Source organism: Balaenoptera acutorostrata, chromosome 11, assembly GCF_949987535.1.
Source record: "Balaenoptera acutorostrata chromosome 11, mBalAcu1.1, whole genome shotgun sequence".
Classification (NCBI taxonomy): Eukaryota; Metazoa; Chordata; class Mammalia; order Artiodactyla; family Balaenopteridae; genus Balaenoptera; species Balaenoptera acutorostrata.
Window position 1 is genome coordinate 90992954 of NC_080074.1, and position 144179 is coordinate 91137132.

Consider the following 144179-nt stretch of genomic DNA (forward strand, 5'->3'; position numbering starts at 1 on the left):
TTTCCACAAACATCCAGTCACATGTTAGTTCAACGTGAACATTTACTCATCTTTCATTCCCTCTCCATCTCAGCTCTCTGTGGTTATTCATATTCATTCTTCCCATTCACACCACATTTGAGCAGATTTAATTAATCCTTTGACATTTCTCTCCAACTCCCTTCCAGAATCCTATCTTGATTGCAGGGATCTCATTTCTAACTCCCTAATTCACCTAGGCTAAGTCTTTATCTCATACATCCTCCATGGATGGTAGAAACCAAGTCTCTTGTCTAGATCATCAAGAGGGACTCACCATCCCATCCCGTCCTATTCCACAGTCCCCCATCCCCACACATACACACAACAGAAACCACCACTATCCCTCTCCAGGGCAACCTCAACTTATGCTAAGAAGGATATTCGGGTCAGACTAAATTGTCATATTGCTAAAACGAAAAGTCACTTTTTCTGTTTTCTTCCTTAACTGATACACTAGAACCATGCAGCTAGGGGGAGGTAGGACCTCCCATATCTCTAAGGAAATAACAACTGAGGGAGGTGATCAAAAATAAAAATTCTATAAGATGAAATACTTACAACCGTGAAAGGAGAAGAAATAAAAGAAGAAAACATAGGCACTTAAAGCCCAGAAACTTTGATGCCGAGACAGGAGTTTTGATCAACCAGGATTAAAAAGATTTCTGAGAAGAGAGTGGCTTTTCTTACAAAGATGGGCAATTTTACAATAACTTCTAGGGATGGACAGCTTTAAAGAAAGGGACTGGATATTTTTGGAAACTTCTAAGTGAAAACACCTTTCAATGGTTTTGTTATTTTAGTTGATATGTAACAGACCATCTAAGTACAAATTGTGTGACTGCTATGCAAACTCAGCTCAAGAAAATTCTTTTAGCCTCTCCACCAATCACATTGCTGCTCCTCCCCCTCTTATAACAACTTCCTGAGCTGCTACTGGTGTGAGAGCTAACTAGGGAAGACCAGTGTTCCTTTCACACAGGCTCTCACAAAAAATATCCATTGCCCTTGTTAAATATATATTTTTTAATCTGAAGTTATTTTGGGGGTGAGGATGCATGGACTTTGAAGAAGCTATTCCCACTTCACCTCCATCTTCAATCCCATCAGATGACCTCACCTCCAACATCTGAGACAAAAACAAATTCACAAGAACCTCTTGGGACTTCCCTGGTGGTCAGAGTGGTTAAGACTCTGTGCTTTCACTGCTGAGGTCCTGGGCTCAATCCCTGGTCGGGGAACTAAGATCCTCCCACAAGCTGCGTGGCATGGCCAAGAAAAAAAATCAAGAACCTCTTTAATCAAGAACCTCATCTGTAAAATAGGAATAACAGTATCCATGACATACGGGTGAATAACAGTATGACATATGTTATGAGGATTAAATGAGCTATAATTTACAAAGCACTCAGATCAGCAATGGGTTAGGAAGCATTAAACATCAGCTATTGTAATTATTATCCCTCAACTCCCCCCTGAAGCAAATCTATAAACCTACCTACATCTGCACCCACCAATTTTCCTTTCCTCCTCCTGCTCCAAAAAGAGTAATGTCCCGCCTCCTGTCTAAGCCTCTTGTGCTCTGGAGATCCCATCTGTCCCAGCCTCTACAGGACGTGGTTATTATCATGTTCCCTCATTTCTGTATCTTCAAGCTTATCTTCTCCATAGGCTCCTCTCCATCATGAGACAGTAAACTTTAGACTCATTACGTCTCCACAACAAGAAGGCCACTTTATGGGAATTCCCCTGGTGGTCCAGTGGTTAGGACTCCGAGCTTCCACTGCAGGGGGCACAGGTTCGATCCCTGGTGGGGGAACTAAGATCCTGCAAGCCACACGGTGCAGTCTAAATAAATTAATTAATCTTTCAAAAAAAGAAGAAGTCCACATGATAATATCTTTGTCACTTTTTAGACAGACTGTTGCTGCTTACTAGTAATGGTCGAAAACTGAACTCATGATCTCCACATCTCTCTGTTCTCGGAGACCCTTGGTTCAATTTCTCTCTAGGTCTGAAGTCCCAAACCTCCACCATTTACCATGAAATTAATAAACTTCTCCTATATTAGAGGGGAAAAATCAGGCTATGCTGCGGCAAGAAATAACCCCTATTGTCAGTAGCTTAAAACAAGAAAGGTTTATTTCTTATTCAAATTATACACCCACTGCACACCAGTGGGGCCTCTGTTCCAAGTTTCCTCAATTAGGGACCCAGGCTGACAGAGAGGCTTCACCATCTGAAACATGTTACTGATAGCAGCAGTGGGAAGGAGATAGAGAGAGTGAAAGGGAAATTTTGCTCAGTTTCTTAAATGTTTCCACCTGGAAGTATATGCCATTTCCACTCTCATTTCACTGGCCAAAGCAAGTTAGATGGCTATACCTACATTCAAGGAGGTGAAGTATAATCCATCACGCACAGAGCCAGAAACCATGAGGACAGCCCATCTGTCTACTACATCTCCTTATGGCTAACAAACAGGACTAGGGAACTGCCACTGCTGTCCTTTGACCTTATCCAATTTTTACTAATGTTTTCCTAAGGGATAAATTATATTTACATTATATATACATTTGGCAACAAGGATGAGAACAAAACAGCTTGCGAAAGTTCGGTAAGACATCTCTCTGTCCACAAACTACGTTTGCCTACTACATGTTATATATTTTAGAAAAAGTCTATACTTTGAACCTGTCACGTGGGTCATCACCTCTACCCGCAGGGAGACACAAAATGTGTCAGAAACGCTCCCTGTTTTTTAAAACGCTCTATGTTGAGTCCAAACTGACTGCCCTCCAACACCAAGTGAGACATGACAGATCAGAGTTTCTAGAGTGTTTAGACTTTCAAAGTAATTCTACCCTCAAAGATTAAAATAGAAACTAATAAAATTATTCTATACAGGCAGTGGGTAGGAAAGAGGCAGAAAGTATAGGAGATAAAATGGGACTGCTAAGTATACTTTTTTTTAATATATAGTTTTGACTTTTGAATGATGTTAAATTTTATATATTCAAAATAGTAAAATTAAACAAAAGTAGAAAAAAACCCCAAACAACTAGAAGTGGTAGTTAAAACAAAATTTACAATAGCATCAAAAAACACAAAATATTTAGGTAAAATTTAAACATCTACATAACCTAGCCAAAGAAAACTAAAAATATAACTGAGAGAAATTTTAAAACACCTAAAAAATCGATGGATATATGCATGGATTGGAAGCCAGTATTGTTAACTCGTCATTTTCCCCAAATTGACTTAAAGACTCAAGACAATTCCAATCAAAACCTTAGCAAGTCTATTTGTAGAAACGAACAAACTGATTCTAAAATGTATATGGAAGTGCAAAAAACCAAGAATAGCCAAAAACAATCTTGAAAAAAGGAGAACGAAGTTGGAGGACTTGTATCACCTGATTTTTTTAAGCCATTTCTACAACAAAAAATGAGGGAAAGGAGGGAAAAAAGGAAGAAGGAAAGGGAAAAATATAAAGGGGGTGCCTACAGATTAAAAGAAACTTCAATGTGTATTAACCAAAGGCAATATACAAATCTTTTTTGATTCCTAATTTCAAACTTTTGAAAACAATTATAAGGCAATCAGGAAAATGACACCGAATGATTGATATTAGGGATTACTGTTAAATTCTTTATGTGCAATAATGGTACTGTGGTTATGTTTGAAAAAGTGAAATCCTTATCTTTTAGAGATACAACCCTAAATATCAACAGATTAAATGATACTCAAATGCCTGAGATTTGCTTCTAAATACCCCAAGAGTATTTGGGGGCAGATATAGATGGAACAAGACTGGCCATGTACTGATATTTGTTAAAGATGGGTGATGACCACAGATTCATTATGCTCCTCTCTGTAACTCTTAAATATGCTTGAAATTTTACATAATTGTTTTCTAAAAAATGAAATCAAGAAATAACCTGAAGGGCTTCCCTGGTGGCGCAGTGGTTGAGAATCTGCCTGCCAATGCAGGGAACACGGGTTCGAGCCCTGGTCTGGGAAGATCCCACATGCCGCGGAGCAGCTGGACCCGTGAGCCACAACTACTGAGCCTGCGCGTCTGGAGCCTGTGCTCCGCAACAAGAGAGGCCGTGATAGTGAGAGGCCCGCGCACCGCGATGAAGAGTGGCCCCCGCTCACCGCAACTAGAGAAAGCCCTCACACAGAAACGAAGACCCAACACAGCCATAAATAAATTAATTAATTAAATTTAAAAAAAAAAGAAATAACCTGAAGAAAATAGCTTACTCTGATATTTCATCGGAGAGGACTTTCTACACATTAACAAAGAAAAGATCCATAATGAAAAAGATTGAGTTTTGATTCAAAATCTATATAAAAATAACAAAGTTAGACAAACATTTTTTGCAACATACAAGAGAAAAGGATGAATATTCTTACATATGAATATTCAAATAAGAAATACGACCTGGTCAATAAGCATAAAAATACGCCCAGACTTTATTGTAATAAAATAAATATAAATTAAAACAATGAGATATCCTTTATACTTACTTTTTAAAAAATTTTAATGATAATATTAAGGGTTGGAAGGGCACTTAAAACCAATGTCACATACATTTTCTAGAATGCAAACAACAAAAGATACCAGGAACTAAAAAATGTTTCTACTCTTTGAGAAAATAATTCCCATTGTAGGAATTCCATCTAGGGAAGTAACCAAGTACACAAAGTTTTCAGTTCAAGGATGTTTGTGAAAGCATTATTCATACTGGGGAGACACTGGAAAGTAAAATACTCAATAGGTGCCCAGCTGACTGAAGTATGACACATACATACAGTGGAATATAACATCAGTGCTAGGAGTAGTCCAATGATGGGAAGATGCGCAGCATATACATGATACTTTATTAACCCAACATGGAAAAAGATCTGTCTGTGTAGATAGAAGAAAACATCCTTGGGGAGTTCCCTGGTGGCCTAGGGGTTAGGATTCCGAGCTCTCATTGTTGTGGCCAGGGAACTGAGATCCCGCAAGCTGCACGGCCAAAAAAAAAAAATCCTCACACGTTGATATCTAATATATTAACAGTGATTTTTAAAACATGATTAGATGCTAAATTTTTATTTTCATTATTTTTTGTCAGTATTTCCTAAATTCTCTATATTGAATATATGTTACTGTCATACTGTATTTGGAAAATTTCCAAGGAAATTATTTGATTTCTTTTGGAATACTTTTGGAAAATGTACTTTATTGACTAAGAATTTCTCTAATTTTTTTGTTCTTTTACCAAGGGGCTATTTTTCCTTTTATGCTATCCAGTTGCTATTTTAAATAAAAATTTAACTATTTGGAGCACTATAGTGTCTTCTGAAATCTGGACCTGTTTTCTCCCCCAAAGAAAAGCCTACACAACTTAAATTCATATTTCTATACCTATGTCCTCTTTATGGATTAGATAATCTTGTAAACCAAAAAGGAAAGCTTCCTTCAGACGTGCTACACAATTTCCTTTGGGATCAATCAGTCTGGCTGGGTCTTGTCACTGAAACAATAATTGATTTAGGACTGCAATCATCCTGTTCAATACTCTATACATATAAGACTGGAAACAACTTAAGAGTTTTCTTTACCAATTTTCCAAATACTATCCTAAGTTTTCTTCTTACTTCTATCTGGCTACACCTGGGTGAAAAACAGAAGCTATCCCAAATTCCTGCTCCTGGTTACGACCAAAGCAACTTTTCTCAGCCAGTTGTATGCCACCTAGCAAAACATAATTCAGCTATTTCTCATTAGACAAAGAGTAAAAAACTACAACTACAAACCCAAAGCAGTTTGCACAAACTACAGCTGGATATGAGAGTTATTGCTGTTTTGGCCAAGTAGGCAAATAAATTTTGTCAAAAACATTAGCCTTTCCAAAGCCAGCTGCAGTCCAGTACTGTTTGCACAGGTAAATTATCTCCATTCTGTATCACCAATGCACGTAACGGTTCTTAGGAGATTTGTAAATTTTAAAAGAATTCCAGAGGGACCTCCCTGGTGGTGCAGTGGTTAAGAATCCGCCTGCCAATGCAGGGGACATGGGTTCGAGCCCTGGGCCGGGAAGATCCCACATGCCGCGGCGCAACTAAGCCCGTGTGCCACAACTACTGAGCCTGAGCTCTAGAGCCCGCGAGCCACGACTACTGAGCCTGTGTGCCACAACTACTGAAGCCCGCGCGCCTAGAGCCCGTGCTCCGCAACAAGAGAAGCCACTGCAATGAGAAGCCCACGCACCGCAACAAAGGGTAGCCCCTCCTTGCCGCAGCTAGAGAAAGCCCGCGTGCAGCAACGAAGACCCAATGCAGCCAAAAATTAATTAATTGATTAATTAATTTAAAAAATAATAATAATAAATTTACATTAAAAAAAAAAAAGAATTCCAGAGACAAAGTCTAACATTATCCTGGCATCACCATTCACTCACTAACAACTTCTTAAGCATTTACTGTGGGCCCCATACCATCAGCCAGGAGAAAGATTATTTGTAGATAAAAGATTTTTTTCCTGCTGCCTTCTAAATACTCTATAAACTCACTATACCTCTGCAGACATTCTATGCCTTGCCCTGGTCTTTGACTGATTTTGTTCTATGGGAATGGACAGCTATAGGTCTACAATGAAAAGTGAGCACCTCAATTTAGAGACTACTCCTTTACAGATGACTTTTTAGGAACTGCTTAAAGGAAAAAAGAAATACCCTTATCTGAGACTATGGAGTCCTTGAGAAAGTGAAAATCAAATTGCAAACCTTATCGGAAATGGATTAATTTTCCTGCTTCCTCATGACCTAATTAAGTTTTAAATCACTCTGATCTTATTATAAATATACTTTAGCTACAACACACACTGGTTGTTCAATATTACACATTACAAAATCCTTATTAATAGAAAGACTTTATACCCATTAAAATTATTTACATACAAAAAGCTAGTAAATGCCTCATTGTTTAAGCAAACTATGCAGAAGTATAACCACTACTTCCTAATCTTTCATCATGCTGTATTTGCATAAAGGGTGAAAATTGCCTCTTAAAAACAGTTAACTTTAGGAAGTCTTTTATCTTCATTTGATAACAATTTATTAAAGCTCTTTTAACATATGAAACACTATGGTAGAGACTGAAAAATACAGACAAAGGTAACATGAGATACAAAAGTCAGTTATAATCACTGAAAAGTATTTTGGCTTTTGACTTTGGTGACAGCTTTGTGATTGTATCACTGTTGAACGCTCCGGATCAATGGATTCATTAAACTGATGCCTGAGGTAAACAATGCTCAAAGATATCACTGCCCTAGAAGGAAACTTCCATTCTTTCCCTTCCCAGCCCTTTCTTGCTTCTTCCAATTTCCATGATAGTCCAGCTTTTCACATTTATAAAAATGCTGCTACACCAGCAGAGGTTAGTTGTGACACAGACCATAAAGCCCCCAACATTTAAAAAAATATTTACTAATTTTATATAAAAAAAGTTTGCCGATCCTTGTCCCTCGTAATGTGTCTCTAGTCTCGCCTCACTCACTGTGTTTCACTACCACTAACAGAAGGGAACTGACACCTGAGTGGTTAACTGATTGACCTGAAGCCACAGAGCTGATTAAAATCAGCAGTTACAACTATCTTCTGGCTCACCTGCCATCATTCACATTCACTGAAGAGTTTCACTTGCTTCCAAGCTTACTGCCTTGGTCTCCAGTACTACTCCGATGATCCCTGTGATTCCAAAATGCACGTGAAGGATAAGGGCCCACTCTAGCCTCTCAGTTACTGGACTTCCTTACATCCAACGATCACATCTTCATTCACATCCATCACCCGTTCTCCTGGTCCTGTGTTGCATCTTTCTGGTAGCAATTAATGTATCAATAGCAAAATCTGACCAAACTCTTGGCTTTCTATTTCACTTCCTCCAGTAACAATGAGTCCAACAATTCTTCAACCCCACCAGGACCTACGATCTATTCATTTTTCACTCCCCACCCGAATTGGATTCCACAGACCACATACTTTCCCAGGACTCTCTTCCTCCATTCTACCTGCTTAATAAAATCCAAGTTCTAGTTCAATCCAACCGTCCGCCAACTCCATACCTGCACCACACAGCTCCTCATGGCTGCGGGAGCATGTACACAGTAATGGCATCTACTTTCACTTTAAACTGATGAGGACAGACCTTGTGCTATTTCAGGGCTGTCCAGTATGTCTCTTACGTTTCCTTATTCCATTCACTCTCCCAGAGGATTTACACACCTTCTCTTCTCCCTGGAAGAGAGAAGACTGGAATACCTCCAACTGCCTACCTCACTTCTGGCACCTAAATGTCTAACAGGCATCTCAAATTTAACCACACTTGACTCCTCCACCAAATCTCATCCTTGTGAAGTCTTCCCTAAACTGCCTTTTACTCAGTTGCTCAAATAGTCTTAGAGTCAGTCATCCTTGGCCGCTTCTACACACACACAAACACACACACACACACACACACACACACACACACACACACACACTCTTCATCTAACACCCCCTCTTGCCAACACCACTGCTGCTACGACCTCAGTTCGAGGCACCTTCTCTCAACTCATACAAAACCCCCAATAGCTTTCCCTGCTTCCATTCCTGTGTGGAGAAAACGTTCTGTTCCCTGTGAAGCCACCCGTAACCCTTTTAAAATTAATCCTATCACTTCACTGACCTGCTCATAACCCTCCAGCGACTATGATCATATTTAGACTAAACCCCAAGGCGCTTTCCAAGGGCCTATGAGACCCTATGTTAGAAATTAGCAAACTATGGCCCACGTGCAAAATCTGGCCCACTGCCTGCTCCTGTAAAAAGTTCTTCTGGAACACAGCTGCCCATCTGTCTATGTAACATCTATGGCTGCTTTCTCACTACAACGGCAGGGACCTTAAAGCCCCCCCCCCCCCGCCAAAAAAAAAATCACTGTTCTTACAGAAAAAAAGGTTGCTTATCCCTGTCCTTCATGATGTGCTTGGCGTCTCCCCTCACCCGCTGGGTTCCAGCCACGCCAACGGGCTTTCTATTCATCAGCAGGCCGGGCCTCCTCCCCGCTCAGGCCTCCGCCCAGAACATTCTCTCCCACACACACATGCACGCCTTGCGCCCCACGTTAGTCAGGTCTCTCTCTGCTCAAACGTTACCACCTCGGAGGGCGCTTCCGTGGCTGTGCTGACTAGAATCACACCCTCCCTTTCTCCAGCGCCGCGCTCTGCTTTGTTTTCCTTCACGGCCTCATCACTGACTTCATGCATCTGTTTATTATCTCAGCCCTTCCTTCCCCATTAGGATGTGGGTTCCACGAGGACTGGGCCTTTCGTTTTGGTTATTTCTGTACCCCCAGAACACGGCACACAGTAGAAATTCGGTAAGTACTGAATTAATGAACTTTCTCAATCCTCATTTGATCCCTCCCTCCTTTTTGCTCATTTGATCCCTCCTTTTCCTTGAAGTTCCTCCATTTTGGAGTCACGGAGAGGAAAACAAAACTTAAAAATCATAAAAAGAAAAATACCGTAATTCTGTTTGAGAATGCTTAATGTACGATGACACAAATCACATAACACACAGTCTGAAAACACAATCCTGACCTTTGTATATGCTGAACCCTCACAGTACTGAAGCCACAGCAATGGATGAATCAATAGCAGATTACTATTTATTTCTAATGGATTAAACTTCTGATTTCTGGTCTGGCATGTAAGGAGCTTGAAAGTCATCATTCTGCCCTAACAAGTAAAAAGCTGAATTGTCAATCAACAACTCTTCTTAGACCCATCGTAGAATTGAGGTCACAGGGCAAACCACTGCCCCCAAAACTGGAGAGACAGGCAGATACAGAGAAGGACAACTTACCGGAGCAGAAACCTCCATGGACCAGTAACGGGATAGGAGAACCTAAACTGTAATTGGCAATTTGCTGGAGGCACGGTGTGGACAACTTTGAGAGCTGAAAACTCTGAGACCCAGTGTTGGGGGCCCCATCACACTTTTGTGAGTTTTACCTCCGGGAGCTCTACCAGATTCTCACCGTGAAAAGAGAGAAAAGTCCCCTCCTGCTATTGGCAGGACGAGGGGAAAGTAGTCATTTCGAAATACAGTCGTCCCTCAGTATTCGCAGGGGATTGCTTCCAGGACCCCTGAAGATACCAAAATCCACGGATGCTCAAGACTCATATAAATTTGCATGCAACTACACATATCCTCCTGTATATGTTAAATCATCTTTAGATTACTTATAATACCTAATACAATGTAAAGGCTATGTAAATAGTTGCAAATGCAAGGCAAATGCTGGGTAAATAGTGGCCCAAGTATGGCAAGTTCAAGTTTTGCTTTTTGGAACTTTCTGGAATTTTCTGCTTCCAAAATAGTTTCAATCCACGGTTGGTTGAATCCAAGGATGTGGAACAGCAGATACAGAGGGTCAAATGTACACCCAAAGCATTCTGCCATTCTTAACAAGGCCCACCCTCAAAAGAAGAAACTTGCTTCACCGGAGCCTAACCCTACTGGAGTTTTACCAGAGCCTAACTGACCTGGGAGAATCTTCCAGGTGGGAGAGGCAAAGTCCCAACTGCAGCCTCCTCCAGCCACCCTGCCCCACCTAAGGAAGGAAAAACTGAGAAGCACTCCTGAAGGTCACAGCCTAGGCACAGGCTCACCTAATCATAGGACTGACTCTAGGTATTTTGTCATAAGAAGCTTCATGCAAGCAGTTTCGCCAGACAACTGATTGGCCATAAGGCAATTTTGCAGTAAAAGACAAAATAAATGGCCGATGGTTTGGTTTGACAGTTTGGTTTCAATGCTGTAAAAGATAAAATAACCGGTTGATGGTTTCGTTTCACAGTTTGGTTTCAGCTGGTTAAGAGTTCGGTTTCGTTTCTCCATTGATGCAGTACTCCCATCTTTATATCATAGAAATCTTGGGCCTCAATGGTCTATACAGTGACGAGTACGTGTGGAGGTCTTAAGATGTGGAGAATAACAAATGTATATCAACTTGATAGAAAATACGGTGATAGAAGACTTACTGGAAGTGTGAGATAAGAGAGTGTAAAGCCATACTCTACTAGAAAATAACAAATCGGTTTGCAGAGCCTTTGGTGAGCACCACCATCCTCACGTCGACAAAACCAGAAGCTTACCAAGCTATGGCTAATAATTCACAGCAGTCTTCGAAAGCACTCAGTCTCGATTTTTTAGCTAATTTAGATCCAACAGCTTGTTCTCTAACACCATCTTTACCAAATGTTTCATGCAATATTACAAGTTGGAGGCAAAAGTGGAATCACACTCCTCCGATCCCCCAAAAAAGAAATGGTTATGTGATTCCTGACAAGTAAAAGTTTCTTGAAAATGGTGAAAGCTTTTTGCTATTTGATAGTGACGAGCATTATGTGGATAGAATTTTGGTATTGGCACAGAATCTGGCTAAGATGATTCACTGAAATATAAGGAACTGAGCGTGTGATGGAACTTTAAAAAAGGTAGTCCAGATATGTACTACCACTTCCATACGTTACACGTATAGAAAAGAAATAGCAGCATCCCTGTCTGTTCATTTTACTCCTAGGGAAATCTGAAGAGACGTAGATCTCTTTACATCGTGAAGAATTTATGTCTGACGTTAGATCCTGAATCTTTAGTGACTGTCTTTGAGAAAGATGGTATCATTTCTTCCTCTAAGATATACTCAAATACAACTATCAGCATGAATCTACACATATTTTAAATGCATTCAAATGTTTTTTGGATTTATTTTTCACAATAAAATCTTTTAAAATTTGTCATTGATTTTTCATGTTTCATTATGTCCTTTTTTTTAATGTTCCCCTTTTATTTTCATTATTTTATCTTTAACGGCATAATTGCCTTATGGCCAATTAGTGATGTGGTGAAACTGCTTGTGGTGAAGCTGCTTGCAGTAAAGATGTTTACAGTGAAAATACTGAACATGCAGAGGACTAAAGAACGCTTCACACCACTAAAACCCAGAGTTCTTTTTACTAGGTACATCCCATCCAGCTTTCAACAAATTACATGGGTACTAAAAGGTAAAAAACACATTTTTAAAGAGACAGAGCAAGCATCAGAACCAGACTCAGATACAGCAGGCATTTTGGAATTATCAAACTGGGAATTTATTTTAGTTATTTATTTATTTTTAACTTTTTATTTTATATTGGAGCAGAGCCGGTTAACAACACTGTGATAGTTTCAGGTGCACAGCAAAGCGACTCAGCCATACATGTACATGGGTCCATTCTTCCCCAAACTCCCCTCCCATCCAGGCTGCCACATAACATTGAGCAGAGTTCCCTGTGCTATACAGTAGGTCCTTGTTGGTTATCCATTTTAAATACAGCAGTGTGTACATCAGTCTGGGAATTTAAAATAATTAAAATTAATATGCTAAGAGAATAAGTATTAATATGCTATGAAAAAAGTAGACAATATTCAAGAACAGATGAGTAATGTAAGCAGAGATGAAAGCTAAAAGAATCAAAAAGAAATGCTAGAAATAGAAAGCACTGTAACAGAAATGAAAAAAGACTGATGGGCTCAGGAAAGCACCTATGAGCTTGGGGATATATCAACAGAGACTTCCAAAGCTGAAAAGCAAAGAGAAAAAAGACTTAAAAAAAAAAAAGAAAAAACAATATTCAAGAACTGTGGGACAACTACAAAGGTGTAACATATGTGTAATGGGAATACCTCTAGAAGAAGAGAGAGAGAAAGGGCCAGAAGAAATATTCGAAGTGATAAAGACTGAGAATTTCCCAAAATTAATGTCAGACAGCAAACCCCAGATACAGGAAACTCAGACAACAATAAGCAGGATAAATGCCAAAAAAAATCTACATGTAGGCATATCATATTCAAACTGCATAAAATCAAAGATAAAAATCTTGGAAGAAGCCAGAGGGGGTGAAAAATACCTTATCTTTAAGGACCAAGGATAAGAATAACATCAGACATCTCCTCAGAAACCATGCAATCAAGGAAAGAGGAACGAAATATTTAAGTGTTGAGAGAATAGAGCTACCATATGATCCAGCAATCCCATTCCTGGGCATATATCTGAAGAAAACCATAATTCGAAAGGATACATGCACCTCAGTGTTCACTGCAGCACTATTTACAACAGCCAGGACATGGAAGCAACCTAAATGTCCATCAACGGAGGAATGGATAAAGAAGATGTGGTACATATATATACAATGGAATATTACTCAGCCATAAAAAGAACAAAATAATGCCATTTGCAGCAACATGGATGGACTTAGAGATTGTCATACTGAGTGAAGTAAGTCAGAGAAGGACGAATATCATATGATATCGCTTATATGTGGAATCTAAAAAAAAATAGTACAAATGAACCTATTTACCAAACAGAAATCGAGTCACAGATGAAGAAAACAAACTTATGGTTACCAAGAGGGGAAGGGTGGGTGGGAGGATAAACTGGGAGATTGGGATTGACATATACAAACTACTGTATTTAAAAGATAATAAGAACCTACTGTATAGCACAGGGAACTCTATTCGGTGCTCTGTAATGACCTATATGAGAATGAAGTCTAGAGGAGAGTGGATATATGTATATGTATGGCTGATTCCCTTTGCTGTACAGCAGAAACTAACACAACATTGTAAATCAACTATACTCCAATAAAAAAAAATTAACTAAAAAAAAAGTGTTGAGAGCAAAAAACCCAGCAACCAAGAATTCTGTATCATGTGAAATTATCCTTCCAAAGTGAAGGAGAAATACTTTCTCAGACAAACAGAAATTGGGGGAATTTCTTGCCAGTAGACCTGCCTTGCAAAAAATATTAAGAGAAGTTCTTCAGAGAGAAGGAAATGATATATGTCAGAAACTCAGATCTGAAAAAATAAAGAGCATTAAGGAAGGAATAAATGAAGATAAAATACTTCCAATGGTTTTGTACAACACTTACCTTGCTGTTTGTCATAAATTAAAAGCAATTTCAATCCTTAGGCAGAGTTGCATTAATAAGTGAAAATCGCTTGGAAGGAGACAAGGAGAAAGATGAGCAAGACTTGGTTAAGATTTCCTTGACAGTAACTAAGATGCTTTCTTTCAGAGATGCTTATGCTTTTAACACAGGCTTGCAAAATACATTCAAATAATAAACCACTTATCCAAAAGGCATCGTGGTAAGACCTCTAAGTTTAGAATCAGGCAAAAGTGGTTCAAACTCCCGGCTCAGCAACTTGCTGACTGTATAGTCTTGGGTAAGTTGCCTGAGTTAACTCATCTGTAAAACAAAAATAATGAAACCCACATTTCATATGTTAAGTGTAAGGATCAAACGTGAAGGATATGCAAATTCACCTAGCCCTCTGTCCCGCTAATTCTAAGTGCTTAATGACTGAGTTGTAGACAGTATGAACCTGGCAACTTCCTCTTTACATTAGCTTCACAATAAGCTTAGAGGTAGCAAGTTGATGATCGATCTCTAGCAAATGTATAAAGTTTCAGAGCATGCATTTTGTGGACATCACCCCAGCTGTACTTTACATTGAAATTTTTCCTATGTATTAAATTTCTTAGTTTTTAAAAATATTATCTTGCTTCATACTTCATAATAGTATGAAACCTTTTGAAACAAGGAGAGAAATAAAAAGGTAGAGACCAAACCAACAGTTTTGTATTTTCTCCAAGGAATGGATGAAACGATCTTCAGAAGTATCTTCTAGAAGTACCTCAACTGCCAATCTTCATAATACGGCATCCAAGGCAGACCCGCTGGTCCATGTTCCCAACCACAGGAAATGCCTATCACACACATAGTTATGGGTCACTATGATTCATTTCTGTATTTTGCTTTTTTTTTTTTCCTGGCAAGGATTAAGTTTCAATTATTTGATGTTTACCAAATCTGCTTTGAATACCTGCCTCATGTTCAAATTTCCTTATAAACTACAAACATCAACAAATCTCTCTGTACTAAATATCATTCTCTATTTCAGGGAATATTCCCTATGTTGCTAAGTTCCTCAGTGATGTGCACAATGTCACAAACTAAATCAAAATGCTAGAAGCAAAAAACAAAAAATTCTTGGCTCAGTCCCATGTTAATGAGGCTATGTTTTCCCCTATTTGGAAATACATCTAGGCAGGACTTGTCTGCCAGTTTGAATATGATATACCATAAAGGCAAGACCGTCTTTAAGTGCTTTAAGGACATTTTTGATGTTTTACCTCTCACAAAGATAAAATGGACAACGTATTGTACTCTGTACTTCACACCCCACTTTAAAAGAAAACATGATGGTACAATTAGAGCAACACACAACACAGAGCTAAAAACTTCACTTAGTCTAGCCCTCAACTTCACCCAAAGCAAGTCTGAATTTAATAGCTAATATATTTGATTAAGAACTGTAAGAAAAGAAAATATATTATTTCCCCAGTAACGAATTCTATTATTTTCAATTCTTGGGGAACTACTTTTCAGTAAAACTTACACACCTTTGAAAATTATGATTTTCTTACCTTCCTTTTCTTATTTTCCCCTTTCTGGAAAGCGAGGCAGAACACACTTTGAGTAGTCTCCCCATCACCCCTCCACCGGGCCCAGGTTCTCATGTACTACTGGGCACAGTGGCCAAAACAAATCTGACCATTAGTCCCCTTCCTGAAACCTTAAATAGTTTCCCATGAATCTTCCACATGAAACCCAAACTGTGACGCATGGAAATAAGGCCGTCAACAGAGGTTCCTCCTTACCTCTGCAGGACCACCTCCAGCATCACCTCACACAGGCTGTTCCTGCATCCGGCACACGGAGCTCCCGCTGTCCTAACCTACTCCGTCCTGTCCTCCACTCTCCAGCACTAAGTCCCAGGTGATCTTTAAAAGGTAACTCTGAGCTCTCCTCCGAGGGAACCTGCCCCAGTGCTCCAGGCCGGCCAGATGCTCTCGGTGCTGCCACGATCGTCCAGGCAAACCTCCAACGTGGCCCTTCACACTGCACAGAAATTATGTTAACGCACTATAACCTTCCTCCTCCCAAGTCTGGAAAGTATGAGAACAGAACACCTGATTCATTTTTATTCAAAGTACTAAATACATGCTGGGCACTGAACATTTTCACAGTTGTACTAAATTTTCTGTCTTGTTTGCACATGCTATTTCCTCTGGCAAATTTCACCACGTCCTTCTATGTCAAGTTTGAAAGTCACTTCCTCCGGGATATTATTCACAAATTCTCCAAGAGATTTCCCAAATACTTACCGTGTGATCTTGGAAACATCACTTAACCTCTCACTTAACCATCACCTAATCTCTGCACCTGTTTTCTCCACCATAAAATGGAATGATCCCAGCTTCACAGAGATATCTTGAGGATTAAATGAATTAATATGCCTAAGACACTCAGAACAGAGTCCGGCACTTGTGGTCTGAGAAATGTTCACTATTCCTATTATTCCAAGTGATAATGTTAATGCCCTCTTATCCCACACTATTGTAGAAGGGATTTAAGATGATTCACTTAAATCAGTATTTGGTACACAGGATATAAGGGATAAACAGTTGTCTTTCTGTTCCTAAATTTTTTTTTTATCACAAGCAACTCTCAAACCACTGACCATTCTTTACCACCACTTGGCAGTTGATAAACCAATCAAAAACTATCTGTTTCTTCTAGGTCTTTGCTTGAATTCCTGCTGCTCATAGCTTGTTCAAAAACGGCCCAGCATCCTGCTTTTGCTCAAGCCCAGACTCCAAAGGAAGTCTATGAACTCTTCACTGGAGGTGAAATGATAAACTCGTCTTTATAAACATTTAACTTAACCTAGATTTCAAAAAAAGTATGTAAATTGCATTCACAGTCTTCAACTTTAAATCATTTCCACCATATATTCCTTTCTGACTCATGACACCCCTGCATGGATGTCTAATAAGCATCCCAAATATAAACCACTCAAAGCTTAATTCACCCCTCCCCAAACCTTCTCCACACCGCAGTTTTTCCCATCACTATCGGGATGGCAGCTTCAGTCCAAAAGCTGAAGTCATTCTTGACTCTCATACCCCATCCAAACTCTCAGCAAATCTACCTGCAAATGAGTACCCAAATTCCAACTTTTTACCACCATCCATTCTGGTTCCTGCCTCTGCCCTTGTTCTTTACAGTCACTTCTTCAAAGAGTCATCGGACCTTCCCGCCTCCCCAAAGTCCTTTCGCATCAACGCCAGCCCAACAACACACCAAGCTTGATAAAACGTCGGCTCCAAGAAGCTGGAATTATTCTTGTAATGTTTTGCTCAACGCAGCACCACCAATACCTGGGATCATGCTGGGATAATGTTAAGAACCTGATAACATATTTGAATAATTGCTCTTGCCTCAAGGGTTTTTCTACCTGCTGTTCTCTGCCAGAAACACTCTTCGCTCAGATACCTGCATGACTCCTCACTCAGCTCCTTCAGGGCTTTGCTCAAGTGTCGCCTTACCAACTACCCTACTTACACGGCATCACAAATTCTCTCCCCATCCTCATTTTGTTTTTCTTCACAGCATTTATACCACACAACCCACTGTATAATTTTATTCATTTGCAGATTGCCTTTCATCTCCCATCCACACACTTTTCAGTCCCATGAGACCAAGAATGTTTGCAGCGCCTTGCACTTTGCAGATGCTCTTAAGATTTTGCTTTCTATTACTATTTTATTAATTTTGTAGGCTAACAGCTAACTTCATGACATTCTAAGTATGACAGCTATATTTCTTTGCTAGAAATATTTGTTCTCACATCTCCAGGATAAAGAAATACCTAAAAACTTCCATCTTAAGCCACACAACTACCTTAAAAACAGATATAAATTATGAAATGATTAAACAATTTGTTTTTAAAAAAACAACTGCCTTAAATCATGTCTTTAATGTTGCCCAATCATATCCCAGAACCAGAAGTCTATTATATTACTTAGTAAATCTTTAATAATAACTGAAGTCAGAAGAATTTAGGTAATTTTTAGTGTTCCCAATGCCTACTCAGAATACAAACAGACAAAAAGTACAGAAAAGAAAGTGTTTCGTATCACTATAGAAGCAGAAAATGTACATATTTACAGTATATATTGATCCATTTCAAAATCAATATTCTGAAAGAAATGAGACACAAAAGAGAACATGTATGTATGATTCCATTTATATAAAATCTTAGAAAATGCGAACCAATCTATCAATACATTAAGAGAGAATACAGAACAGCGGCTGCCAGTGTCTGGGGCTGGAGGAAAGGACGACCTGCAACCCCGCAGGAGGAAACTTACGGGAGGTGGGTGGCAGTGCTCTGTATCTTGACTGTGTTGGCGATTTCATGGTTATGAGCATCTGTCAAAACTCATCTATTAGTACAATTAAAATTGATTAAGAGATAAATACTTAATGAAATTAATAAAATGTTAAACTGAGATTATTTTTATGACTACATGAGATTGGGGAGCTTTTCATTACCCAAGCATAATCAGAAAAACGAAGGGAACCTGCACGAGATTTCTTCCAACGACAAGAAAAGACCCCATCCACAGTGGCTCTGAAGGGATCATAAGAAGATAGACAAGAGGGAAGAGATATGGGAACATATGTATAACTGATTCACTTTGTTATAAAGCAGAAACTAACACACCATTGTAAAGCAATTATACTCCAATAAAGATGTTAAAAAAAAAAAAAAAGAGTATAGAAAGATTAAGATTGTACTCTTCAAGGACTTCCCTGGTGGCCCAGTGGTTAGGACTCGGTGCTTTCACTGCCGTGGCCCCGGGTTCAATCCCTGGTCAGGGAACTAAGATCCCGCCAGCCAGGAAGAGGCAGGGGGTGGGGGGAAGATTGCACTCTTCAAACCACACACATGCAAAACAACAACTACACGTCATCTCATTTTTGCCTCACAACAAATGCTATCAGGAAAGTGATAATAGCATGCCATTTTATAAATGAAAAAGCAGGTACGGAGAGTTTAACTTCCCCAAAACCACCAAGTCAATTTTCAGCTGAACTGAGAATTAAATCCAGGCAATTCATACTCTTAACCCACCTTTCCACTTTAGGTTGACTAAAATTTTAAAGACTGATAGTATTTAAGTATTGGTGCAGCACGTGGAAAAGAGCATTCACAACCAGTCGATGGGAGTTTATGTTGGCACGATTTTAGGAAAATATTTTGGCAATACCAAAACTTGTAATAGACGCAACTCACAAACTCTTTAAGTCAGCTAGTAGTCCCTCACAGGAAACTGCAGTATAGAAATCTCTCTACAAGTATACTTTCAAGGACGCTACTGTATTAATTACATGACACCAAACCTGTAAACAATCTCAGTGTCAACAAGCAGGGATGGTTAAACGATTTACAGTACATCACACCTGGCCATAAAAAAGAATAAGAAATAGCTATATGAATGTCTTGAGTAAAAGCCAAACAGCAGAACTGGGCATATAATAGCAATTTAAATAGCACAAAATAAACATTTTGTAAGAATTCAACAAAATATTAATCTGGAGACTAGGAAAGTATGGTCAGTTGAAAGTAACTCTATGATCCCTATTTTCTATATTGTTAATTTCTTCTTTTTTTTTTTTTTGGCTGCACCGTGTGGCTTGCAGGATCTTCATTCCCCAACCAGGGACTGAACCTGGGCCACAGCAGTGAAAGCGCCAAGTCCTAACCACTGTACCGTCAGGGAATTCCATCATTTCTTAATTTTAATAACAAAGAAACTAAGTATTTTTAAAATACTATTGATGTTTAAGATAAATTTTGAATGAACTGCTGACAATTCTGAGTTACATTTAAAAAGGGAATTAGATATTTTGGGTGATTTAGGGGAGAACATATAGAGAAAAGGAAGAAATACAACGAAACTTAAATAAGCCCTCAACTTCTACAAAGAATGACATTTATGACACTTACTGCAATCTTTTAAAGGTATTATACCAGTACTAAAAATACACCAATTAAGCCCTCTTAATTTATGAAATTCAAGAAGACATAAGCTGGGAGTGACGTCAACATCATGGCGGCATGAGACACTCCCTTTCAATCTACATCCAGTAAAACATCCATAACAACAGAGATTCCTCTGTTCATTAAACCAGAACACCAGAGAATTCCATACATCTGTACATCTAAAGGTGAGTGGACTACATCCCCCAGAGGAGGTGCCTATGATTTTAGCACCCCTGGCTGCAGCAGCTGAGCCCAGGAGAACACAAGTAGCAGGAGGGGAGGCAGTGCACGAGACTCCAGCGTCCTACCTACAGCAGTGCCTGCAGTCAGGGTGAAACTGGCAGCAGTGGCACAGGGGCCTGCGACCCCAAACCTATGGCTACAGAGGCACCTGTGAGTCTGCCCCCTACCCCCACCCGCCATCGCCCACAGCAGTAGCACCCAATAACCCCAGATGAAGCAGAGGCACCCAGGATCCTGGCTTTCCCCCACCTGCCCCTGTGGTGGCATAGCCCACGACCCAGGCAACCCTGGGCGTGGCAGAGGTGCCTGCCCTCCCAGTGCCTCAGGGAGCGACACCAGCAACAGTAGTGGCAGCAGCAGTAGCAAGGCACCAGTGACTCAGGAGGCACGAGCAGCAACAAGGAGGGCACCAGGCGACACCCCCAGCAGAGGCAGTGCAGGGTGGAAAGTGTTGATTCTCAAACATAACCAGAGGTGGTTCAGGTAAGAGAAACCAAAAACTTGTGCTACAGCACCACCTATTGGAAAACAAAAGAAAAGGCCTCTAACTACTAACCTGTTGAATTGTTAGAATCAAGTGAAAAAAGCTTTACCTAAAGAAAAGTATTCACTACTTCAAATGCACCAGCAGAGGAAAAATTCATCAAGCACCATGAAAAAACCATGGTAACATGGTATCACAAAAAGAAAATGATAATTCTCCAAATACCAAACTTAAAATCACAGAATATTGCAATCTAACTGACAGAGAATTCAGACTGGCTGTCGTGAAGAAACACAATGAGCTACAAGAAAATTCAGAAAGGCATTTCAAAGAGCTCAGGAATAAAATTATTGAACAGAAAGAATACTTTATCAAACAAATTGAAACTGTAAAAAAAGAAACAAACTTCTGGAACCGTAGAAAGCATTGGAAATAAAGCAGGTGGTATGGAAGAGAGAATTCTCTTCAAGTGAGCTTGAAGACAGAAATCTAGAAATGACACAGGTAGAAAAGGAAAGAATAAGATCTAAAAAAAGAAGAAGAAATTCTACAAGAACTATCAGGATCTACTAGGAAGAGCAACATAAGAATAATGGGTATCCCAGAAGAGAGGGAGAAGGGAAAAGAGTTTATTTAAAGAAATAATAGCTGAGAACTTCCCAAACCTGGAGAATGAACTGGATGTATAAGTCCATGAAGCTAACAGAACACCTAATTACCTCAATACAAAAAGACCTTCTCTCAGATACATCATATTAAAACTGTCAAAAGTCAGTGGCAAAGGAAGAAATTTAAAGACAGCCAAGGGAAAAAAAAGAGCAACCCCATTAGACTACCAGCAGATTTCTCAGTAGAAACCCTACAGGACAGAGCGAGTGGAATGACATACTCAAAATATTGAAAGATAAAAACTGTGAGCCAAGAATACCCTGCCCAGCAAAGTTATCCTTAGATATGAAGGAGAAATAAAGGCTTTTCTAGACAAACAAAAGCTGAGGGAGTTCATGACCACTAGGCCTGCCTTACCAGAAATGGTGAAAGGACAACTTCCTTCTGAAATGAAAAGGCAAAAGTACACAGAACTTTTGAGTAAGGTGATAGACAGAATTAGAAAACTGTAACTCTGTATTAGAATAGGTTGTTAAACACTTAATTACAACGTAAAGGTTAAAGGGGAAAAAGCAGTAAAAATAACTAAAGTGACTTCAATTTGGTAACCAACTTACAACAGAAAAAGGGATAATTTGGGACCACAAAAACATGGCTGAAGAGGAAAAGGACAGAAGTCATATAGGCAAATGAAGAGGCTATCAGCAGGAAAAGAACCACTTTATGAGAAATTTATACAAACCTCATGGTAACCATACAATATAATTCTAGATCAGAGACATGAAAAATAACAAAAGAGGAAACTAAGAAAAACATCATAGAAAACCACCAAACTAAAATGGCAGACAGAAATAGACACAAAATAAAAGAAACAATGGAGATACAGAGCAACTAGAAAATAAAAGATAAAATGGCAGTACTACGTCCTTATTTATAAACTATCACCCTAAATATAAATGGACTGAATTCATCAATCAAAAAGACACAGGGTGTGGGAATTCCCTGGTGGTCCAGTGCTTAGGACTCAGTGCTTTCACTGCCATGGCCCAGGTTAAATCCCTGGTTGGGGAACTAAGATCCCACAAGCTATACGGCTGGGCCAAACAAACAAAAAACAAAAAAAGACACAGGGTGGTTGGACAGATTAGAAAAACAAGACCCAACTGTATGTTGCCTCCAGGAGATGGAGCTCTAAAGACAAACATAGGCTCAAAGTAAAAGAATGAAAAATGACACTCCAAGCAAACGGCAGACAAAAGAAAAGTAGGTGTAGCCATACTCATATCAGACAAAATAGACTTCATGCCAAAATAGAAAAAGGTAATGAGAGACAAAGACGGACACTCTATAATGATAAAGGGGAAAATTCATCAAGAAGGTATAAAAGTTAATAATATATACGCACATAACATAGGAGCACCAAAATACATAAGGCAATTATTAACATACCTAAAGGGAGAAATTGACAGCAACACAATAACAGTAAGGGACTTTAACACCCCACTTACATCAATGGACAGATCATCCAGAGACGATGTCAACAAGGGAACAGTGGCCTTAAGTGAAACATTACATCAGATGGACTTAATAGATAAAGAACACTCCATCCAAATGCAGCAGGATACACATTCTTCTCAAGAGCACGTGGAACATTCTCAAGCATAGACCAAATTGTGGAACACAAAACAAGTCTCAATAACTTAAATAAAACTCAACTCAGATCAAGCATCTTTTCCAACCACAATGGTATGAAACTAAAAATGAAAAACAATAAAAAGCTGGAAAATAAGTATGTGGAGACTTGACAACATGCTACTGAACAATTATTGGGTCAACAAATAAAGAAATCTTTTTATACCTGAAGATGAATGAAAATGCAAATACAACATACCAAATCTATAGGATGCAGCAAAAGTGGTATTAAGAGGGAAGTTCACAGCAACACAGGCCTACCTCAAGAAACAAGAAAAATCTCAAATAAATATTCAAACCTTACACCTAAAGAAACTAGAAAAAGAGCAAAATCCAAAGTCAGCACAAGGAAGGAAATAATAAAGGTCAGAGCAGAAATAAATGAAAGAGACTAAAAAATAGGAAATATCAATAAAACTAAGCTTTCTTTAAAAAAAATAAACAAAATTGACAAACCTTTAGCTAGACTGGCTAAGAAGTCTCTGATAAATAAAATACGAAACAAAAAGAAATTACAACGGATACCATAGAAATACAACAGATTATAATACTACGAAAATTATATGCCAACAAATTGGGCAATCTAGAAGAAATAGCATAAATACTTAGAATCATGTAACCTTCTAAGACTGAATCATGAAGAAACAGAAAACCTGGATAGACCAATCACTAGGAGAGAGATTGAAACAGTAATCAAATACCTCCCAAAAAACAAAAGTCTAGGACCAGATGGCTTCACAGGTGAATTCCACCAAACATTCAAAGAAAAGCTAATACCTATCCTTCTCAACCTCTTCCAAAAAACTGAAGAGGAGGGAATGCTTCTAAACTCATTTTACAAAGCCAACACAAGGACAATACAAAAAAAGAAGATTACAGGCAATATCCTGATGAACATAGATGCCAAAGTACTCAACAAATATTAGCAAACCAAATACAACAATAATTAAAATGATCAAACACCATGATCAAGTAGGATGGTTCCACATCTGCAAATCAATATGATACATCATAGCAACCAAATGGAAGATAAGAATCATATGATCATCTCAATAGACGTAGAAAAATATTGGTGTTTGACAAGATTCAATACTGATGTATAATAAAAACTTCCAATAAAATGGATATAGCAGGAACATACCTCATCATAACAAGGGCCATTTATGACAAACCCATGGCTAACATCATACTCAACAGTGAAACGCTGAAAGCTATCCCTCTAAGATCAGGAACAAGACAAGGATGCTTACTCTAGCCACTCTTACTCAACATAGTACTGGAAGTCCTAGCTAGAGTGATTAGGGAAGAAAAAGAAAAAAAAGGCATCCAAATTGGAAAGGAAGAAGTAAAACTGCTACTTTGTAGATGACATGATGTATATACATAGAAAACTCTAAAGACCCCACCAAAAAACTATTAAAAATAATAAATACAGGGACTTCCCTGGTGGCACAGTGGTTGGGAATCCGCCTGCCAGTGCAGGGGACACGGGTTCGTGCCCCGGTCCGGGAAGATCCCACATGCCACGTAGCAACTAGGCCTGTGTGCCACAACTACTGAGCCTGCGCTCTAGAGCCCGTGAGCCACAACTACTGAGCCTGCGCGTCTGGAGCCTGTGCTCCGCAACAAGAGAAGCCACCGTAATGAGAAGCCCACGAACCACAACGAAGAGTAGCCCTCACTCACCACAACTAGAGAAAGTCCACGTGCAGCAACGAAGACCCAGCGCAGCCAAAAATAAATTAATTAAAAGAAACTTTTTTAAATACAGTAAAGTTGCAGCATGCAAAATCAATATACAAAAAAACTATTGTGTTTCCGTATGCTAACAACAAACTAGCAGAGAGAGAAATTAAGAAAACAATCCCATTTACAATTACAACAAAAAGAATAAAATACCTAGGAATGTATTGAACCAAGGAGGTGAAAGATCTGTGTACTGAAAACTCTAAGACATTGTTGAATGAAACTGAAGAACACACAAAGAATTGGAAAGACATTCTGTGCTCATGAACTGGAATTAACATTGATAAAATGTTCATATTACCTAAAGCAACCTACAGATTCAACGCAATCCCTATCAAAATCATATGAGTTTTCACAGAAATGAAACAAAAACTCCTAAAGCTTATACAGAACCACAAAACCCCAAATAACCAAAGCAACCCTGAAATAAAATACAAATCAGAAGCTGGAGGTATCACACTCCCTGATTTCAAGTTATACTGCAAAGCTATGGTAATCAAAAGAACATGGTATTGACAGAAAAACAGACACACAGACCAATGAAACAGAATTCAAAGCCCAGAAATAAATCCACACGTACATGAACAATTAATGTATGAAAAAGGAGAAAAGTACATGCAACAGAGAAATGATAGTCTCTTCAATAAATGGCGCTGGGAAAACTGGAGAGCCACATACAAAAGAATGAAACTAGACCACTCTCTTACACCATACACAAAATGAATCAAAATGAATTGGACTTAAATACAAGACCTGAAACCATAAAAAACACATAGAAGAACACAGACAGTACACTCTTTGACGCAGGTCTTAGCAATATTTTTTTTGGATCTGGCTACTCAGGCAAGGGAACAAATGCAAAAATAAACAAATGGGACTACGTCAAACTAAAGGGCTTCTGCACAGCAAAGGAAACCATCAACAAAATGAAAAGACAACCTACCAATAGGAGAAAAAAAAATGCAAATCATATATCCAATAAGGGATTAATATCCAAAACATATAAGGAACTCATACAACAACAAAAAGCAAACAACATGATTTAAAAACAGGCCGAACAGCTGAATATACATTTTCCTAAAAATACATACAGATACCAGCAGGTACATGAAAAGACGCTCAGCATCATTAATTATTAAGGAAAGGCAAATCAAAACCACAATGAGGTATCCCATCACTCTGGTTAGAATGGCTGTTATCAGAAAGACAAGAAATAACAAGTGTTGGAGAGCATATGGAGAAAAGGGAACCCTTGGACACTGTTGGTGGGAATGCAAAATGGTGCAGCCACTATGGAAAACTATGCAGATGCCTCAAAAATTTTAAAAATTAAATTACCATATAATCCAGCTATCCCACTTGTGGGTATTTATCCAAAGAATATGAAAACACTCATTCAGAAAGATGTATGCACCCCTATATTCATAGCAGCATCATTTACGATATCCTAGACATGGAACCAACCTAAGTGCCCACTGACAGATGAATAGATAAAGAAGATGTGGTGTGTGTGCATGTGTGTATATATATATGCACACATACACACACACACACGAAATGGAATACTCAGTCATTAAAAAAAAAAGATGAAATCTTGCCATTTGCAACAATCTGTAAGGAACTTGAGGGTATTATGTGAAGATAAGTCAGATGGAGAAAAGCAAATACTGTATGATTTCACTCATATGTGGAATATAAAAATAAATGAAGAAAACCAAACAAACACACAGATACAGAGAGACAGCAGTGGTTACTAGAAGGGAAGGGGGAGTGTGTGGGAGAATAAAATGGGCCAAGAGAGTCAACTGGTATGGTGATGGACAGATGGAAACTAAACTTTTGATGGTGAGAACACTGCAGTGTATACAGAAGTCAACATATAATGTTATAAACCAACGTTACCTCAAGTTTTAAAAAAGAAGACATAAGCTGGGAACCTTCTGACCTACTCTTACACAACGCTCAATGATGTTTATGCTAAACTACTTAAACTGGGCCCAGCTATCAAGAGTAAATGCTCACAATGCTCACCTTTTACAATCTATTATTCTTCCCTAGCTACACACTCACCCCAAAAAACTTTACTTTTCTAAAAGGAAAAATCCCTCAAACATGTAATAATCTTATATGAGACTTATTAGTCATCCAAATATAAATGAATTTCTGAAATGGTTTTAACAGGAACATATAAATCCTTGGCAATTTCACAATAAATTTGTAAGATTTATAAAATTTAACTTTTCCATTAGCAGAATCTTATAAATACTGAAGAGGGAAAAAGGTCCTTTGGGTGACAATGCTGTGAGATGAAAACAATAAGATAAAGTAATCAAATACTGGGTAACTCCTTTAAAATAGTGTTATTACTTCAAAACATGTTATTCATATCATAAATATAACTGAGGTCTTAATTATTTTAAAAATGGGCTCTACAAATATGTGTGTGTGTATGTGTGTATATGAATCACTTTGCTGTACACCAGAAACTAACACAACATTGTAAATCAACTATACTTCAATTAAAAAGGGAGAGGGGCCTCTACAAAAACACGATTGAGGACATTTTTAACAAAATTAAACAAACTAAAACTACTTACATTACAACTGAGTATGTAAAAATATAACATCAATAATTCTTTCCATTGAGAATGTTTAGACAAACTGAAATATAGTTCCCTTTATAGGTTCATATATAAAGTTAAATATTATCACAGACTGTGGTTTAAGCCAGGTTGTTTCAACCAGTACTCTCCAAAATACCTTTCTTTAACAAGTATTCACCTACAATACTCATTCAACAAATATTTCAGAGACTAATTTTGTACCATGCATCATGCTAGGGACTAGCTATGGCAGAAACACTGAAAACAAATTTGTAGTGGTATTACAACGCACATTTATTTCCTCTCTCACGCTGTGAAAAGCTGTTTGGTATAACAGAAAGATTACTGACCTAGAAAAATATATGGGTTGCAATTCCTGCTCTGGTTACAAGTCCTTTTTAATTTTCAGAGTAATAGAACCATGTGTTATATACCAGGCAAATCTGATTCAGAGAATGAACTGGACTATGTAAACATTTTTTAAAAAATTTTAATTTAAAATAATACATCATTTTGTCACATTCTTTAAGGCTACTGAAGCTCATACCATTAGAAACGACAAAATACTCTAACCCTTAAAAAATAAAAATCCTTAGACCTTATTTATATTAAAGCTATAGTGCTGGAATTGCAAAACATTCTCCACTAGGTCAGATTCTTTAATAATTAAAAAAGAAAGATATGTAAGACGTTTTCTTTAAAAATCTTACCTTTTAAGAAATACTTTATACATTTTTAGAATAGAAAAATATTTTTCATTGAAACCCAAAAAAGTGCCACTTCTCTCAAAAAAAAGAAAAAACAAACCCCCAAGACATTCAAATGACATATATGATTCAACTCCCTTTTTAATAAAGACTATATATATAAGCATCTCCTTGTTGGTCTGCAACCCTAGGCCTTGTTATACAGATATCAGTTTTTCAAATAGAGAATCTACCTAAACTAAGAATTTCTCTTTGTCTTTTAGAGAACTTATGCAGAGGTATTAAAGACTTAAAAAGAAAGAAATAGTTGTAACCATGTAAAAGGCCCCCCCATCAACTATTTTAAAGACTTCAACCATATTTTCCCATTTTTATATTTTATTCAAATAGCTAACACTTTTATTAACCATACAGTATTAAAAAAAGAATTCAAACATCCAACAATAAAAGAGGTCTTAAAGAACTGTGGCAAATTCTATCCTTTTAAGAGTACTTGCATATTTAAAACACTTTATTAAGGTGTGAAAGGGAAAAAAGTTTCACCAAGGTTTACTGACGTGATTATCAATGCTTTCAAGTGAGAGTAAAACAAATCTTAAAATACGCATTGAGAGTCAATTACTGTCCATCTTAATTTCCTTTCATCTGAAATTCAGAGGTAATGTGTGTCCACTTTAGGGAAGATTTATATATGAAAAAGTAAGTTTATTAGAAAAATAAACAACTTTAAATTTTACAGTATTTTCCACTTCCAAGATTCTTTCAGATAGAGCAGATGTGCCGTATGATTTAAACATGATCTGATTTACAAAATCTCATTTAGTCCTATTTAGTAAAACAAAACAAAATACAAAAACAAACGGCGAAATGTTAGTAACTATTAAGAACTCCAATGTAAAAGTTAAAAAAAAAAAACCCATCATTTGTTGCATGTACCTAATATGGCAATATTTACTCTGATGTATATTAAACAGCTCACTGAAATTTAATGTGCTTATTACCAAGATAATACTATCATATTAAAATATAAGTTGTGCGGTCTAGCTTTATTTTTCAGAAAAACTTATCAACTATAACCAGGGATTGGCAAATTTTTCCTTAAAAGGTGAGACAGTAAGTATTTTAAGTTTGCAGGCAATAAAGTGTCACTACTCAGCTCTGCCACAACAGGGAGAAAGCAGTCACAAGTAAATGAATGGGTATGCCTGTGAGCTGCAGTTTTGCCTGCTGCTGAAAAGACAGTGGATTTTGAATAAGAGACTAATTATTTCAGGTGCCATATTACAAATATGTCATATATTGGGGGGCAGCGGGGGCCACAGGGGTAGGAAGAATAATATAGATGAATAGCTATCACTAAATGAACACTATAAAATAAAAATTTCCACACTTGTTTCCCAATCATAATTGCATGTGTGTATATATGTATACATACAAGTTATAAAACTATTTCATTTTGATTCAATATTCTTTTTGGTGTGTAAATAGTATCAGAACAAAGTCAGATAAGCAGCAGAGTATCTTGAGTGACTGAGTACTCAGAGGCTAATCAATAACCATGAAATTTGGTTTGGACATCTTAGTATTTCTACACAATGGGAAAACTAATCTATTCGCTGTGCCCCTGAAGAAAATAGATGTATATTTTAGATGTTTTAAAATTTAATTGAATTGTTACAATTTTGAAACTAAATGTGATTTGCTTTGTTTTATTAGAAAAAATACTCAGGCAAGGTCTACAATCATCGGTCAATTAAGAATGACTTACAAGAACATGAGGCAATAAAATAAAAATACAGGTACAAACTATATATCTGAAACACTTCTATTTGGCAATTTTATAACAAATCAAAATTTAAAAAGAACAAAGGAGACTGCAGATTACTTCGTAGATACAGAATAAAGCAACTGATGAAGTGCTTAAGCAAAAGAAAACAAAAAAATAGTAAGAAAACACACTGCTTTTCTTCTTTTTAAAAATAAAATCACATTTGCTACAAGTCATATGAATAACACCCTTATTAAACAACCATTCCAGAATGTCTTATAGAAGCAGTGCTTTTATTTGCACTTCATTTAATTTTATATGACTCACTTCATGTATATAGCTCTTTACCCCATTGTTAACGAATAAAGTCTCCCATAATTTTTATTATTTTTTTAAAATTTTTTAAAGTAAATGAGAAATGACTTATGTATCATGGAACCTTTCCCATTTTGGAACCAAAAGGCTTATTAATTCTATATTTTTGTCTATTCTTTCTTTAAAAAATTTTAGTGTAGAAACTGCTGGTTTTTATATCACTGTAGTAAAGTGAAAACTCCTTAATCAGGAGTATTTTCTGCAGTTTGACTGCATATAACCACATACTTTACAATATGTCCTTCCAACAGTAAGGAAATAATTGATTTCACAGTCACTGTCAGAAATGAGTGCCATAATTCTATTATGGGTATAGGTCCTCCCCCAAAGACTTTCTGGAAGGATGTTCAATGTGTTTTGTTCTTACAGATATTAACAGTAGTACATAGTCCCTTAAGTCTGCAAAAGACATTTATTGTTAAAGAAGGTGCTTTATTAACAATTCCTCTGGCAGCACTAGTGAATTACAATATCCTTCAATATTATCTCTACCCATAATATATACATTTAACTTTTCATGCCTCTAGAAAAACATCTACAGTACATTTCATAATATAAAAATATATTACAAATCTGCTGAATTATTTACAAGCAATGTTCTATTATCTCTATGCAACATTTGTTTGATACAATACTAACAAGTTACACATATTTCCATTTCTGTAAGTTAAAAAAAAATCCATATGGCTTCTTGCTTACCAAGCAAGAAAGTGATTTTATTTTCCTTTTCAAAACCAACTTTGGTGCATAAAGGATTCAGTTTGAAGATACTTTAAAAAAAAAATACAGTTTTTCTTATGTTAAGAAAAAACAACTCATAAACCAAATGCTTTCCTCAGAAAAAAAAAATTAGAGGCTTATATAGGTTAAAATGAAAATATGAGGATTATTCAAATAATTTGAAATAAAGGTTTTTCAAAAACCGTTAACAGATTAGTTATATAGGTAAATATTAACATACTGTACTCCATGAGAAAACCCTAGTCCTGAAAGGGGAGCCACCAGACATACTGCAACACTCTTTAACAGAAATTTTCAGCCCTAATTCGATAGACGAATTTTTAGTTGATTGCAAATGTCGTTCACTGTTTGCTTAAATACAAATTGAACACTTTTCTTATCAGAGTTCTGCAAAAGAACACAAATGGCAACCAATCACATCTATTTATCATAGTTGAAAGGTAAATTATCTTTTGATAATTTTCATTGTCTAAATATTTCCTTACATGACTTCAAATCAATAGACACTGTCAAGACAAATATCCTTACAGTGCTTTTGGTATTTTTAAGGGCACATTTTGTAATTGGTTTTCTTTTCAATATAAACTACTGTAATCACTAAAGGGTTTTTAAAAAAAAAAAAAAAAAAGAAAAAAAAAAAAAGGCAGCTTAAAGCAGCAAGCATGCAAAGCCTTTAAGAAGCTGTTCTACTAAGTTGCCAGAAGAGTGTTTGCTCAGTCTCCCACAGTACCATTCCATGAAAATGTGGATATACAGTAATATATTAATATATTCCACAGAAGAGCCTACTTCATTCACAGAATGTTTACACTAAGCATAAATATTATTCTAAATACTGGATTTAAGGAAAAAAGAAGGAAGGGGGTTGACTCTAATGTGCAACTTTTACTAAACCCATTGTCAGTGACTAAGACTGCAGGTGTCCCCGCTTGTTTGCTTTTTATGTATTTATTTATTTTTTACCTCTTCAACCTCTTCTGCGGCATTGTTCTAGAAAAAGAGAAAAAGGAGTATTCTTTTATTCAATTGAATGAAAAACACATTAAGTGCTTCAAAAATACAAATATGTATAAGAAATAGGCAATGTGATGATCACTGATCACCATGAAAATTTATTTCCAAAACATTCACATGATGGATATAAATTTAGTTACATAATATATATAGCTTGTTAAGAAATCCTTTTTATGTAGCCTGATAATGTGTTTCTAAAAAAGAATCTCATGTTTAACACATACATTTTAACCATACTTTAAAACTAATGTTTAAACCTCAAGTAAGTATGTCCTTTTTACTCTCATTTTGAAGTTAATATATTTTTGGAAGGTTTGTCATGCTTTCATTTTGAGATGTGCATAAGCTGTAAGTTATTTCTCCTGAAACAAATTAGAATAATTGCTTTTTCCCCTCTTAATTTCACAAGTTTTTCCAGTCAAAATCCAGGCATTGCTAAGATGTTACACCATGGCAAATGTAGTGGGTTCTAGGACTCTGTACCACTTTAGAGTAGACTTGATTCTAATTTCCAGAATAGTAGAAGCATGAAAGTTTAGACTCAAGATTAAATGTTAAGATGAGGTGGAGGGTGGTTTACAGCTAAAGAAAATTAACACCACAGAAGCACCAAATATATCTTAAGAACATCTTCATTACTCCAGAAATCAGTAATAATTGCAGAATTATACCCTGAAAACAGGTGATGCAAGTCCTATGTACTTCTGGACATCAGTTCTGAGCTTGAATGATTTTTATTTGTCACTTTCACCAAAATATCTTAATTGCTTCCTATATAGCATAAGAACAGCAAAAATAAGCTGATTCTGTGAAAAAGGAAGACCCTTAGAGAGTGGGAAGTAGAATGCAGGGCAGACACACAGAAGTTAGTCTCAATCTTATAATTAAGATTCATGCCCCTTTGTCAACTCACTGCTTAAGGCATGTTTACTACCAGTCTTGGCTCTCCCCAAATACCACTCTTTTCGAATGCAAATTTTAATCACTCCCTTCAAAGAATAAGCAGAAATAAACCCTAAATTAGGTGCCAATAAATAAAGAATATTCAATTATTTTTCTTTATAAAGAGAAAGGTAAATCAAAACTCTCTCATATTTTTGGTAGTGAATGTCCCTCAATCTTTTCCTTTAAGGTCATTTCACTATTCTCTCTGCTAGTTAATTTCTTGCTAACCTAGCTCATCCCACAAAAAACAAGTTTTCATTATATTAAGGACCTTCACCAAAAGATGCTTTAAAAGTTTGGAAGAGTCTCAATATTTCCACACATGGCAAGGCCCATTATGTGAGAATTTCATTCTCAGAAGATGTTTCACATTCCAGAAAGTTGAGTCATGGAATGAACAAAACCTTCAAAGTATTTAATTGTTTCAAAATTTGGCATAAGACATAGTACCTTTACAATAGCTGAAATTCACATTTGAGATTATCAATTATTATGTCATCTTACTCTTACCCAACCTATTGCTATATAAAATATATACTAAACTAGAATTCCTTTTTAAAATATATAAAGTTCACTCATTAAGAGTGCCTTTTAAACATTTTCACCACTTTTTTGATCACCCTAGTATATGTCATGTGGATAGAGGCAGTGTGGAGTTCCGCCACATCCTAGTTGTGTAACCTCTTGCCTCAGATTTAAGCTACTTAACCTCTTGCCTCAGATTTCCAATCTGTAAAACAGACATAGGAACACCTACTTCACAGGACTGCTGTGAGGATGAAGTATATGTAAAGCACCTAGCACAGTGACTCAGCACATAGCCAGAAATGTTGGTCTCTTCTCCTTCCCCCCCTATACCTTCATATGCACAGCACACTAAAACAAAGGTCAGATCAGAAAATTGTTAGAAACGTGAACACTCCGAGCTACCTCTTAAATAAAAACACAGTAATATTTAAAATGCTCTTTTGAAAAGTTTGGCGAGAGTACAAGTTTAAGAACTTCAACCATTAATGGTATTTAGGGCACATGCGATATATTCCCAGGTCAACACGTCTGATATTATAAAAAAGAATTACCTACTTAAACAAAAGGAACTTATTTTCAAAATACTATGTATATCACAATTTAAGCTACTTAAGGTAAATTTGGAATTAACCTGGCATATAAACTTTACCAAAATATTACCCTTCTAGTCTACAATTTATAAATCGTTGTGATGTAATTTCCATACATGAAACTCCAGAAAGCAAGATATGCTTGATACTGAAATTCAGTACTTAAAAATTAAGTCCTAACTTTATATCCAAAATTTAAGGAGATTTAAGATTACAATTCAAAAAAATAAAACATCAAAGCAAGAATTAAATTACCTGTATATGTTTGGGTCCAAAAGCAAGGCAGTATCTTTGGGTAGCTTTGATAAATGAACTACTTTAGTTTTTAACTGATGTCGTTCACTTTCATTCACCCACACGTCAGGCAGACTACGAATTAAAAAAACAAGTCATATATAAAATAACATTAATTTTAAATTTACCCTTCACATTACCCAGCTTTTTCTGCTAGTCTGACTGAGGCACCTAGGTTAACGAGCTTCTCAGATGCCAAGGAAACTCAGTGATCTAAGTAGTGGGATGTAGAGTCCCAGCTGAAAAATGGCAAGGTCAAATTTTAGGCATAAATCTGGAAATGAATTATGAATTTTTGATGGCAAAGCCACATCAAACTTAGAAACAAATATTAGAACACACTGTCTTGGGCTTCCCTGGTGGCACAGTGGTTGAGAATCTGCCTGCTAGTGCAGGGGACACGGGTTCGAGCCCTGGTCTGGGAAGATCCCACATGCCGCGGGGCGGCTGGGCCCGTGAGCCACAACTACTGAGCCTGCGCGTCTGGAGCCTGTGCCCCGCAACGGGAGGGGCCACGATAGTGAAAGGCCCGCGCACCGCGATGAAGAGCGGTCCCCGCACCGCGATGAAGAGTGGCCCCCACTTGCCGTAACCAGAGAAAGCCCTCGCACGAACCGAAGACCCAACACAGCCAAAAATAAATAAATAAATAAATAAAGTAGCTATAAAATTAAAAAAAAAAAAAAAAAAGAACACACTTTTAGTTTGCTAAGTGGAACTATATCTGAGCTTAACTTGATGAAAATCTGATACCTAGTTTCTTTCTGAAGAAATAAGAAATAAAAACCCCACCAGATTAATTTCCACTTTTAAAAAAAGGCACATATAACCAAAATCCTGAATTTAAAAAAATTTAATCCTATAGAAAAATTCAAATAAAATGATTCTGATATTTGGATTGATCGATTTCCAAAATACTAAGAATACAGATATTTGAATACGATATTTTTTAAAGGAACTGTTTATAAACAATATAAAAAGGGCTCTTACAAATCAGTATGAAAGAAGTGAACACTCATTAGGTAAAAAGGAACAAGAGAGACAAAGGTCACAAACCATTAATTCACCAAAGATACAGTTTTTAAATTATCTTGCTCATAATCGAAGAAATGAAAAATGTAAGAATGCCAATAGCCAGTGTTGATAATAAGCCAGGGAAATAAGCTCTCTAATGCAGTAGATGAGATCAGAAATTGGCACAAACTTTCGGGAAGGCGATGCCTATCAAAACCCATAACATTTGCATACTTTGTAAATAAAGCCACTTTAATGTCTCTTTTTTTAACGGTAGAGAAAAATGGGTAACTTTAATGTTCGGTAAAAAGGAGTTCATTAAATAAATTTTACGCGCTATTTCAAAATATTTTAGAGTAGCATTTCCCTAAAACCTGGAAGGGGCGGGGGTAAAAGGAAGTGGAAAACATGTTCTACACTAATAGAAGTTTGACAATCACAGGATTTTTAAAAAGCTAAAGATGGGACTTCCCTGGTGGCGCAGTGGATAGGACTCCACGCTCCCAGTGCAGGGGGTCCGGGTTTGATCCCTGGTCAGGGAACTGGAGCCCACATGCATGCTGCTACTAAGAGTTCACATGCCACAACTAAGGAGCCCGCCTACTGCAGCTAAGACCTGGTGCAGCCAAATAAATAAATAAATAAATATTAAAAAAAAAAAAAAAAAAAAGCTGAAGAGATTTCTTTACTTCAATATGCTAACATGCATTGTAATCTTCCAAATTTATTTTTAAAGCTCTTAATTCACATCAAATTCATTAACATCTCTTTAGATTGGAGTCTGGGAAACAATATTACAGAAAAATATTTAATAACAAGTGTTAACCACGTATTATTAATTTTTAATGAGATTCCACTCATTTGAATTTATTCTATTCTTGATGCTGATAAGATTTCTCTGATACATCTTCATTACCTTTTGCAACAACAAAAAAAATTATTTTTGAGAATAAAAGGAAAATGGAGCATGCAATTAAATTAAGGAGCATTTGGGCCAGAATTGCTCTAATAAAAGGGTACTAAAACTCAAAAGAAAAATTTAACACTCCTGGAAAACTGACCAATTGTTTTTTTCTATAAAATATCATTAATTGTGTGCTGGAAAATGTTTAGAAATTTTTAAAATAAATGATTCAAACAAAGGCACAACTAAGGTTGCTTGCACCCTATCCTACTTGAGGGTCATTAAAAATTCTAAAATAATCACATCCTAAAAATGATTAAAAATTGCTTTAACAGCTTACATTAAAAACAATTTTAAAAGCTAGTTTTAAAGCTTATACCTTGAGCCAGTTACTCTTAAGAGCTTTTACAGATTATCTTTTTAATGCTGATGACCTCAAAATGTTTTGTGGCTTCATTTCTGTTAAGTCTTTTATTTTGAACCCAATAGCTTAAGTAATTTTTGAGTATAAGATTTTAATAAAAATAAGACTGATCAGTTTATTAGTTTTATATATATAGTATTCCAAATACTTACATGTCTTCAGGCATCCAATGAAGCAAAAGTTTTATCTTTCCAGAATCCTCTTTTCTCTTAGCTATTACCTAGTAATGATATAAAAGAAATCATAAAACTATTTATAAAAGATCATTTTAATATGTTTAAAAAACGCTTTTGGTCCTAATCAAGAACTGAAGTTTTCATGTCCTGGACCAGATATTACCACCACAACATCTTGTTCTGCCCTGGTTTGTAGCAATTTCCCACCTTTGATCATACATTTTCACAAAAGAAAAAGAAAAAAGGAACTGAAGTAGCTTTGTACAGCCAAATATTATCCAGCCAAAATATTACAGCCAAACCATATTATCTTTGAAAATGCTATTTATTTTACTATCTACAAAGTCTTTAGCTGAGCCAGACTGCCAACCAAGAATCCATATTGGCTGCAATACTTTTAAAGAGCAAATGAACAGTAAAGAAAAAATAATGCTAGAAAGGGAGAGGTCTCCTTTTTAGGATTAAGGTATTTGTCGTTTGCTTGGGAGTTTTCTGTTTGTTGGTTGATTTCTGTTAATTTAAATGAAACATTAACCAATCAGTGTTGAGTTCAGTTAGGAATCTACCTAAGTTAAAGTGTGGATCAACCACAACATAAAGACCTATATAAGTGTAGTAAAAACAATATGCTTGTCACTCATAACCAGATTCAGAAAACTAAGGTAATGATTTTTAAAAATCGATCAAAATGGTATTTTATTAACTCTTAGAACTACCATATTAACCAAATTAGCTCTTTAGTGTTTTAATAATCTAAATCTCAATATTTTTACCAAGTTTAAGTTCCAAACAGCCTCACAAAATAATGTTATGTGTCATCCTCAAAACATATTAGAAGTAAAAACAGCAGTTCATACAAATATAAAACAGTTTCTAGCCCCATTATTTAAAAACCTATAGTTAAGTACCCTAATTCTAGACTCGGTAATGGAATCAATTAAAAAGCTCAAAGACAGATCTGCAGATGCTAAAACAAAATATCTCTACAAAGAAGTAAGATATAAAAATAATGCAATGCAACCAAGTACAGCAAGCCAACTGGTAACTAGGATTCTGCTGACCTCTTCTGGAGACGGCTCAAAAGAAAATGTTTCAATTAAAGAAGACAAATTAGGCCAACTGCACAGCATAGTACCCCACATAAATATTTTTATGCAAATCTTTTCACTATAAATATGGTTATTTCCTATAAAAGTTAATTTGGTAACTAGGAAGCTTACATTTGCAGTTAGTACTGAACATCTGACTACTGTTTAACACGAACTGCCTCCAGCAACCTTTCCAGTCCTACTCATAGAACCTTAGAGAACTTCCTCACCTAGCTCCAAGGAAGACCTTTTCCCATTAGGGATGTTTCTTCCTTCCACTTCCCCCAGGAAAAAGCATTCTTCAGATTATACTACACCTTTGTGACTTTTCCTCAGTCAAGGTACCTCTGCCACCCCAGTGTCGCTTGGGGGTGTGAATCACTCTTATTCCTAGGTTTTTAAAATTTATGATAAACATAGGTAATCAATCATGTTCTTAAATCCTCTCAGATGTTTTCTACAGCTCGAAAACTTATTTTCATCTTCAGACTATTTTCACTCTGAGTAAATTTTAAGTTTTCTTCCAGACTCCTAATATCACATTTCTAGTTCCTTCATTTTTTTGATCATCTTTACTCCTCCCATGGTGAGCCTAAGATTTCATCCAAAGAGCTGCTCTAATGAAAGCATGAAGCTGATGCTTCATTTTTTAAAACACAACCTTATTTATCATCATCACCTCTACTCCCTAACATGTAGAGATACTTGTTCATTACTAGACCATTATTTCCTCAGATTTATTGCTCTTTAAATCATTAAATGTTGATAGGCCCCAAACCTCAGTCCTTTGATTTCTTCTCTTTTCTATTTAATACTTCCTAGGTGATCTTATCCAGTCTGATACCTTTAAATAACACTAATACGCTAGAAAGTTCTATCCTTATTTGTAGCCACACCTCTCCTCTAAGCTCAAACTCTTACACCCTTCTGCCTACATGACAGAAGCACTGGATGTTCTATAGAACGTGCTGAATTACGGCTCTTGATACTCCCCTCTCCCCGAACCTGCTCACCTCACAGCCTCTATTATACGGCAGCTCCATCCTTTTGGCTAGCTGCCCAGGCCAAAGACATTGGAGTCATCCTTTCTTCTCGTTATCACACCTGACATCTGATCCATCCATAATTCTTGTCAATACCACTTTCAAAAGATATCCAGAATCTAACCCTTCTTAGTATCTCCACTGCAACCATTCTGGTCTTTTCTCACCTGAGATACTGAAAAGACTGATCCCTTCTCTCCCCAACCCTGACCTACAATCTGTTCTCAATACAGAAACCAGAGTGAGTACATTAAAACCTACATGAGAGGAAAGAGATCAGTGAGTTCTCTTAAGGCAGAGGGCAGAGGGCAGAGGCCGAGATGAAAAAGCTACACCAGGAATGTTCTGCGTGACAGGACTGTTCTACAGCTCAACTGTGGTGGTGTGCTGGTTTCACAGGTTAAGTACAACCGTCAAAACTCACAGAATTGCATATGTATTTTTTTGGTCGTGCTGCGTGGCTTGCGGGATCTTAGTTCCCTGACCAGGGACAGAACCCAGGCCCAGCAGTGAGAGCCACTGGACCGCCAGGGAATTACCTTGTATACTTTAAATGGGTGAGTCTGTATTTATTATATCTCAATAAAAATTTTATTTAAAAGAAATCACAACAGAGTATGGCTACTCAAACTCCTCCAATGGTTTCCCAACACACGCAGAACAAAAGCCAATGTCTCAGTCCAACAAGACTCTCCCCATTGCCTCTCCGACTGCTCCTACTCTCTCTGCCTCACTTGTTTCCTCCAGCCACACTGGCCTCCTCACGGCTTTTCAGACATACTTGCATGTCCCCACTTGAGGATCTTATGCTTGATTTTCCCTCATCCCCCTAATAACTGAATGGCTCACACTCTCACTTCCTTTTAAGTTTTTAATTTTACTAGTTTATCTTGTGTATCATGTCTCTTCCACTAGAGTGTAGGCATGGTTTCTTGTTTTGTTTTAGTCTGTTTTGTTCACTGCTGTATCATTAGTACCTGGCATATGTAGGTGCTCAATATTTAAGTAAATGAACAAATTATCCCTAATGCCACACTCAGGGTCTGGTGACCACAACTTACTGACTAAAAAAGAACAATAATAATAGAAGTCAAACTTACGGTTATCAAAGGGGAGAGGGAGGGAAGGGGAAACAAATTAGAAGTATGGGATTAACAGATACAAAATACTATATGTAAAACAGATAAGAAACTAGGATTTACTGTATAGCACAGGGAATTATATTCAATATCTTGTCATATCCTATAATGGAATATAATCTGAAAAAATATATGTTGTGTGTGTGTATGTATGTATATATATATGGCTGAATCACTGCTGTACACATGAAACTAACACAATATTGTAAATCAACTATACTTCAATTAAAAAAAAACTCATGGGGGCTTCCCTGGTGGCACAGTGGTTGAGAATCTGCCTGCCAGTGCAGGGGACACGGGTTCGAGCTCTGGTCCGGGAGGATCCCACATGCCGCAGAGCAACTGGGCCTGTGAGCCACGACTACTGAGCCTGCGTGTCTGGAGCCTGTGCTCCGCAACAAGAGAGGCCGTGACAGTGAGAGGCCCGCGCACTGCGATGAAGAGTAGCACCCGCTTGCCGCAACTAGAGAAAGCCCTCACACAGAAACGAAGACCCAACACAGCCATAAATAAATAATAAAAATAAATAAATAAATTTTTAAAATTAAAAAAAATTTTAAAAAATTAAAAAATTTTAAAAAATTAAAAAAAAATTAAATTTAAAAAAAAATTTTAAAAAAACTCATGGATTAAAAAATTAACTTATTTTGTATCTGATATGCTTTTATTCAGTAAGATAATTAAAAGTCTACTTTATCAGATCATCATGAAATATTTTATGATTACAGTCAATCCTCCACTTATTTCAACTTATAAAATGATTAATATTTTCTATCTCCTATTAACAATACATAAATGTAAACTTGGATAATAAATATTAGATTTCAACTTAAAAAAAAAAAAGAACAATTATAGACCTACCAAATCATAAACGTTTGTTATCAAATTCCAAAGGAGGACTTCAACCATCACTGTCGAGCAAGCTCCTGATCTCGCTGAAACCCAACAAAATTCCCAGCACAGACATTTTTACTTTGTCTTCATTCTTATTTAGATAACTATATTTCCAACATTCTTTAAAAGAGCATAAGTATGGTACAACTTTCCTTAAACCCAAACTCACACCATTATGTGCTCCAATCTCAGAAAAGATTCCCTTTCCTTTGTGTCTGATCTTCTACCTTCTTGCCTTTAATTTTGGAAATCAAAATCAAAATTGGGCATTTTGAATTGGAAGTATACATAAAAGAAAAAATGAAAATATAAGAAAACCTCATTATTAGAGATGGGAAGAATAAGAGATTCAAACCAGTAGAGATATCAATACTGATCTTTTATATTTAAATTCTCATGCATTTTGATTAGAATATATAAAATAAAACCTAAATTTAGTATATTTTCTATTTCAACAGGCAAAATTAAATAATCTCTCTTTCCGGGGATTCAAATCACCAAAAGTCTGGTCTAAAGTTTATTTCTACTAACTGACCTACACCAAACTATAGCAATATAAAGATGACTGGATAATAAAAATGGCAGGGGGCATGAGAAGAAAGAACAGCTCTCTATTAACTCCTAGTTAACCAAAAAAATAAATTCATTATTGCCTTTTCAAATTCAATACTTTTCTTTTTCCAAGTAGGACAACATAGTTATTCAACAAATATACTGAGTTCCTACTATGTGTCAGGCACAATTCTAGACACTTGGAATACATTCACAGAACAAAATAGATTAAAATTCCCTCCTTCATGAACCTTTCATTTGATGGAAAGCTTTAACACAAACTTTAGATGTGCATTTTATGGGTGACAGAGGAGCATGGAGCACATAGGGATGTGAGTTAAAAGAAGTCTAATGCTCTCACTTTACCTGCAAGGAAACCAGAGGTCAGAAAAGACACCTAGTTTACTTAAGGTCAGAGACTGATCTTCAAGTGCCTAGTAGCCCAAATGCCACCCCAATATTCTTAAATAGTTCAAATTAAAGCCTACAAATTCAACGTAATCATTAAAATGTCAAATTGTGGGAAATATTTGAAAAACAAAAAAATCAAATACTTACAGTACTATGAAAAACAACACTGTGTCCCTTCCCTAAACTTTCTATATGAGCTGAGAGGTTAAAGCATATGGCTCGATGTCTTATCGCATCCAGTGTTTGTGCATCGAAGAAATCATGTGGTCGTGCTAAAAGTCAATATAAAAGAGGTAAAGAATATTTAGAAAAATATAACAGTCTCCAAGCAGCCATATTAGTAGTCCATTTTCCACAAAAATATGTAATAAGTAAAAAAGACTGAAACAACGAATAAGTATCTATCTAGTGTTTAAATGCAAGATTTTCTTTGCTTTCAAAACACAGAACCTAGCTAACAAGGTAAGGATGTACAAAAGCAGAACTCCAACCAATGAGTAAGTGTGGGTTAATTCTGCCCCTTGGTGTGTGAGGTTCTAGCCTCCGACCTCATGATTGCATATTTCAGCTACTATCTTTTTCATATAATTTTATATTTTACTCCAGCATCTCTCCTGAGCACCAGTCCTACATTTTCAACAATCTGATAAACGTCTCCATCTGTGCACTACACACAGATCTCATTCACCTCAGCCAAACATATGAAATACATTTCATGAACATTTTACATTAATAAGTAATCAAAAATTTTTCCAGATTTGACACAGTGGTCATATTATTTTGGAATTTTTGACATTTTCTTGATTAAGAATAATTCTTCTAACAATAATCTAAGAAAATTATAAATGCTGGGTTTTTTTGTTTTTGTTCTTGTTTTTAATTTTTTGGCCCTGCTGCCGGGCATGCGGGATCTTAGTACCCCGACCAGGGAGTGAACCTGTGCCCCTTACAGTGGAAGCACAGAGTCTTAACCACTGGACCGCCAAGGAAGTCCCATAAACACATTTTTAATGCCAATGAGTCCACCAAAATTCTTTCTAACTCTCAATGCCACCAGTTATTAGCAATGTGACTTTGCACAAACTGCTTGATCTACCTTAGACTGCTTCCTTATTTGAGAAATGGAAATATAACAGCTATAGATTATGAATAAGTAAAATAAATGTATATGAAAAATGCCTTCAGTCATAACGCAGTTTAGATGAGTACGCTTACACCATTTATTAAAAAATAAATTCACAAACTTAGAGTAAGCAATCTTTTAGTATGATCACAACAAAGTTAAACATTGAAGATTTGATAAAAACATTTTTAAAGTTTCTATTTTTATCCCACTAATATTATTATAAATGTGTTGTTTTTATTCCTAATAAAAACACTGTTCAAAGTAAGGAAAACGAATTTATTATTTTACAGTTGTGGAGCTTTCTAATATATGTAAAATATCTCAAGATCATCTGTAATTAAAAAGTAAATTTTACTGACAATAAAAGAAATGGCTTGATTTCCTGGTACAGCATATTCTGAATTACATGTATGCTGATTTACCACACTATTCTGACTTACCACTATGTGCAGTGAAATTATCTCTACTATTCATGGAGTTCACTGTACATCTACACAAATCTAACAGCTGGCATACTCAATAAAACAACGTAAATAGCTCTTTTCTCATTGGATTTTTTGCTCAAAAGGAAATAAACAAAACACCAGCTAGTGAACAGAACCCACAAGACTAAGAATGCAATGACAATGGGAAATCAGTTAAAAAAAAATTAAAAAATTTAAAAAAGAGAGATTTATGGGAGAGAAAAAAGTCACGATTTTACCTAAAGCTGAGAAACAAATCCCCTTCCTATTTGATCTGCTGCTACTTGGGGGAAAAATGTATACTTTCTCCATGCTCTCCAAATATGCTTTTTCCTGAGAAGGACAAGCACTTAAAGAAAATAACAATAACTCACCCCTCTAAATCATTCAAATATATCACTCCTCACTCAAGATTCAAACACAGAAGTCATCACTTGAATTAAATTCAGAATAATAAAAGCTCCCAAATTTCAGATTCTATGCATTCAGACCTTAACCATGTTATGTCCACTATTAAAGTGTCAAGAATACTAAACTAAAATAACAGTCTCCAAAGCAGGTGTGTGTCATGATCCATTAGAGTGGGGAAGAAAATAATACCACTTCTGGATTTTTTTCATCTCTGTTTTTCAGTATTCCTTCTTGGTAATTATAACGCACACTAGCAGTGTTACCTATATATACTGTATAAATACACAAGTTAAGATTGGGTGCCCAACCATTTTTTTAATGAGCTGTATAATGAAATACCTTTGAAGACGACAAAAATAGAGACTCTTCGCCTGTGGTTTGAAAGTATACAATCATCTAATTATGTTCTATCCTAAATATCAAGGATACATCTCATAATTTGATGAGTAAGCACATAACCATTGTACATGGTGTCACAGCAAGACTGTTAAGTAGAGACACAGACTATACGTAGCTTCGCTATTCACACATACCACTTTGGAGCAGACAGGTTACTTAACTTTCACTTGATTTTTATCTTTAACATGTTCAAATTTTCTAAAATATTGTTAGAAACACCAACACTGTCATAATTTGTCTTAATTTAGAAGAGAATCAAAGTAGCCCTCAAAATCTAATTACAGAGCTTGTATTCTAAGGCCACATATACTTACATTCCCTTAGCTACTAGAGGTAAAACATACATCACTGAATTCTCACAGTGAAAGACCAAGATCCTATCTGTTCATTACTGTTAACAAAAATAGATAAGCAGAGCTGAAGAATGGTAAAATCTGAATTTGCATGAAAGCCCAAGACAAAAACAAAACCATCTAATACACACTGATTTTCAGTGAAACACTTACGTAATGAGCGTCGTCTTTTGTTCTTTAATTTCCTCCTTTTGTTCATTCCAGCTTTAGAAGGAGATTCTTCTTTGGCCTTTGGCTGGCTAGAAACTTTTGAGGAGTTCTGCTGACTGAAGTGTGTGGGTACATGGCGAGCTAGCCCTCCCTGAGAAGCAAAGCTGGCATTGCAGCCACCAACAACACACTAAACAAAAATTAAAAAAATGTCAGGGATGCTGTATAGGACACAAGCAAAATGTGAACGAGTGAATATTTCATATTTTCAGAAGTAAATCAGTAACACTGCAGAACTAATTCCAGAAAGGATCTATGAGGGACTAGTACAACCCCCCTTTCACTTTATAGGTTGCACAAAATAATACAGATTAAGCAGTGACAGAGCCTGGAAAATTTCATGACTCCTCAGTTTACTGCTCTTCCCACCATGCGCAAGACAAAAATAGTGGAATCTTCTTCCCAGAAAAATCTGGAGATTAATCACTTTTCTAAGAGGAACAGTAAGTTGTTTTCACATCAAAGAATAAGATAACCGAACAATTACTGGGATTCCTGGATTTTCAAAGTTATTTTTATTTTAAGATATATGCTACTTCAGGGAGTTCCCCAGTGGCCTAGTGGTTAGGATTCTGGGCTTTCACTGTCGTGACCCGAGTTCAATCCCTGGTCAGGGAACTGAGATCCCGCAAGCCGCGGAGCCACAGGAAAAAAAATATATATATATATATATATGCTACTTCAAAACCTTCATCAGGCTCCCAACTGCTCTACACTGTTGTAACAGACAAGAAAGAAATACTGACTTTTAAACTACTGGATCTAGTCAGTCAGAGAAGACATCTTGTATGCTCAGGGTTGGTCTTATGCAACCCTCTGTAAGTTCCATTAAATATTGCCTCCTCAGCCTTCTGTACTTGCAAGACTGAGAAAACAAGAGGTCAACTTAACTACCCCGTCACCTGGCAGATCTGCTATTCCAACAATGAATGCAGAATGTTTGGATATCACTAAAATTACAATGCTCAAATTAGCTACAGTACAAGTGTGTGATTTCTAGTTAGATCTTAGAAAATAGTAATTGCAGGTCTTCTAACAAATGAATGTTACTAATTAAAACAAACATTTTCCATCCCCAAATAGCAAAATCCACAGCTGGATTGCTGGTAGGTTTCTATTAGTAATTTATTAAAGTTGCTTAGTTTCTGACTTGACAACAAAACTCCAAGTATGCAAATTTGCCACGTATGCCACTAAATGTATCCATCACATTATTCCCAGGTGGTTCAACTTAATTACATTTTTCTAGATAATACCGCAAAAAAATCCACATGCTTCCAGGCTCTTTCTTTCAATCTAGGTACCTCTACCATTTTAAACTTCTAAAAACACACTACAACCCTCTCTTAGTAGAGGTTATAACTTTATTCACAAAATCTCTCTAAATCTGCCCACGTGAAAGGGAGCTCATCTTCTTTTGAGGACATCCTCACACTTTCAGAGCATAATTAGATAATTTATCCCAACTCATCTTTTCCATGCATTTTGAAGGCAGGAACATACTTTTATGAATATATATATATATATATATATATATATATATATATATATATATTACCAGAAGCATCTTGCAAATCACAGGTGTTTCTAAATATACTGGCTTATAGATTCTGATAAAAATCAATGCTAGCTAAGACATTTCACAGCAAAATCCTTATATAGTGCCATTAATAATTATTCTATTTATTTCAATATACAAGAGACGTGTTATGGGCTCTAACTGTACTCAGCATTGCTAACAAAAAGGTTAAGAGGCAGAGGAATGACTCAAGATTTTAGTTCAAATACTTATCTATTCTATATTCAGTACTATGTAAGATGCTAGAAGTATAAGGATGGTTAAGATACAGTTCCTGCCCTGAAAGTGCTTACATGTGATCAGCAAGACATACATACAAAGCAACAGCTTCAAAGGACCTAGAGTCAGGGGTAAGGCACAGAGTGTTACGGGAACCCTGAAAAGAAGCAATTAGCCATATTCAGTGCTTACCAATTCATTTAATTCTTGCAATCCTATCAATAGTGTGGTCCTCAGAGAGCCTACATCAAGAATGTTCAGCTACAGATTCTGACCATGAGAAGTTCAGCATCTAACGGATGCTGAATTCTTAGAATTTAAAAACTTACTACACGTATTTTGAGTACCAGAAAAGAATAATGCTTTTTAAAGTTTCTGTCTTCTGTAGATCACCACATTGCCAGAGAACACCACAGTCTACTACAGAAGCCACTAGCCAGATGCTGCTACTTAACATTTTAAATAAGGCTACTATAAGAAACTGAACTTTTATTTTTATTTAATTTTATTAATTTTTTTGAGGTGACTTTCACATAACATACCATTTTAAAGTATACAATTCAGTGGTATTCAGTGTATTCACAATGTATAAACAAATACAAGGTTATACAAGGATAGCTCCACATCCTTGCCCAGACTTGTTATTTTCCATTTATTTTATTAAAACCATCCTAGGGCTTCCCTGGTGGCGCAGTGGTTGAGAATCTGCCTGCCAATGCAGGGGACACGGGTTCGAGCCCTGGTCTGGGAAGATCCCACATGCCACGGAGCAACTGGGCCCGTGAGCCACAATTACTGAGCCTGCGCGTCTGGAGCCTGTGCTCCGCAACAAGAGAGGCCGCGATGGTGAGAGGCCCGCGCACCGCGATGAAGAGTGGTCCCCACTTGCCACAACTAGAGAAAGCCCTCGCACAGAAACGAAGACCCAACACAGTCATAAATAAATAAATAAATAAATAAATAAATAAATAAATAAACGTGAATTTCTTTAAAAAAAACAAAAACAAACAAACAAAAAAAACCATCCTAGTAAGAAGTGTTATCTCATCGTGGTTTTTATTTGTATTTCCTTAATAACTGTTTTAATTTTTAATTTAAAACCTGATATTCAGTTTAACTACTGAAAAACTTTTAAATATGTTTGGAAAACTTGAGTGTGTGAATCTACTTCTCCAACTGCAAATTTTATGAAATCTAAATACAGATGAAGATGGGGGGGGTGTTAAGAGTTTGGGATTAACATATACACACTACTATGTAAAAAACAGATAAACAACAAAGCCTACTGTGTAGCAAGGGAACTATATTTAATATCTTGTAATCACCTATAATGGAAAATAATCTGAAAAAGAATATATATACATTTTATATATATATATGTATAACTGAATCACTTTGCTGTACACTTGTAGCTAACACAACACTGTAAATTAACAATACTTCGATTTAAAATAAATAAATAAATAAAGATGAATTGTTTAGCACCTGAATTAAGAGTGCTGAAGTAGAATTGCCCTAATGGGTTAGTTTTACACTGTCCAATACATTTTAGTCATTAGACATACAGCTACTTAGCACTTAAATTGTCTAGTCCAAATTAAAAAGTGTTGTAAATATAAAATACACACCAACTTTGGAAGATTTAGTACCAAAAAAGCAGAACATCTTATTAATTATACTGTATATTGATAAGGTGCTGAAATGATATAATTGGTTAAGTCAAAGATATTACTTAAATTATTTTTACTTGTTTCAATTATTTTTAACACAGCACTGGAAAATTTTAAACAACACATTTGGGTCACACATATTTCTATTCTACAGTACTGCCTTAGACGAAGCCATGCAGTACTTATTTTTCTTTTCAATCTTAGATGTCATCCCTGTATTTCCTAACACCTATCCTAAAAACACACTTTAGGGCTTCCCTGGTGGCGCAGTGGTTAAGAATCTGCCTGCCAATGCGGGGGACACAGGCTCGAGCCCTGGTCCGGGAAGATCCCACATGCCGCAGAGCAGCTAAGCCCGTGCGCCCCAGCTACTGAGCCTGCGCTCTACAGCCCGCGAGCCACAACTACTGAAACCCGTGTGCCTAGAGCCCGTGCTCTGCAACAAGAGAAGCCACCGCAATGAGAAGCCCACACACCACAACGAAGAGTAGCCCCCGCTCACCGCAACTAGAGGAAGCCCACGTGCAGCAACGAAGACCCAACGCAGCCAAAAATAAATAAATAAAATAAATAAATTTTTAAAAATAAATAAAAAATAAAAACATACTTTAAATAAGCATATTTTGTGTCCCATGTGTCAGATATTTCAAGGAATACAATATAAATAAAACAGTCTTTGCCCTTGGATTCCCAGTTTAGTACTGGTTATTCAAAAAAATTTGTTGAGAAACTCCACATTTCAAATTTTAGAACTGCTACGTGACTACAGTTAAAGCAGCAATGATAATAACAGTTCAGATCTAAGTCCTCAGGTTTAAATTGAAAGGGATTTTGTGATATGAATCCACCCAGGATTATCCTTAATTACAAGGGCCCAAATAGGCTAACAGATTCATTTTGTCCTGGGTTCCTTCAAAACTGCAATGAATAAGCCCTGGTAGTATCTAGAAGTGAGAGAGTAAATATCGCAAGTTTATTTTAATCAGCAATGATTCAATCAATGCTCAGGACATAAAATCAATGAGAATTCTAATGGAAAATTGTTTTATCTTTGATTTTGATTATTCATCAGTTAAGAATCAAAAACAAATCTAAAAAAGAAAATATAGAAAATACAATGAGAATTTAGAATGAGAGAAAAAGAGTACTTTTAATGAAAAGAAATACAACAGAATCACACACCTTTCACTAAAATACAAATTCTTTTACCCTAATAGAGAAAGTAATTTTAAGCATCATCTAATCAATATTCCACTCATTTAGTGTTTATCCCAGAGAACAAGTTGAGACACAAATCTGCTGCCTCAAATGGTCTTAGTACCTTAGTGCCTTCACTCCTCTTAACACAAGCATTTCATGGTGCTGAGTGATTTTACTGTTCAAATATTCAATGTTTCACCCACACATACAACAATGACTACTGAACTCAAGCTACCACATATGGTGCTCTGATTTAAAAAAAAAAAAAAAAAGAAAAGGAAAAAAAAGCCTGTTTGAACAATCAGGGAAAAAAACTGGCTGTTGGACATTGAGTGTTTTAAATGTTCTGTCTCCCAAATCCACTGAAACATTCAATATGTCAGCTACTCTTGTGGGCAAGTAGCTGTTATAAAATTTGAAACATGGAATGACAGTTTTTTCAAACAGATTTGTTCGAATGAAGCAACACTAAGACTGTCTTTGCTAGTACAAAGACTGTCTTATTCATACTCATATTCCTGTTAAGTACTATGAAAATCTACAAGGGGCAACTGAAACAGAGAGCAGAAAACACCAGTTTCACAGAAGATATGGTAGTATTTATTAGCAGGTAATCTAAAGGAAAACAAAAATTCCAGGTAGAAACGTTGGTTTCTTAGTTTTGACAAATGTACCACAGAATGTGAGATGGTAAGATCAGGGGAAAAAAATTGGATGAAGGTACATGGGTACCCTCTGTACCATCTTTGCAACTTTTCTGTAACTCTAAAATCTTTCCAAAACAAAAAGCTTTTAAGATTCTCAGGAAAAAAAATAAAAAAAAAGATTCTCAGGTAGAAAGCACAGCCTATACAAAACCACAATGAGGGCAAAATGTGACCCATTTGAGATCTACAAGTAATATAGTATGGCTGGAACACAATTTCCTATGAAGGTAAAGTAAGGGAATAAATGAGAGTAGAGAAGCAGGTAAATATCAGATATGATATTATGCATCATGCTAAGAAATAGATTTTAATTTAGAGAGGAGTTATCAAGGATTTCAAATAGTAATAACTAAGTGAACCTTAGAATAACTGGGAATAATAGAGTGAGAGGTAGTAATAATATTCAAAATACACTGAGAGGCAAGCAAATCAATAGGATTTGCTAATGCATGGGGGGGTGGGGCGGTATAGGAAAAGTTAAGAGAAGAATCGAGAATATTTCAGGGCTCTTAAAGTCAGGGTAACTGGATGGAAGATCTTACTATTTACTGAGTCTAAAATAGAACCATGTTTGAAATGGAAAACCAAGATTTTGTACATGTTAGGTTCAAAATGCCCTATTAGACATCCAAGCTGAATATTCTATTCTGGAATCCAAGAGGGAAAGTCAGGGCTAGAGGTAATCTGGGAGTAATCAGAATATACACAGTATTTTAAACCAAAGGACTAGATAAAATAAGAACCCCTAGGGTGAGAATTTTTGACAGCACTCTCCAACATTTAGAAGTCAGGCAGAACAGAGGTCAGCAAAGCAGACTGGCAAGGAGCAACCACTGAGCTTGGGTGGGGATGAACAACAGGCAAGTGTGATATCAAGGAGGCCCAGAGAAGAAAGAGTAAAAACAAGATCCCATATGCAACATGCACATAGTAAACACAGCATACATTTTTCTTCCCCTGTGCCTTTTTTCCTCCTTTCAATGAGCACTGAATTGGTAACCTCGTTTACCAGAGAAATATTGCTTAGTTATCAGCTTTTATAACTAACAAAGTTCACCTAGTGTTATGATAAGCGGTATTTCTCTTACAAGGTCCCCCTATAAGAGAAATATCTTGTAAACAGAAGTTCTTAAGCCTGGGTACACATCCAAATCACCAGAAAGATTTCTTTAAATATAGCAATGACTGGCAGCACATCCCAGAGATTCTAATTTAATTGGTCATGGGTGCAACTCAGGCACCAGAATTTGAGTATCGAGTGGCACAGCTCATATAGTAAAGAAAGAACTACCTCTTGATTCTTACCAGATTTCCAAATAATGAGATCCTTACCATTCTCCAATGGTGACCAATCGGTTTTTCATTTCGGGGTGGGGGGGGGGAGGAATCACCTTTTGTTTTTCAGTATCATCATATTCACTGCAGCTATTTTCCTTATTTTACTCAAACTGTACCATCTTTGGTCAGTGGGAGCCTCCTAAAAACTGTCTGCCAAGGCTAGGGAACATGAGAGCTTCAAATACACAGACACACAGAGAGACACACGAAAAGGTAAAGGAGAATTAAAGCTAGAACGGGGTGCTTAAAGCTTTGTATTATTACAGAGAATGTCTGTTGAAAAGCAAAAGATTCTCACCAAAAAATATATATATACACATATATATAATTTAAAATATATATATAATAAATATATATATAATTTTAAAATGTATTTTATACATATATCTGTGAGGTGATGGATGTATTAATTAACTAGATGGAGGGAATACTTTCACAATTGACTAATGCATATCAAATCATCACGATGTACACTTTAAACATCTTACAGTTTTGTCAATTATACCTCAACAAAGCTGGGGGGAAAAAGCAAAAGATTTTTTAAATTATCAGTATCGACTAACATTATAAAACAGGTTACAAAGGAACTGAAGAAGGAAATTATTTCGTCACCCATCGCAGTGAATGATGTATTATTAGCATCACTATGTCCTGTAAAAATTACCAGAATTTGCCTGTATGCACAACTGTAAGCCACCCACAGTGATAAAGATATAATAGCTTAAGTCTGGTTTGATAAAATTTCTTTTTTCTTCATCGACAATTTAGGCTAGGTTCTTGATTCCAAAACACCTAAAAAGATTGGCTATTTCATGTATAAGGCCTGAAAGAAAATCTGAGTTTTTCAAGCAATACTCTTAACACGATAAGAAGTCATTCAGACGTGTCACTATTATGAACGAAGCCAATCATGTTGAGCTGCTGGAGACTAGTTGCTGAGGAAAACTTACAATAAATTCATTAACCCATGACAACTAAGTGACTACAAGTACCGTGTTCAAAGTAAACAGAAATACTAGAGTAGGGGAGAAACACGTAGGCAGAAAAAAAAAAACTATGGAGCCTATCTGAAAAGTACAACTATGTAATTTCTAACATACTATACAAATTTGTCCAGACAAGCCACTGCCACACTGGCAAAAAAGGAAATCAGAACAATCACCAAACATGCTGTGTATGACTAATTTTTATTTTCTTCAGTTAAGTAAAGCATTTCTGAGCATACTGAGTTGAAGCCAATTAGCCATGATAATGCTTAATACCAAATGACTAAGAAGAATCAAAATCACATTAAAAAAAAAAAAAAAAAAAGGACCAGAGAATAGTTGAAAGAATTCCAAAATCCTAGTCCTATAAACACATGTAATGTTTTCCAAACCTTTAATAATGAAAGGTTTCACTACATTTAACAAAATGGCAGCAGCAACTCCCCTTCACACAAACTCTAAATGCACATACAAAGCAAGGGTATATATACAAGACAAAGTGAATACGGGGAGAAGCTGGGGCGGAAGGTGCTTATCTAGGAATAATCTTTGTACTTTAATTATAAAAGATAAACATTATTAAAAGAAAAAACTATATTTACATTTTAGGAGTATGTTTGATTTTACAAAACTAAAATTTCATAACGAGCTGACATGATCAATTATTTTCATATGACATTAACTTCTTCTCAAGCACAAAACAAACAAGTTTAAGAAATATCAAATGTAACTTAAACCTAAATGACACATCCATGACTTTCATTTATTTCCCATGTCAACTCAATTAGGTCTTACAGACTTCCAGTTTCTAGCCTTTGCCATTACCAACACTCCAATGGACTTTTACCATCTGAATCTTTAGACAGTTGCTCCAGAAGCCACATGAGCAAAAATTGATAATATAAAAATCTGCATTAGATGAGCATCAAAATGATAGTCATGTATTATAAGCCGAAGAATAACATAGGGCTTCCTTGGTGGCGCAGTGGTTAAGAATCCGCCTGTCAATGCAGGGGACACATGTTCGAGCCCTGGTCCGGGAAGATCCCACATGCTGCGGAGCAACTAAGCCCGTGCGCCACAACTAGTAAGCTTGCGCTCTAGAGCCTGCAAGCCACAACTACTGAGCCCTCGTGCCACAACTACTGAAGCCCATGTGCCTAGATCCCATGCTCTGCAACTAGAGAAGCCACCGCAATGAGAAGCCTGCGCACTGCAACGAAGAGTAGCCCCTGCTCGCCGCCAACTAGAGAAAACCCGCATGCAGCAACAAAGACCCAACGCAGCCAAGAATTAAATAAATAAATTTATTTTTAAAAAAAGAATAACATAATACATGAGCCATTCTGTAGATAGATGATTGATTGATGGATAGAATAAAGAGCAGAAAGCGCTGAAAGTAGAATATCAACTTATAAATTTAGATGGGAAGAGAGAAAAAAACTCATTTTGTAACCCTCATAGTAATAAATGATTCAGGCAAGAAACATTAATGGATACTAAAACTAGTTCTAATGGGGAACAATATATTCATATAGTTCAAAGTATCTCTCCAAAAATTAATCATTAATTGTAAAGGGACAAATCATAAGTTTACGGTAGAGAACCTGGCAAATTCCACCTTAACCAAGTGATGCTAGGTAATTTCATCCATGATGGAACAAAATCTCATCAAGTGTCCCCTGAAGTGATACAGTGACAATTTTATTCTATGTTCACCAAAAACGCATAAACTGAATCTGATCACATCAAACAACCCCCAAATGGGGAACATACTACAAAATAAAATGTTTATACTTTTCAAAAATTTTAGTGCTATAAAAGATAAAGACAGGCTGAGGAAACTAAGTTTCAAGGAGTCATGAAAACTAAATGTAATGCATGATCCTCAATTGGATTCTAAACCAAGGGGGGAGAAAAAGGGCTATGAAGGACATTATTGGGACAATTAATGAAATCTGAATAGCTGATGGCATCAATATTAAATTTCTGGAACTTGGTAACTGTACTAAGGTTATGTAAATGAACATCCTTGCTCTTAGGAAATAACACACACTGAAGTTATCTAGGGATACGGCTCCTCTTAAATGGTTCCCCCAAAATAGTGTGTGTGCGTGTGTGCGCGCGCGTGTGTGTGTATGTAGGAAAAAAGGGAGGAAAGGAGAGAGATGGGGGGAGGGAGACAGATGGAGAGATGGATGATGTACTGATGGGTGGAAAGATACAGAGAAAGCAAATGTGGCAAAATGTTAACTGGTGAATCTGGCTGAAGGGTATACAGGAGTTCTTTACACATACATGTGTGAGAGAAATATATGGGAGTTCTTGTACGTTTTCTGCAAGTTGAAATTTTTCAAAATTAAAAGTTTAAAAAATCTGTGTTTTAGAAAAAGCACCATAAAAAGTCAAGAAAAAGGTCAAAATGGGGAAAATATTTAATTCCTATCACAGGAGGGAAATTTTTTCCTACTTTATAAAAAAGAATAATGAGCTCAAAAAGGATTTCCATTCTAAAAATACAAAATAATTAATACAGGGGAAAAATTATGTGAATATATAGAAAAGTATTTATACTGTATTTACACTGTATGTGTCTGCACGTATATAAGTAGAAACATGTTACCATATACCGGCAGATTGGTAAAGATAAAATAGAACAAGCCTCAAGGCTGTTGAGAAACAGGCACTATATTATACACTGCTGGTTAGAATACAAATTGGTACGTTTTTCTGTAGGGGGAATAACACCTTTCAAAAGCAAGCCTAGACATATAGCCTTTGAGCAAAATAGCTTCTAGGAATTTATACTAGCTCACAAAAGTAGTTTATAAAAATGTGTTAACTGATTATATTGTGGAAAATTGGACCAACAAAATCCATCAAGGAATGATTAAATAAAATATGGTAAACTATTACATAGAAAGATCACACAACCACTAAAAAGTTAATTTATTGACATGAAATGATGTCCAATACAAAACTAAACTGGTAGGCTAGGGAATTCCTGGTCCAGAAACTAAAAATACAGCAAGTCAAGCAACATGGCCCAAAAAAAAAAAAAAAAAAAAAAAGGTACAATACACATAGGTGCAAAATGATCCCATTTATTTCTTTACTTTGTACATATATGTTAAGAAGTCAAATATAATAGATAGTTATAGTTACACTATCTTCTTATTTAAGCTTTTCAATGTCAAATTTTTTAATATGAAGCAAGCATAACTTTTTTTTTTTTTTTAATTTTATTTTATTTTTGGCTGCGTTGGGTCCCTGTTGTGGTGCGCGGGCTTCTCACTGTGGTGGCCTCTCCCGTCGCAGAGCACAGGCTCCAGGCGCCCAGGCCTCAGGAGCTGTGCCTCGCGGGCTCCGGAGCACAGGCTCAGCAGCTGTGGCGCACGAGCCCAGCCGCTCCGAGGCATGTGGGATCCTCCCGGACCAGGGCTCGAACCCGCGTCCCCCGCATCGGCAGGCGGACCCTCAACCACTGTGCCACCAGGGAAGCCCAAGCATAACTTTTATAACACACTTATTTCCATGTGACAGAGTGGAGGAAAAGAGCGAGAGTCTACTAGGAACTAAGGAAAAGCTTTGCTGGCTGTGAACTTCCCAGGTCTGTCATAGCCAGGCAACACCAGGCACTATACTAGCCCTTCCTTTCCCTATCCTCCATCCCTTTTATTTATTCAGGCTTCATTCTAAAGAATTAACAACTTTAAATGTTTTCACTAAAGACAGTGCGCATTGGGGCTTCCCTGGTGGCGCAGTGGTTGCGAATCTGCCTGCCAGTGCGGGGGACACGGGTTCGAGCCCTGGTCTGGGAAGATCCCACATGCCGCGGAGCTACTAGGCCCGTGAGCCACAACTACTGAGCCTGCACGTCTGGAGCCTGTGCTCCGCAACAAGAGAGGCCACGATAGTGAGAGGCCCGCGCACCACGATGAAGAGTGGTCCCCGCTCGCCGCAACTAGAGAAAGCCCTCGCACAGAAACGAAGACCCAACACAGCCAAAAATAAATAAATTAATTAATTAAAATTCTTCAGCCTAAGAGCATTTATTAAAAAAAAAAAAAAAGACAGTGCGCATTTTAAAAAATTTCTCATCAAGATGATTCTATCAATTATCCCCCACACAAACCATCCAACCACAAAGCAGCCACACCGATGTTGTTTAATATACGAACACAACTGAACTCTCTGGCAAGTGCTTGAAGCCTATGGTAAAAATAAAAGACAAAAAATACAATGCAAACTCCTTATAATAATCGGATTCCAGACTAATAGATAATAAGAGATAAGAACAGTAATGCAAAGAAAACATTTTGCAACCAATTACTTTTATACTTAATTTCTAAAGAGTCCAAGCTCACTAGTCAGAAATTTTTTTTACATATTTTCAAACTGCCACCATAAAGTATCACTAAATATATGAAACTACATGTTATTCCCTAAATAGTCCACTCATTCTTTTATGCTTTCTTTTCTTTCTTTCAAAAGTACATATTTCTGTAATTACTGGTGACAGTTGCACAAACCTATGAATACACTAAAAACTACTTAATTATACACTTGGTAAGTTTCATGATATGTAAATTATATTATTGTATACACACACACACACACTTCTGAAATGATCTCCCTATTACCATGAGACAAAACTCTTAGCTCTGTTAAGATCCTCCTCATCTTCATATACTGAGGGCTGGCAAAGATTTTTTAAATAGAATACAAGAAGCACTAACCATAAAATTGATAAATTAGATTTCATTAAAACTAAAAACTGTTCTTCAAAAGATCCCATTAGGAAAGGTGAAAAGGATAACCAAAGACAGACTGCAATAAGGCATTTACAATATACATATCTGACACAGGACTTGTATCTAAAATATACACGAAATTTTATATAATTATAAAAGACAAATCATTCAATAAAATAACAGAAAAGGGCTTGAAATAGGCACTTCACCCAAAAGAGGAAATTCAAATAGCCAAAAGCTCATGAAAATGTGTGCAACATATCATCACTCACCAGGGAAATAAAAATTAAAGCCACAATGGGATACCCCTACACAGACACCAGAATGGCTAAAATTAACAAGATGGCAAATACCAAGATACACAGCAACTAAAACTCTCATTCACTGCTGGTGGTAATGTAAAGTGATAGGACCAATCTGAAGAAGAGTTTGCAGTTGCTAAAGCTAAATATGCCATATTCTATGACTCAGTAATTCCACTCCTAACTATACAACCAAGAGAAATGAAATGAGTACACGTGTGCCATCAGAAGACATGTAGAAGAGTGTGTTTAGGGCAGCTTGATTAATCACAGCCAAAGGCTAGAAACCCATGGGCAGAAGAATGGATAAACTATGGTTTATTGGACACTGGAATACTACACAGCAGTTGTTTTTTTTGTTTTGTTTTAATTTATTTATTTTTGGCTGTGTTGGGTCTTCGTTTCTGTGCGAGGGCTTTCTCTAGTTGCGGCAAGCGGGGGCCACTCTTCATTGCGGTGCGCGGGCCTCTCACTATCGCGGCCTCTCCTGTTGCGGAGCACAGGCTCCAGACGCGCAGGCTCAGTAGTTGTGGCTCACGGGCCCAGTTGCTCCACGGCATGCGGGATCTTCCCAGACCAGGGCTCGAAACCGCGTCCCCTGCATTGGCAGGCAGACTCTCAACCACTGCGCCACCAGGGAAGCCCTGTTGTTTTTTTTTAATGACTGATACCTACAACAAGGATAAACCTCACTGCTATTTTGTTGAGTGAAAAAAAGCCAGACACAAAAGTTCATACAACTAAGCCAGGATGATAGAAATCGTAACATGGCCTGGGGAAGGAGTAGAAGGATGGAGGGGGACAGACTGGGAAGGGACATTAAGCAACTTGGTTTTACTGAAAATATTCTTCATCAGAATGGTAGTTACACAGGTGCATACAAACATACGAAACAAACCTTTAAAGTGCTGAACACTTAAGTGTACTTTAAACACCTTATTGTACATTATATCGTGTTACAACTAAAAACATTTTTCTCAAAGGGACTTGCCTCAAGCATCATCACCGCATCACCTCCTCTCTATAGTCAACTCCCACTCACCTCCTACTACTGTTTTCCAGCCCCATTCGTCACTAATTCATGTTTCCAGAGAACCTTTTGAAGGTCACTATAGTGATCTATAGTGACATTTCACTACTTAAATCTATTTACATCTGTATAAACCTAAAGATGTAAGTTCCCTGAAGGGCAGAGGCCTGCCTTTCTTACTCACCATGCTTCCCAAATGCCTAGCACATTGCCATGTACTGCAGACATCAATAAATGTTTTTTCTGATTCAAATGATTCCTATGACTTATAGAACAATGCCTCACTAAATCACACTCCTTAACTTTTGCCTTTTAAAGACATTTTCTTTCCCCCTCCTCCAATGGGAATCTTCTCTGGTTTCTAAAAAGAGATCTGGGGGGGGGGGGGGGAATCCATTTGTACAGGCTGTGAAATTAACCTGAACATCATAATCGACCAGCAACGGAATTGCTGCCTTAAAGAAAAATATATGGAAATACAATGAGAAAGGAAATGATTCTTTTACTTTAACAACAATCTCTTACATTTACTAGCTATATACTGTACAACTCTATGAGGTAACTATAATTACCAGTTACATGTTAGATGGGAAGTTGAAAGGTCACATAGTTCAGGGCCAGGATCTGTAGTATGACTACAGGGAAGACTAGGGGGCGAACATTACAGGACCCACATGCCAACAGAAAGGTCAACGAGACTATTTTAAAAAGAACAAAAAAAAAAGAAATCCAAATGGTTAAACATATGAAAAGATGACCTACTTCATCAATAATAAAGGAAAAGCAAAACTACATCAGGGGAGGGAATTCCCTAACAGTCCAGTGGTTAGGGCCTGGCACTTCCACTGCAGGGGCCTGGGTTTTGATCCCTGATCAGGGAACTAAGATCCTGCAAGCTATGAGGCACGGCCAAAAAATAAAAATAAAAAACTACATCAGGATGCAATTTCTCATCTATTAGATGGGCAAAAACACAAAAGTTTGACAACACCCTCTCAGCAAAGCTGTGAAGAAGGCAGACGCTCTAACATTGCTGATGAGGGCACAACTCCTAGAGAGGGCAGTTTGGCAATATTTATCAAAATTGCCAATGCTTATATAGCCTTTGATCTAACCACTCACATCATTTTGGGAATTTCTCCTACATATACAATTACACATGTACAAAATGACATATGTTCAAAGATTTATCACTGAAGTACTATTTGCAATAGCAAAAGACTAAAAACAACCCAAGTATCTATACAAGTTTGGTTAAATAAACTGCTACAGCCACACAATGGAATACTATGAAACTGCTAAAAAAGAGAATATTCTCTATGAACAGATATGAAAAGATCTCTACTAGAAAGTATGTTACAAAACGTACACATACATACAATAAAAATGTTAATAACAGGGGAAACGGTATAGGACATACAGTAACTCTGCAATCTTTGTAATATTTCTGTAAATCTAAAACTGCTCTAAAATAAAAAGCTTATAAAAAATAAGATACAGACAGTATATAGTTTATTAGATTTTGTGTAAAAGGAAGGAGACTGATCCTACATATGTATCTGCTTGTAGTTTCATAAAGAATTCACTACTAACTAAGAACAATGGTTATATATTTGGGGGAGCGAAAATAAGGAACAAGAAAGGGAGCAAGATTTCTCAATATAAATTTTTTCTTTATAATTTTTAAAAATTGTTAATGATTATCTTTTCCAAAAAAATTAAGTAATTTTTAAAAAAACAACTCTACAAGAATTACCTCTTTCTCTAACGAAACCCAAGGGAACTTTCTGGCACAGTATTTATATACCAGCAGACACTGTTAACTTATGAAACTTCTTTAAATACAAACTTTTAATCTCTATGGTATATGCTTTCCATAGTTACAAACCAAAATATTTTAACTTTTAATGAGGATAAAAGGAAAAATGGTTTTTACAGAAAATTGCTCTTTGTACAGATTTCCCCAAATACATCTATTTGACACGGTAATTTACGACTAGTAGCATGACCTCAAAACTGAGTGAAAGGAATCAAATCCCTTAATGTTCTACAATTTTATTTTTTCATATAATAATCAGTACTGTTTGCTAATAAAAAGGCTGAAACCTATGACAGTGAGAAAATATAATTAGAGCATGAGGTATTAACCACAACCAAGCAATTTTAAAGACATACATTCAAGTCACTGGTCTGCACACTAACTGTTTTCAAGACCCTACCTTCACAGTGACTTTTTTCTGGCCTTCAAATTTTAAAAATTGGATTAAATTATCTTTACCTTCATCTATTTTATAAATTCCATGCATCTATGGGAATGTTAAAACAAATGGTTCTTTAAAAAACTTTTAGAAGGGCAAAAGTATGCCCATTAAAAAACATGTTAACATGAAGTGAAGAAAAAAACTCACATACACTTACTTACCTTAAAAGGTTTGTCTCCACTGTGTGTCAGCATATGCCTCTGTAACCAACTCTGACTGGTTGACGGAGTGTTATATACTTTACAACCTTTCCATAAGCAAACAAATACCTGTTAAAAGAAGAGCCATAATTGTTTTCATCACTTATTTCAACAAGGACTTTTATTCCTTGTAAATTCAAATAAACATGTTGGAAGTCTTCAACTGACAAAGAGACATTTGTTGTACAAGTCAATCAAAATGCTTACTGTAGATAAACTTTCTGAACTTCCAGAATGAGAGGCATAGTTATAACCCTTCCCCGTTAAGGCTGCTGTCCATTCCCTCAATAAGGAACTGATACACCAATCCCAAAGTGCCATTCAGAAGGAAATATACAAAATATTAACAATATAGCCCTAGGAACTAGAACCATGGACCATTATTTACATTTTTTGTATTTACTGCATGAGGGAACAAGCATGTATCAATTGTAAATATCAGGAATATATAAAGGTATAAAGAAACAATGAAAATAAATCAAAACAGTCAATTGGTGGACACTGATTCAAAGAATGAGTAAACAAGTTATCCAATTACAATCTTTCTGCTCTTGATTTCCTATTCTCAAATGTATACTAATACTACTTACGTTTATATTGTTCTCCTTATTAAAAATGATTTCAAATTATCTTGCTTATGAAGCAAAATCTAATACAGAATGTTAAAATTAATATAGTTGCAAAAGCAATGTCATGAGATACTCTATCATCATAATAGATCCACATTCTTGGGTTCAGGCAACTGAGTATGACTGGGTTAACAACTAACAACATAACCTTTTTCCTACCATGGAGATATCAGTTTTTTGACCGATTCTATTTTTATCAAACTGAACACTGAAAACTGCTCCCCATCATCAGTAAAAGAAGTATGAATCTACTGTAACCACTACCTTCAAAAATCCATATATAGGCTCTGTTCTTTTCTAAGGTTAGAACAATTATAAATAGAGCCACACTCTGAAGATTATAATGTACTGCCTATAGAACGGAACAAAGATACACACAGGACTGAGGAAACAATCATTAAACAGTTAAGTGTAAAATAAAATTTTTTAGAAGTCTAGAAAAACAGTCTAAAGTAACTGAGATCAATTTTTACTCAAAATCATTTTACAACAAGACAACACTGCTACTGCTGTTTGATATGCTTAACAAATGTTATCGCATATCTTGATTCTACAACAGATTTGCTGGTTTCTTTTAGTTAAGCAGATATTGTAAGTCATAACATTTCCTCCTTGGTACTTAAAATTCCTGACCCTAATACATGTTTATAAAATGATTCCTAGAGTTCCCAGAATTAAAAGCTACTTTTTAAATGAATGTAGACAAAAATTTCTTTAGGTAAACTGTAAAACCCACTGCAAAATAATACAATGCAACCTGTAAAAGTCTAATAAGCATGCATAAGGAAAATTCCATTACTATTAGTAAAGTAAAACCAGTCAAATATACTCTAAATACAGAGCCAGGAAGCAGTATAATTTACATGCTCAAAGGGAGTGAAAAAAAGCCTACTTTTACTAATTAGATTCCTTCTGCAGTAAAATGATACAAAAAAGATTTTATATTAAATAAGAGAGACACAATCTAAAGTCAGGAAGGGGTTGAATGGATGATCTCATGGTTCCTTTAAGCTCTTAGGAAAAAACTAGCTCAGTTTTTCACAAAATGTGAACATGTAAAAGAGAAGCAAATGTCTTTTATAATTATTTTGTCTCAAATCAGTCTGCTCTTTCAAGATCTGTCTAAAATGAAGGCTATAATTTTGTATCCTATAATTTTTAGCCACAGTAAATGTGCTAACATTTTCAATTTCCTCTGTTAAAAGGTATTTAATAAACAGAGGACAAAACATTCAATAAACTGTCGAAATACAAGAATAAAATATTTCTCATTTCTTGCAAAAGATATGACCAACTTCATGTTGTGTTCAGGAGATACCAGATTGGCAATCAAAACACAAAGTAACCTCCTAAGATTGATTCCACTTCCTAGCAGCATTCAGATTTAACCATGAGAGTCTAAAAGTATCATTTTAAATAACATAGAGGTAACTCATTCCAGTCTTTGATTAATAATCTTATTATCCCCCCTCCTCAAAATCTCCCTCTGGCCCTCTTCCCTCCAACACACCAAAGAACATATACAAAAGTAAACTTAATAAAGTGACACATGTAAAAGCACCCCTGCATCAAGAAACATAAATAGATTTCTTTCTGGCAACTGTTTTTAAAGTAAGAAGCAGTTAAGACAGAAGAAAACAGAACACTAATGGATCTTACAGAACCACTGAAATCCTACAAGATGAAGTTCCCTGCCTACCAAGACTTATGTTAAGAGGACACAGGGGTCTGAAATTTGATTAGTAAAACAGCTCAGCCTAGTTTCTGAAATCCAGTCATGCACGGAAGTATGAGCCGAAGAACACAATTCTATTTTACTTAACAAAAAAGGTTAAATTTTTCTTCCTTTTTATTTTTTTTTATAAATTTATTTATTTTTGGCTGCGTCGGGTCTTCGTTGCTGCGTGCAGGCTTTCTCTAGTCGCAGCGAGCGGGGGCTACTCTTCGTTGCGGTGCGGAGGCTTCTCATTGCTGTGGCTTCTCTTGTTGCGGAGCACGGGCTCTAGGCACATGGGCTCAGTAGTTGTGGCACACAGGCTTAGTTGCTCGCTGGCATGTGGGATCTTCCCGGACCGGGGCTCGAACCTGTGTCCCCTGCATTGGCAGCCGAATTCTTAACCACTGCGCCACCAGGGAAGTCCCTGTTTTTATTTTTTAAATACAAGAAAGTACTCTCATGATTCTTTTTAAAAAAGGTATATTCATAAAAGGTGTTTAAATGGTAAGTTTAACTTTTAATGTAGAATTAAGTGTCCACCCACTTTGAAAGGGTCAGGAAAACCTAAACTCCACCTGATTTCATCCTTCAAATATAAAGTCCACATGACATGGCAACATAAACAGCTTACAGGAAGGTAAAGAAGTTTCTAAGCTGTTATATGACAGTTTTGTTTTTCCCAGGGTGAAGATTAGAGTGGGATGACAAAAAGAACAGGAATTAATATAGTATTTAGATCTTACTAACTTACTGCTCCAGAAAAATTATCATCTTTCAGTAATTAGAAACATAAAATCCTGCAGAATTACCAATAATTTCCTCATTTGTTTCTGTTCCATTATGACAGTTTAACACTTGGAGTAGAAAGAAGAGAAATAAAAATTCTTTAAAAATGTCATCAAAATCAGCTGGTTTCCACTATACATGAGGTATTTAGAATAGTCAATTTTATAGAGACAGAAAGTAGAATAGTGGTTACCAGGGGTTAGCGGAAGAGAGGATTAGGGAGTTATTGTCTAACAGGTACAGATTTCAGTTTGGGAAAATGAAAAAGTTCCGGAGAATGACAGTAGTGAAGACTGCACAACAATGTGATGTACTTAATGCCACTGAACTGTACACTTAAAAACAATTAAAATGATTTCTTTTTAATTTCCCTTCCAAGAGGTCGTTTTAAAAAAAAATGTTCCAACCAACAACTACTTTATTGTAGATGAGATCGGGCGCGTTCAGGGTGGTACGGCCGTAGACACAACTATTCTATTTTAAAGCACAAACTAGATCAAGATTTCCTGTCTTATCTAGCAGTATTAAGTTTTCAAATTCTCATTCACACTTTCATTCTGAAAGCTTAAGTCTAGATATCAAAGACTGATACGTAGAAATAACTGGAATCTATTTTCTTCATTTAGCTGATCCTTTACGTTTGTAGTTTAGCAACTAATGTCCTTCAAAGATCAGGACTCCTTTCTGAAGTCAACATAGCATTACTCTTAAAATTAGCCAGAAAATCTTATTATTTGTAATAAAGTAATTTTATGAATAAGCATTCAAGAAATGACATGGGGGAGGGGGTTTCCATTTCAACAAGTTTATAGTTACTGCAGAAATACCAAAACTTCATGCCTAGCTCTGTAATATCAGTAAGATACGTGCAGGTGCAGTGATTACATGATACATTCAGACTGTAACTCCATTTTTTCTTCAAATCTGTAAAAGGCAGAAAACATTCTCATAAAGGCTGTGTGCCAACTCAACTTGCAGGATCAAGACTTAGAAATGTGAAATTCTCCTATACCTCCTAAGAGATCGCCTACATAGCTTGGGATCCTATATGCAGTTGCTAAGTCAAGTGACTAAAAAGCATCATGCCATGGTTCAAAAGACTACCTTAGTGATATATACCAAGTGACAACAAGCAATGGCTCACAAAAGGCAACTCTGTAATGACCAAGAAACCAACTTGGCTAAGACAGTTTCACTAGAAATCTGATATATATATATATGGGGGAAATAAAGACTGTTACCAACGGAGCTTAACCACTGAGTTGGGTTATGCAGTGAAAATACCATATGATGGGCACAGTTCATTAATATACGCTTTGGTGTCTACCCAGACCCCATATACGTTGAATCTAATAATATGACAAATGTTTACTTATCAAGTAACTAAAAGACTGATGAAACATTATAACATATTGTGATAACAGCAAATATTTCTTAAAAGAAATTTCAAATGCAACACCACTGGTAAAAACATTAGGAGTGCCTGTTACGGTTGCGTTTTTTAAAAAAAAAAAGATCAGTAATACAATCTAAATATCAATACCACCATGGAAACAGTTACCCACTTCCTTAAACCAAGAAGATTTTAACCATTTTAGTATCAGTATATCTCAAAAGTGATGGCTCACTGACAGGCAACGTGTGGCCTAACAAATTATCTGTACTTACAACGTGACATTAATTTCTGGAAAACATACTAAGTATGGTTAACTATTCAAGACACAAACCTAGATAAAGTTGAAACAAAATTATAATATCATCAGTTTTATAAATATTTTGGTCCATTACACTGTGACTCACCTAATGTGCTTTAGCTCTTTATTTACTATTCAATAAAAAGTATACGAACTGACACAACTAAATGGATTCCTGAAAGAATACAGGTCAATACTAACTCAGCCAGCTCCGACAAGACCTGGGAAAGATGATCAATGATCACAGATAATGAGTACAGACTGCCATTTAACAGGACTGTTTATACTAATCCTGGTACCAATAGTTTCTCTACTTAATTTCAGCATCAGGGATAACTTAAGACCACTCTAACAACAGAAATCCCAAACAGCGCCAATTCCTAAATGTCCTCAACTCAAAACATCAGAAGCTTGAAATACATAGTATTCATTTACAATACTCCCACTGTATTGTAGAAAGTCTAATTTCTTCAAAGTAATACACCTAAGAGCAAATTAAAATCCAACACATAATATGTTCTATTTAATTTGATTCCATCAAATATGTGGGAAGTAAATAAAAGGGGAAAAAAAATTTGAAAAAAATAAAGCCTGTGTAAAAGCAATCCCAAATTACTTTGAAAAAAAAAAAAAAGCCTAACTAGCAATTATAAATTAATAAAACTAATGAAAACAGGGAGTGAAAAAAAGAAATGACAAAACCAACCCCTCCTCGCTGACCATCTACATGTATGGAACGGATGTGATCTGCCAGATCTGGACTAGAGTTGAAGGAAGCCTGGCACTGGTCCCAACAACAATTATAGGCAATATTTTTGCTTGAAGAAGTAGTGCTTCCTTGTCCATTCATCATTGCTGGAGTTGAACGCCCACTGGAAATTGTGCTGTCTACATCCATTATAGTACTGCTTATGCTACAAAAGAAGAAAAAAGGCTGTGTTATTCCTAGAAATTCACTAACATGAATATGATCTTATAAATAATTAAGATTACCACTTGACATTCTGCCCCATAAAGCATACTAACCATATTTTCCATTAGAAAACAACATTGCTTTAAAATTATTTAGTTTCAAATAATTATTCTCTGAAACTAAATTTCAAATAAATATTATTTGCAATAAAGTGCAAATCAAGGCAAGAAAAGCTAGTTCCTCAAAACCAGATACGGGATAATCTGAGCAACTTTTGGCAGATATGAAGTCCCCAACACCATACCTTACAGAAAATAAACCAAACCAAACCAAACCACACACACACACACCCACACACACACACACTCACACACAGCTCATCGCATTTCATCCCTTCCACAGTTCTAAGAAGCATGATAAAGTAATATAGATTCCAACTACAAATAATTCAGAATCAAAAGATTAATCTTTACAGTTCTGCAAATCACTTGTTGATCTGAAATCTTTTCTCCTATTCACTAATCTGAGAATACAACTGCTATCACATCCTATCTCTTTCCACCTCAAAGAAGTTGGGAAATTTTGCTGTATTTTCCCTTCTTAATAATAGGCAGAAGAGAGAAATCTGAGTGCAATAAAAGTTTCTCTGATTTTACCAAAGTCTAAATAAGAAGTACTTTCCTGGCCCTCATTTTTTTTTAAACTCCTATGCACCAAAAAGACTGAAAATGCCAATCAATCCCTTTTACTTTTTATTTACTAAACAAAGTATTACGTGTTAGTAATTCTTGTTTACTAAAAAATTATTACATTAGTAATAAAAGTAATAAGTAAAAGTAATTGAGTAATTTTGAATGTTCACATCATAATAAAATGTAATATACTTTGCCTTCATCTTAAAAGCAATTCACTTTCTAATTCTCTTTTTTCAGTATCTTCTCCACAGAGAAATTAAATGGACATGGCATCAATCACAGAAGGACCAACAGTAAGAATGCTTCAGACTAAATCCATTAAAAGCTATATAACTGCTTGTAATTTAAGTACCAGTAAATTATAAAATTGATATTAACTTTTAAGGGGTATGCTTCCCTACCCCCAAGCTTTTATTATAAAAAATTTCAAAAACACAGAAAAATATATCTAAATCTGAACTCAGATATAGACAACAAACTAGTGGTTACCAGTAGGGAGAAGGAAGTGGAGAGGAGCAAGACAGGGGTAGGGGATTAAGAGGTGCAAACTACTATACATAAAATAAATAAGCTAGGATAAACAAGGATATATTGTACAGCACAGAGAATATTGCCAATATTTTATAATAGCTAGTAAATGGAATATAACCTTTAGAAGTTGTGACTCACTATGCTGTACACCTGAAAATGTATATAATATTGTATCATCAACTATATCTTAATAAAAATAATTAAATCTGAACTTAACAATTAACACTTTGTCCTGTTTTTTGTTTTTTCGTTTTTGGGGGTTTTTTTGGCCATGCTGCGTGGCATGCGGGATCTCAGTTCCCCAACCAGGGATCGACCCCTCACCCCCTGCATTGGAAGTGCAGAGTGTTAACCACTGGACCACCAGGGAAGTCCCTGTCCTGTTTGCTATATTGCTATAATTTGTTTTTCTCAATCATCTGCAGGTTGTAAACATAATACTTCAACCACAATTATTTCAGTACATGCCTTCTAAAAATAAGAACATTCACCTGTAACCACTACAACCTTATTTGTTCACACCCAAGAATTAAACTGAACTTTTTAAATAAGCTTAATAATGACTTGTGTCTAACATCATATGCACCCATTTTTTTTTTTTTTCAAATGCACCCATTTTACAAAGATAACGAAAATGTTTTTGTAGGATGCTTCAGAGGTGAAAAATGTCTCAGATTTCCCTTTGAAGGATATTCACGTATTTAAGTCCATCTGGCTAACTATCTACCAGTCGATACATAGATTCTAAATTGCAACTTTAAAACTTCATTCTAAAACTCTGTAATCTCAAGAAAACTCTCCAATGTGAATCAATTCTTAAATATCTGAAAATCTACTTATATACTGTTTGTTTTTGCAGGAATAAACTGTAAGTACGGTATATACTGAAATACAAGTTTTTACTTGAGCGTTAGAAATTTCAAGTCTCATGAGGCCCTTAACTGCCAGATGGTTACCTATTTTCCTTATCACTTGCTTCATATAGTCTAAAACATTTTAACTGTAAAGTTCATACTTTCGTAAACCATACTAATTAACTCCAAAGGCAAACAAAATATTAACAATTTTAAGTGCAATATTGTCTACGTGCAGTATTATTCACTTGAAAAACAGTACTTCATGTGGATATGGATCCTCATAAAAGGAGAACATAACACAGGTTTAAAGGACATGCACTTTGTCTACCATTGGCAACGAGCTGCAAATGCAATGGCAGAGGAGGTAAAGGGCAGGTACCCTACCCTGGAAGACTCAAGAGGTACTCCACAACTGGGCAGCATCCCCACAGAGCCTCCCAGAGCCCAGCAGGGAACACTGGAGTCCTGCCTCACAATCCCTTCTTGGCTCCTCCAACTTCTAGAAAGTGTCTAATCCTAAACCTCCAGGCTACCTTTTGGCCCCAGATCCATGCCGCAATCAGTGGTTCCCTCCAGTCTTAAGACTGATAAAAGCAACAACAGTCCTGATGCAGGAGAGCACAGGAGATGAGTTACAAGCAATTTCTGATTTTGACAGGACCCTGAGATAGATAAAGGTTTCACAGAAAGCAGTGTCCTTCTTCCTATAATAGTAGGATAACAAGATGCTCAGAACTAAAAGATGACATTCCACCTGACCTTGTGTCTAGGTTCAAGCATATATTAAGATCTTTCATTCAGTTAGTTCTCCTTCCCAATGAACTTACTGATTCTGTAAAATGTGAACAAAAGCAGCCTGGTATTTTTAAGAAAACCTAAGCCAGAAAAAGCACTCACTCTATTCAGATAGTTTCAATAATTTAAAGCAGTGCTGTTCAAACTAATATGTATATGAACATCTGTGATCTTATTAATTGCAGATTCCGATCCAGTGGGTTTGGGGTAAGACTTGACATACTGTGTTTTTAGCAAGAGCCGCCTTGTTGATGATGCAACATTTTAAGTAGCAAGACTCTAGAAGATCTCTTTCATTATTATTGCCCAACTGAAACTGAGCAGACTATCTAAGGAATTGTCTAATATTGTGGAATAGTAAGCTAAAGCAACCGTGTGTGTGCGCGTACACACACACACACACACACACACACACGATGACAGAAAATCCGTAAGTTTAAAAAAAAAAACCACACATACATTGTTAGAGATTCCTATGCAATATTTAGGGAAGGATGTAAGACATTTTTAACGTAACAACATTCCCTTTTTCCTCTTTTCCATGGGCCTTGTTAAGAAACTATCTGGCAGACCAGACCCTAAAGTCTAGAGTAACTAACTACATGGATTTTATGAAAATGGTTTCCCTTGAGGATTCAAAGGCCAGTTCACACATACATACAAGAATAGCCCCCTCTCTGATAACTCAAATTACTTCCAAGCAAAACATATGTTTGGTGGACGTGACCACTGCCAATAGGGCTATCAACATTGACAAGATCAGCTTGCTAAATGACAAGATACAGGAGCAGAGGAAGCAATACATGGATGCTATGTTATGATGGAGAAGGAAGAGACCATGGTCTAATGTAACAGAGTAAGAAAAGTTCGTTGACATGGTTTCAGATTCCACATTGCAAATAAACTTAAAAAAACTATCACTTGTCAAGTTTTGGTATATATCAAATAGCCACACAATTATCTTAAAAAGTATATTAAAATACTCTTTCCTTTTCCAACTAAATATCTGCACGAGGCCAGATTTTCTTCATATGGCTCAACCAAATCAATTCATTGCACCAGGCTGAATGCAGAAGCAGATATGAGAAACCAGTTGTTAAGCCAAACATTAAATATAAAACAATGTCACTCTTCTATTCTTTTTAACTGGAAAAGTTATTTTGCATTTAAAAAAACTTCCTGGGACTTCCCTGGTGGCACAGTGGTTAAGAATCCGCCTGCCACATATATACAATGGAATATTACTCAGCCATAAAAAGAAATGAAATGGAGGTATTTGTAATGAGGTGGATGCAATTAGAGTCTGTCATACAGAGTGAAGTAAGTCAGAAAGAGAAAAACAAATACAGTATGCTAACACATACATATGGAATCTAAGAAAAAAAAAAAAAGGTCATGAAGGACCTAGTGGCAAGACGGGAATAAAGACACAGACCTACTAGAGAATGGACTTGAGGATATGGGGAGGGGGAGGGGTGAGATGTGACAGGGTGAAAGAGTGGCATGGACATATATACACTACCAAACGTAAAATAGATAGCTAGTGGGAAGCAGCCACATAGCACAGGGAGATCAGCTCGGTGCTTTGTGACCACCTAGAGGGGTGGGATGGGGAAGGTGGGAGGGAGGGAGATGCAAGAGAGAAGAGATATGGGAACATATGTATATGTATAACTGATTCACTTGGTTATAAAGCAGAAACTAACACACCATTGTAAAGCAACTGTACTCCAATAAAGATGTTTAAAAAAAAAAAGAGTCATGTACCATAATGTTCACTGCAGCTCTATTTACAATAGCCAGGACATGGAAGCAACCTAAGTGTCCATCATCGGATGAATGGATATAGAAGATGTGGCACATATATACAATGGAATATTACTCAGCCATAAAAAGAAACGAAATTGAGTTATTTGTAGTGAGGTGGATGGAGTTAGAGTCTGTCATACAGAGTGAAATAAGTCAGAAAGAGAAAAACAAATACAGTATGCTAACACATATATATATGGAATCTAAGGGAAAAAAAAAAAAGGTCATGAAGAACCTAGGGGAAAGACGGGAATAAAGACACAGACCTACTAGAGAATGGACTTGAGGATATGGGGAGGGGGAAGGGTAAGCTGTGACAAAGTGAGAGAGTGGCATGGACATATATACACTACCAAATGTAAAATAGATAGCTAGTGGGAAGCAGCCGCATAGCACAGGGAGATCAGCTCGGTGCTTTGTGACCACCTAGAGGGGTGGGATAGGGAGGGTGAGAGGGAGGGAGATGCAAGAGGGAAGAGATATGGGAACATATGTATATGTATAACTGATTCACTTGGTTATAAAGCAGAAACTAACACACCATTGTAAAGCAATTATACTCCAATAAAGATGTTAAAAAAAAAAAAAAAAAAAGAATCCGCCTGCCAATGCAGGGGACATGGGTTTGATCCCTGGTCCTGGAAGATCCCACATGCCATGGAGCAACTAAGCCCATGTGCCACAACTACTGAGCCTGAGTTCTAAAGCTCGCGAGCCACAACTGCTGAGCCCGCACGCCATAACTACTGAAGCCCACACACCACAACGAAGAGTAGCCCCCGCTTGCCGCAACTAGAAAGCCAGTATGCAGCAACGAAGACACAACGCAGCCAAAAAAAAAAAAAAAAAGAAAACCAAACTTCCTGTTACATATAATTGGTTTATTTTTTAGATCAAATAAATGTTTTTAATGTTCTCAGTTTTGATTTTTGATCCTGTAATAGTGATAAATGTAACGTCCATAAACAAGCTCTATGGTTTCTTCAGTAACTTTTTTAACAGCTTTACTGAGATATAGTTCATATTCCTCGATACTTAAGAAAGCAAAGGTGGGGCTTCCCTGGTGGCGCAGTGGTTGAGAGTCTGCCTGCCAATGCAGGGGACACGGGTTCAAGCCCTGGTCTGGGAAGATCCCACATGCCGCGGAGCAACTAGCCCCGTGAGCCACAGCTACTGAGCTTGCGCGTCTGGAGCCTGTGCTCCGCAACAAGAGAGGCCGTGACAGTGAGAGGCCCGCGCACCGCGATGAGGAGTGGCCCCCGCTCGCTGCAACTGGAGAAAGCCCTCACACAGAAACGAAGACCCAACACAGCTAAAAATAATAAATAAATTAATTTAAAAAAACAAAAAGAAAGAAAGCAAAGGTGTCCTTACAAGCAAAATGTTTGAGAACCACTGATCTAGACTATATTTAAAGCAAGGCTTAAAGGTCTCTCTGAAATAGATTGGGAAGAGTATGTTTCTGACCTGGAATATTTTTATTTTATTCTAAGGTTAACGGCTGAATTTGAAATTCAGTTTGTGGTCAAATGGGTAGAGGCAGCCTTATCTGCAATCTACTTTTCAGTTATCTGTGAGGAAACTCATTTGGAGTATGAATTTTCCTTGGTAACTTTGAGTCCTTCTCTTTCTAGGCTACTGAATGTGTAACTTTAAAGGAGGGTTGAGGACAGGGACCTGAAGGGGATACAAGCGTATAATGTGAAATCAAATATAATTTACTCTTGTCATCAAAAAACTAAAATATAAGAATTTCAGAATTTCCTATAAGTACGTCATTAATTAGCAAAGCTGCAGCTCTGCACTGGTGTTTCTCCAACCCTAACTTCGGCCTCCACTTGCCCATTCATATAAAAATTAGGTCTGCAAATCCCATATCTTATGCTTTATCCAATTAAATGCCTTCCAAAAAGACTCATAGTTACTTGCTGAATGCTCTCTTCTGCTAGGGGACTAGCCAGGTGGCTGGTAACAAATCAAAGAGCTGGCGTGAAACAATATTAAGAGTTTTATTGCATAACTTTAAGATTCTAGTCACTTTGGGATTGACATATATACACACACTAATATTTATAAAATAGATAACTAATAAGAACCTGCTGCATAAAAAAAAAAAAAAGATTCTGGTCACTTTTGCATTTGTGATATGAAGTAAAGACAATTAAGACCAACCATTAAGTAATGGCGTCTTCCAAACAAGGTTTCCATACTGGTAATCCCTTTTCATAGTTCTCGGCCAGGAGAATTAAAGTGTATATGGAGACTAAAGACAAGCTGCCTGTGTCCACAAGTCACATCTTCAAGATTAAGCAGCCAAAATAGAGTAAGAAAAAAACTGGATGCTAATACTGACATAAACTTGTATCATCCACAAACCTCACATCAAATTTAAGTTCATCTCGGGGCTTCCCTGGTGGCGCAGTGGTTGAGAATCTGCCTGCCAATGCAGGGGACACGGGTTCGAGCCCTGGTCTGGAAAGATCCCACATGCCGCGGAGCAACTAAGCCCGTGAGCCACAACTACTGAGCCTGCGCATCTGGAGCTTGTGCTCCACAACAAGAGAGGCCACGACAGTGAGAGGCCCGCGCACCGCGATGAAGAGTGGCCCCCGCTCTCCGCAACTAGAGAAAGCCCTCGCACAGAAACGGAGACCCAACACAGCCATAAATAAATTAAAAAAAAAAAAAAATTTAAGTTCATCTCAAAAAAATTTCCTATTCTGACTGACGTGGTAAATTGTTAAATTTTTGAACTTACAAAAAAAATACTCATAAAATATCATTTTAATATATCTTATGCATTGGGGTTCCACATAAAAATTCATAACAACAGACCTCAAAATTGTCAAACTACTAACTTTTATATTAAAAGATTAGAAACCACTGAGCTCTATTATATACAGATTAAGTGCCATAAACTTTAAAAATGCAGTAGGAAAACAGAATGATCAAGGCATCTAGCCACTCTCTTCAGGATCTGGAAGTTACTGATTGAAGTTCCACAAAAGAACCCCCTTAATCTCTAAAGGATCGAGGCTGTTTCTGTTTTGTTTTGTTTTGTTTTGGCTGCGCCACGCGGCATGCGGGATCTTAGTTCCCCAACCAGGGATCGAACCCCTGCCCCCTGCAATGGAAGCACGGAACTCTAACCACTGGACCGCCAGGGAATTCCCAAGGCTGTTTTATTTTTGTTCTATCAGTGAAAAACACATAATCTTTAGGAAGTCTTCAGTTCATAGACTGTATCTGGATTATTATAAAATAAACATTCTCTAATTCTAACTTTTTAAGAATGGAACATGGTTCCCCATATGGACTGAAGAAAGTGCAACGAGCTACAGGGAGACAAAAATTCTACTGGTCTAAGTAAGGAACACTTAACAGGGTCAAGCGTTATAAACTTAGCTTAATTTTGTAACTGGTAATAAACTTTGGCTAGAAATAAGTATACTATATAGTTTTCAAAGTACTTACCAAATTGTAGGTAAACATAACCACACACAGGGGATTCCTTATCTAATCATACAACAAGGTAAGCTATTATTTGGTTAAAAGGTGATGTTCCTTTCATCTATAATAAAATAGCCACTCAATACTACAAAGATTAGTCTGTGTCTCTCCCATACCTGTCATCAAAATTATTAAAATTCAGAACAGTACAAAACATGTCAGAAAATCCTATATTTTTTCATTCAAAAAACTGAATCTAATCAATTCAATTAATTAAAACAAAGACCATATTCTATCATAGGCAGACTGAGGCATTTTGTAGAGGAGATGTTAAGTCCTTATTGATGTCAAATTGTGCCAGTTGCTGGTCAACCAGTGACAATCCTATATTTTTGAGAAGTCTGAAGTTGTATGCCTGATATGATACAACTTTGAGTGAACTCTCTACTTCAAATATCCATACCAGTCCTCGCCTCCTTTTGTTGGAAGAGACCATGATTTTGTGCCCTGCTCCTTATTCTAGGCATTAACAAAGGAATTAAAAGCTAAAACTGAACCAGTTAAAAGAAACAGACACTTGAAGAAAACTATGAACTGCCTGCCTGTTACATCTTATGACTTTATCCTAAGGAAAAAAGGGATTATGTAACTTACTATATCAAAATTTGTATCACAAAAGTAAGGTGCTGTTTTTAAATCTGACTTCCCATTCTTTATCACAACAGCTAACAAGTACTATTTGCTATATGCCCTGCATTGTTCTTTGCGCTTGTGTCAGACTGTATTTTCCAAAGACAGCCACCCCCATACACACACCTTCCCACATCCTCTTCTTACAGCTTGGCATCAAGAAGTGAGAGATCGGACTTCCCTGGTGGCGCGGTGGTTAAGCATCCGCCTGCCAATGCAGGGGACACGGGTTCGAGCCCTGATCCGGGAAGATCCCACATGCCGCGGAGCAACTAAGCCCGTGCGCCACGACTACTGAGCCTGTGCTCTAGAGCCCGCGAGCCACTACTACTGAGCCCGCATGCCACAACTACTGAAGCCCGCGCGCCTAGAGCCCGTGCTCTGCAACAAGAGAAGCCACGACAATGAGAAGCCCGCACACCACAACGAAGAGTAGCCCCCGCTCGCCACAACTAGAGAAAGCCCGCGTGCAGCAACGAAGACCCAACGCAGCCATAAATTAATTAATTAATTTTAAAAAAAAGTGAGAGATCTATACTACCTCCCCTTGAATCTGAGCAGTCCTAAAACTCTTGCAGAAGCGACACTGCCAGAACTTCCACAGCTGGGTCATCAAAGGCAATACAGCTCGGCCTGGCTCTCTTGGGACATACATACAGCTTGGGAGCCCTGAACTACTTACTTACCCTATAAAGAAATCTGGCTCCCCTGAAGCCACTGTGCTAAAAAGATCCTGTGAAGAAAGTGCACAGAGCTAGAGAGATGCCAGGAGCCCCAGCTGTTCCAGCTCCCAGCTGTTTGAGTCTTCTCAGCCCAGGCACCACACACGTGACAGCTTCGTGAGCAAGCAAGCTTTCTGGTGACTGCAGTCCCCAGACTTTATACTGCTCCAAGCTGACACCAAGTGGAGCAGGAAGATCTAACCATGCCAAGCCCTGCTCGGACTGTAGATTTGTAAGCAAAATAATGTTTTAAACTACTAAATGCTGCGAGAGTTGATTGCCATGCAGTCATAGTAACGGGAACAATGCCTGATGTGTATTAACTCATGTAATGCTTACAGCAACCAAATGAGGTAATTACTCATTATTTACTAATACTCAAGTATTAGTAGCCTCATCTTACAGATAAAAGAGACCGAGCAGATAAAAGGGACGAAAACACAAAAATTATGTGACTTGCCCAGTCACACAAGTACAAAACATTAATGCCAAACAATCTATTTGCCACATTTATACAAAAGAAAAATGAGTAAATTACCGATTTAAGAAATACTGAAATGCCACCTATATTACATATCAAGATAACGTGACAGTTTCATCTGGTGTGCACACACAAGAAGCTGTTCCTTTGCTTTTGTACATCTACAGCACACACACACACACACACAAAGATACTTAGCATTACATGTAATCTGACTCATTTGAACAGATGGTTTTACAAGAATGAACTATTAAATTTGATTTCTACAAGTCAATTAGCGCCATGAAAAAAATTAATTCAAGGTCAGTCATACAAAGCAACACTATTCTCAGGTAGAACTTGCTCCAAATTTAGAACTTAGGCCGCTGAACCAGATTATGAGCCAAACAATGTCAGCGTAAAGTCCAACTCCAAAATACTCCAGGAACAACGAGGGGACACTTTAGTTTTTATTTATCAAAAACAAAGAGTAAGTTATGAGATTGGTCTTAACTGGGATTAAGGAATTTAGACCACATCTGATTTCTGTAAGGCTGCCTGGTTTGGTCTTTCAAACTGCTGTGGTGCTTATAGGCTTTCAGAGCTTTAAACTCAGAAACGGGAAAAAAAGGAAAGATAAGTGCCTAGTTTATTGTATGTGCTATATATATGCTCAGGTCAAACTTCCCTAAGCTCTTTCCTACCCACCTAAGGCGGAAGGAATTCTGCTTCTTTATGATCTGGTTGATCTGCACTATGAGTCACCTATAAACCTCTTATTCAGAGTAAACTCCTAAACCTAGCTAGTGCCTTGCACACAGTAACTGCTCATATAGTCTTCAGTGACAAATTTAAGTAGGTTTTTTAAGGCAAGTAAAATATATGGCTTTGTCACACTGAGATATTCATTAAACTTAATTGGAGGCACACTAAAAATCATTAGCCAACACCAAGATATTATTATTACTATTGTTACTGTAATCATAAGCTATTATCACTGTAATTTAAAAAGCTAAATGGATTTTTCTAATCAAGAAAAAGACTACTCTCTATCCCTACAATTATTTCACTGAATAAAGACAAAAGATTTTTCCCCAAGACCCAGCAGTATTCACCAAATTGGCCAAAAGGGACTTTATGCAACAATGATGAAATATAGTTCATGGAAAACAAGTACGTTACATTCTTCTATCACCACTATGCGCTGTGCACATTATTTTCAATTTGTTTCTCATCTCTAGTCTATGCCCTTTAAGATTACTCCACCCACATTTTTCATCCAGCTTAAGAGATCAGCAAGCAATTATCTTCAAAAAGATTTTAATACTAGAAACATTCTACTTCAATAAAACTATACTATAAGGAGTCATCTTTTACAGTCTTAAAAAGGTTTCCAGAAAAATGTCTATACACAATGATGGTATATTAAAAAATCTGCTATGAAAAACAATACCCATTTTATACAGAAGCAATCACATATTCATTTCGTGTTTTTTTAAGTTAGTGTTAAATCATAAAAATGATTTTATCAGATCATTTCAGTGTACCCATATCTGACAAGAATAACTACAGTAGAGTTCAACACCTCAGAAGACATGTTCAAATGACTGCCCACAGGAACGTAAATCACTAGAAAGGCTACTGCTCATTCATCCCACCCTCAGTACTTGTTAACAAGTATTTATATATTCATAATTTTGTAATGACAAAAATTTTATAATTTAGAAATGAACTAGTAAGTGTATTTACTAAGAAATACTAATACCCTTCTGAAATCTGTGTTTTCTCTAATTGGTAACACTTTATCTTTCTAGAAACTCAAAATATAAATGAAAACCAGAAAACAAGTCAAGGGCTTTGAAAAGTGTTAAAATTAAAGAAATAAAATGTCAATAAAGACTCTCTCTCTATTCCCCTAAAGACTGAATACCTATAATACTTAAAAAAATTAACTTCTGTATTTCATAGTCTTAAGAGGAATCTAGGTTACAAAGTCTAACTATATAATTACAAATGAGAATAAAGCCCAGAAATGTAAATGAACTCAAGCGCGTAAGTTATTCTTTGCAAAAGAGACAGGATGAAAATTAAAACAGCCGCTAATGTAAACTACTGATATTTTAATTAAACTTCCCTGGTCAAGGTTGTTACAACAGTCCTACAGGCAGTATAAGTATAGTAGCTAAGACCACGTCTAGAGCCAGGACTGCCAACATTCTCCAGGAGCTGTGTGACTGTAGACGAGATGGTCTGTGCGTGCTTCCTCGCCTCACTGGTTCTGTGGATGAACTTCATCAAATCCTTTCAATAAGCTCAAGTCTCAGATTCTTAAGCAAACTAGACAATCAATAGTGGGTTTTCTTCTAAAACAGTGTGTAAATATATTTTTTTCTTGGGAAACAAAATGTAAGTTGGGGAATCCTGCTTTTTTTAAATTATTCAAATAACCACAACTTTTTTCAAATACTGTTTTCACATATGCTGCTTAAAAGAATTGGGGGAAGAAATAAGGCATAGAATGGTTCAACTCCTTGTTTCATGCAGCCACTCTAGTAACAGTGAGAAAGAAGTATGTATCAGGTACATCCAGAAGAAATACGTATCAGGTACATCCACATTCAGCTGAATTCAACCAATTATAGAGTTACTGAATATACAGAGTGTAACAGGTGAGTGCACTACAGGTACGTGCTGGAAGTATAAAGATAAATAGGACCTGATTTTAATCTTAAAAATGTTATAGCCTGGAGAAGACAAACACAAACACAAACACAAATGGATATTTCAATGCAATGCCATAAATATGAATTAGAATTATGGTGATTTTTGAACTCAGAAGAACCTGAAGTATCTTTGAGATCCTGGATGCAGCAAAGACACACCTGCAATATTCTGGGTTTGTCTAAAGGATAGGAAACACACACACACACAGCATGTATACAGAATAGGTTCCTATTCTCAGGGAGCACACATTCCAGCAAGAGAGATGAACAGTAAATACTTGCTCAAATTGTGATAGGGCCAATGCAGAACTTGAGTGCGGCAATGAGCCTAACAAAGAATTGGGGACAGTCTGCCTGAGAAAATGTTCAAGGTAAGACCTGATCGTGACTAGTAGTAACAAAAACAGAAGCTGGCGAACGGAAAAGAATGTGATTCACAATATGATACATATATTTATCTTCTGACTTCCATTAGAGCACTTGCCAAATCTACAGCAGATTTATCACATCTGAGCTCCAAGTTTCTTTATACTGTTTAGTCCAAAACCCTCACTTTAAAGAAAAAGAGTCAATCTACAGTTCAGAGAAATGAAACGATTTGCCAAATATCCTGCAGGCAGTCTCTAGTAATGCCAGTACTACAATACTGATTATTCTCAATAAAGTACTCTTTCCACATTTTACACATGAGAAATGGGAAAATAAATGACACTGAATTAATTACAGCCCTAGGCCCTTTACATATTCCGTCTCATTTAATCATAACACTAAGATACTTCTTCTAGGGCTTCCCTGGTAGCACAGTGGGTAAGAATCTGCCTGCCAATGCAGGGGACATAGGTTCGAGCCCTGGTCCGGGAAGATCCCACATGCTGCAGAGCAACTAAGCCCGTGCACCACAACTACTGAGCCTGCGCTCTAGAGCCCACGTGCCACAACTACTGAAGCCCGCGCGCCTAGAGCCCATGCTCCACAAGAGAAGCCACCACAATGAGAAGCCCGCGCGTCGCAACGAAGAGCAGCCCCCGCTCAACGCAACTCAAGAAAGCCCACGTGCAGCAACAAAGACCCAGTGCAGCCATAAACAGACAGATACTTCTTCTATTTTAAAGGTAAGGAAACAACTTCTGATAAGTTAAATTATAACGCCAAGTCTTTCTGACTTAGAGGTTCATGCTCTTTCACTACCCAATGTTCCTTTAGCTGTTTTAGTGATAGATGTGTCTAGAAAAATATGGTAAGGTATTGTTCCAGTTATATCCTCAAGAAAAAAACATTTTACTCAGGAATAGTAACACTATTTCTCTTATTGATCACTCAGGAAATTCGCTTTTCTTTCCTTTAATTCAGTTTCCCAAGCATGACTTTTTCCCCAACTTCTACCCCAGCTCAAGTCCCTTTATTGCACACCTGTACTACTCCTACTACCTCCTAATTGGTCTCCCAGCTCCCCAGCTTTCCTTCTCTACCTTTGCCACATGTGATTAATTTTCCGGTAACACAAGTTTCATCATTCATTCAAAATGTATTTTAAAATACCTAAAATGATCGTCAAGCACTGTGCCAGGTACTGGGGATAGTGCAATGTTCAAAACAGATGTGGTTCCTATTCTCAAGGAGCTCACATTCTAGGAAGAGAGGTGAACAGTAAATAATTACTCAAATTGTGATAAAGGCAATGCAGAACCTGAAGGGCTAGCAATGTGTCCAACAAAGAATCAGGGATAGTTTGCCTGAGAAAACGTTCAAGGTAAGACCTGATCATGACTAGGAGTTACAAAGACAGAAGTTGGGGAGAGGCAAAGAATCCAATTCACAAGCCTATAGACAGAAAGATGGGTACATTTGTGTTGGCATGAAAGGTCACACTTTAGTCATGAATTCTTATTTCCCAGTTCCAATGTGGATCCTCTAATCTAGGCAGAAAGTTTTCTGAATATGCTAGGCTCTTTCCTTCCTATGTTTCATTTAGGCTTCCTAGAAATTTCTTTTCATCACTCAACTAACCCTAAAATCCATAAAAACCCTCTCCCATCAAAACTTTAGTCATCGACTATAATACTCCACAGTTTTAATTTTAATGTACTGTGTCACAAACAAATTTACAGGAAAACTAGAGAACAATGGAATCATCTTTTTAGTCTTCTCTTTAAAAACTATCTGGGGATGCACATTTCTTTCTTATCACTAAACAGGGTTAAATGCTAACCATCAGTAAATCCTCAAAAATGACTTTTTAAAAAAATAAATTTATTTATTTATTTATTTTTGGCTGCACTGAGTCTTCGTTGCTGTGCACAGGTTTTCTCTAGTTGCGGCGAGCAGGGGCTACTCTTCGTTGCGGTGTGCGGGCTTTTGATCACGGTGGCCTCTCTTGTCACGGAGCACAGGCTCTAGGCGCGCGGGATTCAGGGCTGTGGCTCGCAGGCTCTAGAGCGCAGGCTCAGTAGTTGTGGCGCACGGGCTTAGTTGCTCTGCGGCATGTGGGATCTTCCCGGACCAGGAATTGAACCCGTGTGCCCTGCATTGGCAGGCGGATTCTTAACTACTGCGCCACCAGGGAAGCCCAAAAATGATTTTTTTTTTTTTTAAATTTTATAGCTACTTTATTTATTTATTTCTTTATTTTTGGCTGTGTTGGGTCTTCGGTTCGTGCGAGGGCTTTCTCTAGTTACGGCAAGCGGGGGCCACTCTTCATCGCGGTGCAGGGACCGCTCTTCATCGCGGTGCGCGGGCCTCTCACTATCGCGGCCCCTCCCGCCGCGGGGCACAGGCTCCAGACGCGCAGGCTCAGTAGCCGTGGCTCACGGGCCCAGCCGCTCCGCGGAATGTGGGATCTTCCCAGACCAGGGCTCGAACCCGTGTCCCCTGCATTAGCAGGCAAACTCTCAACCACTGCGCCACCAGGGAAGCCCCAAAAATGATTTTTTAAACATCTAAACATCTACCTGATCTCCTATCCATGCCCAAAATTGTCCATTTAGTTCTAAGGTCAATATCACTATTACTTTCACTAATGTATACTATCAGTCATAAAAATGAACTCAATATGCGGTTAGATAACTGCAACTCCATTACCATTACTAGAAAACATATCCCCAAACCTTTTAGTAATAGATCAGCAGCATTACTTACATATTAAAAACTATTAAAAATAAAAGGTATTAAGAGGCCTTTTAGGTCAACCATGTATGTTAAAGAAAATGATTAAAATGTAGATTTTGTAATGAAATATTTTGGTATAGCGTATCCTTTTTCAAGGTTCTGCAGCACTCATCTACAGATACTTGCCACACATTTAACAGCTGGTACAGTACTTTTGGCATTTCAGATCTTAAACTTCTTCAGCAAAAGACCATCATCAGCTCTTGTGCACAGTCTGTCTCCCCCACCCATGAGGTCAGGTGCCTTGTTTTAGTCAGTGCTGTGTACCCAACACCTAGAATAGTACCTGGCACATAATGGGGGTTCTGTGTACATCTGTGGAACAAATACCTATCACATAATACATGCTTAGTAAATTGTGTGCCAAATACTGTGCGTGTAATCCCCATAGCTATGTTACAGGATAGGAACTATTACTGTCCCCCTTCTGCAGATATGAAACCTGAAGTAGTACAAAGACGTTAAATAACTTAAATGACTGTCCCATGGTCACCCAGCTTCAGTGAGAGCCAGAATTCAAATCCAAACATTCTGACTCATCTTGTACTCTTAACCACTTTTCTCCCTATACTTCTCTCCTTAACTTCAAATTTTCCATGTACCTTTGATAAAATGTTGGGCATTTTTCTACAATAAATGCTTCTAAACAGTGGTTTAAAAAAAAAAAAACCCTCGGTGACTATCCACTTCAGATTTTCCATCCTTATACTTACTTTTAAAATAAGCTTTTTACAGAAATTTACAATTTCAAAGTTGTCCAATCATTTAAAAAGTATTTATTATGCACCTCTGGATCGCCTCTAAATTGGTAGTTCTTAACTTAGACCAAACCCTTTTAAGACTCTGAGAAAAACTGCTGACATCTTCTCAGAGAAACGCCCACATAAAATTTTGCATACAACCTCAAAGGCCTTACTAGAGTACACCCCCAGAGAAAAGCTGGCCTTAAACTCACTATACTAAATACAATGATCCAGCCAAAGGCACCAATTCCTGGCCCTCACTTTATAGTCTTCTTTATACAAATTCTACTGTAGGTATTTCAATTTAATTCTAATAATTGAGTACTCACCATACGCGGGTACTGTGCTAGATACTACAAAGATCTAAATGAGCTAAACTATCCCTGCTCTCAAAACTACCATGCTACAACAAAAAGGATGAAGCAAGCATTCAAGTGCTTTGAACAGCATGGATTCTTCCAAACGGTCCACAGGGCTCCTTAACAGAAGTTCACGTGGGGCTTCCCTGGTGGCGCAGTGGTTGAGAGTCTGCCTGCCAATGCAGGGGACACGGGTTCGAGTCCTGGTCTGGGAGGATCCCACATGCCGCAGAGCAACTGGGCCCGTGAGCCACAACTACTGAGCCTGCGCGTCTGGAGCCTGTGCTCCGCAACAAGAGAGGCCCGCGCACCGCGATGAAGAGTGGCCCCCGCTTGCCGCAACTGGAGGAAGCCCTCGCACAGAAACGAAGACCCAACATAGCAATCAATCAATCAATAAATAAATCTTAAAAAAAAAAAAAAAAAAAAAAAAGAAGTTCACGTGGACCTTAGAACACCGTCATGGTTAAACCTAACCCTGTCGTCTTGCAGTTGAACTAAGGGTCAAAGATATTACTTAAAATCATAATATAAGTAGCAATGCTAAAATCTGAATTGTGTCCTTTGACTCTTAATTACAGGCTCTTTATACTGCAATATTCTACATCCTTACATAACAAAGCCAGAAATTGAGATGAAAAAATAAAGAAGAAATACAAATACAGTAATTAAAAAGAAAAAAATTAAAATCAAGTTTAATAAGACCAGGAAAGAATTTGTTGTGGCATTTTGATGGGTTTTGAAAGGTTGTCTCAGTCAACAAAAATCTGAAGCAATTATTGTGTATCACGGTATGAATAAAAAGAAAAATAGGAAAAATGTATCTGCTAAGTGAAGATGTATGAAGAATATGTGAGCAGGTATATTTAGGTCATAAAATCCTTGGCTCTCTTTCTCTCAGATGACTTGCTCTGGGGGAAACTAGTTGCTATGTCATAAGAACACAAAAACAGCCTTATGGAGATACTGACCTGGTGAGTAACTGAGGCCTCCTGCCAAAAGCTACATTAAGTGAGCCGATTTCCAGCCCCAGTCCAGCCTTCAGATGACTGCAGGGCTGGCCAACACTTGTGCTGCAACAGCAGACTCTGAGCCAGAACCACCGAGCTAAGCCTCTCCATTCTTGACTTTCAGAAACCACATGTGATACCAAATGTTTGTTTTAAGTTGCTAAATTTGGGGGATATCTGTTACACAGCAATAAACAGCTAATACAACAGGCAAGGTGTGACATCTCTAACTTTGTCTAGAGTCAGTAAAGTTTTGTGCTAGGAATTATGGCAAAACCACACTTTGGAATTAAAAGTTTCAGAGCAATATGCAAGATGGATGAAGTGGGAAGCATTTTGTCTTCCTGTATCCCACAATATCCAGTAGAGTCCTTCCTGTACACAGTAAATACCTACGCTTGGTAACAAACTAGCTTACACACAAGATTTCCTAACTGATCCAATGCAATAGTCTCAATGTTTCTTAAAAGTAAAATGACCCCTTAGAATCTCTCCATATAAACTCAATCCTGAAAGTTGTAGTTTTATTGTTGTTTACTTTTTAGCACAGAGCCATACCTTCCTTAACTGAGAATTACAATCCGTAATCAATGAAAACTGAGACCTGTAAGAAGCTCTTCCCTAAATTTAGTCATAATTAAAAGGTAGCTTAAAACAGGGATTCTGGACAGACTATGAACAGCTGCTTCAGAGTTGAAAAGTGAATGGTGAAAAGCAGTTCCATCATGAAGTATGAGCAAAATCTTACCTCTTACAAAAGTATTTTATTGCCTCAACCATACAGAGCCTTAATAGATCCTGATGATAACCTCAACATGCAGCCTTCTAATATTAATCTGATTTAAAAGTGTAGCCTCCATACTAGAAAAAGATCTTCCTAATCATATTACTGGGAAAGTGAGCAACATAACCCTGTTTTGCCAGTGTCAAAACAATCTTAACTATACCTCAAAGTTTGCAACCCATTAGGTTGGTAATCCAAATTTTAATCCACAAAACAGTAAGGGCCTGTAGTGTTTGCTGATCATTAAGTTTCATACTAAATGCCCTTCCCTATCACCCCAACCTTATGCATGCACTCTTCACCTGACACCTGGATTTACCCAGAAAGGCTGATAAAAGTGGTTTTTTCAAAATAAGTCGTATCTTATATTCTAGATGGGAGGGGGGAACCGTAATAGAGACGAATAACCACAAAACAGAGACTGTTATTATCAATTTGCTTATACAGATAAGCAACTGAAGAGTATTTTCATGTATACTCTGATTCAACAGCTGGAACTAATTTTTACACTAAAATTATTTCAGAGGCGTTCTAAAATTCTGTTTAAAAGTCAACTTAGCCTCTGAAATTAACTTAAAAGGTGGTAACTTTTTAAAAGGTACTTAAGCTTAGATTCAAAGTAGAATAAAATAAAAGCTAGTTTTTAGTGGCCTCACGCAGCTAAATATTCCCCTCAAAGAAAATTCCATTATCTTTATAACCAAACTAAAAGCAAACTACATATTAACTTTAAGGTTTTCTAACTTTACCACAATAAACACACCAATACACTTAGGCTGGTTCTGAATAACCTTCTCCTGGGAAAAACAATGTTTTTGCTACCAAGTGTGATTTAATCATTTTATAAATTAATCACTTTCACAACACTTCGAATACATGTTTTAAACTGACTCCTTGGATCACAAGCTTTAATATCCAAATCTTTAAAGTTAGTTCTTTCTTAAAACGGAGCACTTACAGTTAAAAATATTTAAGATAATTTCAACAACTTATAAAGTATGTTAGATAAACTGAAAAGTATAAACTAATTTCAAAGTGAAAGAAAAACTCAATTGGCATTCTAATAGAGTAAATTCTAATGATAATAAAATCCTTGCAATAGGATGCCTCATGTTTCTACAAAGCACTTTAAAACCACGATATCCTCCCATCAATTACAAATATAAAGACTTCCTACCGTGAAATCAATCTATAAAATCCGTAGATTGATGTAATCTGCAGGACAGTTTATAAGAATTATGAATCCTCTGCAAATTTAAAATAACTCTTAAAAAAAACTCAAAGGCAAAAAAAGGGGAGTTTCAAAATTAAGATTATCAAGACCACAACCAGTTTCACTAGTAATATAAGGTTTTTTCATACACGTGATAAATTTATTACCCAGTAATGGTAAAATGATTGCAGTGTTTTGTAGTCTCTAATGTTTAAGCAACAAGAAAAGCAAGTACATTTGGTTATCAGGGTTTAACCTTATTTGGCACCAATATCTTACTCCTTACTCTGAAATATGATGTAAAAATTACATATTCAAGTGAATATCTAATAAAAATGAAGTCAAAACTTCACTTCCTGAAATACTGCTTAGCCAATTACTATCTCCTAAAAGGACTAGTAGACAGATAATAACTAAAAAAAAGAAAAAAGAAAAAAACCCCCAAATACCTGGCACATACTGCTTGTAGCTATTTAAAGTGAATTATTCTAACTCTTGTGAAGTGGAAATAGCAGAGAACCTTTGTTCAGATCCAGCTCCACCACTTCCATTCTATACTTACTGTTTTGAGTAAGACACTCAACTTGCTTCTTCATCTGTTAAATGGAAGTCAAAATAATACCTATCTTGCGCCAGAGTTGTGAAAATGAAATGATTAAGGCATTTAAATCGTGCAGTGCTAGGGAAGTGTGTTTTATGGGTGTATGTGTATACTAGGTAAATGAAACAACTGTGGTAGATGCTGACTGTATAAATTAATGCCAACTTTCAAATATCTACTGGTACCAAAGAAGGAGTATACAGTAAAATGATAAATGACACATGCTTCATTGTGCAGTTCACATCAATTTTTAATTTTCTTGAAGACATTCTCATTCCTGCCACGCCTGAATAGTTCAGGACAATTTTTCCAAGGTTTGCACTCTCTACTTTATCCCACTCAAGATGTTTCCTTAACTAGACATTAAAGTAAATGTCAAACAGAATTTGATGCTATATTTTCAAAATATTTAGAGCTGTGAATTCCTTATAACACTAAATATAAGCCATTGTGTTAATTTTTATGTTAACAATCGAATTCCTAGAACTTTAGAATATTTTAACTTTTAAATCCAAGTCAATAAAGATGGTTAAAAATTCTACTGCTCATCAAAACATTAGCAGATGGTCAAAATAACTAATATACTTTAGATGCATTATAATACGCATGACACGGTTCTGTTTAAAAAAGTACATTAAAGACCAATTCGTTCAAACACGAAGTTTTCCAGAGATCAAAAGTAATGATAGTAACAACTGAAACATACCATAACAATAAACTTCTTAATGTCCCGAAAAAATGAAGCGCATTTTTGTCAGTCTCCACATTCTTTCTAAGAAGCTTTAGAAAAATGCTACTAATCCCTTCAGAGATCTCGCCAAAACAAGACTTTAAATATTATCATCTAAAATCACGACTCTCACGTTGAAGCATTACTGTATAAAGATTTTAAAACGCATACTAACATGCTGTACCTTATGACTGCATTTTGTTACAATTCCTACTCTCTTCGATTCCGCAAAGTTATTTTAAAGGACACCAATTCATTATTCTTTTACACAACGATTTATACGTTTTTAAAACTTTCTCCCCAATTTGATCACCAACGAAATCGAAGTTACTAAAATCACTTTGGAGACCATGTTAATGACCACACATGAGGAATTCTGGAAGCGCGGATTAAATATAAAAGAATAGTCTTTACTTTTCTAAATAAAGGAAAGTGATGGTTGGGGGTCTCCTCCCTGAACAAGGAAGTTCTGTTACATCCAGGCGAGACCAGCCATGTTGGAAAACACTTGTCAATTACGGTTCTGACAAGTATTCGCGAACACGGCTGGATGAAGCTAACCTTGTGTACCGAGGTGCGTACATCAAGGCCCTCTTCGGCTCCGCCACAGGATCTGGGCCTACTTTGGGGATTGTTTCCGAGTTGGAGCCGTCCTTCGGTCCGTACGGAGTGCAGAGCCGAGGGGAAAGAGGGCGGGGAAAGGAGAGTTGGGGGGAAAAGGGTTTGAGAGTTGGAAGCCGCTATCCGCAGCGAGAGGGGCGCGGCGGCCGGCAGAGGTTTCCGAGTTGAGAGCCGGGGGGAGGGGCCGAGGATTCGGGGAGCAGGGGGATCTCAGCAAAAAGTCCCCTCGGGCCCCTCGGAGGGGCCCAGGAGCGCAAGAGGAGGAAGGGAAGGGGAAACGCTTCAGTGCACTGACCTGTCCTCCGAGTCCATGCGGCTCAGGGGTTCCCCATCCGACGACATCTCCAAGCTGCCTCGCCGGCCCCCGGAGGTCGCGCTGCTTCCGCCTCCCCCGGTCCCGTAGCCCTCATCTCCGCCGCTGGAAACGACGCTGCTGCTGCTGCTGCCGCCCCCGCCGCCGCCCTGGCTGCCCCGCGGTCCCTTGGGCTCCTCCAGGCCCTCCTTGCCGTCCCCATCCCCGCTGCTGCTGCTGGCGGCACCGGGGCTCAGCGAGCGCGTCTCGTCGCTGCTGCTCCCGCCGCTGCTGCCCACCAGGCTCTCGGCGCTGCTCTCCTCCTCACCCCCGCCGCTGCTGCTGCTCTCGTCCTCCTCCTCCTCGTCCTCCTCCTCGTCCTCATCCTCCCCGGCCTGGCTGGCGCTCTCGGGGCTCGGCTCCGACATCGTCTCCGCCTCGCCGCCCCCCACTCCGCCGCCGCCTCCACCGCCCCCACCGCCGCCGCCGCCGTTCAGCAGCAGCGCCGCCACCGCCTCGGCCTCCGCCTCTTCTTCCTCCTCCTCTTCCTCCTCCTCCTCCTCTGGCGGCTCAGCCCGACCCCGCGCCGCCGGGCCGGGGCTGCCGGGGGGCAGAGGGCTCAGGCGGGAGAGCTCCTCCAGGTCGGCCATGTCGGTGATAGCGGCGGCCATGGCGGCGCCTGCTCCTCCTCCTCCTCCTCCTCCTCCCCGCCGCCGCCGCCGCCTCCCTCTCTGGACTCTCGCTCCCGTGCCCCCTCCCGAACGCCCAAAACTCCGCCGACGCCGCTGCAGAGCAGGAGGAGGGCCCGCGAGCTGCGTCAGCCTGCACACGCGCTACGGAGCCCGCGCGGGGACAGGCGCGCGACTGCGCGCACTCACGCGGAGACGGCTGCGCGCCTGCGCGGCGGCACGCGGTGGCACCTCCCCCCCGCCCCCCGGCCGCGGATTCCGCACCCCCGCCGGCGCCCCCGCTGGTCCCCGCCCGGCCTCCGCCCCGACCCGCCGAGGACTCAGAGTTTCCGCGGGGCCTTCCCACGCCTTCCCTGCTCGCGCGGCGGGCGGGACACGCGGAACGAAAACCTGAGCGCTAGTCGGCGATTCTAACAGCCCTCCGAGGTCTCAAGATAAAGTCATTCATTCCGGGGGGTGTTTGGGGAGCGTCCCCGGTGCACAGGCGCTAAGCCAAGAATCGAACAAGTCCCTGGGCTTCTGAGAGCTGACAGTCTACGAGGAGAGGCGATTAAAATGAGTTAAAATGAATAATACAGTGCGAGGTACTGAGTCCATACGCGCGACACAGAGCCACAGGTTATCATCTAACCTGCGTTCGAATAACCCGAGGAATGGTTAAATCACAGTCTCAGAGCAAACATGTGTGTTCAAGATCTTCAAACTTTTTAGCTCCTGAGCCCTCTAAAACGATTTTGTACACCCTTATACGGTTTAAAGTGACATCCACATTTTTTCCAGCTTCTTATATTTTATAACTGTCACACTTTTTTAAACGTAGCCAATGAACACAACACCATAGGGATTTAACACCCACCAATATCCACCTTTTAGAATCCGATCTCTTTTATGCTTGGGCAATTTCCATCCTTTATCTTCTGGGACTCATTTACATTTTACATCCTGTCCAGAATTTTATCTTAATAATATATTTTATATTCGAACTGTTTTATTGATCATCTTATATTTCCTTGTAACAAAAATGTGTACAGAAATTGAAATTTAACGGTTGTTTTAAAATCTGTGATCATAACACTCTTGTCTTATTATTTCAACTGATCAAATATATTTCAAAATATTTATAAATAAATATTAAACACAAAAGTAAAATTTTGTTGGCAATGCACCTCACAAAGATGGAATTGAATACTTTTTTTAACTAGATTATCAGTGGATGAGTATTTCTAGAATGAGAACGAGCTGCTTCAATTCTATTCCAAGCTTTCAATTCCATGGATGTAAGCACTGAGAAAACTTGTTCACATAAGTAAGTACATGAGAATGAATGGAGTTTTGTTACAGCAATGCAACTCAATTCTTTGAACTCTTTCCAAATTATATGCCCAAAAAGTCACACAAAGATCTAACAAGAAAAAAATACTTTTAATGGTCTATCTGCTGACAACACAGACTAGATTCTCTTTCAACTTTGTTGAAAGCAAGTAACTGAAAACCACCTGACTTGTAAAAGGATGTGTTACTCATTCTCATTCACCAGTCAATTGTTCCTTTTTTGGTGTCCTGGAGGTTTCTGCATCCCCGGGGTACAGCACCTTAGGAAGATGTGAGGTGGGGCAGAATTATGCCTTTCTTTTGTAAAATAGGAGAGGGGCATTGGGATAAGGGAGGCTGGAAAGGAGCCCACATTACCCTCTGACCCCAGGGCACATTTTCAGGCAGATCCTTTTAGGTAAAAGGGAAGTGAGAATCAGAGAACGGATGGATTGCCTTAAAACAGGCTCGGCGCTCATACACATCTTAGAAAGTCTTCATACACCATGAATACCCCAGTATTATGTCTATTGCCTTAGGCCTTTGGACAGCTGTTATACGTTCCATATGTTGCCTCAAGGGAAAGCAAAAATAAAAATAAGAAATAATAGTATGGGGCATTATGGCTTACAGATACCTCCACACACACATACAATGCAAAATGCTAACCGCAAATATGTTAACCTCAAAGCCACTCTTTGAGATAGACTAGGAAGGTATTATCTTTCTGTGTTGTCAATTAAGAACTATTAGAGGGACTTTTCTGGCAGTCCACTGTTTAGGACTCCGCGCTTCCACTGCAGGGGCACAGGTTTGATCCCTGGTCTGGGAACCAAGATCCCACATGCCGTGAAGTGAGGCCAAAAAGAAAAAAAAAAAAAAAACTATTAGAGAGTTTAGCTGAAAAGTGTATATTAAGTGTATGTGCCCAGCACTGTATGAAGCCCTAGAGATTTTGGCTGAGTTTGGCTGAGTTATTTAAGGAAAACTTAACGAAGAATGTAGGATTTGAACGGTTGTGTATGTAAGATATACTACATTTAAGTTTAAGTCATTTGAGCTGGATCTTGAAGAGTGAATAGACTAGAATTCTGTGTGAGGGGGAATTCTAGGACTCAGAAGCCATAACACTGGAAAAGCATAAAAATTTAATTTGTGACTGTTAATTAACCATGAGAAAACGAAGCTAAAAAGCTGAAAAAGAGTTCAAGATGAGATTACAGAAAATCTTGAATAAAAAGATTCACTTTGAAAGATGACAGGTATATTTATATACCACAGTGTGTCTGTGTGTATATATATATTTAGAAAATATATTTTTTAAAGATGTGCTATGATTAAAGTTATAAGGGTATCTAATGTTATAGATGACATGGAGAAAAGTGTGAAAAGACTGAAAGGTGAATGGAGATGAGACACGTGGAAATGGCAGGTATCAAAGCCACAGATGAATGCTCCGACTGCAGTATTTATACTTGAAGATGAAAACGAGCTATCTTAGAACTGGCTTTTTGGAGAAAAGTGTGTTTCCCATCAATGGAGAGGTTTCTTGTTGTTTTGTTTTTAATTGCAAATTTTCTGAAAATTTGAAAGAATTGGATAATAAACACCTGTACACCCGCCTAGATTCATCAATTACTAACATTTTGCCACATTTGCACAGTCTGTGTCCCTCTGTCTCTGTTTCTTTCTCTGTGTCCCCTCCCTCTCCCTCCCCTCCTCCCTTTCTCCCTCTCCCTCTTGGTTTAGTTGCAGACATCATTACTCTGCATGCATCTCCTTAGAACAAGGCCACTCTCGTACATAACCACAGTGTCACAATGTCATTATCGCATTCAGTGAAGTGTCTGACTAAAGGCAGGACCTCTGGGTGATAGAATTTTTTCAGGTGGCATCAGGTGAGAGGTTGGATGAAATGCAAGCAGTGTGGTCTGCAGACCAGTGCCCATCCACCCCCTGTTCGTTACCAGCCTGCAGCTAGATACATGCTGAAATTAGCTTCAGGAAACTTTTATAACAACATGGTAGAGTAATTTTACATCTGCTGAGCCTAATAATAGAAAAGGGAGGCTTATTTTTTTTATGTCATCAGTTTATTTTTTATCTTATAATTCTGGTAATTCACTCTTTTTAAAAATTTATTATCTTATTTATTTATTTGGTTGTGCCGGGTCTTAGTTGCCGCTCACAGGCTCCTTAGTTGCAGCATGCATGTGGGATCTAGTTCCCTGACCAGGGATCAAACCCAGGCCCCCTGCATTGGGAGTGGGAGTCTTAACCACTGCGCCACCAGGGAAGTCCCATCTGGTAATTCACTTTTATCGTATTTTTCAAAAGCCTCAGTCCACTGGAAAGTAAAAAACTGGTCCTTCAGTTGAGAAATCACTGTTCTACTTCCCTCCTGCCTGCTTGGAGAGCCTGTGATTCTATGCACAATTATAAGTTACCTGATAATACACCATTGCATAAGAGCTATTTGATTAGGAATAGTATTCAAACTCATCAACCACAGTACCAATGGGTCAAATTAGCAACAATAACTGGAATTTTACTGACGCTTCTACCTACCAAGCCTGCTAACACAGGCAGGTCATTGCCAGTTTTCGGGGAGCCCCCGGGGTGGGGGGGATCTCTGCTCACACCCTGCTCACCCAGTGGCCCCTCCCCCTGCTCTGCTCCTACCAGACACTGCAGGCTCCTCCTACCGGGACCTGTGATACAGACAAAACAGCCAAAGCCATGGTGTAGCCTGAAGAAATGGAGGTCACTGTGTTGACCTCTTTCAGGGGAACCCCGGAGCAGACTGCTTGGCTCAATATCATATATGGTTTTCAATGAAACAGCTCTTTATGGTTTTACTCAGAGCTCTGTCTCTCCTAGGGACCCAGAAATGCTTTCATGGGCCTAGACTGGCGATGGATTTGAGTAACAGCTACCCCAAGCTGTATTTATTACTCCCCATCCAATGACTAAGTCTTTCTCATAGGGCTTCTCTGTCTAATTTTCTTTTCCACGAACATGAGTCCTGTTCAAGGAAGCAGTCTCAGCCCCCAGGTCAGCAGGTTTCTTTCAGCCCTGCCTCACCAGTTTGCCAGACATGCCGAGACATGCTTGAACCCCAGCATCAGACCCAGCTTAGATTCAGGCTGAGATTCCTGCTATACTACGTGTAAGATACTTCTGAAAAATTCTCTAAAATATGCAGTCGTAGCAGGTTTTGCACCTTTATTTGAGGTTCCTCATTCTGCTTGTTGACGCTGCCATGGCGAGCAGAGTCAACAGCAGTGTAACGACCTCATTCTCTGATTGACTTGACATCTAAAGAAAGTACGTGTGAGAAGAGAGAACGTCTTACTGAAAGATGGAATGATAGGATCTTAAAGCTGGAAAAGAACTAGAAATCTGATGAAAGCTTCCCCAATCTGCAGATTGTCATCCAACAAAAATACAACCAACTAATTATTACGTTAGTTTGTTTGTTTTTTAAATAGAAGAAGTATCTTACATTTACTGTAGCACTTTCTGGTTTCTAAAGCATTGTAGCATGCCTCATCTCATCACACTGGAGAGGCTGTGTGGTGCGGTGTTAAAAGCATGAGCTCTGGGGGCTTCCCTGGTGGCGCAGTGGTTAAGAATCCGCCTGCCAATGCAGGGGACACGGGTACCAGCCCTGGTCTGGGAAGATCTCACATGCCGCGGGACAACTAATCCCGTGGGCCACAACCACTGAGCCTGCGCTCTAGAGCCTGTGCTCTGCACCAAGAGAAGCCAACGCAATGAGAAGCCCACGCACGGCAACAAAGAACCAACACAGCCAAAAATAAATAAAAATAAAAGAAATTTATTAAAAAAAAAAAAAAAGCATGAGCTCTGGGGCCAAATTGCCTGGATTCAAGTACTGTTTCTTCCCTTTACCCTTGTGACCTTGGGCAACTTACTTCTGTTCTCTGATCTGTAAAAGGAGGTTGATAATAGTATCTCCCTCAGGGTTGTTGTAAAGGTCAAAAGCTGAGCATCCCTAAGGGGCTCAGAAGAGCACACGTTAGTTACCGTCATTATCATCACTATCAGCATCATCTTCTTCATGATTACAGTTTTTGAGTTAAAGTTTCTGTCAGTCAGTAGGACCATTTCAAGACATAACTGCTTTGGCTGGTAACTTTCCACAATAAGGAGATCATAAGCATGTCTGGTATTTTGAATAGTTTCTCATTTTGAATTTAGTAAAATGCTTTTTCTATAAACTAGCAATGAAAGGATAAGCAAAATGTGAGAAGTGAAGAACATAAATACCATGGTTTGTTTTTTTTTTAATGACAACTTAGTTTTCACTCAAATGAACGAACCTTTACATCTTGACCCATCAGTGTCCATTTCCTTCTCTGTGTCTTCAATCCCACCCTGTCTACTAGCTCTTTCTTTTCAGTTCATGAACACGATCAGGTCTTTCCATCCTTGTAAGTATTGATTCCGTTTTCATCTAAACTTCTAAAAATATGAACAAGAGTTGCTTGTTGCACTCTCTTACCTCCCATATACTGTCTCTCTACTGCAAAATGATATCCAACCCCACATTTTTGAAAACTACTCTCAGTAAAATCATTAATTGCCAAACCTAGGGGATACTCTTCAGTTCTTACCTTACAACTTTGCTATCACACTACGATGAAAGTAAGTCTCAGGTCAAATTCTGCATCGTGCACTTTGTGGCCTATTCTCCTCTTCCCTCTTGATTTCTACGATGCCACACTTATCTATAATAGATTGCCAATACCTTTCATCGTTTCTTCTTGATCTCCTGTTCTTTAAATGTTGGTTCCCAAGTCTATATACTTGGCCAACTCTCTTCTTGTTCTACAGAGTCTTCCTGGTAAATAACATCCAGTCGCCCAATTCTGACCCCTTGATGATGAATCTTGACAGCCTCCCAGATTCATCCTCCGCATGGCTGGAGAGCACCAATGCCTCCCTACAATAGAGGATCCTTCATTTATACAGCACCAATGTAAAAACTTGTATGTGTGTCTGTCCCCCAGTTTTCCCATGTATTGCCAATTGACTTCAGCCTTTTGGGTCCTTCAGCAACTGTCAGGTACTTCGAGTAAATATCAATTTACTCAAAGTCCATTGATTGGACTAGGCAGAAGTTAAGCATGCCCCCTCTCCCACCCAACATTGAAGTCAGGTGGTAGCTTACAAGGAAAGCAAGCCTTCGTCGAAATTCTTCCAAATGTGTAAATTTTTATCTGCAAGTGGGCAAAAAAAGTTATAACCTGCTCATGTAAGGTTAAGGAAATCCTCACTCTCTGTCCTGAAGCATGCCGAAAGCATCTTGTAGGAGAGGCTCACTCTGAGGTGGGTGCAGCAATATCCAAACAGCAGAATCACTCCACCTTCTATTCGGGTCTGTCAGTAGATGCCTCCAAGAATTGAATAGAAGGTGGACCTAGAGATTATCACACTAAGTGAAGTAAGCCAGACAGAGAAAGACAAGTATCATATGATATCACTAATATGTGGAATCTTAAAAAAAAAAGATACAAATGAACTGATTTATAAAACAGAAACAGACTGACAGACATAAAAAAGAAACTTACGGTTACCAAAGAGGAAAGGGGGGTGGGGAGGGATAAGTTAGAAGTTTGGGATTAGCAGATATAAACTACTATATATAAAATAGATAAACAACAGTGTTTACTGTACAGCACAGGGAACTGTGTTCAGTATCTTGTAATAAACTGTAATGGAAAAGAATCTGAAAAAGAATATATATATATACGTGTGTGTGTGTGTGTGTGTGTATATAAAAAAAATACATATATATGTAACTGAATCACTTTGCTGTACACCAGAAACTAACACAACACTGTAAATCAACTATAAATAAATAAAAAACAAAATTAAATAAAAAACAAACGAATAAAGAAAACAATAGACACTATTTTAAAAAATTGAATAGAAGACACTGGGGAGAGGTAGATAACACAGAACCATATAGAATTTAGACTGAGAAGGTAGTAGGTTGCTGGGCTTTCTAGCAACTTATTCACCATATATTGGATCTATTGAATGTCTCCTATGTGTCAAGCGCTGTTCTCAGCACTGGATATAGACCTATGGTGGGTAAAGTCAAGAAAAATTCCTCCTTTCATAGAGCTTACTCTCTGGTTAGGTGTTCTTGTACCTCATTCTCACAGAGCGACAGGGCTGTGAAGTCTTTCTAGCCAGCCATATATCTGGGACATCATTTATTTCACCAATGAAAATGTATTCCTAACATCCCTTATGCTAATTAATGAACCTTCTGGTATAAATTTCAATAAAGATCCTTGAAATGCTTAAGTAGCCACCTGGGGAGTATGGATTCCTGATTAGGGCACTTCAGATGGTAACTCACCACCTCTGGAGCGTGAATTCCTAATAGGGTAACTCTAATGATAACTAACCTCCCCTAGAGTGTAGATTAAAGTTAATTTACACACAGGTACATTACACTGTTTATAAGGAAGTATTTTAAAATAAATTATTACAGAGGCAATATGACAACATGGCAGGAAGTATGATTGCTCAGAACTCCCAAGTTTCACATAGAGATCTTTATTGTTTTTTTCGGCTGGGCCGCAAGGGTTGCAGGATCTTAGTTCCCCGACCAGGGATTGAACCTGGGCCCACTGCAGTGAAAGCACAGAGTCCTAACCACTGGAATGCCAGGGAATTCCCCACATAGAGATTTTAAAATCCTGAAGCACACTACCTCCCTAGGACTCCCAGATCCTTCCCAAGATCCAGCAACTACAGGGACAACAAAAGACATCAGGACCCCCCCAGGCCCCTCCTACTGTCACATGGTTTCTATCCATTCTGAATGGCGAGTACCCATATCATTCCAATCACTGAATATTTTAAATAGCACTCTTGCTCAAATCTTTAGCCATGAAGAAACTGACAAGACTCTCTGAATCTCAACCCCAAATACCTTGGGGAAGGAATTATAATCTTCCCAGTTGGTCCTGGGATTCACGCCCAAACTGATTGAGATTGGCCAGACCATAGGACCTTTACACTCTCATTGGGTGGCATGATGGGGTTGTTTGCAGATTTTGTGTAGGAATCCAAGACAGGTATACTGGATTGCTCCAGTGTCAGGGCTCTGCCAGGAGGGTAAGTCAAAAGGGCAAAAATCCAAAAAAGTTGAAGATGTAAGCAGGAGAATGGATAATGGAATGTAAGTGGATAGAAAGGGAAATAAAAACGGGACTTTATTAGATCATTTACAGTATTTTAATTTTATATCAATAAAATATTGAATTTTATTTATATCAGAAAGAGCTATCAATGTACACTCGAAATGCTATAGATTCTGGTCCATATATATAAATACATATATGTAGGGAATTCCCTGGCACTCCAGTGGTTAGGAGTCTGTGCTTTCACTGTCGAGGGTGAGGGTTCAGTCCCTGGTCGAGATTCCACAAGTCACTAGGTGCAGCCAAAAAAAAAAAAAATATATATATATATATACACACACACACACACACACACACACACACACACACACACACACACATATATAGTTCCACAGATGACCTGAGAGTGTTAATAACTGCTACTTTGAAGCAATAACATTTTCCATATCTTATTGTGATGTTGTGATTTAACAAGAAACATACATTTTGGTCCCTGTGCCCTGCTCCTGGCCAGTGCTCCTGAAGTCTTTGTAATTTCCTAAGCAATATACGTGCTAGGAACATCTTCTGTTTTAATATATAGTCTCTGACCTCAGTTCCTGACTCAGAGTTCCTAGACCATTTGGAATTTCCTGGATAATAGTAGCATCTTTTGTTCCAACGAGGCAACTCTTGGTGGACCCCTGGATAAATTCAGGATGGGGGCTGGTCACCAAAAGACCAAGCCCTGATTAGAATCTTGGAACTTTCAGCCCCATTCCCCTTTTCCAGGGAGGGGAGAGGGGCTAGAGCTTGAGTTAATAATCTATCATGCATATGTGATGAAGCCTCCATAAAAATCCCTGAATTATGGGGTTCAGAAGCTTCCAGGTTCGTGAACCGTGAGGAGAGAAGCTCCTGGGATCGGGACCCTTCTGGTTTGCACTATGTATCTCTTCATCTGGATGTTCTTCTGTATCTGTTATTATATCCTTTATTATATAATAAACTGGTAAATGTAAATGTCTTCTTGATTTCTGTGAGCTATTCTAGCAAATTATTAAACCTGAGGAGGGGGTCATGGGAGTCCTGATTTATAGCGAGTGGCTCAGAAGCACAGGTGACAACTTGGGACTTTCAACTGGAGTCTGAAGTGAGGCAGTCTCGTGGGATTGAGTCCTTAACTTGTAAGCTAACTCCAGGTGATTGTGTCAGAACTGAACTACATTGTAGGACACCCTACAGGTAGATAGAGTCAGAAGTATTGTGGGTGTGAGAGTAAAGGAAAACACAGTGTGATTTTCTTAGACACTTAACAGTAACAGGGTGGAATTCCCTGGCAGTCCAGTGGTTAGGACTCCACATGTCCACTGCAGGGGTCACAGGTTTGATCCCTGGTCGGGGAACTAAGATCCCACAAGCTGTGTGGCGTGGCCACAAAGAAAAAAAGAAAAAAACAAACCAATAACAGGGTAAATGAAATGCGTCCTTGACATCAACGCCACGTCTGTGCTTGCATGAAGGCGTCTTAAATTTTGTGTCCTGGGTACCTCCCTCACCTTGCCCTGTCCCCACCCTGAGATCTCAGGCACCTCACCTGCACAAACAATTTCAGCACATCACACACGGAGTTTAGGATTTCCTCTTATAAAAACTTTGGAAATCAAAGCACGCATTCTTGGTAACGGTTCATAGGTTACCTGAATTTTGGCGCCTGAAGATTTGAGATTCCTAGGGCCTCTGAGAATCCAGACAAAGCCTACATGTGACTTCTGAAAGGTGCTTTTGTCAGGACAAGACAGCCCTGCAGAGGGTACACGCTGGGCAGGCAGTGGCCTGGGAAAGTGCAAAGTCTGCTCCACCCAAATGGCAGGGATCTATCATCTCTACCTCATATGTGGGTGATGAGAAATGGGTACTGAATAGACCTTTCCAAATCCAAGCCAACCATTTGCCAGGAAACTTTGGGCTTCACCTGAGTCGTGCCTGTTTCCTCATCTCTAAAATGTGAGTAATCATCATTACTTTTTTAGCATTATTGTGAGGAGTGAAAGAGCCATAAGTAAAGCTTTTCTGCCTGTAACATAGTTGGTGCTCCTTAAGTGCTAGTTTCTCTAGAAGAGCTTAATAGAGACTTAATACATCTGTTTCCTTCAGGAAATGTTCCAGCAGTGGTGGAGGTTTTGGACCTGCCAAGACCTGAGATGATGGTAAAAATAATAATAAGGAGGAGGGGGGAAGGGATGGTGAAAGGGAGGAGGAGGGGAAGAGGAGGGAAAGGGTGAGGGAGAGGAAGAAGGAGAGGAGAAGGAGAATTTATTTATTACTATTATTTTTAATTTTATTTATTTATTTTTGGCTGCGTTGGGTCTTCGTTGCTGTGCACAGGTTTTCTCTAGTTGCGGTGAGCGGGGGCTACTCTTCATTGCGGTACGCGGGCTTCTCGTGGCGGCGGCTTCTCTTCTTGCGGAGCATGGACTCTAGGTGTGCGGGCTTCAGTAGTTGTGGCTTGCGGGCTCTAGAGCGCAGGCTCAGTAGTTGTGGCGCACGGGCTTAGCTGCTCCGCGGCATGTGGGATCTTCCCGGACCAGGGCTCGAACCCGTGTCCCCTGCACTGGCAGGCGGATTCTTAACCACTGCGCCACCAGAGAAGTTCCAGGAGAAGGAGAATTTATTGTCTTTACTTCTGCCAGACATTGTTCTAAGAATTATATGTGGATTAACTCATTTAATCGTCCCAACCCTATGAGGTAGTCATTTGTAAAATCCCAGCGCAGAGATGCAAAACGGCCCCCTCCAGAGTCCTGAGGCTCCTCTGGCTCAGTGAGCTAAGGCAGAAGAGGAACTTCTCGTCGCTTTTTCTCTCTAGTCCATGTGGGTATCTGGCAGGCTGGGTCTCCCTACCTGGCCTGTGTCATAGCAGTCAGGGCACACACGGCCTGCCCGGGGGGTACCATGCTTAGACGAGGAGCGCCCTCTCCTCCGACCAGTTTCTAATACTGCGAACTATCAAATAAGCTGCGCTGCTCGTGTAACACTAGCGCTAATGATGAACACTAGATCCTAAGATGATTTCCTTTGTGTTTTATAAAATATGAGAGTAGGTTTGTTGGTTTGTTTAGTGGAGTTAAATGGTTTCAGAAGATCCACTCCCAAATTGTAGTCCAAGTTCCCACATGCTGACTTTCAATCATTTGCCAAAAGCTTTGCCAGTCCTTTAGTTTATCGGTCAGCAAAACGATTGTGTGGGGACTTTGCTGGTGGCGCAGTGGTTAAGAATCCGCTGGCCAACGCAGGGGACACGGGTTCGAGCCCTGGTCGGGGAAGATCCCACATGCCGCGGAGCAACTAAGCCCGTGCGCCACAACTACTGAGCCTGCGCGTCTAGAGCCCACGTGCCACAACTACTGAAGCCCGCACACCTAGAGCCCGTGCTCCGCAACAAGAGAAGCCACCGCAATGAGAAGCCCGCGCACCGCAACGAAGAGTAGCCCCCGCTCACCGCAACTAGAGAAAGCCCACGTGCAGCAACGAAGACCCAACGCAGCCAAAAAAAAAAAAAAAAAAGCCAAAAAAAATGGTTGTGTGTTTCACGAACGGCGTGCGTTTCACGTCTGTTAGCATCTCTGAGAACTTTCAGTGAACCGAGTCACTTCTGTCATCAGGTTCTCCAGGCCATTGATAAGGAAGTTAACCTTAAGTAACAAAAGTTAGTTTACCCAAAACAAATTATGCATTTTAGCACTTGTAAAGCATGTCATGTCGTCTCTCCACTGCCTCCCATGCAGCTCTTTACGTTGCTGGCATATCAATGACAGATCTCTTCAAGCTCACAGCAATGAAAGGTCTTCAAAATGCTTCCAGCCCCTGAATTCTTGGCTATCAAGATCCACATGGGCAGAAACAGTTCGGATCATTTCCAGCCTTCCGGCAAACAGATCACGTATGTCATAATTTGGTATTTTTATTTATTCAGAAAATATTGACTGAACACCTACTATGTGCCAGGATTTGTAGAGTCTCTGGCAGAGAATTCAGAAATCTTCTTCCGGTTGGAGAAGGGGATGGAGAAAGCCTAGAAAAAGGAGAGAAGCAATTCCTAGAGGCACAGGGAGGCTGTGGAGAGAGCGGGGCGTTCGCACAGACTCCCTCAGCTAGAGAAAACGTCTGTGAAAAGGCCAGACACAATGCAGGTTCTGTCTCAAATATTTGAATCTATTCCATCTACACCATTTGGCTGGCAGGAAGTCCCTGCTCTCTGTGGATTTACTAACGGGAGACACAAACCTCTGACATAATGAAGTGGCAGGAGGCATGCTTTACCCCAGCTTCCCTTGAAGGGAGAATAGTGGCTAAAGTTTCTTCCGTTAATCCCAGGGCACACATTTTCGTGTGGGTGCACTTGCTGGTATGCAATTATCTGTTAAATCCAACAGGCTTCAGCTCTGTAAGATACAGAAAATTAACTCATTGGTATTTTCAAACAATAAGAAAAAGGAGGCATAGCAGCGAAGTTTGGACACTGGGCCCTTTCTTAGAATGAGACAGAGTCTGATCTCTTAGAGGAGAAGCTTTGCTTGTACTGTTTTCTTGCCCTGGTCTGCTCCATCCTTGCACATTTCTGACAACTACACAAACAAGCTACAGGCTGAACTCAGTTCCCTTGATCATATTTAGCTACCAGTGAATCTGGGGAAAACTCTAGATTTTAGAAGGTTAAATCAGACAATAATTCAGAAAGTTTGCTTTTAAGGAGAGGCAACGTAATTATTGCTCAGAAGAAAATTTTCATGCAGCCCACAGATAATTAGCTACAAAACCTAAATTAGATGCAGTACTTGCTAAATCGACTTTCTGTAACCTAGAAAAAAAAAGATTCCTCAGCAAAGCCCACAACATTGTAATGAAAAAAGCCATCTACTAAGCCTGGCCTGATTGACTTGGTCAAATGGTATATAAATTAAATCCATCTGAAGAATTTGATCTCCAAATGGGATTTTCATTTCCATAAGACTGCAGTTTAAAAATGTATGTGAAGTAAGAAAGAATAAAATCATTTCCCCCCATGCCTGGTGAACTTGGCAGCCCACGTGGAAAATGAGCCAGCTCTTCCCCTGCTGAACAAATCCATTCAAAATGATTTCATAGTTTTCCTTCCTTATCCTTTGGAATGTGGAAGCCATTTTCCAGTGGGTTTTTAAAAAAAAAAATTCTGAATTTAACCCTTTGAGAGAAGATATTCATTCGCTTTTTTTTTATTTCTCTAAGGGTATGTAGAATAATGCAATGGAGTTTTTGTTTGGTTGTTTTTTTGGGGTTTTTTTTTTTTTTAGCACAAATGCTATAGGCAGAAAGTTGATTCAACCTTATTTAATGAGGACCCAAGGGAAATAGTTGTGCCTAATATAGTGCAAAATTCTGTAACTGAACTAATGTGAATTTGCAGCCACCTGCCAGGGAAATACCAATGCAGGTAGATTAAATGATACAGAAAACTTTTTTTTTTGCTTTGGTATTACAAAATTAAATAAGCTAATTAAAAACACCAGTTAATGCAGCCATTATGGAAGACAATATGCAGGTTCCTCAAAAAACTAAAAATAGAGTTTCCATATGATCCTGTAATCCCACTCCTGGGCATATATCCAGAGAAAACCATAATTCGAAAAGATACAGGCACCACAATGTTCATAGCAGCAGTATTTACAGTAGCCAAGACATGGAAGCAACCTAAATGTCCTTCGACAGATGAATGGATAAAGAAGATGTGGTACATACATACAATGGAATATTAGCCATTTAAAAGAATGAAACAATGCCATTTGCAGCAACATGGATGGACCTAGAAATTATACTAAACGAAATAAGTCAGAAAGAGAGACAATGGCCATATGACATCACTTATATGTGGAATCTAAAATATGATACAAATGAACATATCTATGAAACAAAAACAGACTCACAAATATAGAGAACAGACTTGTGGTTGCCAAAGGGGAGGGACTGTGGGGGAGGGATGGATTGGGAGTTCGGGATTAGCAGATGCAAACTATTATATACAGAATGGATAAGCAACAAGGTCCTACTGTACAGCACAGGGAACTATATTCAATATCCTGTGATAACCATAATGGAAAATAATATGAAAAAGAATATATGTATGTATAACTGAGTCATTTTGCTATAGTACAGCAGAAATTAAATACAACATTGTAAATCAACTATACTTCAATAAAATTAAAAAAAAAATCTTCAGTTGAAGACTGCTAGCTTTTGTAGTCAAGTTGGATTCTTTCTGGAGTGTCATTCTTCCCTTGTGTAGTTTATCGCCTATCCCAAGCCAAACTCTATTCCAGGTAGAAAAGATAAATACATATTTGCTTATATATACATAAAATACATCTTCCAGAAGAGAAACACACACACACAAAAAAAACTTTGTAATTTTTGCATATTTTATATTTTCTTCTTCTGTATCGATCAAGACAACTTGTACACTGGGACTCACAAAATGAAGCCAGCCTCCGTGGCCTGGCCCACATCACAAATTTCAACCTAAATCAGCCTGTGTTTATGGGAAACACCTGTCAAGAAACTGAACCTGAACAATCAAAATCCTCTAACTCAGCTTTCACTAGCTTACCTGAGCGTAGAAAATAGGATGGCTGGCCTTATAAGGAAATCCCCCACCTCCTAGCCAATCATGCCCTATTTCCACGTTAGCTCTTCTAATAAACTCCTCTGTAAAGCTCGCTGTTGCCCCAGATCTTGCTCCACTGCTCCTGAGGCACTGGACTCCCCCAATCCATGGAATATTTCCCTTAAATAAAGGACATCAGGGCTTCCCTGGTGGTGCAGTGGTTGAGAATCCGCCTGCCGGTGCAGGGGACACGGGTTCAAGCCCTGGTCTGGGAAGATCCCACATGCCGCGGAGCAACTGGGCCCGTGAGCCACAATTACTGAGCCTGCGCGTCTGGAGCCTGTGCTCCGCAACAAGAGAGGCCGCGATAGTGAGAGGTCCGCGCACCGCGATGAAGAGTGGCCCCCACTCGCCGCAACTGGAGAAAGCCCTCGCACAGAAACGAAGACCCAACACAGCCATAAATAAATAAATAAATAAATAAATAATTTTTAAAAAAATAAATAAAGGACATCAAACTTGCTACTAAATTGTTCTAGTTTTGTCATTTGACTAGTATAGGTAATTCATTCACGTTAATCCAAACTGAGAAAGGATATACAGGAAAAGTCTTTCTATCCCTAACCCCTAGCTGCCCAATTTTTCCTTCCCAAAACAACTTATATTGTTAAGTTTGTTTTGATTTTGTTTTTGTTGCAGTAAGGAGTGTAACTCTTTCTGAGACATTTTATGAATATTTAGGTAACTACATATACGTATTCTCTAAGTCCTAATCTTTATTTTTATACAAAGGGTAGCGTAGCAGACTATTCATCTGTGCCATACCTTTTTTTAACTCAAAATATACATTTGACACAGGAGCAAAATCTGTAACAACTGGATATCCACCTCCAAAAAAAAACAAAAAAAATGAATCTAGACACAGACTTTACATCCTTCACAAAAGTTAACTCAAAATGGATCACAGACCTAAATGTAAAATGTAAAAAGTATACAACTCCTAGAAGATAGATTTGGAGAAAACCTAGATAACCGTGAGTATGGTGGATGCCTTTTTAAATATAACACCAGAGGAATTCCCTGGTGGTCCAGTGGTTAGGACTCTGCACTTTCACTGGCAAGGGCACGGGTTCAATCCGTGGTCAGGGAGCTAAGATCCCACAAGCTGTGCATCACGGCCAAAAAAATAAAAGAAAGAAAGGAAGGAAAAAAAAGGTAACACCAGAAGCATGATCCATAAAAGAAATAACGGATGAGCTATTTTTCATTAAAATTAAAACCTTCTGCTCAATGAAGGACATTGCCAAAAGAATGAAAAGACAAGCCACAGGCTGGGAGAAAATATTTGCAAAAGACATATCTGATGATGGACTGTTATCCAAAATATACAAAGATCTCTTAAAACTCAACAATAATTGGGTATTGTGAAAATATATTTGGTCTTTGCCCCCAGTTCCTAACACAGAACTCCTAAAACCCTAGGAATTTTCTGAGTAATAGGAGTATCTTTTTATTCATAACCAGTCCTTTCCACCACAATGGGTTTATGCTAATGAGGTGGCTCATGGTGGGGCCCTTAGATAACCTAGACCTAATGATTAGAGTGTCAGAGCTCTCAGCTCCACCCACCAACCTCAGGAGGGAAAGGGAGGCTGGACATTGAGCTCTAAGAGAGTTGGTGAACCCACTCAAGTACTAGGAGGGTGGTATATACAGAGTGGGTGTGGAAGCTTCTTGACTCCTCCTACCCCCATACTTTGTGCCCTGTGACTCTTTCCATTTGACTCTTCATGAGTGGTATCCTTTATCCTAAATATAATTAAAATGCTTTCCTGAGTTTTGTGAGCCATTGTAGCAAATTATTGAACATGAGAGTGGTTCATGAGAACCCCTGAATTTGTAGTTGGTCAGGCAAAATTGTACGTAGCCTGGGTACGTCATTTGCAGGTGGCATCTGAAGTGGGACAGTCTTTTGAGCCTGAGCCCTTTAACTTGTGGGATCTGATGTTAACTCCAGGTAGACATTGCCAGATGAATGGAATTGTTGGACACCACGCTGGTGTCAGAGAATTGGAGAATTGATGGTGTTGGAAAAGACACCATATATTTGGTGTCTGGGGGGGAAAAGCCTCGCAATAAGAAAATGAACAAACAACCTGATTAAAAATGCACTGGACGGGAATTCCCTGGTGGTCCAGCGGTTAGGACTCAGCGCTTTCACTGCCGGGGCCTGGGTTCAATCCCTGGTTGGGGAAACAAGATCCTGCAAGTCGTGTGGCAAGGTCCCCCCCCAAAAAAAGTTTTTTTAAATGCACTGGACTTGAACAGAGAAGATATACAGATGGCAAGTAAGTATATGAAAAGATGCTCAACATTATATATTATTAGGGAATTACAAATTAAAACAATAAGATATCACTACACACCTATTAGAATGGCGAAAATCCAAAACACTGGTAATACCAAATGCTGGCGAGGAGCTACAGAAACCACAGGAAGTCTCACTCTTCGCTGGCCGTAATGCAAAATGCCACTTTGGAAGACAGTTTGGCAGTTTCTTACAAAACTGAACATACTCTTACCATGCAATCCAGCAATTGTGTTTCATGGTATTTGCCCAAGTGTGCTGAAGAGTTATGTCTACACAAAAACTTGCATACACATGTTTATAGCAGGGTTATTTCATAGTTACCAAAACTTGGAAACAACCAAGATGTTCTTCAGCAGGTGAACGGATACACAAACTTTTTTTTTTTTTTTTAATGAGGTTAATCTTACACCTGGTGACTCTTTCAAAATGATTCATATTATTTTTCCTGAATTGACACAAAGTTTTGAACAGGTCATGAAACCTAATATTTATTAGGCAAGGAGAACTGCTGTTTGCTAAATCCCCACTGCTACTAACAATACCTAACGCTTTTTTTGTTTTGTTTTTGTTTTGCACACCACAGATTTATTTATTCTCCATCCCAATCAGGCTCTACCCCTAGTAGGATGCCCCCGTCAGCACCCTCAGACCTGATAGTCTGTTGAACACACTCTTTCCTGGGGAATAAGGAAGCAGGAAGAGAAGCTGAGACATTTTCTAGACCACTAGACTCCTGCTGGAGGCCGACAAGTCACCACAACGAACGGACTTCGATTGTTGTGACAATGACAAGTTACTGTAAGTTCTTTACTTTCCTGCTGTAAGAATTGAGGGAGGGGGTGGTGTCCAAAAATGAGGATCTGCCACAGGAATATGTTGGGCACGTGACTTTTATCTGTCCCATGGGTCCCAGCATTGATGGGAAAGGCAGGTCTAGAGGTGTCCACTGAGGACGTCCATAGCTTCCACGTGACAACCTGTCCACGTTAGAAGCAGCACTCACACGCCCCTTGACAATATCTAACACTTATTTAGCACAACTATATGTCAGCCACTATTCTAAGTGTTTTACATACTTCTAATTCCTTATAACAATCCTGTGAGGGAGTTTATATTATCTTTTTTTTTTTTTGGCCTCACTGCGTGGCACGTGGGATCTTACTTCCCCGACCAGGGATCGAACCCACGCCCCCTGCACTGGAAGCACGGAGTCTTAACCACCGGACTGTCAGGGAAGTCCCTATATTATCTTTATTTCACAGATGTACAGACTAAGTCACAGAGAAGTTAAGTAACCTGCTCAAAGTCACACAGCAAGAGTAGTGGCGCTAGAAATTATAAGCAATTTGGCTTCAGAGGCCTTCCTCTTAACCATGAGGCTATATTCACTACTAGTTGCCAAAGACTGTATTTTAAATGTATTGTTTCATTTTTAATCCTTACAGCCCTATCTGATTTAGAACTATTAAACCCATTTTACACATGGGGAAACACAGACTAAAAGATATCAAGTAACATGCCCAAGGTTATATACCAATCTTGGAGTTACTGGTATTCCAAAGCTGACCAGCTTTCTATTACTCCTTTGCTGCATCTCATATTGGCTACAAAACTGCACTGCTTTATTTACATACATACATACATGTATCCATTAATTTGATCTTTAGTCAAAGGTAAATAAATCTTGCAATCAGAGCTTCTGGTGAGGTTGGGTCATCAGAGATACCATACTGACACATCTCCTTTCACTCAAAGCAAATAACTTGACCTTATAGTTAACCCATGAAGCCCTTTTGCAGAGAAATTTATTATTTTCCTTGAACTTTTAGAAAATGGCCTAGTGGCCCTTTTTCATTCCAGCATCTTAAAGGTCTCTCCTCTCATGAAAAGTGCTTAGCAGCCCTTTCTCCTCACTCCACTATAAAACACGATTAATTTAATATTTGTTATCGTTTGTTATAGAACAGGCACTATCCTAAGAGCTGGGTTACAATGATGAACAAAACAGCCATGGTCCCTATACTTAGGGGAACTTCCATTCTAATGGGGAGACAGACAATAAATAATCATCCAAATTTATATCGATGAACTGTGATAATTGCTCTGATGGGAAAGTACATTGCTCTGAAAGCACATAACAGGGCAGCAGGTCTAGTTTTGGTGTGTGTTGAGGGGAGGGTGTTGAAGACAAAAATCCCTCAGGAAGTGGGACTTCCCTGATGGTCCAGTGGTTAAGACTTCGCCTTCTGATGCAGAGGGTTCGATCCCTGGTTGGGGAGCTAAGATCCCACATGCCTCAGGGCCGAAAAACAAAACAAAACAAAACATAAAACAGAAGCAATATTATAACAAGTTCAATAAAGACTTTAAAAACGGTCCACATCAAAAAAAAAAAAAATCCCTCAGGAAGTAACATTTGAGCCAAGATCTGCAGAAAGGGGTGAGAGAGAAGGCATATTCAAGCGACTGAGAGGACTCCGGGGTGCCTGGAGCACCGGTGACCGAGGAGAACAGCTCACAGTTAGGCTGAAAGAGGAGCAGGCGTGAGCCAGAGAGCGTGCGGCACTTTGTGGGACCTTACGGGATTTTGCTCTTTGGTCCATAAACAATGGAAGCCCTTTGAAGGGTTTTGGGCTGTTTTTACTTATACCACTTCTGACATCACTTCTGTCTTTTCCAACACCATGACTCCAACTCTTTGATGCCAACTAGATGTGCAACAATTCAACTCAATTCTGATACTACCTATCCGGAGTTAGCGTCAGACCCCACAGGTTAAAGGGCTCAGTCCCACAAGACTGCTCCCACCTCAGATGCCAACTGCATGTCCAGAACACTCTTACTTCTGAATGACCGACTATAATTTGGGGGTTCCCAGAACCATCTCCTCAGATTTAGGAATTGGCTAGAATGACTCACAGAGCTGAGGAAATTGCTTTACTTGCTGTTACTGGTTTATTATAAAAGATAGAACTCAAGAACAGCCAGGGGAAAAGATGCGTAGGGCAGGGTATGGGGGAAGAGGCTCGAAGCTTCCATGACCTTTCTGGGTGGGTGGGCCATCCTCCCAGTACCTTGATGTGTTCACCAACTAGGAGCTCTCCAAACTCCATTATTTAGAGGATTTTATGGAGGTTTCATTATATAGGCACAAATCGTTAAATCAGTGGTCATTGTTGATTGGACTTGGTGATTGGTCTCAACCTCCAGCCCCTCTCCCCTCTCCAGAGGTCGGGGGTGGGGGCTGAAAGTTCCAACCCTCTAATCACATGGTTTGGTCTTTCCTGGTGAACAGCCCCTAGCCTAGAGCTATCTAGGTGTCCCCAGCCACCCGTCATCTCAATAGCATACAAAAGACATTCTTATCACTCCAGAGATTCCAAGGGTTTTAGGAGCTATATGCCAGGAACCAGGGACAGAGACTAAATCTTTATTTATTATTATCATCTTTGGCCATGCGGCTTGCGGGATCTTAGCTCCCCTACCAGGGATTGTGTTCCCTGCAGTGGAATCGCAGAGTCCTAACCACTGGACCACGAGGGAATTCCCTAAATCTTTATTATTTATGATACTACAGATTTTAAGTGGAAGGATGTGCTCAAGTTTCCATTTTTGCGCAGGGGGAAAATGGATTGGGGGGAGATAAAAAGTGAGTGTTGCTGGTAGTTTGATCTGGGAGATGGAGGAAGAGATGAAGAGAAGAGCATACACTTGAGGAATACGAGGATCCAGCAGCAGGACCGGGAGGCAGATGTCGGGGGTAAGGCAGGAAGAGCCATGACTGCGATAGCTCCCTGGGGTCCGTCTGTGCAGCTGGACAGAGAGTGATGCCAATGGTGAGCTAAGAACTGGAGGAGGGCTAGGTTTACAGCGAAAGTGTGTGAACTCCGTTTTCAGCACGTTGTATTAAAGGTGCTTCTGAGACATGCAAGTGGAGATGTCAAACATGCAGCTGGAGATATTCACCTGAGACAATGATGTGCTTCCAGATATTTCTGTCTAGGGCTAGTCCCGAGATCACGGGGGACAGAATATAAAGTGAGAAAAGCTGGAGGCTGAAGCATGGCTTGATTATGTAGTTCATGAACTTGACCAAATTCTCTTCCACTCATCATTTGGTTCCTAATAGGTACTGAATAAATGTTTGAAGAATAGAATCTTTTAATATTTTCAATGGTTATTTGGACCTCATCCTGGGCTGCTCATAAGAGCAAGTAAAACATCGGTTGGTATGTCTCCCTCCCTAGTTCCCTCTCAGTTACACATTTTTTAGGGAGTGGAAAGGAGACAACACTAAGAATCATTTCTTTGGTGTCTGGTTGTAGCACAGTAGAAAAGAACCCTAACCACCACCCTCTCACCAAACCTCGCTGCCATTGCCTCTGGAAATCCTTTCCTCGTGCTCCCCATCCCATAGAAGAAAATCCCATCTTTGGATCTCCCTATATGGAAGATATACTTTCACGGTAGCAACACTCATCATTCCATTAGAGCATCAAGTGTTTCTTTGTTTCTGTCTCCCTGAAAGACTGTGAGCTCTTTCAAGGCAGATATGTTGTCAGAATCCATCTTTGTATCTCTAGCACATTGCTTAGCTCCAAGTAGGAAGTGCTCAATACATTTTTTAAATCAAAACTTTACTTTTTAGTGCTGTTTTAGGCTCACAGCAAAATGAAGCCGAGAGTACAGAGTTCTCATATACCTCTATCCCTACACACACATACCTTCTCCCACTATCAGCACCAGAGTGATACATTTGTTACAACTGATGAACCTATATTGACACAGCAGAATCACCCAAAGTCCATAGTGCATGTTAGGGTTCACTTTTGGTGTACATTCTATGGTTTGGCCAAATGTATAATGACATCCATCATTATAGTACCACACAGAATAGTTTCCTGCCCTAAAAATCCTCTGTGCTCCGCCTATTCTTCCCTCCCGCCCTCTAACCCTTGGAAACCACTAATTTTTTTACTGTCTCCATAGTCTTGCCTTTTCCAGAATGTCATATAGTTGAAATCATACAGTATGCAGCCTTTCCAAAATGGCTTCTTTCATGAAGTAGTATGCATTTAAGGTTCTTCCTTCTCTTTTCAGGGCTTGATTGCTCATTACTTTTTAGTGCTGAATAATATTCCATTGTCTGGAGGTACCACAATTTCTTTATCCATTCACCTCCTGAAGGACATCTTGGTTGCTTCCAAGTTTCGGCAATTATGAATAAAGCTGAGATAAACTTGTGTTCATGTTTTTTGTGTGAACACAAATTTTCAGTTCATTTGGGTAAATAACAAAGAGTGTGATTGCTGGATTGTACACTAAGAGTATGTTTAGTTTTCTAAGAAACTGCCAAGCTATCTGGCAAAGCCAAGCCACTGCCAAAGTGGTTGTACAATTTTGCATTCCCATCAGAAATGAATGAGAGCTGCTGTAGCACCACTGCACACCTATTAGAACAGCCAAAATATCTTTAAAAAGTTTTTAAATTTTCTACCTAAATGGATAGATTATATTTATTGGTTAGGTGCTGTGAAAAACCTCAGAGCTAAGAATTACTCCGGGGTTTCCCTTTTAGGAAAGCCCCAAACTCAAACTTCTAAAACTTAGTGAAAATTAGATTAGAACTAAAATGTAGGGGCTTCCCTGGTGGTGCAGTGGTTAAGAATCTGCCTGCCAATGCAGGGGACACAGGTTCAAGCCCTGGTCCAGGAAGATCCTACGTGCCGTGGAGCAACTAAGCCCGTGCGCCACAACTACTGAGCCTGCGCTCCAGAGCCCGTGAGTCACAACTACTGAAGCCCACACGCCTAGAGCCCGTGCTCCACAACAAGAGAAGCCACCGCAGTGAGAAGCCCGCACACTGGAACGAAGAGCAGCCCCTGCTCGATGCAACTAGAGAAAGCCCGCGTGCAGCAACGAAGACCCAACACAGCCAAAAATAAATAAATAAAATAAATAAATTTATTTAAAAAAAAAGAAATAAAATGTAGATTTAATTTATTTGGTTCCAATTAGTTTATAAAAAGTATTCTCTATATTTTTATAAAAAGCATAACATTGGCAGATAAATAAGAAAAAGAAAGAAGTAGTTACCGAGTGTACCTGCATGTTGATTAGGAGGGAAATCTAAATGAAGAAGTTAATTAAAAATTTAAAGAAACACTTCAGGAAGTTTTAAAATCTCTGCTGATTAAAATAAATGACAACAATTTGTTGCTCTATATCATTTTGGAAGAGATAGGACATTAGGTCGTTAATATTTGCCTATTTGTAAGATAAACCCAAGTCATAAGTTACATCTACAATGCTGTCCTTATTCACTCGAAATGCCCTTTAATATCCTACTAAGAAACCTCCTATCCAATTACTTAAGAACACTTCAACTTCATAAATTGTGAGCTGTTTGGACAGGTTGATTCAATTAAGAGTATACCGCCACCCCCCCCCCCAAAATCCATGTAACTATTGTTATAAAATTCTTTAAAATTATGCAAAAGCCATATGATCTTCCTGAGGTAAGACTGAAACACAAACAGAGCTGTTTTCTTTCTACTGTGTGTTATTAAGTTTAATTGCTTCATTCTCGTGATTGCTTTTGAAAGAGAAGAAATCAATCAAGCTTTCACTGAAAGTGGATACCACTGCATTATGTATGAGGTTGGCAAGGGAAAAGAGACCTGTGACCTAAAAGGAAATCAGGATCTAAAGCACTTACAAATGTGAGGCTCTTACGCCCAAGTCTCCTTTGTCAAGAGGCATGCTGCCCGTGAACATGAACTTCAACATTATTCACTTAATATAAGTTTCTTAAGTTTATTTTTTAAGATCAGGCAGGCCCTTGAATGAGAAGAGGATGCTACTGATATATTAAAGAAAATATAAAGACATACTTTCCCCAGGAGTGCTGAAAAGGTTCTGTCTACACTGCTTTCTTAAATCCCTTGGGAATTTACAGCATTGTTTTTGAGGTGACAAAGCAGGATTAGAGGTGGTGATGATGGAAGAAAATGTGCCTGTGTTTGAATCCCTTGGTCCCCTGGGGGGAAGCCTTTGGTCTCCTTGGCACCAGAGTTCAACAAGCTGAGTGAGTTGGCCTAGATTCTTCATTTAAACACAATTATTTCACATCTGAAATTTTTTTTAAGATATGTGCAATTTATTTATTTTGATTTATTTATTTTTTAATTTTTTGGCTGCACCTCAAGGCATGTGGGATCTTAGTTCCCCGACCAGGGATCAAACCCACGCCTCCTGCATTGAAAGGCGGAGTCATAACCACTGGACTGCTGGGGAAGTCCCTCGTACCTGAATGTTTTAAGTGAGATGCTAGGGATAGAAAAATAATCCTTGTGTTTCTCCCCTCATTTCTGAATCTGTCTACACATTAATGAGTTTATTTCCTTGCTATAACAAGAGGTCACCACTAGGAACTGCTGAACATTCACAGTGACTGACTGATTGATTGATTGATTTGATATATACATATAACATATACGTATATATATAACATTCAGAGTTTTCTTTTTTTTAATTTTTTTTTAATTTTTGGATTTTATTTTTTTATACACCAGGTTATTAGTTATCCATTTTATACATATTAGTGTAAACATGTCAATCCCAATCTCCCAGTTCATCCCACCACCACTGCCCCCACCCCGCCACTTCCCCCACTTGGTGTCCATACACTTGTTCTCTACATCTGTGTCTCAATTTCTGCCCTGCAAACCAGTTCACGTTATAACCCATGTTACCTTCCACCATACTTCCAGACCAATTTCTCATATTGAAAGCCTTCTCATCCAACCTGCCAACAAGACTGAGCTTTATTAATGTTACTTTGTTTGTTATCTTTGTAGGCAAGATGCAACAGGCTGGAGAAACAGCTAGCAAAGATAGGATATCTTAGTTGGGAAGAAATCTTAGGAGGTAAAATAAGAATTTGGTAGAGAAAGTGTCTTTTGATGGCCTTCTCTCTAGAAAAATCCCATCGATTTCTGCTCTGACAGAGATTTGATTCTCTAATCATTACAGTTCCATTGAACCTAGATATCATTAACAAACAACTTAAAAGCCATGTTTCTACAAAAAGGCAGGCATTCTTTTCGTAAGTTTCTAGTTTCTCTTTTATTAAGAAACATTTTAGTCTATCAAATGGTTGAACTTGGAGCCGGGCTTCCAGAACACACAGCCCTTCTTTCACAGCCCTTGGGAGGATGGAGAGGGGGCAAAGGGAACTAATATTTTTTTGAGCTTCTCCTTAGAGCCAAGTACAGGACTGGGGAATTTCCCAACTTCTTTTACATACAGAAGAGGAAACTTTGGGGGAAGTTATGATGTCTGAGGATGGGCAGATGGTTGGGTAAACCGTAAGCAGTGACCACAGTCTGGTTCATGCCACCATCCCCAGTACCTTGCTGAAGAAGTGATCCCTGGTAGGAAGGGAGGAAGGCAGGGTTCACTGTCATTCAACTAGAGCAAGTAGAATAGAAACGCAATGAAGTTGTGGGTGCCCTCTTTGTTTGGGCAGTGCTAACAGAGTGTCCCTCTGTGCCGTAACTACGTCTTGTACAGCCTATACTAATTTTTATTTATTTATTTATTTATGGCTTTGGTTCTTCTTTGAGGTGCACGGGCTTCTCATTGCAGTGGCTTCTCTTGTTGCAGAGCACGGGCTCTAGGCACGCGGGCTTCAGTAGTTGTGGCACACGGGCTCAGTAGTTGTGGCTCGCGGGCTCTAGAGCACAGGCTCAGTAGTTGTGGCACACGGGCTTAGTTGCTCCGCGGCATGTGGGCTCTTCCCGGACCAGGGTTCGAACCCGTGTCCCCTGCATTGGCAGGCGGATTCTTAACCACTGTGCCACCAGGGAAGCCCAAAGGAGGTTTTTAGAATTAATTCCATTATCATCCTTTAAAACATATGTTTAAGACATCCCTGGTGGTCCAGTGGTTAAAACTCTGCACTTCCACTGCAGGGGGCACGGGTTCGATCCCTGGTTGGGGAAGTTCCGCATGCCTCGCGGTGCAGCCAAAACAACAACAACAAAAAGCAAAAAAAAACCCCACAAACAAAAAACATACGTTTAATGTCAGCTGTCATCACTGCTGGGAACAGATTTTGGTCATCATTTGAGTCCATTTTCTAAAAAACACTAACCATCATCTGAGCCTTCAGCAAGTTGCGTAGCAGTAACATCAAAGATCACTGATCACAGATCACCATCACAGATATAATAATAATGAAAACATTTGAAATACTGCTAAGAATTACCAAAATGTGACACAGAAAAACGAAGTGGGCAAAGGCTGCTGGAAAAACGGTGCCAATAGACTTGCTCAACGTGGAGTTGCCCCAAACCTTCAATTTGTAAAAAAACACAAATCTGCGAAGCGCAATAAAACGAAGCTCAATAGAACAAGTTTGCCCATATTAAAAAACAACAAACATTTATGACATACTTACGCATTCAGTGAAGATCTACTATGTGCAAAGCACTCTGCTAAGTGGCAGGGATACAGCGGTGATACACACGTAGTTGCTGGCCTCAGTGGTTACTAAGTGCTGTGATAGGGGAGAAGTTAAAGCTGTGAGGGACACGAAAGAGGAGAGTTTCATCCTGAGAGGGGTGACACAGTCCAGAAAGGCTTCTAGAAGAGTGAGGTCTAAGCTGACTCAAGGGTAAGTAGGCATTTCTTAGACAAGGGCAGAGTGTGCGTGAGTGAGTGTTTGCGTCTCTACATTCCGTGAAGCATGTGCCAGCAGTCAGGTTTGAGGGGACAGGGTAGCGAGAGGATTAAGTGCACAGACTCTCAAGCCCTCTGTCTTTTTCAAAACAATTATGGTAAAATACACGTAAGATAAAATTTACCATTTTAACCATTTTAAAGCATGCAATTCAGTGGCATTAAGTACATTCACAACTATCTTGTGTAAAAACGTCACCACTATCTAGTTACAAAACTTTTTCATTACCCCAAATGGAAATCCCAGGGACTTCACTGGTGGTCCAGTGGTTAAGTCTCCGTGCTCCCAATGCAGGGGACCTGGGTTCCATCCCTGGTCAGGGAACTACATCCCACATGCACACGGCAACTAAGAGTCTGCATGCCACAACTAAAGATCCTGCATGCCACAAGTAAAGATACTGCACACTGCAAATGAATACCCCGCACGTGGCAACGAAGATCCGGCACAGCCAAATAAATAAATACATATTTTTTTTAAGAAAAGGAAAGAAAATAGATTGAGGGACTTTTCTGGCAGTCCAGTGGTTATGACTCCAGGCTTCCACTGAAGGGGGCACAGGTTTGATCCCTGGTCAGGGAACTAAAATCCCACAGGCCCCGCGGTGTGGCCAAAAAAAGAAGAAAATAGATTGAAAGTAAGAGGTAACTCTGCGTTTGGTTTAGAGGCTGGTGTAGTAATCCAGGTGGGAAATCATAGTGGCATTGAGGGTGGAACTGAAACCGAGCAGGATCCTGTGAGGCTCCTGGGCACACAAGCCTTTCTGGCCCCTGTTTTCTTGCTTGTAGGAAACAGAATCCAACCTCCGTGACCTTTCCTGAGTTCCAAAGGGCAGATTCAAACAGTTGCTAATCAAGGGAGGAGCAGCCAAGAAACCACCTGAGGCCGGGAACCAGAGAAGCTCATCAAGATTCCCTGAGACCAGATCAGAGGAGTGCAGGCCCTGCACACACTCTAATCTTATCAGCAACCCCACCCTTGAACCGCTGCTATAAAACTCCTCCTCAAATCCTCCTGGGTTGGGACACATAGTTTTTTGGGGCAGGAGCCCACTGTGTCCCCTTTTGCCTGGCAAAGCAATAAAACTATTCTTTTCTACTTCACCCCAAACTCTGTCTCCAAGATTCAATTTGGCACTGGTACACAGAGCTTTCGGCATCAGATCTAAGTAGATATAATCAAGAGAGCCTTAGAAAATAAAATGGACAGAAAGGTATGTGGATCAGATGTAAGCATATGCTGATCTTGTTGATTTTACCTCTTAAATATAAGTGTTACTCAAATACAGCTAGATTTCTCCATCTTGTTATCGCTTCACCTGTCTAAGCTATCCTCAACTCTCAAGTAGACTGCCATAATGATCTCCTAGAGCTTTTCCATCTCAATTATTATTTTTATTCCATATCCATTCTCGATCTTTTCTAATCTCGTCTCCGTATTGCAAAGTCATGTTAATAAAGTATTTCAGACATACAGAAAGGAATAAGGAATAATGTATATTCATGTATCCAACTCACATGTTAAGAAAATAAAAATAGGGAATTCCCTGGCGGTCCAGTGGTTAGGACCCTGTGCTTTCACTGCCGAGGGCCTGGGTTCAATCCCTGGTCAGGGAACTAAGAACCCACAAGCCGTGTGGCGTGGCCTAATAAATTAATAAAATAAAAATACATCTGGTTGTGTCCCTCTTGTAACCCTCTCCAATCATATTCTCCTCTCCTCAGTCTACCTGTATTTAAATATTGCAGATAAATACCCAAATCAGCATGGTAGGTACCTCTATCATTTCCTCACATATCTGTATACTTTTACAACATTAGTATGTGTCCCTTTGTGTATTTGTATATTTTCTTGAATATTTTAATGCCTCATAGAGATGAAGTCACATTGCATGTGTCGTTCTGCCCCTGCTCTCCACCCGCACCTCAATTAAGCTCCTGTTAGTGTGTGAAGCGTTCATGCTGAAACATGTTGTGCTGGTCCATTTATTTTCAATGCAGTGGAATCTCTTCTTCATTGTATGCATATACAAGAATGAAACACTTATCTATTCAAAAGGCAGATCCGATCATGTCAATCTCCTGCTCAAGATACCTCAAGCAGTAGAAAACTGCTGATTTTCTGCTGAGGACTGCAATCACGTCTGGCTTGATTTCAGGCTCCTTCTACCACCAAAGCCTGTCCTAAGCCCCTGGCTTGTTCCCCTTCTACTAATTAACTCCTACTCACTCTTCAGATCTCAGCTCAAATTTACTTCCGTGAGAAAGCCTTCCCCACCATCTCTACCACACCTGCTAGATCGCTTCCTTTACATGCTTTCATAAGAATTTTCTAGAGCAAATAACCACATGGTTGAATTCCTGTTAGTACCTCCTTACCCAAACTAAAAGTCTGCAGAGGCCATATCTATTTTTGCTCACACTGCATCTCTAAGAGCCATACCAAGTGCTTGGCACTTAGTAGGCATTCAATAAAACTTGGCTGAATGAACGAGAACAGAAATAAGTATTAGAAATATTTTCCTGGGCTTCCCTGGTGGCGCAGTGGTTGAGAATCTGCCTGCCAATGCAGGGGACACGGGTTCGAGCCCTGGTCTGGGAAGATCCCACATGCCGCGGAGCGACTAGGCCCGTGAGCCACAATTGCTGAGCCTGCGCGTCTGGAGCCTGTGCTCCGCAACGGGAGAGGCCACGATAGTGAGAGGCCCGCGCACCGCGATGAAGAGTGGCCCCCACTTGCTGCAACTAGAGAAAGCCCTCACACAGAAACAAAGACCCAACACAGCCATAAATAAATGAATAAATAAATAAATAAATAAAATTAAAAAAAAAAAAAAGAAATATTTTCCTGCCTAGTAGATACATACTTCTAATTAATTCTGCTTAATTTAAACTTGTTAAATACTATTAAACCCACAGACAATGTACTGATCCAGTAGGCTTTTATTCAGCAATTCATGAATCAGGTAGCATCCAATCTAGCAGATAGAAAGGCACTCCAAAGAGCTGTGCAAGGCTAGAGATTTTATAGACAAAAGTTAGAAGGAACAAGGAATTATACTAGGCATTCCCTGATTGGTTAAAGCAGGACTACCTTCCTTATATGGGGTAAAGGGGAACTCTAGCTGGGTCAGGTAACTTGTGCTGAGCTGGCAAGTGCTGACTGGTTGACCTAGGTCTTCCTTTTCTGGGAGAGCTGAGGAGAGAAAGTTAGTCAAGTTTTGGTTTGCTGATGTGGGGCTTAGCGTGAGCAACTCCATCTTGGGCCTACTTTAGATATTTTAACACCACTTATTCTAGAATTTAATTTCAAACCCTGATTGGGTGGCTGGGACTGCATACACCCTCCCTCTGTAAACAACTAGAAAACTGGACAAAATATATGAAATTACTCTTTTCAGACAGTGGACAACAAGAGTGCAGGACTGTGAACAAAGCTGAGAGAAGGGAAACCATGAGATAAGCCCTACTTTGCTCCAGAGGCATTTTGAGGACAATGGTGCAGGGAGGGAGATCCCAAGCAGAGATAGCACTCCATTCAAAAGAAGAAAAAAAGAAAAAAAGACTAAAGAACAGATGAGATAATAGCAAACAAATAGCAAGACAGTCGGTCGATTTAAACTCAACCATCCTGAGGGAATTCCCTGGTGGTCCAGTGGTTAGGACTTGGAGCTTTCACTGCCATGGCCCCGGCTTCAATCCCTGGTTGGGGAACTAACATCCTGCAAGCCTCACGGCTCAGCAACAAAACAAAACAAATAAACAAACAAAAAACTCAACCACATTGGGCTTCCCTGGTGGTGCAGTGGTTAAGAATCCACCTGCTAATGCAGGGGACACGGGTTCAAGCCCTGGTCGGGGAAGATCGCACATGCCGCAGACCAGCTAAGCCTGTGCGCCACAACTACTGAGCCTGCGCTCTAGAGCCCACGAGCCACAACTACTGAGCCCGCATGCCACAGCTACTGAAGTCCACGAGCCTAGAGCCCATGCTCTGCAACAAGAGAAGCCACCGCAATGAGAAGCCCACGCACTGCAACGAAGAGTAGCCCCACTTGCCGCAACTAGAGAAAGCCCGCGTGCAGCAATGAAGACCCAATGCAGCCAAAAATAAATAAATAAATAAATAAATAAATAAATAAATTTTTTAAAAAAAGAAATGCACTTTAAATATAAAGACACATATAGGGTGAAAGTAAAAAGTAGAAAAAGATATATGATGCAAACACTAATCATAAAAAAGGTGATTTTCCTATATTAATACCAGACAAAGTAGACATGCAAGCAGATAAGGCAAGGGGTCGCTGGAGATAGAGAACCAGGCAGGGCTTTCTTGACATAAGAGAAGCCATTTTTGGCCTAAGGCATTTTGTGATCCAAGCCTGGCCACAATGCTTGCCCTTGAACAGGTAATTAATTACCTTAAGGGAACAAAAAATGCAGAAACAAAGGACTGTTATCAGGCAAGTGAAGTAACAAATGCAAAGATAACAAATCAGTTGTAAAGACACCCAGTTCTATTTCAATGGTAAAGACTAGCCTAAAGCATTGTCTCGTGCTGTCTTGCAGAATTTAAATTCCCCTCCGTTGTTCAACCACCAGATCAACTGGAATCTAAGGGATGATGATGTTGACTTTTTCTGATCCTCAGTGACTTCAGTCAACTAAAGCTTGGACTGGACCACCCAAGCCCCTTCATGAATATGCATGAACGCTTAGCTTAAAACTTACCCAATTTTGCTGTCCAGGAAGACACTGCTTTGGGAAGGATCCCTGGTGTTCTCCCTACTTGCTGCAAGTAATAATTAATCCTTCCTTATGCAGATCTTTGGCTTGGTTGTGTCTTTCGGCTTGATACCCACCAAGAGGTTAACCCAGTTTTTGGGTAACAGACATAAGGACAAGGAATTTCACCAGAGTTAAAGAGCAATACATTTCATAATGACAAAAAAAAGTCAATTCATTCAGAAGACATAGCAATCCTAAATATGCATGTACCTAATATCAAAATTTCAAAATATGCTAGGTGAAACCTGACAGAACCAAAAGGAGAGATAGACAAATCCACAATCACAATTTTAGTTGAAGCTTTCAATACTGCTCTCAGCAACTGACAGAAGAAGATAGAATATCTCAAAGGACACAAAAGATGTGAACAACATTATCTTTTCAAGTACACACGAAACATTTACTGAGATAGAGAAAATTTGGAGACATAAATTAAATCCCAATAAATGTAAAATGATTGAGAAACTACAGAATGTTCCTTTTTAGTACAATAGAATTAAATTGGAAATTAATTACAGAAGTTATCTGGAAAGCTGCCCAGATATCTGGAAATTAAACAACAAATTTCCTTGTAACTCACTGGTCAGAGAAGTTGCAAAGGAAATTAGAAAATATTTGAAAGGAAACACAACCCATCAAACACAATCAATAAAATGGATAAACTCTAGCTAGAGTGATTAAGAAAAAAGAAAGGGAATATACAAATTATCAATATCAGGAATAAAAGAGGGGACATCTCTGAAGATATTAAAGCGTTAATAAGGGAGTAGCATGAACAACTTTATGCCAATCAATGAAATGGGCCAATTCACTGGAGACATAAATTACTAAAACTATTTCAAGAAAAAATAAAAAATTGGAATAGTCCTATATCTAATAATTAAATAAAATTTATAGTTAAATACCTTTCTGCAAAGAAAACTCCATGCTCATATGGCTTCACTGGTGAATTCCATTAAACATTTAAGAAAGAAATAACACACAAACTCTTTCAGAAAATAGAGGAGGAAACCCTTCTATGTATGAGGTCATTATCTGACAACACCAAAACCTGACAAAGTCATTATAAGAAACGAAAGCTGCAGAGTAATATTGCTTGTGAAGGATAAACACAAAAAATCCTTAACAAAGCATTAGCAAATTGAGTCCTGAAATAGAAATGCAAAGGACCTAGACTAGCCAAAACAATCTTAAAAATGAAGAACAAAGATGGAGAACTTACACTATTTGATTTCAAGACATATTACAGTAATCCAGACAATGTCACATTAGGGAAAGAACAGACATATAGACCAACGGAACAGAATGGAGAGTCGAGAAACACACATATATATATATAATTATATTACATATATATAATTATATATAAAATGTGTACATAATTTTTATTATATGTTACATATATATAATTTATAACATAATATGTAACATATATTATATAAAATATATGTTTTATATATAAAAATTCTTTTTTCAATTGATTTTTGACTCTGTGAACGCAATTCACTCAGGAAAGGAAAGTCTTTTCAACAAATGGTGAACCACTGGATATCTACATGAAAAAAAGTGAACATTGATCTTTATCTCATAATATAAACAAATATTAAACTCAAAATGGACCATATACATAAAAGTAAAAGCTAATAACATGTAAGTTCTAGGAAAAAAGTATTGGAGAAAATCACTGCAACCTTGGTATAGGCAAAAATTTCTCAGATGAGATCATCTAATCACCAATTATAGAAGAAAAACTTGGTAAATTGTACTCTATCAACATTGAAACCTTGTTCTTTGTTGACATTATTAAGAAAACTAAGAGACAAGCCACAAAATCAAAGAAAATATTTGTAACACATATATTTAATCTTATATCCAGAATATATGTATCTTAAAAATAAGAAAACAACCCAATAATAACTTGGCAAAAAATTAGAATAGATGCCTCATGAAAAAAGACATAGGACTTGCCGATAGCACATGAAAACATGCTCAACATTTATCAGGAAAAGCAATTTAAAAGTAGTGAGATACCGCAATCCCCTAAATAGAATGGCTAAACTTAGAATGGCTAAAATTAATGACTGATAACACCAGGTGTTGGCAAGGATATGGAGCAAATGCAACTCTCATAGGTTGCAGGTACTAATGTAAAGTGGTCCAACCACAGTGGAAAACTATTTGGCAGTTTCTTAAAAAGTTAGACTTACACCTAACCGTATGACCTATCAATTCCACTTCTATGTATTTAGTCCAACAAAATGAAAACGTATGTCCACACAAAGACTTCTTTTATATATCAATGTACATGCAGCTTTATTCATAATAGCAAAAAACTAGAAATAACCCAAATGTCCATCAACAGATGAATGGATATACAAATTTTGGCATATCCATTTCAATGGAATATTTATTCAATGGAACAAACTATTTATATATGCAACATGAATGAATTTCAAAAACATTATGCTGGGTGAAAGAAGCCAGACCGAAAAGGGTACACTATATGAATCTATTTATACAAAACTCTAGATAAAGCAAAACCAATCCACAGGGTCAGGAAGTACATCAGTGGTTGCCTGGGGTGGAGGTTGCCAGGGGTGGAGGTTGCCAGGGGTGGGTTGGGGACATGATTTGCCAGGGTACAAGGAAACATTTTGGGTGTTATGGTTTTCTCGTTATACTTGGTTTTGAATCATTCTACAAAGTCTCATGGCTAAGATTTGGAGGTCACTTAGGGGAAGAAGGCCTCATCAGATGGAAATAATCTATACCTTGATTGTGGTAGCAGTTAAATGGGGTATACATATTTGCCAAAAAAAAAATCACCTAACTGTACACTTTAAATGGGTATATTTTATGTAAATTACAGCTTACTAACAGTTCATCTAAAAAATGAAATGGTTAAAAAAAAAAATGCGGCTTCCTTGGATACACTCCAGACTTAGTGAATCAGAAAGCTGGGATGGTAGGGCTAAGATTTGGAGGTCAAGTGGGGGCAGAAGGCCTCATCAGGTTGATTTTAACTGACTGACTAGTTTACCTCCTGTTTCAGGTCCAGTGAGAACTTAAAAATGGAAATTTATTTTCTGTTCCTTATTCTAAAACTAAGACATGATTGCTCGCCAAAAAAATTCAGGGAATGTAGAAATCTTTAAAGATCCAGAATTAACATTATCATATATATCAGGTTTTTCTGCAAATGTAGAGTATACACGTGTATTTTTAACAACATGGAGTCCTATGAAACATACTATTTTATCAACCACTCTTTTCACTAAATATGCAGTGAACCGCTTTTCATAGATGAACCACACCACAAGAAGTGACTGCTTATGATGGGTATTCTCTCATTTATTTGAACAGCTCCATAAAGATGGACATGTAGGTTGTGGGGTACTTTTTGCAGCTTGGCCTACTCAACACCCACTTCAACTCCCTTCTCACTGCCCTGTTCAATTCTAAAAGCTGGAAAGATAAACACTTGCTTTCTCAGATACCCCTGCAGGTCCGGTGGCCATGTCATCTGGGTCTGGCCAAAGAGACAGAAATGGAAGCAGCCAATACTGCTTCCTGGGCTTCCTGCTCCGCAGGGGGCCTGCACCTGGGGGCCCAGGTGCAGCAGTCACTGCCTAGAGCAGAGCAGGAATAGGGCAGTCCGGTTCCCTCACTCATCCCTCAGTCTCCACAGCCCTGGATGTCCCTCTGTTGGACTTCTAATGGCATGAGATAGACACCTTACTTAAACCACTAACGAAACAAACTACAAACAAAATGCCCCTGGCTACTCACTAGGTTATTTCCAAGAAAAATTCCCAGAAGTAGAATTGTTGGATCAGAGTATGCGTTTTTAAATACTTTTGAAACGTTTTATCAATTGACACTCCCACCAGCGCTGTATTATTACTGACCTGCGTCCTTGGCCTCTTTAATCAATAGAAATTGATAAGAGGACAGACGAGAACTTCACGCAAGGCTTTCTTGGCGCTCGCGCTGCAGCACCAGGGAACGAAAACAAGAAACAGGTGACCTCGATCGCTTTCCGCGGATGGCTGGCTGGTTCCTCAAATGGCGTGCGGGTGAGGCGGCTTGGTGGGTGGGACCAGAGGCGCGGCTTAGGTGGTCTGCCCACCCCCTCGGTGGTGCTGTGCGCAGGGGTCATGCGCAGTATCCTGCTTTTGCTCCCGGCACCTCAGACGTGGCAGTAGGTTTGTGGCCTTTTTGTAGCTTGTTGTTCATAACTGCTGGGACTGCAGCATGCATGCAGTTATTTTTAGTCCTTTATAGTTTCTTTGTATTCCGTTGCTTGAGGAGGCGTTTACACTCTGCACTCCAGTAAAGGGTCCCAGGTCCCAGGCTATCTCTATATAAATTTACAACTTTCTCTACACGCTGCCAACTCAGAATATTATCACTCATTATTATTTTTATATTATAGAAAACAAAACAGCTTTATAGCGGTATAATTGATATACAAAGAACTGCACAATTTGATGAACGCAGACGTATTCAAAGACCTGTAATACTATCACAACAATCAAGGGAATATACACATCTAACCCTTCCCAGGGTGTCCCTGTGTCCCATCGTGTTTTTGTGTGCGTGCAGGCAGTAAGAACTGCCTAAGTAAGAATCTCAGTTAACGTGAGATCTGCCATCTTAAAATTGTTTTCCAGCTTTATTGAGCTATAATTGACATATAACATCGCATAAGTTTACTAATTAACAAATTTTGAAGTGCACAACATGGACTGTGGAGTGCATTATCACTTTTTTTGCACCATTTCCAAACTGATGGGTAAAAAATATATCTCATTGTAATCTGTCTCATTTTAATGTCCCTCTTTGATTACCACTGATAATTCATACATTTAGTGAATACTTCTATTCCTTCTTTTGTAAATTGCGAGTTAGACCAGGGAACTTACTGGAAGCAGCTGCTTCCCTCATCTTTGGCTGTGGGCAATGTTGGGGGATATGGCTAGCGGCCAATTTGTTTCAAATTCCAGCAACTCCATTACATCCCTGTCACTTTCCAGTAGGATATTACAGACATGAGCTCTGTTTCAGGCCTGCTCTTTGGCAGTTTCCAGATGTCTCCACAAGCCCAACACACTTGGGAAGGATCTTGGTGAGATATGTCATGTCTCAAAGGAAAAAAAAAGCTAGGGATCTTTGAGCATCTGCTATTTTAAGGTATATGCTGAACAAGTTTCTGAACAGCGTTAAGTTGCTACTTCAAATACAAAGGGTTCAATCATTCATTTTCTTACGTTGGGTGGAACCAGACAGCCCGGCAGTCAGAGAATAGCAGTTTCTTACAGGTGACACGAATGTCTCCATATAAATCACGTACCGTATAACAAATAACATCATTTGGGTGAATAATGTAATGGATTTTTTTCAGGGGTGCTCCTTCATGTTGACGTGGAATGACACGTCTTCATTTACCCATTTTGAACTGATGTTTTCGTAATCACCCAAGGCTATGAATAAGGAAGTATGAATTGGGTACGAGGGCTAGAGTAAAAATTCAAATACAGCTGGGGACCAAGGCAAGGGCAAAAGTGTGTGTTGAAGCGCACAGAGAAAGAGAGAACAGATATTCCAGGGAGCCTCGGCCTTTCTACACTTCTGCATGTCTGGACGCCGCCTTTCTGAGTCATTTTTCAAGAATGATTTGCAGCCTGCAGGATCCAAGAGGGACCCACAGGCTCTGGATGTCACTCACAGACACTGGGGCTTTCAGTTCAAGGAGCAGACTGGTGGTGAGCTGCAAGTAGTGACTGCAAGTAGCATTGTCCTTAGGAAGGTGGGCCGGTATCTCCTTCGCCCCTCAAAGTTTTCAACTGTGCCCTGCAACGGGAGGCTAACCTCTAAGGACTATGTGAGAGATTCTCAAACTTTTGAGTCTCAGGATTCTCACAACTTAACAACTAGTGAGGACTCTAAATAGCTTGTTTTGTGGGTTATATCTATTGGCATTTACGGCAATAGAAATTAAAGCTGAGAAACGCTTAAAATATTCTCATTCATCGAAAATAACAGTAATAAACCCACTATGTGTTAACATAAATAACATGCTTTTTAATAAAAAAAAATTGATTTCCATTGTTGTAACGCTCTTTTCTATCGGGATTAACAGAAGACAGCTGGATTTTCGCATCTGCTTCTGCACTCAGTCTGTTGATGTATCACAGGTCAGATAGCCTTTGGGAAACGCCACTATTCACTACTGAAGGAATGAAAGTGAAACAGGCAAATACCAGATTAGTGTTATAATGAAAATAGTTTTGACTTCAAGGATCTTCTGAGAAGGTCTGGGAAACCCCCGTCAGTTCCCGGCCACACTCAACACAACTCCTGTGACCTCTGAATCCCACTGGGTTCAGCCATTGGGAGCCCTGGCAATAAGACAGTGCCATGGGAATACTTCTTGCCCTGGCCCCATCCCTGCAGGGTTCCGTACACTGAGGCTGGCTTGGTCTCTTGAAAAAAGATTAAGGCTTCTTTCAAGTGACTCTCTTCTATGGGTTCCACTTACTTCTCCCCTTACCCCTTTGGGCCTAGGGGTAGAACATCTCTGAGTTGTTGCATTCTTTTTTTTAGTTTTTCTACACTCTGTGCACACCTTTGTAAATAAAAACTGAATTTATCCTAATTTTTTACTACCACATGTAAATAAAACAAAAGTTCAAAAAATAACACAGAGCCTTATTATGTGCCAGTGGTTCTCAAGGTGTGGTACCTGGAGCATCGGCATTAGAATCACCTGGAAACCTGTTAGAATTAGAATTCAAATTTTTGGGCCACACTCTGGACTGACAGAATCAGAAATTTTAAGAATGGGGCCCAGCAGGGCTTCCCTGGTGGTGCAGTGGTTAAGAATCCACCTGCCAATGCAGGGGACATGGGTTCGAGCCCTGGTCCGGGAAGATCCCATACGTCGTGGAGCAACTAAGCCCGTGCGCCACAACTACTGAGCCTGCGCTCTAGAGCCCGTGTGCCACAATTACTGAAGCCCACATGCCTAGAGCCTGTGCTCCACAACAAAAAAAGCCACTGCCATAAGTCCGCACACTGCAATGAAGAGTAGCCCCCGCTCGCTGCATCTAGAGAAAGCCGTGTGCAGCAACGAAGACCCAAAGCAGCCAAAAATAAAAATAAATAAATAAATTTATAAAAAGAAGTGCTTCAAGTAAAACCAAAGTAACACACCACACACACACACACACACCCCAAACATAAAGACAAAAGCCGCACATAAAACCCCAAACAAATCCCAAAGAATAACATCAACTCTCCCCTCAACACACCCATAAAAGATTGGTAACAATCATTGTGTCATGACTTCAAGGGAAATCATAATCTGTTGACTATTTCCCCTGAGAAGACTTCTGTGTGTCATCTTTAGAAAAAGGTAATATGTGTAAACATGTTCGTATGGATGTAAGGAGCTAAACATTCTTCTCCCATTTTCACCTCTCTTTTCATTCACCTGCTACATTAAAGACTGTATCTATTTGCACTTCATTTTGTGTGTTTCTGTTTGGAGCAGATGAATTCTTATACATTTGCATTTTAAATTATATCTAAATCCTCTTTAACATAGCATGGAAAAAAAAAAAAAAGACTGACCAGCACCAATTTAGTTTCAGCAATTTTATATAGGAATCCCAAAGCCTCGCATTTCCTTGTACTCTGGGAACAATGTATAGCCTGAACAAAAGGTTATAGTGGAAAGGAAATGTAATTGATTCTGAAGAGCGTGAACATCTGCAGAGAATGTGGTGTAAGAGACAATGATCTCTGCTTATGTGGATGAAATGGTTTCTAGTTACCCATGTCAGAGAAATAACTCTGCCCCCACCCCCGACCCCAAGCTCAGTCCACTAAGCAGAGCCAGGCTGCAGATGCCTTCTGTGACACGGAAACCAACAGAAATAGGTATAGAAGACTTGACAAAACGACATTTGCCCAGTGGTGTTGAAAAGTCAGAAAAGCTTTATGCTGGTGCAAATTTTGTCATTAAATGTAATGTGACTGTGGCCAAGTCAATTTCTCTCTCTGGGCCTCAAGCTGCTCGACTTCGACATGGGAGAGCTGAGCTGGATGACAGACATGGTTCTTTTACAATGCTCTTTCCAGTAAGATTAACAGACTACTTTTTCATCTAGAAGTCTCTTAAAGTCTCAGACTTTCCATTTTAGATGGGAAGAGCAAAAATTCTAACACAGGTGATTTAAGAACATCAACATTTATTTAACATGATAAAAAAGAAATGAGATATGAACATTTGCATTTAAACAACAGTAAGTAGCCTTTAATACTTACATTACATGTGCTCATTGTATAATATATACACAATGAACATAATTACATTTGTACACAAACTAAGTACTGGATTTGAAAACCTGCTTATTGCTGTACACATCTAGTCCAATGAAGTATAAGCCCAGTACTTCAAAATACCTACATTTTAAATTGCTTTTTAAGAAAAAGTAAGCGATAACATTTGTATCTAAGCTGACAAGGGTGTGGCATAACTGCTGACAATGCAATCTGACTGAGAAATAATTATAGCAGGAAACGGACATACGTCACTTAGCAGTAATAAAATGGCACATTTTAAATATATATATAAAATTTTTACAAATCAAGGGTGAAAAACAAAGCATTGCAGTAGGCAAAATGGGAGGAAGAAGAAAAAAAAAAAAAAAGGAAAACAAGCTTCACTGGAAATAACTAAATTTATGTACTGAAAAGTGAAAAGAAATATAAATCCACCTAGACTTTAGAAACATCAAAATCTGGAAATCAGCAACTAAGTAAGCTCTGGCTGTAGACCACACACTAAAAAGCACCTTTACTTATGTGCTCTGAAATCATAGCAGCAAGCTGGTGTCAGAATAATAACCTTGAGATTACATTACATAACCTTGAGTGTACATATGGGCCATTAAAGCTGTTTTGGAATAAACATTTTCCAGAAGTGATAAAATGATGCTCTGTGGCCAAAAGCATCAGAACTATGAATTTCATAGATTTAAAATATACTGTACAATATCTTCTCACATTGCCAAAGGTCCATGTCCTCAGCTTTGAATGGTTTCAACAGAAGTCAGTATAGCTGAAAAATACAAAGAAGTAAAATTACTTTGACACCTGCAAAGTTAATGAATGACCACTTCCTGAAGTAACTAAGGGCCACATTCTCTAGCAATAGAACTGACAAGCATGGCCATGAAAATCCCCAAACATAATACAATTGAAGGACATCTTCTCTTCATTTCCATAAGCTTAATTCACAAAGCAAAGAAACATAAGGTAATATGTGCATAGCAATTCAGATGAAAAAAAGGACCCAAACTTGTGGCTGAATCCAAAAGATTGACAAAATGAGCAGAGATTTGCACAACTTCACTAAAATATGTAATACTATATTAAGCTGCCTACATAGCGGTGTCTTTTGTAAAACTTTCCTAAGCCTTGCCAAAACTGCTAGTTCAGAAGGATGACACATGCACAATGAGAAGATGGATGGATTATAAAATAAAGCAAGTTTGAATGCCACTGGTTGGTTCTGGTGACTGCACACCACAAAGCTAGAAAATATCCGGCAATCACTGTACCTTACTCTAGTACGTAATACTACTGGCTCTTGGAATGAAAGTAAAACAAAACAAAATCGAATAATAACAACTTAAGGAACCTGGAAATGTACTCCAGTTTTAACTGTGAACATTCTTGTTATCAGAATGGTCGAAGTACAATGAATTGTAACCTGTTTATTGAACCAAGAGATAATGGGAGTGGCTCTCAAAGTACATTTCACCCCTAAGACAGACAGAGGCCATCAATCAATTCTTTGCACGGGAGGGATAAAATGAGCATCATGTTTATTATCGCCGTGTTTGGTGTTATTCTGTCACTAGTGGCAACTGCCACTTCTGAATGTGTTAAGTTAAAAGTTTAAATATATGAGTGACAGAGGCAAGACACAGGTTAAGACTACAACAAATACAACAAATCCTAAAGAGATACCAAGTGACAACAAACAAAGCCTCTTTTAGGCTCCAGATAGACATGATGTCAAATAAAAGTTACAGATATGACAAGACAGTGAAACATAAATCCTCTGGCTGAAAACAAGGGACACAGATTATAGCTGCTACAAAAAGGTGTGAATGGACGTAGGTGCTAGAAAATGAGCACCACCGGATGAAAAACTTAGTCAAGTTGGTATTTGTACTCATTTATTTTGAGTAAAAATCAAAAAACATGTCTGTAGTCATGCTCATAATGTCTGTAGGTGTTTTCTCAGCTTATAACTGTTCAACAGAAATTGGTGATAATCCGAAGGCACCAAACATGAGAAGATCTGGTAGATACTGAGAAAAAAAGTGCAGAAAAAGGCATAAAATGTTCACTCCATACCTCACAGCTTTTCTGAAAAATAAAAAAAGTATGTAAGTACAAAACTGAGGTAAAATTTAGCCACTGTTGATAAAGTTTAAAAGTAAGACACCTTAGGAAATTATTCGTGGTTCTAAAAGTGTGGTCTAAGGAACACTGGTTGAGAAAGGTCCCGTCTGTCTCCCTGTCCCCCACCTGTGGCTTTTTTAAAAGCTACCTCCCTGACTTAAAAAAAAAATAATTATTTAGAAATAATTTCTGATGGATCTTAAAGATTTTACATTCCATATCTAGTCGGCTGTACCATAAACTTTTCTTTATCCTTAAAAATAATTAGCAAACTCCCAGTGTGGTAGATAGGTCACGCTGAATGTAAAAAAACATTTCTGTATCAAAAGGTAACGACTTGAACAGAATTCTCAGACCCGACTGTGGAAAGAAACGTTAGGTGGGAGCATGGCTGCAAAACACTGCAAAACCTTCCCTCCAAGTTTAGCTATTTTTATGCACGGTGAAAGAAGAGACAGAGAAAATGTTGTCATGTTGCAAATCATTGAAGGGCTGATGTTGGAAATTTTGAGTTACTGCCTGTGGTTCAAACACTTGGTCTGCCAACTATCCCTAACACACAGGCCGGAATTCATCACAGTTTTTATTCACCAAATCAACAAAAGTCAGGCTGAAAGCTCTAACAGTAAAGCACAAAAATGAAAGGAAACGACGTACTTGTTCTGAGACTACACACACATGAAGTGTGAGCCTTCTGTGAGCTGCGGCTGAGTGGACGGAACGGGTGATGCCGAGGACTCGGGAGACGGGGACAGGCTTTGCACTAAAACACACCGAGAAAATGTGACGAGATCAAAATCCTGGAGACACCTTCGGAGAAGGAAATCCTGACGCTGCGATTCCCAACACAGAACGTGTGTCGGGAAGGAATTCTTAGTTGCATTTCGGCTCTGTTTTTTGCTATTCTGGCAACTGATTATTCAGTATGAAATGTCTCTTGAAGACTGGTTAAAAATTCTTCTTCCATGTACATCTTAAACTTATATAATGTTATATGTCAATCATATCTCAATGAAACTGGAAAAAAATTTTAAAAAAAATTTTTTTTTTTTTTTTTTGGGCTTCAAGGTTAATTTTCAGGTGTCTATCAGTGACTCACCCCTGTTGGGTCTCATTTTTAGAAGCTTTTCTAGTTGCATGAAGCTAAATACTGTGGATGATATAAATGTTGTGGTTTTAATACACCCACCCAACCTTTAACACAGACTTGGCATAATAATAACCGAATGTGATCAATGACAATTTTTAAAGAAAGTGAGAATTCCTGTACACATTGCCTCGTGAGTGATAAGAGGCAAAGGAAAAAGTACTTCATACTGGTTACAAAGGAACATGGCTGATGATATAAATTTCCATGTTATATGTATATAAGATACAGAAAATGCTCTTAAGAACAGTCCTGCATAATTAAATTTCATTGTACTTACCCTTCTGCAAAATGACTGGAGGCGGGGTTGGGGGGGAGGAGAAAGAATTACTAGGGATAGCTTTTTGTTTATGGACAATGAGAAGCGAAACTGATACATTACACTAGTGGGATGATTCCCCTACCCCCCTCCCTTGGCAAAAGTCATAAAGAAATAAAAAAAAAAAGAAAAAAGATGTGTGAAGAATCCAGAAAGTATAAAAGAACAGCACAGAAAATTTTATTTTTTTTAAACATGCTATGGATCATGGTCTTCCACTATCAAAGAAAAACCCAGATGTGGATTATAGTAGGAGCTAAGTAAGTAAATCCATTCTACTAGTGTAGATATTCAATCTTCCACAGTTCCCAAAGGGGTAGGCTTATGAATACTCTGAGAATCCAGCGTCAGAGAAAAGTACTAAAATATCTTCTTCTTAGAAAAAAGTTTAAGGTATGTGTAAAGGTTCAGATTAAAAAAACAAATAAAACACAACAAAGGGAAGGAACTGACGTCCAAGACAGGAAAGAGGGCGGATCCAGCTGCTCAGGCAGGGCTGGCCCTGTGCTCTGGTCCAAGTGCAGCCCTCCTGACCGTGCAAGTGTGGGAAGGCGAAGGCTGCTTGGTCTGCAGTTGATGTCCCTGCATGGCTCCTTTGCTAGAGTCTCCACACGGCAAATAAATTCAGAGGTTCAGAGGAAGCACCAGTGAGAAAATTAGGAAACATGTAATATCTACCTGCCATTGTCTGACTTCCTCTAGAAGCCTCAGGAGTTAGTTCATAAGAAATAACAGTTTCTTCCTGCTCATGAATAGTGTCCTTCGTATTTTCTTCAGGGTGGCCTTCTGGTTTATGATTTGGGATCTGTGACTCATCTTGAGGGCTAATGAAAACAGATGGAAGTTTTAAAGTTCGTTATTTTAGAATGCAATTAATTTTTTTTCTTCCAACTTAGTGTTATGAAAAATCTTAACTATACAGAAAAGATGTCACCATCTGTACTTAACAATTGCTAACATTTTGTTGGCGTTTTTGTCCACATTTTGCCAATCTTGTTTCATTCTAAACCCTCAGCCACCTACTCCCCAAATTATTATTATTATTATTAATTAATTAATTAATTAATTTTTGGTTGCACTGGTTCTTCATTGCTGCACACAGATTTTTCTCTAGTTGCTGCGAGCGGGGGCTACTCTTTGGTGCAGTGTGCGGGCTTCTAATGGCGGTGGCTTCTCTTGTTGCAGAGCACGGGCTCTAGGTGCGCGGGTTCAGTAGTTGTGGCACACGGGCTCTAGAGTGCAGTCTCAGTAGTTGTGGCGCACAGGCTTAGTTGCTCCGCGGCATGTGGGATCTTCCCGGACCAGGGCTCGAACCCGTGTCCCCTGCATTGGCAGGCGGATTCTTAACCACTGCGCCACCAGGGAAGTCCTCCCCAAATTATTTTAAAGCAGATTCCAGACACATCATTCAGTCTGTAAATACCATCAAATACCCAGTCAATGCTCAAATGATCCTGATTGCCTCATAATATCATCTTAGAGTTATCTGTTTGAATCAGGATCCAAACAACAAAGTCCATACACTGTATTTGCCTGACAAGTCCCTTAAGGTCTACTTTAAAATATACCACCCCACACACCCGTTTTATTCTGTCATTAATTTAGGAAAGAACCTGGTTTATCTGTCCAATAATTTACTACATTCTGGATTTTCATGACTGTATCCCTCGTATTTTTTATAAACTGATATGATTCTTAGGCTTGATCAGACTTAGGTTTGGGGGGAAAGGAGGCAAGTAATACTCTATTAGGTGGGTGTCTTGCACTACTGCATTAATAGGCTGTCTCCTTTCCTGATGTTAAAAATGATCAGGGGACTTCCCTGGCAGTCCAGTGGTTAAGACTTCACCTTCCAATGCAACGGGTGTGGGTGTTTAATCCCTGGTCGGGGAGCTGAGAACCCACATGCCTCGTGGCCAAAAAACCAAAACATAAAACAGAATATTGTAGTAAATTCAATAAAGACTTTAAAAATGGTTCACATAAAAAAAATCTTTACAAAAACAAAACAAAACAAAACAAACAAAAAAAGATCAGTGACTTTGGGGGTTATCAGTTTGACCCTTTCATTTTAAAGCTCCGGGTCATATTTTTTTAGCTAACAGCTTTAGCAGCACTGAGGAATATTGTTCATCCATTATTTTAACAGGGTTTTAGCAAAGCAGTGATATTCTAAGTCTCTCATTCTTCTTTTTTTTTAAATTAATTAATTAATTAATTAAATTTTGGCTGTGTTAGGTCTTAATTGCAGTGTGCGGGCTCTCTAGTTGTGGCACACAGGGGCTCCAGAGCATACAGGCTCAGCAGTTGTGGTGCGTGGGCTTTCTAGTTGTGGTGTGCGGGCTCCAGAGCATGTGGGCTCTGTAGCTGCAGCACGTGGGCTTAGTTGCCCCACGGCATGTGGGATCTTAGTTCCTCCACCAGGGATCGAACCCATGTCCCCTGCATTGGAAGGCAGATTCTTACCCACTGGACCACCAGGGAAATCCCAAAGTCTCTCATTCTTTTTTAATAAATTAAAAAAATATATTTATTTATTTATTTATCTTTGGCTGCATTGGGTCTTCGTTGCCATGCACAGGCTTTCTCTAGTTGCGGCGAGCGGGGGCTACTCTTCGTTGTGGTGCGCAGGCTTCTCTTGTTGTGGAGCACGGGCTCTAGGTGCGCCGGCTTCAGTAGCTGTGGCACGCGGGCTCAGCAGTAGCGGCTCGCAGGCTCTAGAGTGCAGGCTCAGTAGTTGTGGCGCACAGGTTTAGTTGCTCCGCGGCATGTGGGATCTTCCCGGACCAGGGCTCGAACCCGTGTCCCCTGCACTGGCAGGCAGATTCTTAACCACTGAACCACCAGGGAAGCCCTCTCATTCTTCATTGAGTGAAATTCTTCTAATAAAGAAGAAGAGTCTCCTCATAAACTCTCTGGTTGCAGTTTGTTTGGGAAAGGTAAGATAAATATTTACTTCTTTCTCTTTATGTACTAGGTTTTGGAACAATAAGTCGATTCCCTAGCATCCTCTGAAGGGGCCAACAAATTATTTTTTTGTTGTTGTTGTATCATTATGAACTCATAGATCTGTAATAGACTGGATGTGTTTTTTTTTTTTTTTTTTTTAAAGGATTTTCTTATTTATTTATTTATTTATTTATTTATTTTTGGCTGTGTTGGGTCTTCGGTTCGTGCGAGGGCTTTCTCCAGTTGCGGCAAGCGGGGGCCACTCTTCATCGCGGTGCGGGGACCGCTCTTCATCGCGGTGCGCGGGCCTTTCTCTATCGCGGCCCCTCCCGTCACGGGGCACAGGCTCCAGACGCGCAGGCTCAGCAATTGTGGCTCACGGGCCCAGCTGCTCCGTGGCATGTGGGATCTTCCCAGACCAGGGCTCGAACCCGTGTCCCCTGCATTAGCAGGCAGATTCTCAACCACTGCGCCACCAGGGAAGCCCATAGACTGGATGTGTTTTAATCTATGTCTATTAACAAAAGTTCAGCAGATTATTTTTCTTATCAGCTATCACCAAATATTTTTCAAATTCCCTCTTGCTATTCATTGAAGAGATAAAGGCATTCCTAATAACATGAAATACAGCATTTCTCTCTTCCAGCACTAGGAATTTTTTTATGGATGGTGAGACTGAGGATATGCATTTAAAAACGCTAGTTAGCTTTTCTCCGGTCAGCGGCCTGAGGTGACCTCTCAAAATGGTTCGCTATTCACTTGACCCAGAAAACCCCACAAAATCATGCAAGTCGAGAGGTTCAAATCTTCGTGTTCACTTTCAGAACACTCGTGAAACAGCCCAGGCCATTAAGGGTATGCATATCCGAAAAGCCACCAAGTATGTGAAGGATGTCACTTTAAAGAAGCAGTGTGTGCCGTTCCGTCGTTACAATGGTGGAGTTGGTAGGTGTGCCCAGGCCAAACAGTGGGGCTGGACGCAGGGTCGGTGGCCCAAAAAGAGTGCTGAATTTTTACTGCACATGCTCAAAAATGCAGAGAGTAATGCTGAACTTAAGGGCTTAGATGTAGATTCTCTGGTCATTGAGCATATCCAGGTGAACAAAGCCCCCAAGATGCGGCGCAGGACATACAGAGCTCATGGTTCGATCAACCCATACATGAGCTCTCCCTGCCACATTGAGATGATCCTTACTGAAAAAGAACAGATTGTTCCTAAACCAGAAGAGGAGGTTGCCCAGAAGAAAAAGATATCCCAGAAGAAATTGAAGAAACAAAAACTTATGGCCCGGGAATAAATGCTGCAAAAAATAAATGCAAATAAAAGTAAAAAAAAACAAAAACAAAAAACGCTAGTTAAGAAATATAGTTAAAAAAAATGGCAAATCACTATAATTTTTGGAACGCTTATCAGACATCTTAGACATCATCTGATCAATGCCTGTCATTATACAGGCAACGCTGAGGTGCTTACTTTGCTGTAGCTCGTGTGCCTATGGCATTTTTTTAAAAAAGGTATTTATTGATCACTTGCTAGGTGTTTAGCACAGTGCTAAGTGCTATACACGTATTTTCTTATTTAATCCCTATAGCACACTTGTGACATGGATACTATTATTATCCTCATTTTTACAAGTGAGGAACCTGCATTTAGGACAGTTATGTAACTTGCTCAAGATCCTACAGCTGGTAAGAGATATTCTGCGACTGGAATCCAAGACCTCTGACTCTGAAGTTCACCATTTTTAAGCAGGTATACAATTTTGTGAATGACTCCTTTATTTGTTTTTCCTAATTATTACCTGCATGGGACATCCTTGGGCATCTTTTCTTTGTTTTCTTCTTTATCCACCACTTCCTCAGAATTTACTCCATTTGGCTCAGGTGTGAAAAGTGTTTCGGAAAAAACATTTTCAGTTTTTTTAAACTATAGAAGAAGAAAAATTTTCTTTTTCAAATCATTTTTACCACATTTAATATATTACTGAATTATCTAAAATGATTCCTAAATAAAGTTTATTAAGAAACCCATACCCTATCAAATATTTACTGACATACAAATTTATATTCAAGTACATTAAAAATATTAATGTCCTAAAAAAATATTAATGTCCTATAAAAAATAAATAAAATAAAATTCAAAAATTAAAAAAAAAAATTAATGTCCTTTGCTACTAGGATAAAAGGTACATTGCCATTAGCTAGCTGCTTTGGGATATAACATTCTTTAATTGGGTTAATGATAATTTATTCCAGCCTTGATTGATCATGTTTTAAGTTTTCAATTAACCCAGTTTTTGTTGTGGCTGAATACATCAATCAAATTATACGAAGCCTATCATCTCACTAAGATCTATATAGCCCCTGTGACAGAATGACACGTAACTATTTTCAACCTTCTCACTTGACCTTATCTTCAAAAATCCACCCCTTTGTAACATCTGTCCTAAAATAATCTCTCTACCTCTTCGCTGAAATCTGTATTTTGAGGTTCAGCTTCTTTTAGTCGAACAGTTTCTGCGGCAGGAGTTTCATGGTTTGGCTTCACGTCATTTTCTCTAATGACGGCGTCCGGTTCCTTAAGGTTATCATCTCTCCTTCGAGTCTGTTCAACAGATAAACAGCATTTTTAGATTCATACTATACGGTCATGCATAGTTTTTAGACAGTACCTATTGATTTTTTTTTTTTTAAAGTTGGCTCTTCACTTGCAAGGTTTCCTTATGAAAAACAACAGAGGAATCTTATATATATTAATCATCTATTTTGTAATGTGTAGAATGTGCAGTTATTCTACTGTTAATTGGTTGAATCACCATTAGCAATGCCTGCTCTCCATTAGACAAGACAGAAAGGGGATTTCTATGACGACAGGGAATCACTTTCAGCTGGTCCATGTCTACTAACAGGGAGAGACCAGACTGAAGCCACTGGAAAGGTTCCTTAGTCTGCTCTGATTTATGAATCAGGGTAACAAACAAATAAGTAATAAGAAATGGAATGGTGTCTCTTTATAAGACTGAAGTTAAAATGTAATGAATAGTAGAACTTTTCTTTAGAAACCCTCTCTAGCTACAATTTAGGTCATGCGAAATTAGTATACAGAGTAATACACATTTCATTGGGAGGGGAACTGGGGACTATCCTGCTAACCTGCATGGCATTTTACATTTGTTGAAAGCACTTTTATCTTCTTACTATCTCCATGAAGTAGATAGGACAGGTTGTATCTTTATTTCATCTACAGTAGAGGACATTAAGTCCACAACGGATAGGAGGGTATCCAACAAGTAATTTAGCTCTGGTTTTCTGAACCCAGGGCTATTTCCATTTTACTAAGCTGTCCTGGCACATTATAAGAGTTGAATAATATAACTATCCATGTTGCTGACATTTAAAAGCCCATCAACCATGTAACTCTATGATTCTAAGATTCAAGTGATATTAGATTTACCCACAAGAATGAGTAAAAGCAATTGATATACCTGGGTAACCCGGAATGGATTATCCCTTAAATTTGAAGGACTTGGTAAGGGTGACTGGTCTAAAGCACCAATAATGTTTAATCCTTTTTTCTTTTCCCTTAAGCATGCTTGTTGATGCCTCCTGATTCTTTCCATTTGCTCTTCCACAGTCATCCTAGGTCGAGTGCTTTCAGCCAAACAGAGCTGTTCCACTGCACTTCTTGGTCTTTCCTTTAAATTGAAAGTAAACAAACAGATGAATACCTGAATAGAGGATAACTTCTGAAAAGTATGTTAGAATAAAAAATGTCCTACAATGCATTTATTTTGTTTGCAAAATCTAAAGTGGAGGTTTTGGATGTCATTTAGATAACACCAGAAAGACAGATTACTTTATGCATGCACTGATGCAGGATCAGCGATGGAAAGAGAGAGAGAGAGGAGGTAGGAGGGAGGGGAGAGAAGAGGAACTTAAGGAGGGGATTTGCTTGTTTTTTAAAAAAAAAATACAAAAACGTACGGCAGCTCTGGAGTGACCCTACCCCACAGCCCTGAGACAGGAAATTGTATAAAACTCAAACTAGGAGAAAACAGGGGTCATAGCTTCTAAAAATCAGCAATTTCTTTTATTATACTAAAAATGTAATGTTTCAAGTCACACATTTTTTACTGTGAAAAGACTGGTAGAGAAAACATCCTTAGTTTATGAAAAACTATGGAAGAATCTATTTTCTATAAATCAGAAGGTTATATTATATATATATATATATATATATATATATATATATATATATATATACACATTTACATGGCTCATTTTTATGGTTTACTGAAGGGTTTAAAAATATTAGTCACATTAAACAACCAGTTCTTACTTCTCACTTTCTTACTAAAGATATAAAACAATATGGGTATGAGATCCAAAATAAGTATATCAATAACTGTCAAAAGGAAATTTTAGCTTATTTTATATAATAGAAATTTTAGACATTAAACATATTCTAAGATCTATAGAATAGAATGCATAGGTTTGTGTCCTCTGGACTTAACTGCTGGGAACTGACTGAGACATTGGTGGAGTTGCTGGTGTTTTGGAAAGAAGCCAGGGCAGAGGTAAGTATTTCCGTGACTAAGCAGTATGTCAGGATAATGGCCAAGATCCTCTTCTCTCCACTGCAATCTAAAATGTGTCTGCAGGGCAGTAGCTACAGATCTAGAACTGTTTTCTATTGTATAGAATATCTTGAAGAGCTCAAGTAGAAACTGAAAGGAAAATGAAAAATGAAAAGCCTTAGAGTGCAGAAATGATGCTTCTCATTTGTGAAACAAAGCATTTGCTTTTGTGAAAAAAATTTTTTAAATAAAGGTAAATTCTAGATACTGATTGGGAAGTTGGCTACTTTAGCACTCTTTCATTTTTAGTAACAACAAACATGTATTCTTCCTGGTTTTCCTGTGTTTGTGCAAAAGTGTTGTCTCACTGAAACTTCCTTTTCCAAGTTATCGTATTGTACAAATCTATTTATTCTTTTAAAATGCCAGATATTATTAATTTTTAGATCTTTTTGCCAGTATAACTGGAGAAGAGTATCTCACTGGGGTTTTAGTTAGCACTTTAAAAATGATTATCAGGGTTGAGCAATTTTCATATTTTTGTGAATTACTGTTACATAGTTTCCATTTTAAAAAGCCCTAAAAATAACTGATTTGTATTAATTCCTCAAATATTATGAAACTTGTCTGTTATATTGTAAGTATTTTCTTCTGGTATCTGTATTGCTTATAAAGGACTTTCCGGTACAGTATTAGGTAACTAGTCTTCTATACTTCCCCCCAGTATTTGGTTATGTAGAAGTCTTTCTTCTAGTATTTAAGATAGTTATTTTTAAAAAAAGATAGTTACAGAATATAAATCCACTAATATCTTTCTGTTTGATCTCAACATGCATTTTTAAAGTTTTTTTTCTGTTGCCTTATTTCACATTATAATTTCCAAAGAAAACACCCTTTTAATCTAAAAAATGCCTAACTCTATGAACAACAGTATTACAGGACCATTATATTTCTTATATACATAAATTTGTCAGAATTTCTGGCATATACTTTGTACCATACTTTAATATCTTTCAAGAATAATCATAAATCTTATTATTTGTTGTACCTTTCAGTCTTTTCTTATAGTTTTAAGTTATCTCATACCAAATAAATAGAATTTATAAAGATGAAAAGTAAAATTTCTTTTGCAGCCCAAATTTCTAGAGAGTACTTGGGGAAAGGGAGTTAAGTCCTTTGAGAATCTTCCCAAGAAGACCAAGATTAGACTGGTTAAAAGCCAGTCTGAATTAAATGGATCTCAGATGAAAGCGTGAAGTACAGGATTTGCTTCTCATTCTCAATTCACATTGCTCATTGTAACCAGAGGATTGGCAAACTCCAAGTCTACTGCAGAGGAAAGGCCCTGCAAACTCAGGCTGGCTTGGAAGTCCACTAGCTTGGGTGACCACAGCACATGTCTATCACTCTCCTAAGGAAATTTTTAGAGGTGTCAAGAGGGGTAACACAGGGCAGCTATCTGAGAACAGATTCCACAAATTGTGCCCCAAAGACCTCATGTGGAGTCTGAGCAAAGAAGACCTAGATTAGGCCTGTCCTCTGAGGTGCTAATTCCCTGAATGTAATTAAAAAAATTAAGATTACTAAATTTTTCTTAAGAGTATGTAAAAAACAATTTTTGATGGGAATTCCCTGGAGGTCTAGTGGTTAGGACCCCGCACTTCCGCTGCAGGGGGCACAGGTTCGATCCCTGGTCGGGGAAGGATCCCGCAAGCCGTGTGGTGTGGCCCAAAAAAAAAAAGTTTTGAAAAAAACCTCTAAAAATTAAAGCATATACAAGGTGGCAATAAATAGGTTGAGAATCCTTCTGGAAATTAATGTATAATTAAATACCATTCTTGAATCCATCATCTTCTTAGTTTTCCTTAAAGTTACATATGAGGCTATTGTCGAAGATTCGGGTGTTGGTGATTTTGTTCTTGGAGGGACTACTCCAACAGGAAAGTGGGAACCTAAAAATAAAAACAGCATTAAGTTCTACAAAACATCTTCACATGACATTGCTTTCTTTGGACATATTCAATTTCTGAGGCTTTTGAAATCAGAAGGCAAATTTATCATTTGAAAAGAGACAGGGAAATGTAATAGCCTTTCGTTACTTATTTTACCTAATAAGCCCGCAATGATACTAACCAGACAAATTTAGGGTTAGCTTTAGAAATAAAGTTCTACTGATGATAACAGATGACATTAAAAAAATTATAAAATTTAGTGATACGCAGTGTATCATATATCTTCACAACAACCCTGTAAAAAAAGAAGGTAAATGAAGTGCAGAATCTGGGTTAACTGACTTCCTTAAGTCCATATAGCTTAGCAGCAGCATGGCTAGAGCTTCTGCTTTGGCCTGTTTTCCCTTGTTGCTCTGCTTCTTCATGAAGTATTTACAATATTTTCGGAGGTTAAAAGTACCTTAATCTAATCCTCTCACAGAGATGAGGAAAGTTATGGCCAGAAGGGTTAAGTGATTTACCTAAATGTCCTTAATTCCCATTTGGTCTCTTTCAATCACACTGCACCACCTCAATAAAGAATCCACTAACAATGTTAACAATAGTTGACTACAGGTAATTGAAGTTACTTTCACTTTTGCATTTTTGAAAATTTCTAAAATGAACACACACTACTTTTATAATTAGAAAACAAACAATACACACACACAAAATCATTAACACAACAATAAAAGCTAATGATCAGTTCACATAAAATGTATTCATCTGTACCATAGTCATCTTGTGTAAGCAG

General features: G+C 38.5%; 3 protein-coding genes across 11 annotated transcripts in view; 1 reads left to right on the forward strand and 2 right to left on the reverse strand.

The window, feature by feature from the left end:
- Positions 1-29846: 29846 nt before the first annotated feature.
- Positions 29847-90025, reverse strand: AEBP2 (AE binding protein 2). 2 transcript variants are annotated; one of them, XM_007195062.3, is made up of 9 exons: positions 89255-90013; positions 66795-67002; positions 61224-61331; positions 44960-45146; positions 42201-42325; positions 36903-36970; positions 34370-34483; positions 32001-32027; positions 29847-31424 (listed from the first exon to the last, which is right to left on the reverse strand). In XM_007195062.3, the coding sequence occupies exons 1-9, from the start codon at positions 89920-89922 to the stop codon at positions 31379-31381; spliced, it is 1551 nt and encodes a 516-aa protein (XP_007195124.2). In that variant the 5' UTR covers positions 89923-90013; the 3' UTR covers positions 29847-31378. The 2 variants fall into 2 exon arrangements, with proteins under 2 accessions (XP_007195124.2, XP_057412797.1); XM_057556814.1 differs by lacking the exons at positions 29847-31424; positions 32001-32027; positions 34370-34483; ... (1 more) ...; positions 42201-42325; positions 44960-45146 and adding an exon at positions 56751-58442 and having other exon boundaries at positions 89255-90025.
- Positions 90026-130209: 40184 nt separating this feature from the next.
- PLEKHA5 (pleckstrin homology domain containing A5) overlaps positions 130210-144179 on the reverse strand; it is a 237308-nt gene continuing 223338 nt past the window's right edge. For 4 of the 8 annotated variants that reach the window (XM_057556475.1, XM_057556471.1, XM_057556469.1 and 1 more), the window contains 7 exons: positions 143268-143386; positions 140343-140552; positions 139322-139462; positions 138660-138784; positions 134587-134732; positions 133100-133205; positions 130211-131087 (listed from right to left, as the gene is read on the reverse strand). In XM_057556475.1, coding sequence (XP_057412458.1) covers positions 133111-133205; positions 134587-134732; positions 138660-138784; positions 139322-139462; positions 140343-140552; positions 143268-143386 — 836 coding nt within the window. In that variant the 3' untranslated portion in view covers positions 130211-131087; positions 133100-133110. Of the gene's footprint in view, positions 131088-133099; positions 133206-134586; positions 134733-138659; positions 138785-139321; positions 139463-140342; positions 140553-143267; positions 143387-144179 lie in introns of all 8 variants that reach the window. The other 4 variants (XM_057556474.1, XM_057556470.1, XM_057556479.1 and 1 more) reach the window with 3 other exon arrangements.
- On the forward strand, positions 137576-138205 carry LOC103003941 (60S ribosomal protein L17-like). Its single transcript, XM_057556480.1, has one exon. The coding sequence runs from the start codon at positions 137601-137603 to the stop codon at positions 138153-138155; it is 555 nt and encodes a 184-aa protein (XP_057412463.1). The 5' UTR covers positions 137576-137600; the 3' UTR covers positions 138156-138205.

Coding starts and splice junctions, on each gene's coding strand:
- LOC103003941 (XM_057556480.1), top strand. CDS start 137,601: ATGGTTCGCTATTCACTTGACCCAGAAAACCCCACAAAATCATGCAAG.
- AEBP2 (XM_007195062.3), bottom strand. CDS start 89,922: ATGGCCGCCGCTATCACCGACATGGCCGACCTGGAGGAGCTCTCCCGC. Junction 61,332..66,794: donor TAGATGGTCAGCGAGGAGGG/GTTGGTTTTGTC, acceptor TTCTTTTAACAG/GTATTTGTTTGCTTATGGAA. Junction 45,147..61,223: donor GTGGAGACAAACCTTTTAAG/GTAAGTAAGTGT, acceptor ATTTTTGTTTAG/TGTGTTGTTGGTGGCTGCAA.